At 52.8% G+C, this 101271-nt stretch overlaps 5 protein-coding genes and 1 long non-coding RNA gene across 8 annotated transcripts in view; 2 read left to right on the top strand and 4 right to left on the bottom strand.

Moving 5' to 3' along the window:
- Positions 1–3905, top strand: part of LRRC74B (leucine rich repeat containing 74B) — a 6367-nt gene extending 2462 nt beyond the window's left edge. The window contains exons 4-8 of the mRNA XM_042887017.1: positions 737–846; positions 1574–1689; positions 2140–2218; positions 2415–2510; positions 2908–3905. Of these exons, the coding sequence (XP_042742951.1) occupies positions 737–846; positions 1574–1689; positions 2140–2218; positions 2415–2510; positions 2908–3081 (575 nt within the window). The 3' untranslated portion in view covers positions 3082–3905. The remainder of the gene's footprint in view (positions 1–736; positions 847–1573; positions 1690–2139; positions 2219–2414; positions 2511–2907) is intronic.
- A 1301-nt stretch (positions 3906–5206) lies between these two features.
- On the bottom strand, positions 5207–10103 carry SLC7A4 (solute carrier family 7 member 4). Of its 2 annotated transcripts, none has more exons than XM_042887037.1 (5): positions 10053–10103; positions 8046–9051; positions 7266–7942; positions 6806–6914; positions 5207–6652 (listed from the first exon to the last, which is right to left on the bottom strand). In XM_042887037.1, exons 2-5 carry the CDS (start codon positions 9025–9027, stop codon positions 6459–6461), a joined length of 1962 nt encoding a protein of 653 aa, XP_042742971.1. In that variant the 5' UTR covers positions 9028–9051; positions 10053–10103; the 3' UTR covers positions 5207–6458. The 2 variants fall into 2 exon arrangements, with proteins under 2 accessions (XP_042742971.1, XP_042742973.1); XM_042887039.1 differs by lacking the exon at positions 10053–10103 and adding an exon at positions 9806–9904.
- Positions 10104–12419: 2316 nt separating this feature from the next.
- LOC122188608 (protein DGCR6) lies at positions 12420–19072 on the bottom strand. Its single transcript, XM_042887040.1, has 5 exons — positions 18913–19072; positions 17426–17586; positions 17135–17235; positions 14258–14398; positions 12420–13083 (listed from the first exon to the last, which is right to left on the bottom strand). Exons 1-5 carry the CDS (start codon positions 19026–19028, stop codon positions 13000–13002), a joined length of 603 nt encoding a protein of 200 aa, XP_042742974.1. The 5' UTR covers positions 19029–19072; the 3' UTR covers positions 12420–12999.
- A 5561-nt stretch (positions 19073–24633) lies between these two features.
- Positions 24634–37828, bottom strand: LOC122188585 (scavenger receptor class F member 2-like). Its single transcript, XM_042887010.1, is given in 13 exon segments — positions 24634–26495; positions 26898–27050; positions 28081–28202; positions 29479–29596; positions 29662–29765; positions 31351–31479; positions 31898–32116; positions 32191–32710; positions 32870–32971; positions 33975–34033; positions 37147–37382; positions 37384–37702; positions 37704–37828. Coding segments are annotated over 13 exon segments (3390 nt in total). The 3' UTR covers positions 24634–25311.
- Positions 37829–39304: 1476 nt separating this feature from the next.
- On the bottom strand, positions 39305–47826 carry LOC122188617 (proline dehydrogenase 1, mitochondrial-like). 2 transcript variants are annotated; one of them, XM_042887053.1, is made up of 14 exons: positions 47581–47826; positions 47280–47413; positions 43449–43483; positions 43054–43203; positions 42907–42971; positions 42538–42654; positions 42304–42383; positions 41964–42045; positions 41588–41680; positions 41352–41498; positions 41059–41234; positions 40881–40979; positions 40702–40790; positions 39305–39937 (listed from the first exon to the last, which is right to left on the bottom strand). In XM_042887053.1, exons 1-14 carry the CDS (start codon positions 47809–47811, stop codon positions 39750–39752), a joined length of 1686 nt encoding a protein of 561 aa, XP_042742987.1. In that variant the 5' UTR covers positions 47812–47826; the 3' UTR covers positions 39305–39749. The 2 variants fall into 2 exon arrangements, with proteins under 2 accessions (XP_042742987.1, XP_042742986.1); XM_042887052.1 differs by having other exon boundaries at positions 47280–47488; positions 47581–47809.
- Positions 47827–75133: 27307 nt separating this feature from the next.
- On the top strand, positions 75134–86041 carry LOC122188577. Its single transcript, XR_006181614.1, has 3 exons — positions 75134–75179; positions 75263–75573; positions 83518–86041. It is a non-coding gene; the product is annotated as an uncharacterized LOC122188577 (long non-coding RNA).
- Positions 86042–101271: the final 15230 nt, after the last annotated feature.

Genomic DNA, 101271 nt, shown 5'->3' with positions numbered 1-101271 from the left:
CTTCTCCTCTCCTTCTCCTCTCCTTCTCCTCTCCTTCTCCTCTCCTTTCCCATTATTACTTATGCAGGCTTCAATGCCTTTTCTCTCCACCCCTGTGCTTCTGACCTCCTGCTGCCTTCACAGTCAAGTATCTCTCCTGTCTTCTGGTCTTGGCCATGGCTTTTTCTTTGTTTGTTTTTGTCTTTTCCCCATGCTCATCATGGATCTCATTTCTTTCCTGCCCCATCAGACATTCACAGAGCATTTGCTGGGAAAGTCTCTTTGGATTTCAGAGCTGTAGGGGTGGCTCGAGAGCAGGGCCGGCTTCTCTGCTACCAGCATGCTGCAGTTGGCTGGAGGCCAGAGCTGTGGAAGAATGAGAGAGCCTGTGGGATGCTACCTGCTGCTTGGTGTCAGCTTTCCGGGTCGCATGGGACTGGAGAAGGAGGCTGTGCCATCAGCTCTTGAGGCTTGAGCCACAGACCGTGGCTCTGTTATGTGCTGATTGGATTTTCTCTTCCACAGGCTGAGTTTGCAGCCTGCAGTCAGAGAACAAATGCACTTCTATTGTCTGGCAGCTTCTGCTTTGTGTCTGTGCTAAATAAGGTATAAAAGAATAATATTTTCTGGTTCTAATTGCTTGCCCAGATGGAACACAGACAATTGCAGAGAAATGCCTACACTAACCCGAGCTCCCTGCTCTGCTAAGCAACTGTTTTAACTCTTAAGCTGTTTGGCACCATGTCTTTTTCTTAAGGTGAAGCTCTTGGAGCGGCAATAGCAGAAAACATCGGATTAAAGGAACTGAAAATCAGCTGGAACCATTTCCACAGTGAGGGAGCAGTTGCTTTGGCCAAAGGCGTGGGGGTAGGAAATGTTTTTCACTCCTGTCTTAAACGCTGAAATCTCACATGAAGCTTTGTCTGTTTGTATGAGCATCAACGTCATCATGTGATGTTTGTCCACCAGCCGTCGATGATCTGGGATCACACAGACCTTGGAACCAAGACAGTCAAATCATTCACTGTGTACTGACATAGTACATATGTTTTCATTTCTCCACTTCTAGCTCTTTCCCTTTTTAGAGTCAAACTTGGCCTAATGAATGCTTTGAATTGTTTCCTTGCACTTCTGATTCACAGATCAATACAGAAGTTGCTTTGTATTCTACATACAGTTTTTACTCTGCTCAAAGAAAGAAGCTTCTTTCAGCTTTTCAATGCCTAAAGGGAGCCTACAGAGGGGAGGGGAATCAACTCTTTGGAAGGGTTGATATGTGTAGGACGAGGGGAAATGGTTTTAAGTTGAGGGAGGGGAGATTGAGGTCGGACATCAGGGGGAAATTCTTTACCCAGAGAGTGGTGAGGTGCTGGAACAGCTGCCCAGAGAGGTTGTGGATGCCCCGTCCTTGGAGGTGTTCAAGGCCAGGTTGGATGGGGCCCTGGGCAGCCTGGTTTAGCATTAAACGTGGAGGTTGGTGGCCCTGCATGTGGCAGGGGGTTGGAGATTCATGATCCTTGAGGTCGCTTCCAACCCTGGCCATTCTGTGATTTAGCAATAAGGTTTTAAATTCAATGTCTGTGTCACGCCACAGGCAAATGTGTTCCTCAAGGTGCTGGATGTTTCCTACAATGGCTTTGGCAACAGTGGAGCAGCTGCCTTGGGAGATGCTCTGCGAGCCAACAACGTGCTGGAAGAGCTCAATGTAAGGTGAGTCAGGCTTCCAGCCTGCTGCATGTTTTCTCCTGTTCTCCAGAACCTACAGAAGTGAGGTATGAGAGGAAGATGTTACGTTTGGAGCCGTGGGCTTTGTTCAGTTCATGGCCTATAGGGAGGCATGCTTAGGGTGGTGAAACAGCAAGGGAAGCAAGGCGGCCAAGAAGGTGAGAGCTCAAGTTTGTGGACATTAATATATGATTAATATATGATGGAAGTGGTTCCAGAAAAACAACCAGAAAAAAAAAAAAAAGGAAAAGCAGACAAAGATGGTAGCAGGGAGCTGCCATGAATTCCCTCTGGACTGGTTGTCAGCACTGGGTGCAACAGGAGGTTGCGTATCCTTTGCCAGAGCAATGCAGTAATGTCTTGTATCAGCCTGGCTGTGTGGGCATGGGGAACCTGCAGCTCAGGCTGTGCCTCATGCCATCCATCTGCTTGCAGCAATAATCGCATCTCGGTGGAAGGAGCTCTGCAATTTGCAGTTGGCCTGAGAGAAAACAAGACTCTGAAGATCCTTAAGGTGAGTAGCTTTGCCACGAGGAGCCTGCAGTGTGTGGCTGATGGTTTGCTGTTACTGTAGATGGTTTTGTGCCAAGTGGTGTCCAGCTTGGAGAGGCAAACTGGAACTCTCACAGAGAGAGCTCTCACAAAGAAAAATAAGTTGGGGATGGGAAGAGCTGTTGTGTATCCTCCTGGTGTTTTCTTCTTGCCTCCAGATGATCAGAAATCCCATGCAGAACGAAGGATGCTGTGGGATCCTCAAAGCTCTACAGGCAAATTCTGGCACTGGCATGGAGATCCTGGACCTGCCAGTAAGTGTGACAGCAGACAGAAGAGGGAAGGGAGGGAAGAAGCTGAATGTGTGAATAACGAAGTGCTGGCAGAGGGATTCAGGCACAAGACATCCCATGTAGACATCCCAAAGAGCATCGTTTCAGAAATAGAGGCTTTCTTTCAGACTGGTGCCCTTAGGCACCTTCAGAATGGCTTAGTGCCCTTAGGACCAAATGATTACCAAGTGCTTTGATCTCTTAAAAAGAGAAAACCCATATCTCCCATTGTGCTGCTTCATCACCTCAGCTCTTCTCCTTGCCCAGGGAGCAGCGTGCTGCTGCTCCGATGAACCTCACACTACCCATAATGTGGGCAGCCCCAAGGAGGGGACATCCTGCCATGCACTTGTTTACCTGCAGTGATTCCTCCTTCCAGGACATTCCTGTGAGCAAGGAGTTGGCGGAGCTGTGCGAAGCTGTGCAAACGCTTCTCCCAAATCTTCTTCTCCGACGTGGTGGAAGCGCAAAACTGCAGGGGAAAAGTCTGTTGGCGGTCGAGGTTTGGCCTCAGCCCAAGGTGTTGGGTAATTCCCATAACTCTGTGCCTTAATGTCAGTCTCCTTGGGGCTGCTGCTTCTGCCTGATGTCCCCGTACTGCTGAGCAAGCCAGGGACACGCAGGGCAGCACTGAAGGCAGGAGCTGTGGGAATGTTGGCTGTCATTCTGCTGCTGCCACTCAGTTTTCCTGTCTGCTCACTTTAAGTTTTCTGCTGTGTCCGCTTCTGAGTCTCTTCCAGCACATGCAAGATCTTCCCCATGGATGATGGCTCCTTTTTAATCATTATCTTTGGGCACAGGGCTGGTGGAACACCGTGTGCCATAATCTGCTGCAGGGGAGTCTGCACAGCTCAGGAGTGCAGTGTGTTTACACAGCAAGCAAAGTCTGTCCAGAGCTGTGCTGTGCACAGATGCTTGCTTTCTTCAGCTGTCCTGCCAACAGCCAGGCTTGCCTTTGCTGGACTGGCTGTCAGATGCAGCGGTGACTCATTTTCAGCTGCTTCCTTCCCCAGCTCCTTGGCCTTGTGAGGAGCTCATTCTCCCCAGGGTGAAGACCCCGTTTTAGGTGTTATAACTGGTGACATTTCCTGGATGCACAACTCTTTCTTTTCTGAGTTTCACATTGGATGGATGCTACAAGATGCCAGGAAACAGGACGAGAACTCAGCAGTGATTCAGCACTGACAGCAGCACATGGCTTTAACCCTTTCCTCCTCCCTGCAATGTATCTGCCATCGCCCAGCAGCATCCAGGGCATCCTCTCCGTGCTGCTGGGGAGCAAATAGCTCTGTGCAATTACATTTTGCAGAAAAACTATTGTATAGATGTACGAATTATTTTACATGTTTTGTATCTAATAAATAACATCTGTGCCTACACTGTCCAAACCATTCATGTTTTAAGCTCTGGAAATACTGGTTGTTGGCATTAGTGATAATTTCTCCTTCGTTATTGGGTAGCTTTTGTTTTGCTTTTGCTTGCAGCCTTACTCCTCTACACCTCCTTGCAGACCAGCAGCATGGTTCCTTGCAGCACTCCTGATCTTCTCTGGTTGTTTCTGGCAGGTGAGCCTTCATGCTCCAGGCAGATCCAGATCCACGTGAAACAGCTCTGGTGCAAGTCATGCTGGTGATCACAAAATGTTTAGCTACTGCTAAGCATCATTTGGGGCGGGGATGGAGCAGCCTGCAGCACGACTCCGAGCTGCTCCACCAGCACACAGGAGTGTTTTTGTGAGTGCTTTCACCTCTATTCGATATTCAGCCCGATTTTCCTTGTGCTGGGGATGAGGGAATGCATACACCCGGGCGTGTGCCAGTTTTCAACATCCTGCCTTTCTCAGGCCCAGGGAAGGAGGGTATTCACTGCACAGCGCTTTCCTCATCCATCCTCAGGCTGTGTGTGCAGGAGGATGGGAGGCTCACGTGGGATAAGGAGCGGATTACTTGCAGCCAGCCCTGCAGCTCCTCTGTGCAGGGGGGTGGCAGATGGCTGAGAACCACAGAGTTGGAAAAGGCCCCAAAACTCAGTGCTCTACCGCTCCCCAGTGCAGTGGGGATGCTCACCCATGCAGCAGCCCCAAGCAGAGCCTGGACCACGGCACGTGGGAGCTGCCCCATGACCTCCACAGCCGTGTCAGTTTTCCAGAACTGTTATACCACTCTGACCTACATACCTCACCCTGGAGCACTGCAATTAGACTGATCTCCACGCAATCCAGCCGGGCTGATTAGACCAGTATCACGAGCCCCAGAAAAACGCTGTTTCCTTTAATGAACAAATCATTGTAGGATTGCTCCCTGGCTAGCGGTGGCTACTGAGAAAAAAATGGCTTTGAGCATTATTAGGTGGACAATTTAAAACCAATTAGTATGTGTTCTGTGTAGGGCACATTACCTCAGCAGGACGTGGGATGGAACAGAAGAACCAACCAATCCTGTAGCCCTGGGTAAGGAGTGTAACCAACCCAATGGTGCTGCAGAGGGCACGCTCCTCCCAGGCTGCCACTAATCACATCTCCATCCTTAATTCCCTGCAGCCACGTCACTCCCCCCCCACACACAGCCCACGTGGTCCCCATGGCCACCATCACTCTTACAGGTGAGCATTGTTTCTCTGCATTTTTACAACTCCATTTGGGCTGGTTAAGCTCATGGAACAGTGCAGAACAACGGCCGTGCTGGGGCCACGCATGTATTCTGTGGCTTGTCTTTAATTCACATCATTGACACTGGGTTTGCACATTCTCTCAGCTCAGGTCACAGCTCTGGGACAACACCACAGACCCTATCCCAGTGCCAGGACACCGCTCTGCTCAGCCCTGTCCTTGCAGCTGACACTGGGGCTGAAAGCTTCTATGCATCCATAGGGCTCCAGCTCCCTGCCCTACACCCACAGCTCTGGCCAAAAGCCATTCACTGCTGGGAAGAAGTGGGCTATAGGGGGAACACAGCACATGCACCCAGAGCCATTGCAGAACCAGCGTTTATGGGGGTGAACAGGTCAGCCCGTTGCTCACAACCACTACACAGAGGTGCCAAACAGGGCCGCAGCGGGGCAGGGGCTGGGCAGCAGTGACAGTGCGGGGGGAGCAGGACATGGGCACTGTCCAGGGGTGCAGAGCCCCCAAGGGGACTGGGCAGGGGATAAGAGCAGCTCCCAGCAGGGCACGGCCCCATAGGAGGATGCTGGGATGCTGTGGGGCAGGAGGTCTGCATTGCAAAGCCTGAGGGGTTCGGCAGCCTCTTCCAGCACCCTCCAAAACCTGCACCTGGGGGGATGACACCAAAAAGCACCCACTGAGCCAATCCTGAGCCCCTGGGAAAGGCAGCACCCGAGCCCAGAGGTGTGGCAGCTGCTGGGGCACAGGGGAAGGGCACAAGCTGTGCCACCCTTTCCATAGTCCTGCCTACAAACCAGGTCCCTGCCTTCACGCTGCCATGTCCCTTCCCCAGCTTGCGTGGCCCTGGCTGCTCCTTGTGCCTCTCAGTACTGGCATCGAAGGGAAGAAGCACCAGAGAGGTTCAGGCAGAGGGAACAGCAGCACAGGGCTCAGCAGGGCTGCAGCAGAAGCCAGGATGAGGCTGGGATGGGCACACTGCCTGTCTTCATCCTCCATCCATGCAAGGCAGTGGAGATGAGCTGGAAAAAGGGGATTTGCTGCACAGCATCTGGGTGGGCGCAGGGGAACAGGGTGGGGATGAGGCTCCCTCTGAGCATGGCAGGCACTGGGGCTGAGGGCAGAGCGCTGCCCTCCAATGCTGGGAGGGAGGGGGCCAGCCCCACCATGCTCTGCAAGGAAGAGTGAGCAGCACCCCTGGACAGAGCCCTGCACCCGGGCAGCCCTCGCCGCACAGGGGTCAGGCAGAGCAGAGGGGTCCGGAGGGTGGGCGGGCACTGCCAGAGCCACAGAGCCCCCTCCCACGGGCGTCATCTCTTGACCTCAGTGGTGTCGGTGTCCGGCAGCCCGGCGGCAGGCTGAGGGCTGGGCTGCACTGCCTGCACCGTTTCCTCCAGGCTGCCACTGGGGAACACCACGTAGCGGGCGCTGACACGTTGTGGTCGTGGCTCCCGTAGGTTCTCCTTGCTGTGCCACATGCCGTAGCCAAAGTAGACGAGCAGGCCTGGAGTGAGGGAGAGGGAGGTCAGCACGTCCACCCAACAGCACAGCCCTGGCACAGAGGTCCTGGCTCAGCCTTGCCATCAGGTCCCAGGACCTGCAGCAAGTGCTTTCCTCTTGCCAGAATAAATGGTTTCTGGGTACCGGGAGCACTCACCAAGGATGAGCCAAATGGCAAAGCGGAGCCACGTCATGTAGCTGAGCTTCAGCATGAGATAGATGTTGAGGACAATGCTCAGTGCTGGGGACAGGGGAACCAGGGGGATCTGCAAGAGATGGAGTTAGCGGTGAGGGGCTGCCAGCTGTGCCCCAGGACTGCCTCCTATCAACCACACCTGCACCCCAGGTGATGCTGCTGACACCAATACCCCATGCCAGTCATAGAATCACAGCATAATTGGGTTGGGAGAGACCTTGCAGCTCCCCCAGCTCCAAACCCTGCCCTGGGCTGGTTGTCCCCACCCACTCAGGCTGCCCAGGGCCCCATCCATGGCCTGGAGCACTGCTGGGGATGGGGTACCCACAGCTCTCTGGGCAGCCTGGGCCAGAGCCTCGATACCCTCAGAATAAGGAATTTGCCCCTAACAACTTCCCCTTAATATCAGCATGGGACCCACCTGGAAGGTCTGGGTGCTGCGCTGCTGCTCATGTGCCCAGATGAGGAGGAGGCTGAGCACGAAGCCCAGGCTGAAGAGGACGAGCAGCAGAGAGTAGCTCCAGGTGGGCAGGTGAAGGTGGGTGTTGCCAAACACCAAGATTGAGCAAAGGCAGACAGCAGACACCATCAGGGTTACCACAGCCACCGTGACCACCTCGCCCGGGTAGAAGTCACTGAGAAACTCCAGGTAGGGCTCGAAGGCTGCCTTCAGCTGCCCTGGCTCGCGGTGCTCCTTGCTCTTGTCACTCCCCACCAGCTGCAGCTTGTCAGAGAAGGACTCGTACTCCTTCAGCTCGGGGGCAGCCATGCCCTCACGCTGCTCAGGGTTGGGCTGGCTGCCCGCCGGCTGCGCGGGGCCATCCGCCTTCTGCTGCTGGAAGCGCAGCACGATGATGCTGGCGGCCACGAAGGTGTAGGCCAGCAGCGTGCCGATGGACAGGAACTGCACCAGAGCCTCCAGGTCAAAGACGAGGGCCAACAGGGCCATGAGCAGCCCAAAGACCACGATGCCGATGACGGGCACCTGCGTGCGCGGGTGCACCCGGGAGAACACCTGGAAGAAGAGCCCGTCCTCGGCCATGGCGTAGACGATGCGTGGCAGGGAGAAGAGGTTGCTCAGCAGGACCGTGTTCATTGCTGAGGGGTGGGCAGAGAAAAGGGCCCCACGTGAGAGTGGGCCCCAACCAAACCGGCACCCGACCTCGCGCTCTCCCACCTCCTCCCACAAATCCACACTCACCGCAGATGGAGCCGGCAGCCACCAGGAATCCTGCCCAGGCATAGCCCCTCCTGTAGAAAGCGTCAGCCAGGGCAGAGTCGGGATCCAGCGTGTGCCAGGGCACCATCAGCGTCAGCACCACGGACACGAGGATGTAGGCACCGGTGGCCAACCCCAATGAGAATGCAATGGCCCTAGGGACGGCCTTCTGCGGGTTCCTGGCTTCTTCGCTGGAGGCTGCGATGACATCGAAGCCCACAAAGGCGTAGAAGCAGGTGGCTGTGCCAGCCATGATGCCTGACAGCCCATAGGGGGCAAAGCCCCCCTCCTGGGCACTCCAGTTCTTGGGCTGCGCAAGAACGAAGCCCATGATGAGAATGAAGAGGATGACGCCCATGCTGATGGCTGAGAAGACGTGGTTGAGCCAGGAGGACACTTTGGCCCCAAAGGAGATGAAGGCGGTGGCCACCAGCAAGATGGCAGCCGCCAGGAAGTCAGGGTAGTGGGCCAGGAAGGGAACCTGCCAGGTGCCAACGTGGGTCTCGGTGAAGTTCTTAATTTTGTGGTTGAAGATGGAGTCCAGGTAACCGCTCCAGGCCCTGGCCACCGCTGCGCCCCCGATCATGTACTCCAACAGCACGTTCCAGCCGATGAGAAAAGCCCAAATCTCACCCACGGACACGTAGGTGAACATGTAGGCAGAGCCCGTCTTGGGCACCCGGGCCCCAAACTCAGCGTAGCAGAGAGCAGCCAGGAGGGAGGCGAAGCCAGCAATGATGAAGGAGACGATGACGGCGGGGCCGGCGATCTCCTTGGCCACGGTGCCTGTGAGGACATAAAGCCCAGAGCCCACCATGCCCCCGATGCCCAGCAGCGTCAAGTCGATGGTGGAAAGGCACCTGTTGAAGGACGTCTCCATCATGTCGGCCTCCAAGGTCTTCACTCTGTTGAGTTTCTGGCAGAAGCGGGTCAGGTCCGTGGAGCGAGGCAGCCATCTCGCCATCCTGTAGGTGCCCTGCTGGGAGACCTGGTGGGAAGCAGGAAGTCACGAGGAGCCCAGCAGCAGATTGGGAATGCTCTGGTTCCACTCTGCTACGTGACCCACTGGGACCAGAGAAATGGTGGTGGAGTCACCGTCCCTGGATGTGTTCAAGAACCGTGGGGATGTGGCACAGAGGGACGTGGGCAATAAGCATGATGGGAATGGGTTGGGGATCTGAGAGGTCTTTTCCAACCTTAACAATTCCATGACTGAGCAGCCCTGTTCTTCTCCTCCACTGCCTAAATCCTGTCTCTTTGCAGAGCCTAGGAAAGCGGGGCACAGGGAGGGGAAGTCACACGTTTCCTTGGGTTCAGACCTGCTGAGCACAAACATCCCTGCTCTGTAGCGTGCACTGGGGTCAGCCCTGCAGTGTGCTGCTTTAGGCACTGTGCAGGAAGCCGTGCCTGGAAACCAGGTGGAGGGGAACCGCAGCACCCCCAGTACAGCATTTCCTCACCCTTCCCTTTTGAAAGATCGCTGTTAGAACACAAACCAACCCACTCCGGGCACAGCAGACCGCGCTGCTGCCCGACACCTTATCCATCACCTCCCTGCCCAGAAGAAGCCTCGGTGTACTGAAAGCCCATCAAGGGGCCACGCAGGGTCTGCGCCGGCCGCTTCCCTGGGGTCAAACCAACGCACGGAACCACCAGGACGCAACGCGCTCCATCTGCGGCTCGGGGGCTGCTCCCAATCCCCCAAACCCTGCTCAGATGGCTCAGGAGCCGCTCCCCCAAACCTCCGATCCACAGCCGGGTTCCTCCCGGCCCCGTCCACGGGAACGGAGCCGCGGTGACACGCACGCAGCTCCGCATCCGTCACCGGGATCAGAAGAAGCGGAGCCACCGCCCTTTGTCCGTGCGGGTGTTGATCCAGGACGCGGGGGGGGTGGGTGGGGGGGGGGAGAACCTCCTGGCTCCGGAAGAAAGCGAAATCTCACGCAGACATCGAACCCCAAAGCTCCCCCCACCTCCGGCCTCGCTCACCTTTGCGCCCCGGCGGCTCCGAGGGCGCGGCCGGGGGGGGGTCCGCGTGGCTCCGGCCCCGCACCTGCACCGCACCGCCGCCGCCGCCTCGCCCCGCCCCGGCCCCGCCTCCAACACGGCGGTGGGCGGCTGCCACCTGGTGGGTCCGCTCGGGTAGATCTGTGCGAAGCCTGCGGACGGACTGCGAGATGCTCGTAGGTCCCTTCCAGTTATGGGTGCCGCGATGCTCGCAGCTCAGACTGAGGAGCGAGGTCCCCCATCGGGCCTCGCACGGAACCGTTCCCGGCATGAAGGAGCCGTGGATGGACGTGGGTGCACCGGTGGTTTCATAGCAGCAAAACGTTTCTTGTTTCCTTCTCTGCTCCTATCTAAAGCCTTCCTAATGCATCATTTGATTCCACGATAGCTACTGAGCACTAATGCTGACATTCTGTGGACCTGATTCTGTGGACATTTCTTGGGACCAGCCATCACCCCAAATACTTTCAGTGGTGATGAACAACTCGGCACCTGTCCTTCACCATTCGGTGCTTCCATGTACATAAACTCACCTTCATCCCCCCCCCCAAATCCACATCCTCCCTTGGACGGGCCCACACTGCCCTGATCAGCCCAGCAAAGCACAGGAGAAGGCAGCAGGAAATTCACCTTGTTTCTTCCTACTATTGCTCTCTGCTCCTCCTCCAGCTTGCGTGCCTTTGCTCACCTTCTACCAGCCCATGGTAACCGGATCCTATCGTGCTTTGCTTCTCCATGCTGCTGATGGCAGCACTGAGGCTTTGGCAGCGGCTGAAGCCACCTGAGATGCCATCAGGAGCACAGCAGGTCCCCAGCCAAGTGTTCCTATGGCACCCAAGAGCTGCAGGGCTGCACGGGAGCAGAGCTGCTGCATTTCCAGCTGGGGCAGCTTCTGGGTCACTCTCCTAAGATCCAACACCAGTGCAGGAGAAGGGCTGCAGCCAGTCCCCTGGGGATGGTCACTGATCACAAGCTACACCAGGAGCTTTATTCTCTTAAAATAACCTTTCCAACCACTGAACCACATCTGAGAACTCCATGCCCCTCTCAGAAAGCCTCTCTCTCTCTCAAAAAGAAAAAAAAAAGAAGAAAAAAAGAAGAGAAACCTCCTGACCTGTGGCCAGGCTGCAGGCATGGAAAATTTCAGCGGGGATTGTTTGCCTGGCAGAGCCGTGTGCAACTGAAACCAGATGGTGGGAGCAGGAAGCTCTGTTGTCATGGTGCTGCCGGAGCAGCCTGCTGCGGATGCCACAGCCTTGGAGGAAGCTGGGGTGGGTGGCAGAGCCCTGCACGCGCCGTGTGCTGGGGGCTCTGGGCTGTGGTGGGCTCTGCTCTGCTCAACACTGGGCTGTGAAGCTGTGCAGCGATGCTGAGGGGCTGCATTTGCTGCCTGCAGGTGCTCCAAGCTCCTCCAGCTGCACTGCAGGCTCTGCTGCTGCCTGGGAGCAACAGCTCCGGCCTCTTTGCTTTTCACAGTGCTGCAGGAATTCAGCTCCAGTGTGTTCATCTGTAGCACAGCCAGCTCTTCCTACCAAAAGGCTGCCCACAAACTCTGCCAGCACCTTTGCAGTTTCCCTATTTGAGTTGGTGACGGCCCCAGTTTGCTGAAAACCTCTCTGGCTTCAGCCATCTGCTTCTGTAAGGACATAAAGGCTTATAGCACCTTGATTAAGGGGCAGTACCCCATGTCCTAGCTTCAGTAATTAACTGTGTGCTGAATCTTCTAATATTGTCTTGTGCTGTGAACAGAGGCTGTTGTAGTAATAACAGAGGATGCAGGCAAGAGCAAACGGCAGCACTAAAGGAGAAACCTCCCAAACACAATCCTTGGCTGTAGAACTGCTGGAGAACCTTTAAGCAGTGATCTGTGTGTCATCAAAGCCCTTCAGCACAGGATGGCAGAACTCCTTGATCCACTTCCAGCAGCTGCTCTGACTTGAAGAGCCACTCATCCCTGAAGAGAGCTGCTTCCTGACGCTGCCTCGCACCACCCTATCTCCTGTGAGCAGCCAACACTGCACATCAGCTGGCACATTTCTTGCACACACAAAGCTGATTGCACACAAGTGCCCCCATTCCTCCTGTGCACCAAGTCCTGAGGCCCGCAGGGTTCATCAGCTCATCTCTGAGAGCTCTCAGCACCACTCCAGCTCCCCAGCTTCAGTGCAGCGCAGACCCAGAGCAGGGATAGAAAACCCATATGTGTGACCATTGACCTTCAGAAAACTGCAGCCCCAGAGGCCTGTGCAGAATATTTCTATCCATTTGGAGCTGTTTTAGAGTAACAAAACAAAAGCTCCCATGTCTTTTTGGCTGCTTGAGTCAGGTGAAAGCACGACTGACACCATGTCATGGTTCAGTACAGAATTTTAATAGAACTCAGAGGAGAATTGCATGTTATTCACCTCAGTGTCTCTCTGTGAAGTGCCTGCCTGTTCTTTCTGCCTCAGCACACACAAACACACCTTGCTGTAGATACAACTCCAACTTTTTTTTCCCCACCTGCCAACTACCTGCACACTGAGCCTGCAAAGGAAAGCAAGCACACCTTGCTTCCTGTCTGACAGGACAGTTACTCACCTCTCCCATCCCTTATCAAACACTCCTCCTCGATTCGGAAGAGCAGATCATAATTTAGAGGTGACACTGGTCTCTGCAGGCTGGATGTGGCAGATTAATACTCTGTCAGCCCTTGTCTTAGCAACTCAGTGCAACACAGCAGGAAGGGCTACCATGCTTCTTGCTTTGCTGAGTGGAAGGGCAGCCTGGAGCTCTTCAGGCTCTGTGCTCTGGAGGCCTATCTCTAAAGGTAACCTAAGGGTTTCAGCTATTCTGCAGTTGCAGGCCAGTAGCCTCTTCCTAATATAACATAAAGCAAATGCATTAAGTCTATTCTTTAGAGGGAAGTCAGAAGAAAACTCCTTCTTGTTCAGGGAAAAGCCTTCTCCGACTCAGATTCCTTCTGCTGCAACTTCCGAATCAATTCCAGTAAGTTCATCTGTAAAGTCAGCTCCTGGAAAACAAAGACATTAATGCAAGGGTAAGAAGATCCCATCCCTTCTGCAGGAAGGACTCATTGGTACCACGGTACCATTCAGTGCCTGATCCTTTCCAGGAGAAGACAAGGACTCTCCAAAGATACATGCAACACGCTGCTGTGATGGTGCATACAATTCCCTCCTGCATCCTCCAAAGCACCCAATTTTCCACGGCTGTCACTGAGCTGACATCACCACTACCTATAACACCACCAGCAGCTCATGGCTCCCTTGCATCCCTCTTGCCACCTGCTTGTTCTTCACTCACGTTCAGCTCACAAGCCATGCAGCACAGCCTGCACGTCCCCTGCACACGGTGCAACATCCATTCTCTAAGCTCTGCCCTGTGACTCAGGCTTGTAGACATTACATCATGGGAATGAAAATCTACTTTTGTATTAAAAAAATAAATAAATAAGCATATCAACTGCATGAACAGGCAGTTTACATAACAGACTGAGGAAAACACATCTACTGACAGGAAATGTGTGAAGAACGACAGACACCAGCAGTGATTTCTTGCACTGGAAGTCAAGGGTTACCAGCTATCATAAAGGCAAACAAGTGAGAAATAGCAAATGAGAACCCTGTTAAGAATTATTACTGTCAGAAATAACATAACAGGCAGGAGCAAGGGAGGGGGAGGACAAAGAAATGATTTCAGTATATAGATGAGTAATAACAGGAAAAAAAAGGATTTTCTTAAAGATACACAAGCAGAAATTGTGTGGCTTTAGAAGACGGCTGTTTAACTGAGCTTAAGCCAGATTTTCTCTTTAATGCATCCTTGTCAAAATTAAATTTAATCAACTGGAAACGCAGTGAAAAAATCACCTGTTTCTGTATTCACTGCAAGCTTCCATGGCATCCCAAGAAAGTTTTGGAAGCTGCAGTTTTCCATTCCTGTGGTGGACAGCAGAAAGGAAACCTCGGTGGCTGCTCTCAGGTTTTAAGAGCCCTGTCTGATGCACTTCTGCTGCTCTGCTACAACCCTGACCTGCTGAGAGCACAGTGCCCTCCAGCTGATGGGGCAAAGGAGCAATCATTCTTTCCGAGCCAGAATTCAGAGTTCATTAATAGACTGAAACCAAAACAAGTTGTTGGCACAGGAGCACGGCCAGCTCTCACCCTCACTGCTCACACACTGACCTGGGGGTTGGTGGTGATGTAGAAGCCAGACACCCCAGCCTTTTCCAGGGTGCTCTGCTGGTCGATCACTTTTTGGTCCAGTTCCAAGACGATTTTCTCATCCATCATTCGCTGCTCCTCTCGAATTCGCTGCTCCACAGCCTGAGAAGGTAATATTCAACAGATGGGTGGGGGAATGTTTTCCTTCATCCCGTGTTTTTTTTCTCCTCTCAACATCTTTTACTGAAACCAAAGAGCTCCTACACCCTTAAAGCACAGCAATTCGGATGACTTTGCCTCCTCCAAGGACAGCAGAGGGCAGCAAGCACAGCCTCAGATCTTACCTTGGGTGCTTGCCATGCCTTACAGTGAGCTACCTCTCACTACAAAGCACAGGGAAACAGCTGGGACTAGCCTGCTTAAGTGCATTTTGAAGCCAGGAAAGAGACCGTGAGCAGCAGACTGCGATCTGAATGACTTTTCCTGAGCAGCAGCAGGCTGCAGCCAAGTACTTCAGCAGTACATGCACTACGAAGTCAGTAGCCCAGAAGTCACACATCCCTCACAGCACTGCTGAAACTGCAGGAGGACTTGGAGGAGTGACACAGATGAGCAAAAAGCACCAGAGCCAGCTCAGATGCTTGCATGTTCTCCGAGCACAGCTCTGCAGCAGTACATCAGGCCCAGCTCCTGCTGATTCACTAAAGAGCCAAACTCTCCACTCCCAACTTTGCAACAGGAAGCACAGCTTATTTTTTTTGTTGACAACGGCAAGCTGAAGCATTGCTTGGAACTGCAGCCTGCTGGGGCTCTGCTTCTGGCAAACTGAGAATGTTATCAAGTGAGGACTTGCCAAAACAGCCCTATCAGAAGCACACAGGCCCTCCTGCTCTGCCTTAACAGAACAAAGGGAACAATAGAAGCAAGGACCCACTGCCTAAGCACAGGATGGCAGAGCTGGAACTCACTTTGCCACAGACACAAGGTGTAGCAGTGGCGTGTAAATCACCCTCTCCACCTGGAACATGGAGATCAGTGACTAATTCAAAGGCACACAAGAAATCAGGTGCTGTGGGCAGCTCTAAGAACACTACCATGTTCTGCTAGCTGCAGAAAGGGGCATGGGTAGGCAGCAGGATCTTGCTGGGTGATAGTGAACAGCAGTCTTCCTTCTCAAGCCACAGGGAAAGCCAGGAGACACCAAACCTGACCTAAACACAAAGCTCCTTCTCTGCTAACAGCTAAGTGACACAAGTTTAAACACTTTACCCACGCCGTGCTGCCTCTCTGTAACATTATAAACCAAGGCAAGCATTCAGCCAGAAATATTCAAAGTAATAATAATCCTTACTGCACAGAAAGAGAGAAGTCACCGGGTCTGGTGATACTTCTTGTATTGATGGCTGTGGTTTAAAAGACCTGGACAAATCCATGTGAAAAGGGAATGGAAAGCATGTGCTCAGCTGGAAGCTCTGTGGAAAAGCCAGACTGTGAACGATGGAGGATTTGGGCCTGAGCAGCCTGCACAAAAACTGAGCTCTGTCTGCAGAGTGAATGCATCAACAACTGTCTGCAAAAGGCCTGGCCTAAATGAGGAGCAATTCTTACTCCCAAGAAGAAGGAGCTGCCTCATGTAACCGTTTTTGGATATACTGCAGACATTGTGCTGAAGGAGTGACTTTCCCACCCTTGGGTTTGAAATGAGAGGCTTAGTTATCTGTGTGCCATTTAGAGCCAGGCACCCAATTCTGAGACACAGAAAGGCACCAAAGACTCTGAGAAAACTAAGGCTTAAACACAAGCCTTGCTTCAGCTCAGGTGGTTGGGGAGTTGCCATGCTAGGCCAATTGTTTTTTTGTTTTTAAGGCTACAGATACCACTAGGAAGCTGGACATCCCCAAACCATATCCTGTATTATTTCTCCTGTGGGACTGATCCCATAGGAACCCATAGGAGCTGGTCCTTGAACCAGAGAGCAGCTCTGATTAGACAATCCCATCACTAAGATGACGGATCCATTCCCAAAGTGCACTACAACAGAAACAGCAGAACACAGAAAAGGGAAGAAGTAACTTCAGCAACTTCCTCCTGAGGAATAAAGAACACAGGAAGGAATTGGGAAGCTAAAAGGAAGTGGGGAGAAATTGTACAGGATGCAACACAAGGAGAAAAACCACACGTGTGGGTATGTTTGTCATCTAGTGTGAACAAAGCCTAGTGGATGAATGCAGTACTGGAAATGCTTTGGAACAGACAGCATGGACTATTACTTACTATTACGATGCATTTACACATCACACACAGCAGTGAAAGGGATGCAGGCCCAGCCTGACTTCAGCCATCTCAATAGGAAATGAGGGAAGAGGAAACAAAAGGGCTCTCAGGCTGTGGTTATTATGGGTAAAGGTCAGGAGAAAGCCAACATTTAAACAGTTACATGTTTGCCTGATGTGAAGTAAAGTAGCTTCACACATACATTTAAATTACACAGATTAAGATAACCAGCTACTTGTAATTTCCCTTACTTTAAAAACTGTCTTTATCTTATCACTAACAGGTAGATAAGAGGATCTTCAGACCTTTGGGACTCAATGTCCCACTCATGCTGAAGCTCTTTTCCAGAAATGCTTTGGGAAACCAAGAATCAATCTGTGCCTTTAGGTACCTCAGGTTATTTCTCCTTTACCACTGTAACCGAGTAAATCACAACTTTCAGGCATTCCCTGCTTTCACCCTTTGGTGTTCACAGGGGTCGTGACATCCCTCAAACCGTGCCAGCTCCGGTGCTGGGACAACCAGCATTTCCTGGTAGCAAAATGCCTGCGAACCCCTGCGACAACTTCTGTGCCCACGTGGAGGGCAGTGAGGGGTGGCTGCGCCCTCCTGCTCCCCCCTTACCTCCATCTCTCGCTGCTGGGCGGCGCGGAGCAGCGGCAAATTGTGCGGCCTGCAGCACTGCTGGGCCTCCTTGTGCCGGTGGAAGAGCTCCTGCTTCAGCCCTGCGCCCAGGGATGGGGACAGCATCAGGACAACACCCCCACCCCCATCCCCACACCTCCCCATTGCCTCCTTGCAGCGACCCAGGCTCCTGGTTGCAACTCCCCACACCCGCGACCCCAACGCCCCACCACCACCACCTCACCCCAATGCCCCCCGCGTCCCCCACCCCAAATCCCTTTCCCTGCTGACCGCGGTGCTCGCTATGCAGCTTGAGGCGCTGGCTGTAGAGGTTCTTCTCAGTGAGGTGCTGGATCTCCAGCAGCCCCTGCACGATCTCAAACACCGTCCCATCCAGCAGTGCCAGCGCCAGGTCGCTCAGCGTCGTGTAGGACAAGCGCTGCTGGCAGGAGCTGCAGGGACACAGCGGGGTCGGGGTTAGGGCTGGGATCAGGGTTACAGCTTGGAATTGGGGGTTGGAGTTGAGGTTAAGGCTTGGGTTTGGAACCAGGGTTCAGAATTGAAGTCAGAGTTGGGCTTTTTGAAGTCAGAGCTGGCGTTCAGAGTTGGGATTGGAGGCTGGGGTTGGAGGGATAAGAGTTGGGAGTTGGAGGGATAAGGCTGGGGCTTGGAATTGGGCTCAGTGTTGGGAGCTGGGGTTGGATCAGTACTGGAGTTTGGAACTGGAGTCAGCATTCTCAGAGTTGGGGTTCAGAGTTGGGGTTTGGGCCAAGGTTCAGAGTTGGGGTTGGGATTAGGATTGGGAATTGGGGTTCAGAGTTGGGGTTGGTGTTCAGAATCGGGGTTTGGAACTGAGGCCAGGACTGAGGTTCAGGGTCAGGGTTTGGAGTTAGGGTTGGGGTTCAGAATTGGGATTCGAGTCAAGGTTTGGAGCTGGGTTCAGTGTTCAGAGTTGGGGCTGAGATTAAGTTTGGGATTCAGAGTTGGGGTTTGGAGCTGAGGTCAGGAACTGGGGGTACAGGGTCAGGGTTTGGAGCTAGGGTTGCGAGTTCAGAATTGGGATTTGAGCCAAGGTTTGGAGTTGGGGTTCACAGTTGGGGTTTGGAACTGAGGTCAGGATTGAGGTTCAGGGTCAGGGTACGGAGTTAGGGCTGGAGCTCAGAATTGGGGTTTGGGTCAAGGCTTGGAGTGGGGTCGGGGTTCAGAGTTGTGGCTGGGATTAAGACTGAGGTTCGGAGTTGGGGTTTGGAGCTGAGGTCAGGAACTGGGGTACAGGATCAGGGTTTGGAGTTAGGGTCGGAGTTCAGAATTGGGGTTTGGGTCAAAGTTTGGAGTTGGGATTTCGAGTTGGGGCTGAGATTAGGATTGGGAATTGGGGTTCAGAGTTGGGGTTTGGAACTGAGGTCAGGATTGAGGTTCAGGGTCAGGGTACGGAGTTAGGGATGGAGCTCAGAATTGGGGTTTGGATCAAGGTTTGGAGTTGGGATCGGGGTTCAGAGTTGTGGCTGAGATTAAGATTGGGATTCGGAGTTGTGGTTTGAAACCGAGGTCAGGCTTAGGGTTCAGAATCAGGGTTCGGAGTTGGGATTGGAGTTCAGAGCTGGAGTCAAGGTTAGCAATTGAGGCTGGGGTCAGGGTTTGGAGTCAGGGCTTGTAAATGGAGCCGGGTTCGAAGCCGGGTTCAGGATTGGGGCCCAGGCTTTGAGCTGCAGTCCGGACTCCGAGCCAACGGACCCCGAGCCAACGGACACCTCCCCGCTCCCCTCCACCCCTCGTACCTGGGCAGCGCTTTCACCAGCTCCTGCAGCTCTGACAGCAGCCGGTAATGCCGCTCCTGCTGCCGGGACAGCTCCGCCGTCGCCGCTTCGTATCCAGAACCACCGAACCGTTCCATCCCACCGGGCCCAACACAACGCCCGGGCCCGGCGCAGGCGCAGGCGGCGGTGCGGGCGGAGCCTCCCCGGGCTGCGGGGCCGGACGGGGGGCGGTGCGGGCTGTAGGGGGCGGTGCGGGATGTAAGGGGCGGTGCGGGATGTAAGGGGCGATGCGGGATGTAAGGGGCGGTGCGGCTCCAGGCAGTTCCTGAGCCTTGGCGCAGGGTGAGCCGGGTCTGTTGGGTCACCGCATCCCTGTGTGGGAGATCAGTCCGAAGTGTAGGGAAACGCTGCTGTCAGATCCCTCTGTTATAATTCTTTCAAACGTGTGGAGTTTATTAAGTTCATTTCGACGTCATGTGCTGGGTTGGAATGAAAATATTTCCTCCCTCCCTCCCTCCCTTCCTTCCTTTCCATTTTTGTGAGCAGGTAATGAGATCAATATTTAAGACGTTCCTCACAAGGCTGAGTTTCAAATGAATTCCAGCCGTCCACGTGGAGAGGTTCCTGCCCTGAGTTAGCAAAATGAACGATGCACCGAAATGCATTTGAAAGCTTAAGGAGTGATTCTTATTATGACTTCAGAGCTCGCAAGAACTGCACTGTGTACCCAATGGGAGCTGAGGTGTCCATGTTAGAGGACCACAGAACGGCCTGGGTTGCAAAGGACCACAATGATCATCTCATTTCCAACCCCCTGCTGTGTGCAGGTCGCCAACCAGCAGCCCAGGCTGCCCAGAGCCACATCCAGCCTGGCCTTGAATGCCTGCAGGGATGGGGCATCCACAGCCTCCTTGGGCAAAGAAGAACACGGAACATGCCCAGGGAAAACGGGGTATCCCTGCAGTGTCCCTGAATATCAATCATCCCTTTGGGTTTTGCTTGGCTGCCTCCTTTTTCCACTCAAAGAGGGTGATCCCCAAATCCCAGGCTTTGGGTGGGATGATGATGAATCCCTCTCACTCTCACCATGTATTTTTAACAGGCAAATCCACCTACATTTTCCTAACTCTGTTCTCAGGAGCTGCCAAAGAGTTTTTGCTGAGCTGCAGCTGCCAAAGGCAGAGCCGTGGAGCAGAGCCTGGCTGCTTACAGCTGAGGTTGTAGGGGATGGAAAACATAGGCTTTTAATTTAAAGGGATTAGTTGTGGTGCTCAGCTTGGCTGGGGCAGTGCAGAGTACCAGAGTGCTGCTGGTACACTGGCTTCACCACCCCAGGACCTCTGTCCCCATCCTCTGCCACAAAGATGTGCTGAGAGCTGTGGCTAGATGTGTGAGTTTGGGTGCTGTTTGCAGTCCTTACCTGTGGGCTGGCTCCTGTGCTCCCTGCTGGGTGACTGCTGCTACATGCTGGGGATGTCGCTGAAGTGCCTTGCACAGCTCCAGCTCAGCTCTCTTGGAAAGGGCTACAGCCACAATGGCAAGCCCTGGTGTCCCCATGCCATCAGGGGTGTCACAAACAGCCAGGCAGAGCAGGGCTCCCGCTGTGCAGTGGCTGACAGGACTTGCACCTCCTTGCAGTTTTTAAATCAGCTTCCTCGTGGGATGAGACACTCAGCTTTGGATGTTTCGGTTTTCACCCTGCCTCACCTGCATCCCAACCAGGCAGCATTTTGCTGCCCCAAGGCCCTGTTTTTGTGTAGCTGTGGCCATATAACCTGCAAATCCTCCAGCAGCTTTGGATGAGCAGGGATGGGAGCCAGGACCCCACCCAGTACCAGCACAGGACCAAGTGCCCTGACGTGGTGCTGTGGTACCATGTGGCCTCCGTTCTGCTGAGCACAACCCTGCCTTGTCCCTGTCCCAGTCACGTTCCTGTTGTTGCAGCACAGAGCAGCCCTTGCCTTGATCTCTCCAGCCCGTAACCCTTCTCAGGCAGTTTGCTGGCTCTGTGTTTTCTGCTCCCAATCTGTTTCTAGTGGGAGCATAACCCCATTGCTGGCACGAGGGTCTGCAGATCTGATGCTGCTCGTGCCTTTGTGCCCCTACCCCAAGTGAAGGAGCAGCCTGCGGGAAGGACCTGCGCCCCAGGGCCCCAACTCTGTTCTGCTCTGCTGTGAACATTCCTCTCCCTTCCTTTGTGCTGCAGGAAATATGTGCTTCCTTCGTTCCCAACGCTGCTCCCCCCTCAATCGCTACCAGATGTGGGTCCCATGCGCTTCTCATTAGTTTGGCAGGCTCAGGGTGCTGCCTCCTCCCAGCTCGAGGGCTGAGCTTTGGAAAGGCTGAGCTGCTTGTGGGAACCAGCAGGGATATTTGAGCCGGTGTGCACGCCATGAGGCAGCGGGCTTGGAGTGTGTAGGGCCAGCACTGCCTTTGTGCAAGAGCTGGGAGGTGACAGGGAATTGGGGCAGCGCTGGGGAAAGGCAGCTGGGGGCATTGATTCAGAGCTGGGGGTTGGAGCTGCCCGAGTGCCATAAGGGATGGGGACAGGGGCACACTGATGACCTGAGGCAGTGTGGGCTTTTGATAGGGTGGCAGCAGGGAGATGGCATCAGCAGCAGTGCCACAAGCAGCACGTGGATTGTCATTTCCAGGGCAGGATTTGGGGGCTCAGGTGTTCACATCTCATGCCGCATCATCATCTCTTCACAGAGCCTGGAGGGCATCGTGGTGGCTGGACTCAGAGGCTTCAGATCCCAGGGTGATGCGGTCACAGGTGCCCACTGCTCCCTGCACACCTGAGGAAGGGAGCCTGGTTTTTACCTTCCCTTGGAGGTCCTGTTTGGCCAGTCAGAAATGCTGAGCTCCTGATTCAAACAGAGAGCAGAGTGTGCACATGCGTGCATTGCGATAGCTCCTTTTTGCAACCAGAGCACATTGCAATTAGGAACAAATCCTCCAGAGAAACCCGAGCACAAATCCATCCACAGGAGATGGCTGCCAGAACCCGGTGTCCCTCATGGGGCAGTGGCTGTGTCACCACAGCTCTGAGTCACCATATTGGAGCCAGGAGCTGCTGTGGGTTTCCACTGGGCAGACAGTTGTGCCAAAAGAGATCAATGCACCATGGCATAAACAAGCCCAAAGCCTTCTTGGTAGAGGATGATGGGAAGTGATGGGGAGCCTGGGGGCATAACAGGGCCAGAGCTCTCAGATCAAGAGCCAAATTGCATCCTGCCCACAGCCCAGATCTCAGCTTTGGGTTGGGCTGGGGATTTGGGAGATATGGGGGATTTGTCCATCTATTCCTCTATCCCCGTCCTGCACTCTGCCAGCCGGTGTGCTGGGTGTGTGGTCACCACCCTTGGTACTTCTGTAGCCTTGCATCCAACCTCAGTCCCCTGCACACTCATCCCCTGGGTGAGGGGGGACCACGGGAGCCTCACAGCCACCTCCTTGGGTACACTGGGTTTATCCAAACTTAACGAGCGCTGTGCAGTAAATGTGTTCCCCTGCTATGGCCTCAGGAGCTGAGCATCTGAACGGGAATTTCAGCCTGAGCTGTAGCTAAACTAAGGTCTGGATTTAGGGGCTCCCATGGAGAACACAGGGTCTCTATGGAGGAGCTGGTTGTGACTTGGTGGCTGGAGGGGGTGTTCTGGGCCCCTCGTGTCTGCACTGCTCACAGAGCAGATTTGTCAGCAGGGCTGGGTGATGCTGGGGGATATGTTCATACCACCCTATGGTACAGCCTGCGTGTGAGCAAGGAGTGAGAGAGAGAAGCACATGCACAGAGGCACCAGCTGCAAGGCATGCAAAAGATACAAGGGCTACAGCAGGATTCAAGAGATGTGAAGGATTCAAGGGCTGCGATGGGCACAAAGGATGCAGATGATGCAGTGGGGTGCAAAGAATGCAAGAGAGTGGTGCAAGGGATGCAAAAGATGCAATGGGTTGGAAATGTTTCAAGGGCTCTAAGAGGCAGAAAGGATGCAAAGTGGGCTGCAGAGCTTCAAAAGGATGCAGTGAGCTGCAAGGGTTGTAAAAGCTGCAAGGAACAAAAAGGATACAGAGGATACAAGGGGTGCAAAGGATGCAAGGGCCGCAATGGGCACAGGGGATGCAATGAATGAAAAGGCTCTGTTGGGGTCACCTGTGGGCAGGATGCTGAGCACTGCGCCTCGGCCATCACCCCCATGTCTTGTGCAGCACAGAGGGAGCTCAGCCAGCCGCGGCAGCCCGCACTGATCATGTGGCTCCTAATGAAATCCAGACCCTGGCAGAGTCATGACACAGCGCCATGATTTGTGCTCCCATACAGACTAAACAAGCACGAGCACTCCCCCATATCCAGGCCAGCGCAGGCGCGGGGATAAATCAGGTAGTGGTGGTGGGATGCCTCTGTCCATCTTCTGTCAAAGCGGTCTTGTTGGAGTGCTTGGATGCATATGCACTCATGCCTTCCTAAATTATACTGAACAGAGCTACAACAAAAGCTCAGGCTCTCAGATCTGCTCGCAGAAGGCTCCTGCTCCCCATCATTTATGCCCACGAACACTTGAGGCGCTGCACACGGTCCATGCGTTGTTTGCAGTGCCTGAGCCCCCTGCAATCCCCCCCAGCATCAAACACTGCCAGCACTGCTGCTCCCCAAGCGACGAGTGCTTCCTTATACAACCCTAGCAGCTCGCTGTCTCATGCATATTTCATTCTCATTTGAATTTCCCTTTTTTTGAGTTTATTTTTGGTAGGGCCTGAAATAGGAAATGAATAGCTGGCAATCGGGTTCGCTTTTATCGCCGCTCTCTGGGACAAGCCAAAACAAATGTGCTGTTTTCCAACCCGACGGCTCCTCTTTTGCTATTTGGAAATGGGGACAAAATGGGAAAAACACGAACAGCACAGGGTTGGTGGGGGATTGGGGCCACCATGTGCTTGGTGCCCATTGCAGGGTTGGTGATCACTGTGCCATGATGCCACCTGGGCATCATCCCTGGGGAGGAGTGGGGGAGAAAGACCTGCTTGCTTTTGTATTCCCTCATTCTATGTTATTATTCCGTGTTACAACTTCCTCTCGTGATGGGATTCAGCTGGTTATGCCTTGAGGTCAAAGGCCTCAAGAGGAGAAGGAAAGCGAGTTTATTTATGCTAAGTGTGAACTTTCCAGTGGGGCTCACAGCTGCAGGGGAAATTGTTTAGGGATCCGCAAATCAACAGAGGCTGGAAACCATAAAACAAAGTGCTCACAGTGCTGTGCATCACATGATGCTCTCTGTTAGAGGTAACCAACGTGCAGTGGTGGGGGGAAAGCCTGCAGGCCACAGCGGGGTGCTTGGAAAAGGGATTCAGAGTCCTGTCGTGCAGAAAAAATCAGCATAAAACAATATGTGGTGGTCTAACTTGGACTAGAATCACAGAATCACTGAGGTTGGAAAAGATCTCTAAGATCTCCAAGTCCAACCTCACCCCACCATGCCCACTGACCACGTACCTCAGCACCACATCTCCATGGCTCTGAGCACCTCCAGGGTCAGTGACTCCACCACTCCCTGGGCATCCTGTGCCTCTGCATCACCGCTGAATAGTGTTATTTTTAGGGGTCACCCCCTGGCCTCACACTGGGACACATCCTCCATTCCTGTATCACTGCATCCCACTCAGGACCCCGCATCCCAAGTGCTCGAGTGAAGCCAGGCGATGCTCCATGGGCAGCTTGGGGCACGGAGAGACAGCACCCGGGTATGGAAGAAATACACTTTTATTAGAAAAGCGCTCTGCAGAGATGCCAGGCTCTGTCGTACCAAACCCATCTACCTGACTCCACTGGCCAGATCCCTCCTGAAGCCACAACAGCTTCCCCAAGTGCTGTGCAGCCCGGGCCTTAAATAGTGCTTTCCTGCTGCCGCTCCTAGCACAAGCAGCCCTGGGGCCAGGGGCATCGGTCGAAACCAGCTCGACCCCACGCTGGGAGCGGTGCGGCGGCACCGGGGGCTGCACCTCCGAGAGGGGAGAAGCTGACGTGGCAGTGCAGGGAGGTCTGGGTGAGGACACGGGGATGTCCCCGGCGATGGCCCCGTGTGTCATCCATCCCCTTTGCCCCCGCGCTGCGGTGGGGACCTGGCAGAGTGGAGTGGGGCGTGGGAAGCGAGCGGCTCCGTTACTGCAGAATATAACATGGGTACGTCTAGTACAACAAGCACTGCTTATGCGATCGATAATACTGCTACAAAAAAAGGGGGGGCCCCCGGCTCCTGCATCCTTGCGTGGAGAGCACAGCGCCGGGGGGGTACCAGGTCCAGGGACAGCGGAGGAGATGGGCTGACAGGAGAAAAGGAGATGAGGGGAGAGATGTGGAATGAGGAGGTTGGGGGCTCTTCCAGTCCAGGCACCACAAGTCCTTCCCAGGTGCCCAGCTCCCCATTACGGCACCGTCTGCGTGGGCACCACGGCTGCTTTGGGCGGCTCCAGGGTGGCTTCTCGGCTCTTCTTCCTGGGGGGCTTTTTAATGGGTGTCTTCTTGACCGTCTGCTCGCCCGGAGGAGCCGGGTCCTGGCTGCTGACCGCGGTTTGTTTCTCCACCCGCCTGGGCTCGCCCCCAGCCGCCGGCTCGGCCGTGACGGGGATCAGTTTCTGCAGGTTGGGAGAGGTGGGCAGCAGGGGCTTGCTGGCCTTCTGGCTGCCGGCGGCTGCCGAACGCTTGGCTTTTTGGGGTGGAGTGGGCTTCTCCCGCTGGGCCCCCACCCCGTTGGGCCGGGCGCTGCCCTCCGCCTTGTTGAGGCTCTGAGTCTTTTCCTTCAGCTGGGCTGCCAGCAGCGTGGCCGCCTCGGAGGCCAGGTGGGGATGGAGAGTGTCGGAGCGCGGCTTGCCGGCACTGGGGCTGCGTGGCGCCTCCCCGGCCCGCCGCTCTGCATGGAAACCGCCCATCTTTTTGAAGGCGTTCTGCACCGCCCCGTTGATATTCTCCATCTGCTCTGAGCTGGCCTTGCTCCTCTGCTTGGGTTTTGAAGGCGACTGGGGCTCTGTGGCAAGGTTGGCTTTGCCCTCGGGGACACCGGGCTCCTTGGCGTGCTTCTGCGGTCTCTCCTTGCCACGTGTGCCACCGCTGCCCTTCTCCTCTGCTTTGCCATGCACACCAGCTGACGTCTCGCTGGGGCTCCTCTTCCTCTTGGCCAAACCTTGGCCATGCTCAGGGCTGCTGGGCCGGGCGGCTGCTGGCTCCGGGGAGCGGCTGGGCAGCGAGTTGGACTGGCTGGAGTTGTAACGGCTGTGGATCCAGGATACCTTGGGCTTGGTGGACGGGTCGGGAGGACGGGGCTTGGTTCTCTCTGGGGACAGCGCTGTCTCCTCCTCCTCCTTGGAATGCTTGGAGAGGCGGGCGACCTTGGCATAGAGCGCGGCGCTGGCCGAGCCTGACCCGCAGGATGAGCGCTCGCTGTCCGAGGACTTGAGCAGGGGTGTTTCGCTGCTGTCGGCATGGAAGGCCTTGACAGAGCCCGTCTCCTTCAGGAAGCTGTACTCAGCTGCCTCCTCCCCGCTGGCTGGGGCCACAAGCTTCTCACCGGGGCTGGAGGACGGTGCTCTGTCCCTGCTGTCACCCACGCTCTCTGTGGGAAGAAAGCATGGATGTGTCATGAAGGCACGGAATGGTTTGGGTTGGAAGGAAGCCTTAAAATGCCATCCAGCCCAACTTGATCCCGTTGTTAGACAACTGCCTCCAGCTGCCCAAAGCCCCATTCAGCCTGGCCTTGAGCACCTCCACTTATAGGGTTTCTCTGGGCCCTATGGCACTGCCTTGTTGCCCTCATGGCAAAAAAAAGCCCATGCACGGTGGTGGGATAGAGGCAAAACTGGGCTCCACATTGCCCTGTCTCACCTGGTCCCTCCCTACCTCTTCTGCATGCCTCCAGGTCCCCCTATGCCACAGGACCCCCACCTCCCCCATCGCAGGGCCACCTCCAGCCCTCATCTTTACATGCAGCACCCAGGGAAGCACCCGTGAGTCTCACCTTCATGGGGCACGCAGTACACTGGCCCCTCATCCGTGGTGTCAAAGGAGGAGAAGGAACCACGGGATGACCAGGACGGGGAAGGCTGCTCCACCACTGAAGGTGGCTCGATGAAGCTGCAGTTCAGTGTGTTCTCCAGGTCGTGATGAGCTACTGCCAGGGCAGGAAAGTGGCCATCAGCCAGTGCCTGCCCTGCTAGGACCCAGCCCTGCTTCACCCACCCTAGGATGACCCATGGTTGCAAGCAGCCATGCTCCCCACACACAGCACTGTGCAGGGGATAAAAGATCATGGAGATGTCTATGTGAGAGGGAATAAACCTGAGACAGGAACGGACCAGCAAGATGAGGGGACCCTGTTGTATAAGGGATGGGGGAGGACGCAGAGGCTGAGAGAAACTCCAGAGCCAGAGCAAAAGCAGTGGAGATATTTAAAGAGCAAATGGCCCAGAGTGGGGGAGGCAGCCACTCCGGCATGACTTTCCTTGTTGTAAAACCCAAAAAGAGAAAATCAGAAGCAGACCGTTGGAAGCAGATGAAGCGCACTGCTTCCTGCGAGAAGGCATGACGGGGTGCTGGGACTTGTGGCCACGCGGCATCTCCAGGACTTGAATGGGACCAAGGGGATGGCTGGAGGAAGAGGAGCACCAACAGCAGCTCCGAGATGTGCTGGGGCTCCTGCCTGCCCCTAGCAAAGCAGGGCTGCAGGTCCCTGTGCTGCCAGATGATGATGGACGGATGTTATTTCTCCAAGGCCAGCCCCAAGCGGTCAGAGCCGTTGCGTGCCTGGGTCCCTTGTTGCCTGCTGGCACAGATCCCTTTGTTCCGGGGTCCTGGGTGGCCTCGCTGCATAGCCCCAACCCCACAGCAGGTTGTAATGCACAGAGCCCTGGAGCTGGGGCCATCCCCTCCCTCTCCTCTGTGTTTACACAGCGCTGCTGGGTGGGAGCCAGCTGCTGTGGGGCGGCTGCAGGAAACGCGCACACAGCCCCATTGAGCCCCACGCACACAGCCCCCTCTGTCCTCCTCCCCGAGCCCTGCTCAGCCCCTTCCACAAATACGGCCCCTGTTTGGGTTGCAGTGGGGATGTTTCCCTGGCCCTGGTGCGCTCTGCATGGGTTTGGGGCCGGGAGAAGCACAGCAGGTCACACACGTTGGCCCTGCTCTGCCCCTCGGTGCCTCACCTACGACCTTGGGCATCTTCTGGCGGCGCAGGGGGATGCGTGGCAGCTTCATGCTGATGCGGCTGAAGCGCCCACACAAGCGCCTCGGAGGCTTCTTGGCTGCCACTGGGTCCTGATTTGCTCTGCAGGGAAACACAACGACCCCATCAGGGCAATGGTCACACCGGGGCCATCGATCATGGAACCATGCATTGAGCTGGAGGCTCAGGGATGCTGAACATGAAGAAGGGTTTGGGGAAGAGGCAGGACAGAGAGATACCACAGGAGTGTATTCCCCATTGGTTTTGCCCCAGCGGAAGCCCAGGATGGCTCAGGGCAGGGGTCAGGGCTGTTGCCAGCCGTGTGCTTCAGCTCGCCTTGTGGCACAGCCAGACCGTGCCCCAAACACCCACAGCTCCCATCCAGGCCCTTGAATCATATGATTAACTTCAGAAAAAATAAAAAAAATAAAAAAAAAAATCCCAACCCCAAACAAACACGTGGCTTCTCTTTATTTGCTCTCTGGTTTTAAAGTCTCTCGGGGATGAGCTTTCAGGCAATTATCCGCAGCCACAGCAGCAGGAGGCTCTGTGCAGCAATGCCACTCAACCTGTGTGCACCCACGGCCACTGCAGTACCCCTGCCACAGCCCTTCCTGGCACTGGGAATGCTTTGGGACAGGACATTGAGATGGCAGTTGGGAATCTGGGCACCCTGCAGCGCCCGAGGAGAGGAAACTCTTTGGAGCTATTTCCCATGCAAGACTTCTCCGAGCAGCACTGAGTTTGGGAAGTGGCTCCTTTTATCTGCGGCATAATGACATGCAGCCCACAGGCTCTCCAAACCAGATGTGCTGGGCTGGAGTGGAGCTGGCACGGCTGCAAGCAGAGGCTTCCGGAAAATTCCTGCACAGCGGCTGGCGGCACGAGGGACGGCTTTTGTGCAGCTGGTGGAGCTCCTCCGGCCCCTTTCTTCCCAATAAGCAGCCATCTCCATCCCCATCCCCACCCCCACCCCCATCCCTGTCCCCATCCTCATCCCTATCCCTACTCCTATCCCCATCCCTATCCCTTGTCCTCATCCCTGCAGCAGGGACTGGAGGGGCTCACTTTGTCCTGCAGACCCTGCAGCCCAGCCCCGATGTGGGAGCTGCTGTGCACACTCCTGCCTTCATCCCCGCGCCATTTTGGGGATTGCAGCCATAACTCAGCATGCTCTAGGTTTCCCTTTGCAGGCTCCAGCCCTGGGGACCCACTGGGTCCCAGTGAGGTGATAGCCAACAACAGGGACACAAAGCCAGGAGGCATCCCCTGAAGTGCAGGGTCCTCCTGCTCCCACCCTGTGCTCTCTTTTCCCCATCTTCATGAGGATGGAAAACTGCCCCACTGTCCTCCCCTTTCCCTGCCAGCATCCACTCACCCGTGCCCTTCATCCTTCTTGCGGCAGACGCAGCAGCAGCAGAGCAGCGACAGCAGGAGGATGAGCAGCAGCGCCAGCAGAGCTCCGGCCCCAATCACCCCCATCCGTTGGTTGGCCTCTGCAAGACACAGCGTGCTCAGACACCAGCCACAGGCATCCCAGCACCCCAACCCTACAACTCACCCATGTGGCAGGCGCCTGTCAGCGGGTCGCAGGCACCGTCGTGGCAGCTGCAGGCTTGAGCACAGTTGGCTCCATAGTGGCCGGGCGGGCAGGTGAGGTTACAGCTGGGGAGAGGGTGAGGGGTGAGGGTGGGGTGATGCATCCCGGGGATGTTCCCTGCTCTCCTTTCCCAAACTCATTCTACTCTGGCAAAAACAGGTGACACAGTGCTGGATTGCACTGACAGCATCCCCATGGGGGACTGTGCCACCTTCCTGCTTGTCCCCATGTTTGCTGTCTCTGAGAGCCCTCCTCCACCCCCACGTGCTGCACAAGGCTTTGCAACGAGGCTTGTAGCACTGCAGTGACAACGGGTCACTAACCCATCAGCAGTGCCAACCCAGCAGAGCATCTGCACCAGGTCTCAGCTCAGCACTGCTAATGTGATGTGGCCATGTGCCCCATGCATAGCCAGCACACACATGGAGCCCTTCCACTGCAGCCCATGAGCTTGGAAACCTCTCAGCTCACTGTATGTAAGAAGGGAGAACAACTATGGCCGAAGTGCCCTCCTTGCCAGGGCACAGCCTCTCAGCTCAGCACTATGGAGAGGAGCACAAACCAGGGCTGGAAGGTGGGCAATGCGTTGGGCACCACCCAAAACAGCCCAGGCTCTGGGTGCCCTCCCACCGAGCATCCTGTCCTCAGAGTTCTGGGGGCAGCAACAGTTTGGGATGATGCTATGTCGGACCCCACTGCCAACAGCATGGGCACTGGGATGGATGCAGCGGGGCTGATGGCCCTGAGCCCAACGCCAGCTGCTCCCAGCTGGCAACGCCGTGGCCCCGATCCCAGCCTCTCTCTCCTGGGGCTGCAGCTGCTCCCTTGGCTCAGCCACATTTCACGCTCTCTGGTTTTCAAAGCACCGCCGTGGCTGAGCCACGTGCCCTGAACCCCCACAAGTAGCTGCAGGGGGATGCAGGGATGGGAGCAGGGATATCTCCCAGACAGTCCAAGCTACTCCCATCAGCTGGACCCATATTTCTACCCCAGCTGGACTGATTTCAGGAGATACCATGGGAATTATGTGGAGCAATAGAGGGCTTTATGCCCACTGCAGACATTTCAGCAGCCTTCCCTCCAGTGCTTCCAGCCACTTTCCTTTCAGACAGCACTTCTATTTCACGTTGGGAGAAAGCAAAGGGGACGAGCATGCATTAGGACAGGGCCTGCTGCTGGTTGCAGATGGGCACAGCCAAAGGGCTGGGGGGCTTTGTGCTCCTCCTGGGTGAGCAGCCCCCAGTGAGAGCTGCTGCTGGGAGAGGGAGCACCACACAGATGCCATACCCGTGAGGCTATGTGCTATTCTGGGATGTGGTTTTCTCTCTGTTTTCAGCTAGAAATTCCACCCTGAACTTGGGGGAAAAAAAAAAAAAAACATACAAAAAAACCGAGTTTTGTCAAAGGCATTTGTTTTTGCCAAATGGCCATTTCCTAAAGCAAAATCCTTTCGTCAAGAAACCCCATCTGGCAGCTCAGCGAGAGGCACACGGTGGCCCTGCAGAGTGCCCTGCTGAGCTCAGGGGGATCGGGTGCTGCCACCTCAGGTTTGTTCGGAACCCCCACCCCAACCAGGGGCAGGAGCAGACAGGGGATGGAGGTGATGCCAAGCAGTGCTGAGTGCCCGGGGTCCCGCAGCGGTTTGCTTACTATGTGCCGTGGGAGCCGGCGCGGCACAGGCAGCGGCCCGTCTCGAAGTGGCATTCGCCGCTGACGCAGTCGCTGCAGACGAAGGCACAGTTCTCCCCATACGTCCCGTTGCGGCACTTGGTTTCACACCTGGGGAGAGGTGAAGGCAGCTGAAGCACCGGAGAGGGGATTCCTCATGGTGCCCCCCACTGTGCCCATCCTGGTCATCCTATTCTGTTTCCCATTTGTTCTGTGTGAGGGGATGGGGCTGGGTGTTGTCGGCCCCATAAAGGTGCTGCAGAGCCTCAGACCCAACCCCAGGTGGCTCCAAGAAAGTTTCAGAGTTGAGCCCCGCTGTTTGTTAAGGTCACTGAGCGGATAGAAGCACCGTGGCATTGTGTATCCCATGGCCCCATGGCTTTGGGGTCCCTGAGGCTCCCTATGGCCCCATGGCCATGCCAGCAGGCTCAGCCCATTCCTGCTGCCCCAGCTGTGAACCCACTCCCAGACCCCATGCAGGGACGCAGCACTGCACCAGCATGCACCAGCTGGGCCGTGCAGCACTCACCTGTCTCCAATCCAGCCGGGGTTGCAGTGTGAACACTTGCCATTGATATGGTTGCAGGTGTGGCCATCCTTGCAGGGGGGGCAGAGCTTCTCGCAGCCCTCCCCATAGAAACCAGGTGAGCAGGGCTGGTCACACTTGGTGCCATTCCAACCCGCCTCGCACGTCAGGCAGCGCCCATCCGCCACGGTGCAGGGCTGCAGGCTCTTGCACTGCCCACACCTGCAACAACCAAGGGACACGTGGCACATGGCACCCCACAGCTCCCACCTCCCTCCTCGTGCCCCAGCGCTCACCTCCTCCTGCAGCCTTGCCCATAGAAGCCAGCTGGGCACGGCTCACGGCAGTACTTGCCGCGGTAGCCCGGCTCACAGGTGCAGGTGCCATCCACCTGGTTGCACTTCCCCTTGTAGCACTGGCAGTAGCGGTCACAGCGGGGCCCAAAGGTGCGCTCACGGCACTGGCAGCGTCCGGTGAACTGTTCACAGGGTGAGTTGTTGCAAGAGCATTGGTTGTTACAGCCACGGCCCCACCAGCCCGGCTGGCACAGGCAGTTTCCTGTCTGCTGGTCGCACTGGGAATTGTGGCTGCAATAGCAGGAGCTGGAGCATTGGGGACCCCACCAGTTGGGCTCACAGGTGCACTTGCCCGTCTTCTGGTCGCATTTGCCGTGCTTGCAGAGGCAGATGTTCTCACATTTGGGGCCCCAGCGGTTGGGGTTGCAGGTGCACTGACCCGTCACATCTTCACACTGCCCATTGGGGTGGCAGCTGCACATCTCCTTGCAGTCGGGGCCCCAGAACTGACGGGGACACTCTGCAGGTGGAACAGCGCTGCAGTCAGCCATGGGTGACCCCATGCAAGCGGCACCTCTTGCTTCTCTCCATCCCCACTGCTCCTAGCATGCTTAGGTGACAGGCTCCCTGTTTGAGGTGGCCCACCCTGGGGTGCCCCAGTGGTGCCACTGGTACTCACTGGTGTCGCAGTTGGCACCGAAGTAGCCGTGGCGGCAGCGGCACTCGCCGGGTCTCACGCACACCTCGTTCTCCTTGCAGGTGAAATTCCCTTCGCAGACGGCTGGGCAGATGGACCAACAACAGAGCGTGAGGACACAGCTGAATGGTCCCCACTGTGTGCCACCAGGCTCATCCCATCCCTGTCCCCAACCCCACAGCAGGGGACGGGGTGCATGGTAGCACCACAGGGGTCACCGATCACAGCGGTGATGCCACCATCTTCCTGCCACCATCCCCGGCTCCATCCCTGCCCCAGCCCCCTACCACCCTGCTCACCCATCCCTGTGCTGCAGGTGAGATGTGGGACGTGGGACAGGGGAACACAAGCAGCCACCAGCACAGCTCCCTTCCTTCTAACCTCCCTATGGAGGTGCTGCCCCAGCACCCCCAGCCCACGAGTTCCCCTGTGCTAAAGGGGAGCGAGCTCTGGGGCATGGCACGGTGCTGGCCCCATAGCCCCACAAAGTGCCCTTGGCCAGCAGGAGAGGGGGAACAGAGCATCCACACCGAGCGCCTTACCTGGCCGTTGTTAGACCTACGGTGATGGGGACTATAGAAAACCCTAAAATAGACAGATGGAACAGGTTAGAGGCAGTGAGTCTAATGGTTAGAGCAGCCTGGGGGAAAGTGGGGAGAGGAGATGGGGACAGTTTGCTGCGGGACCATCCTCCCCCACTGCGCATCCTTCTCCCTTCCTGCACCAGCTGCATGCAGCGAGTGGTTATGAGGGCGCATGCAGGGTGAGTTAGTTGGTTATGGGGTCTGCAGCCCACCGGCTGCCTGGGCACCACTGCCACCCCAAACTGAGGGGACACACAGGATCCCCAAATCCTGCATGGTGGCACAGCAGGGGCTGCCCTGGCTTCCTGTGGGCTCGGTGGCACCGGTGCCTTTCTGCAATGGCACGTGGCTGTGCCTTCATCCTCTGCCACAGCCCTCCAGCACTGTGGCAGCACGCAGGGGTCACCACACTGCATCTCGTGTCCAAGGGCTGCACCCCAAGGCGAGCTGGGATGCACTACACAGCTCCAAGGCTGTCTCACAACCTCAGCATTGCTGCTTACCTATCAGACACTCGCTTCCTTGTTGCCTCCATCCTGGGCAGCACACGAGCACCGAGGAGCTGCAGGAAAAATAAGTCCACAAATGGGATATCTGGAAAGCTGCTGTCCTTCCTGGAAACCTGCCAGTGATGCTGTGATGATATCAAGAACCAATTCTGCCATGCAGATGCTTGGCGCGGGGTACCCAGCTCAGCGCAGGGCTCAGCAGAGAACAAGGAGGAAAACAGCAGCAGTGCTGGGCATGGGATGACCGTACCCAACATCTGTGTGCCCCACATGCAGAAAATGGCTTGGATTATTTTACCACCAGATGTGATTTAAAGGATAGACTAAAATGAGCATATTCTTAACCAAGGCATTGGAAAATAATAGATAGGAAGGAGGAAAGCCAGGGCAAAGCCAAGGAGTGCTTAAGGTAACCTACAGATGGGTTTGGTGCCTGGCATCGTGGCAGCACAGGGATGGCATCCCAAGGTAGGATGGTGGCATCTCACCCCATCACCTCTCAACCACTACAGCCCTCAGAAGAGGGGCACAGGGACACCCCATGAGGAGGGGACGTCCTCTTCTCAGCACAAACCCATCACATCCTTCAGTTTGTGCAGCTTTGCCCGCACAACTGGAGCTATACCCCATGGATGGGAGCAATCCCGGAGGCTCTGGAGCAATCCAAAGGCATGCTGCAGTCGAGGAAAACTTGACATGGGCTGGACCAGTGGCAGAGCCTGGAATGCAAAGCTTTTCTTTTTTTTTTTCCTTTATATGTAACAAATGCAGAAGAGGAGGAGGAGACAGTGAGGAAGTATTCGTGAAACGCAGCGCAGTCACAGGACCACGTCTGGCTGCCAGAAGGAGCTGCTATGGGCTGGGGGGTAGCAGGGAGCAGCCCCCGGTGGGACACGGGCTGGGCCGAATGGGGCAGCACCAACATGGGAGCACCGTGGCTGCCTCTCGTGGAAGATGTTGAAAAATTGGACGGGAGGCAGAAAGGAACCACAAAAATGATTCAGGGCCTGGAAAAAATGCCTTGCAGCTGGAGACCAAAATAGCTCCATCCATTCCGTCCGTCAGTGAGATTACACAGCGCTGTGATTGAGCCCAGGGCTGGAGCAGGGTCTGTGCCCTGGAAGGGAGATGAAACACACAAGGAAAGGCAATGGGGCACCAATCAAAGCTTCTCCATGAGGGGACAGGAGGACCCAAAGTGAAATCCACCGGGCTCCATGGGTTGAAATGTGCCATGATGGAGTCCAACGAGCTGTGCCCGTGCTGTCTCATTCCCCAAAAGCCCCATGAGCTCTGCTGGGGATGGGTGGGAAGGGGGTCATCCTGCCCAAGGAAGGACCACGGCGCCCATAGCGCTGCACTGTGACTGAAGCACCATGAGTGGGTCCTAAGGGCAGCCCACACGCAGCACTGGGATTAAAGCTATCTCCTGGCAGATAGCTAATCGCCTCCGCCGGGCCATGTCCGACACCTCCCCGCTCAGCCTCCCCTCCCTTATCAGCTGCTCTGACAGCAAACCAACGCGCTCAGATTTCAAAGCTTGACCCACCTCCCTGCACCCCACAGCACAGCTGGGACCGGGGCTCAGCCTCAGAGCATCCTTCAGGTTGCCCACGGACCCGTTGCTACCCTCGGCACATCCCTTCTCTTTCTGTTTTACTGCCTTTTCCCCTCGAGAAAGGGGAAAAAGAATCACTTTGCCAAACTGATGGGGATTTCACTGGTGCAGATGAAAAGGAGCACATAATGGGGCAAAGCCCGAGCTGTCCCTGCTCCTGGGAATTGTCTGCATCCCACTGAGCATCCCACGTCCTGCATCCTACTGAGAGTTTGGGAGCTGCACAAACGGATGGAGGTGAAAACCCCACAGCCCAGAGCACCGCTGCCACCTGCTCCAGCTGCACGCCCATCCCAGTGCTCACACACCACTGCCCAAACTGGGGAGCAGCATCACCCTGGCACCGAGCCCCTTCTTTCTCCACACCACCCGTCACTCGGTGCCTTGTGTGGCAAAAAGGAAATTCTTCATACAGGAAAAGAATGGCCAAAGGAGAGTTAGGGAGACAGCAATTCCCACACACACAGCGCTTGCACTCATCACCCTGCACCCCTGCTTCTCCAACAGAAGGGGGACATGGTAACTCAACAAGAGCTTTGAGCTCAAGAGGAGCAGTCACATTTAGCACACAGCAAACCAAACAGTTCCAAAGCACATCCCTTTCTCCTACCCTATGCAATCCACAGAACTGCATGGACGCAGCTCCTTGGGCTGGCCCCAAGGGTCACCACTTGCAGCCCCACTGCCACCCCAAGCGACAGCTTTGCTGGGCACCGGTTTTACAGGGGGATGTGGAGACCCGGTGCAACCTCCCTCCCCCCCCCCGCCGAGTACTGAGGCTGTGCTGCTCTGGCAAAACCTCCTTCGGAAACTGTAATTTGAGGAGGGGGCACCAGCGCCCCGCGGCCGGGCTGAATGGAGCCATTATGCGGCCTCTCCAGCGCGCAGCACATGTTTTCCTTGTGGACTTTCCTGACCTCACGGGCGAGATGTAAAAAGGTGCATTTATGGCTTGCCCTTCCCCCCATCGCCCCCCCATATAGGGGTCTCTTCGGCGGGATGAGGCAGCTTTGGGACCACTGAGCCCGAGAGGGGAAAGGGAGGGGGGGGAACAGACAGAGGGCGACCCTGGGGATGGCACCTTTGCTCTGAAGCCAAAGCCGAGTATTGTCCCTGTGCTGCCAACGCGGCCGCCCCGAGCGCTCCGGGAGCCGCTCCAGCGGGGGACACCCGCAGCATCCCGCATCCCACTGCGGGACCACACCCGGGGCGCTCAGAACCGGCTTCTCCCTGCAGGACCGGCGCAGGGACACCGAGATCTGGACCCGGGATACCAAAATCCGGACCCGGGACACCAAGATTCAGAACCGGGACACACAGCTTCAGACCCGGGACATCAAAAATCCAGACCCGAGACAGCAAAACCCGGACCCGGGACACTAAAATCCGAACCCGGGACACCCGGTTCCATCTCCCCCGCCACGATGGGACCCATCGCCCCCTCCCCACCGCCCCGCACCGCTCTTTCCCAGGCCCGCGCCCTCCCCCCCCCTTCCCTTCCCGGCCGCCCGCCCGGCCCCACCTGCCCTCTCCTCCCCTCTCTCCTACCCTGCAGCCCTGCACACGTTCCTGCCCCGTGGGCTCAGCTCCTGCGCGGCTCCGCAGCTCAGCACCGCCAACAGCAGCAGCGGCACCGCGGCTCCTTTTGGGCGCGGCGGCCGCAGCCCCAGGGCCGCCATGGCCGTCGGCGCGGCGGGGCCCGGCCCGACCCGGCCCATCCCATACGGGGCTCGGCTCGGCTGCGCGGTGCCCGGTGCCGCCCTGCCCTGCCCTGCCTTGCCCTGCCCCGACGGCCGCTCTCGGCGGACGGAAACTGCAGTGCGAGCTCCGCGCCGCCGCCGCCGCCGCCGCCGCCGCCTCCCCCGCGCCCCTCTCGGCGGCGGCGGGAGGGGCCCCGCCGGCAGCCAGGAAATTCCGCATTGGTTCCCCTGACGGCGGGCCAGGCTCCGGGGGCCGCCGCCGCCGCCTCCTCCCCGCGTCCGACCCCGGCCCCGAGCCCCGACGGCAGCGGTGTGCGGGCTGCGGAGCGGCGGTGCGGGTGTAGAACGGCAGGACCCGGAGTCCCGATAGCCCCGATGGAGGCTGTGCCCGGCTCCGGCAGCCCGAGCGGTGCCCGCAGCGGCAGCCACTCGTAACTCCCTCAGAGGGACACAGTCAGGAAGTGTGGGGGCTCATCGAGCGCTTCTAGCAATCCCAAATCCCTAGCGTGGACGGGGGACACGCCAAGCATCTGCCACGTGGTTGCACAAACAGTGTCCCTTGAATACTACAGAGCATCGCCGCTCCGTGCAGGACCGGCTATCCCAGGCGCTCGGATCGATGGTTTTAATAGGAATGGCTGTGTTCTCTCCTGCCGAGGGGCTGCGGGCATCTCTTGCATTGCCGCCTCTGAGCACCGCACGCCTCCAGGAGAGGATGCTCCGACTGCATCTGACGGGAGAGAGCCGGGGCGTGTCCCGAACACCGCGAGTGAAGAGAGTGGATGAGCAGCTGCTCACCGCCGACTCCTGGATTTATCACATTCTGGTCCATGGAGCAGCGATGCCACAGCACGGAGCAACCAGGACCCCCTAGGGCTACTTTCCCACGGAGCTGCGTTGTCCCCAGGTCACTGATGGGGACTCGTGAGGCAGAGCCATGCCTGGAAGCTGCTTTCACCCTGTCCCTGTGCACGGGCAGATCGTGATGCGAGCAGCCACGGGTGCAGAGGGAGGGGCTGGGGGGTGGCAGCCATTGGGGACCGATGTCGCTGCCCTGAAATGACACGGATGGGGACACCGTTCCTGAGCTGCACTCAGCTTCCTCCTACCCTGTCTGCCTGTGCAGAAACCATCTCCCAACTCCCTGGGTGTTACAACTGTCACCCACCTACTTGCCTTCCCTGACCTCAGATTTCAAATCATTGAGCACCTCTCTCCACTCCTGCCATGTCCCCTGTCCCTGTATCCACAGTGCTGGCAGCAGATCCCTGGCCCTGTCCTACAGGCAGGATGGATCCATCCATCCATGTGTTGTGAACCTTTCATTCCCCAAGAGGCACAAGGACCCTCAGGCTGCCTCCAAAGCAGGGCTGCTCCGGTGCCCACCCTCAGAGCTGGAGGTGATGCACACCCCATGGACATCAGCCACAACTGCTCCTATTCTCCCTCTGGTCCCAATGAGGTTTTTGCCTTTAAGAGGAGCAGCACTGGTGCTCCAGGAGCCCACCTCAGAGCTCTCTATTCCAACTCTGCAGCTCCTTTTTCAGGCTCTGGGCTGGAGCTGCACTGCCAGGTGCTTTCCTCCCACTGAACCATGCTTTGGAAGACACCAGCAAAAGAGAAAGAGAGGAACCCCAGCCTTATAGCATTTCCAAAGACAAAGCAAAGGAAAAATACGCTGTTTTGTCAGTGGTTCAAGAATTCCCTGCAGCTGTTTCCCGGGGAAGGACCGTGCCGTAGCCCCTGGGGCACTCAGCACCATCCGGTGGGGACACAGCCAGGCTCTGCCCCTTGGAAGGAGCCCTGCTCACGTGTGCTCGGACCTCTCCCAGCATTGGAGTACAGCTGCTGCGATGGCTGCTGCACAGTATGGGCTCTCTGCCTCGCAACTCCCCCTGCTGCTGCATCCAGCACCCTTGCGAGAAAGCACACTGCAGCTTTGGCTGGAGCACCCCCCAGCCTTTGCTATCAGGGAAGCAATGCAGAACCCAACGCTACGCACAGACTTGAGGAACAAGAGCAACAGTGCTTTAATTGTTGTAATTTGCTGCAAATGCAGTGATTGGCAGAGCTGAGCTGCAGCCCAACTCCCTGGACTCCTGGTTCCCTGACCCCCAGAACTGCCCTGGCCTCACAGGGCAGCACAGGGACATGGCTGAACAGATCCCATCCCCATGATAGGTGTCCCAGGGCTGGCATGGTCACAAGGCACTGAGAGCTTTGGCTCTGCCAAAGAACAGCAGAGGGACATCACTTGGGGCAGCTAGGCAGCCCTACAGTAGTGGCCTCCAGCAGGAGGATGTAGTTCTACAGCAATGAGAGAACATCTCCCCCTCAGGCAAAGGCCTCAGGAGGAAAAACAGCAACACAACAAGGCAGAGGAGCTGGGTTAGTGGTTAACACGAAGGCACAAGAGCCCCGCTGCTGGGCACAGGTTGGGTCCTGCAGGGGTCAGGGGTTGGTGCTGAAGATGGTGCCTGCCAAAAGTCGCCGCTTGAACTCCCTCCAGAGCAGGTCCCGCTCCTTGTTGGCTCTCTGCATGAAGCCCCTGTTCTCCTGGGCACGGCGGGACAGGTAGGGCAGCACCTCATCCACTGGGCCATAGGGGACGTACTTGTAGACAGGGAAGCCAGCCTGACCTGGAAGGAGAGAGGGAGAGCATGGAAGTGCCCCAAAGACCCTCCAAGGCACCATTGGCACTGCTGTGACCAAGGGCAAAGATCCAGGCATAGCAACCCAGAGCACTCCAGTTAGCACTGATGGTTTCTAGACAACCAGGGCTGGGGACACAGGGATGTCCCATTTGCCAGCCCAGCTCCCTGCCTCTGTGTGTGGGGGAAAGTAAGGCGAGCCCAGCATGTGAGGGCTGGAGGATGGGATTGAGCAACCCACAGGAAGCCTGGGAGCATCTCTGGCCAGATGGAGGGAGCCTGTCTGGGACAGCTGGGGGGGAAAACACAGCAGCCTGTCCCCTCCCTGCTTTGCACAGGGATTTGGGAAGGTGCCAGAGAGAGAGTGCCGAGGTCACCGGCAGCCCTGGGAATGCCAGCAGGGAGGGCCGGGCCAATTTAAGAAGCATTCAAATAGAAACATCAAGTTAACACATTTTTCCAGCATGACCAGAGGAGGCTGCAGACCCAGAGCCAAGCCCTGCTTACTGGGGGAACTCCAGGACAGAGCAGTATCCATGCTGGACAGCTGCCCAGTCTGCCTTGCACTACTCCCCTGGCCTTGGGTTCTGGAGACCAGAAGTCCTCAGCCAGTCTGCCAGCAACCCACAGCCTGGCTCCATCTTGCCTTCAAACCCCACAGCAGCTGCTCAGGGAAACCTTGGTGTGACAGTGGGACAGGAGCCCTCTGCCACATCCTGCTTGCTCCCAGGTGCTGATGCTGCAGCACTCACCTAGGGGGAAAGTGATCTGGTCACACATGCCCAGCAGCTGCCCAAAGCAGACCTTCTTCTCTGAAGGATGGATCCCAAGCTCCATCATCCTGCAAGCCAAACCTCGATGTTAAGAAAAGAGCAGAGACCCTTTATGTCCTGTGTGTAGAGCAGGGACTGGGCACCCCACCAGCACCCACCTGCGCAGGGTAAACTTGACGGTGTCCTCATTGTGAGTTGCCACCATGACGTTGGCTTTCCGGCTGTGCTTGATCTCCTCCAGCACATAGTCCAGGCACCTGCAGCAGGGGGCTGCGTGGTGAGGCTGCCCCATCACACCGGGGAGGAAGACAGGAGCGTGGTGGGGGCAACCCCTACCTGTGATACATCTCATTGGTCTTCTCATAGGTGGGGTTGATGGGATCCTCGTAGCCAATCTTCGCTGCTCTCTCCCTCTCCTGATCCATGTAGGCTCCACGGACCAGCTTGGTGCCAAAGTGCCAGCCTTCCCGGCGCGACAGCTCCACGTCCACACTCACATTATCGTAAGCTTCCTGGGCAGAGATGGCCCAGGGTCACCAAACCGGTGCCACCAGCCATCCCAAAGCCACACTGAACTGCTTACAGCATCACCAATCCATCCCCATCCATCACTCCATCCCCTGCCTCACCTTCAGGTAGCACTGGTGGGTGTTGAAGATGACGGCCCGCTCCCTGTTGAAGCGGCGCTGCATCTCCAGGGTGAGACGGCTGATGGCTGGCTGGAAGTAGCTCTGCTCTGCATCCACCATCAGCCTCACCCCCGTCTCCGTGGCTCTCTGTGGGGTGAAGGAGGCACAGAGGGCTGCTGAGGCTGCCTGCCATGTGTCCCCATCGGCAGCAGTGCCTGTCCCCACCTTCCCTGCACCTTGGCAAGGACGTCCATCCGCTGCAGCATCCGTTTCATCTGCAGTTCCTCCTCCTCGGTGAAGTGTGAGAGCAGAGGCTCCAGCTGCCTGGTCTGAAATGAGAAGAGCCCATTCAACACTGCCTGGCACAGCAGCACTATAGGGGAGCAAACATCCAGTGGAGCCCAACCCCAAGACCCCCTCAACCTGTGCTGCACATGGGGCGCTCACCCCACCAGCTGCATGCAGCAGGTCAGTGTGGGACTCCAGAAGCCATGCAGAGCCTGAGGATGGCAGCCTCACACCCCAGGACAAGGACAAGATGCCTCACACTGGCAGTGCCCACACTGCTGAGCTGCTTGGTGGGCAGAGCCTGGCTGAAGCACACACACGCACCTTGATGTTGGGGATGAGCAGCAGCTTGGAGAGCTTGGTGCGGCTGTCAATCAGGCTGTTCCAGTCCAGAAGATCCACAGTGCTGTGGGTGGGAAGTCAGCTGTGTGCTGATGGCAGGGTCTCTACCAGCTCCCACCCCATCAGCAAACCAGCTGCAAGTGGCACCCTGACCCAGCTTGTCACTCCTCTCTGCTTTGAGAGCCCTTGGTTGCCACAACAAATCAGCGATGACTTTTGGGGACCCCCCCTTGCTGCTGCCTGTCAGCCCAAGGTTGTGGCAGGGCCCAGATCCCCCAGCACCAACCACCCCACAGCACCCTACAGGCTGTGGACAACTTACCCACTCTCACCCACGTTCTCGCCTGTGAACCAGTGCTGGCTCTCCGCCTTGGTTGCGATGCCGAGCTTGGCCAGGGCTTCCTGCCACCAAAAGGAGCATCAAGGCACAGCCAGACCCCACCAGAGGTGTCACAGTGCTCCAGAACCCTTCCTGCAGCACATCCCTGACGGTCAGACTCTCCCTTCTTCCCCTCCCAGCAGCACAACCTCACCCCTCGGATATCCCCCTGCTCACCTGCAACTTCTCCACCTCCAGCCTCATCTCCAGCGCTGCCCGCCCGCCCTGGCCCTGCTCTGCAGCCATTTGGTGGAAGAACCGTCGCCACTTCACCAGCACCTCTGAGAACTGCAGCTGTGGGGACAGAGCTTGGGGTGAGCTGTCTGGATTCAGAGCCCCAAGGGATCCCTCCAGAGCCCCACAGACAGACCCTGACCCTATAGTGTGAGAACATAGCCTGGTACAAAGCATCCATATTCTCACATTGGGACCCTTTTGTGTGCTCCCAAAGCTTGTGGCCATCTCCTAGGTGGCTTCAGGCACCCCAAAGCACCCACTGTCCTCCCTCCAACTCAGCCCATCCCACTCACCCCCATGGACACTCACCAGGAACTGAGGTCTACCCAGTGCTGTCAGCTTGATGGCCGAGAAGCCGTCCTCTGAACTACCACCTGGAAAGAGTCACAGGGGCAGGGCTGGCTGGGGCAGGGTCCCTGGTGTCTCCAGGCACACAGGGACACACTGAAGACTTACTTGATGCATCGATGCAGCGCAGGAAGGTCTCCATGTGCTGATCACACTTGGCCTCATCGGCATAGAAATAGGTGCGTGCACTGATGACTCCATCACGACGATCCCCAAAGCCACGATGGGCACGGAACTGCTTCTCCCTCTGCTCTGCTCCTGGGTTGGAAGAGGACAGAGATGTGCCCCACAGCCCCTGCTGAGCCCTACCAGCTCCTGCTTCCTTCCTCACACCTCACAAGAGCCCCCTGAGACCCCATCTGAGGAGGAGTGGGGTCAGCTGAGAACCTCAACGTTCCTCCTCCAACTCATGAAGGAGGAACGAGTCTTTCCCCCAGGTGCCTGGAGCAGCTGGGCCTTCAGCCAGGCGCTATCTGCTGAGAGCAGGAGAGGCCATCACTCACCTCCTGGCTCCTTCTCGGCTGCAGAGGTGCAGGAGCTAAGAAGAGAAACAGGGAAGGTGAGGACAAGGCCAGCAGCACCCTGCAGCCACGCACCGGTGGCCAGGGCAGCCCCAAGGCCTGGCACTATGCCCTGTTCTTCCCTCACCATCCCATTGCTAACGGGGCCAACACCACTTTGTTGGCAGCTCAGGTGCCCCAAATCCTCTCACGGAAAGCAAAGAGACTTCAATACCCAAGACAACATTTCCTAAGGAGCAGACAGGGACGATGCTCTGGACCTTGGCATATCCCAGCCCACCGTGGTTGGGGATGCACACCACGTGGCAAGGACAGGGCCATCTATGGTGGAGCTGAGTGTTCCATTAGGTTGGATATCAGGAAGCATTTCATCTCCAAAAGAGAAGTGATGCACTGGCACAGCTGCCCATGGAGTGGTGTGGTCACCATCCCTGGAGGTGCTCCAGAACCGTGTAGATGTGGCACTGAGGGACATGGGCAGTGGGCATGATGGGAGGGAGTTGGTGTTGGACTTGGGGATCTTAGTGATCTTTCCCAACCTTAACCATTCCATGATCTCTATGGCCCTCAAACTGTGGGAGCACCAAACCTCATCCCAACACCACACTATAAAGCAAAGAGCTTGAGTAGAGTGGATTGCACCAAGCCATGGGTTCCACAGCCCCACTGCCACTCAGCTGCCCCACTCCACTGCATGTCAGCACCAGCCAACTGCTTACAAACAAAGCTCAGCCCCAGCCCCAGCCAACTTGGATGTAATTTCAAGCCTGAGCCTTTTGTCACAGAGAGCAGGGAACTGACAGCTTGGGCTGGTGCCCAAGTCATGAGTTCCTGCTGAAGCTCGAGCAGCTAAGCCTCCTCGCTGCCCCACAGCCAGCCCACATACAGGGGTCTGATGCAGGAGCCCCAGGGGTCTGATTCAGGAGAGCCATCTCCTCCCAGGAGATCTCTGCTTGGCAGTACCCCAGCATCACTGCCCCAAATTAGCCATGCCACCAGTGCAGGAGCCTCACCAGAGTAGGTAGCGCCCACGTGAGAACCCCACGACAGGGATTAGGAGTTGCTGGAAGCACAAACAAAGCCCTTTCCTCCTGCTGGAGGCTCCCTGGGGCAGCTCAGAGCACAGCAAAGCCTCATGTGAACCGCAGCTCAGCAGGAGCCATGCCACAACCTGCTGTGTCCTTGGCTTCTGCTCTGTGACTGCGGTGCTCCCGGGACAGGTCAGGAACCTTGCTGCTCCAGAACAGGAAAGAAAGATGCAATAGCAAAGCCCTGATGGCTGCAAGATGCTCTCGGTGCAGGCAGGACAGTTCTGCAGCCCTGAGCACACCTTGATCCAGCACCTGTATGCTGGGGACAAGCAGCACAGGCACAGCCCTTCTGGCTTACGCAGCTCAGTTATCAGCAAACACCCCTTGAATTTGAAGTGTTTTGTGTTCCTGAAGACAAACACACCCTTTCCAGCAGCATTCCTGCTGCATGACTGCACTGAACCCCTCCATCCCTGGGGGGGGGGGGGGGGCGTTTAAAGCAGTGCCATGGTGCTCACTTTATTGTTCTACATCAAAACAAAATAGAGGAAGCTCTTTCCAGCTGAAGAAATAGCCCCTTCCTGGATATCAGCTGCTCTCTTTGCAGTGCTAGTTTTGGCAAGCAGAGCCATTCCCACAACACCCAAATGCCACTTAGCCCAGCTGAAGTAGCTTATTCCAGACCATAGGGGGCAGGAAGCATCTCTGAGCACTGCCCAAGTGCTCCTAAAGGCAAGGCAAGTCTTTGCAAGGCATGCTCAGCCCTGTGTAAGCTCAGAACACACAGGTATCACCAGCCCTGCACAAACCAGGCCCTACAGAATGCTCCAGTTGGGTGCAAAGAATCCAAAGATGCTTCACCTGCAGGATGCCCTGGGATCAAATGCAAACAGAAGTGTGAAAATGAGCAGGCACCATTCTGCTTTATCAAGGAAGAGCCAATGCAGCGATGCAGGGAGCACCAGCTTGCTGGATGGCTGTGCATAGTGATGTGGCCAACACTAGAACTGGGCTTTCAGGGAGTTTTGGATCAGGTTCGGATGCATTATCTCAGGAGAAGCATAAGGGTGCCCTTGTCAGAAATAAGCTGCAGGTGGCAATGCATTTTAGGCTAGAGGCTGCCATGAGCCTGCTTGCTTTGCCCCATCAGCAGGAGGTGGGTCTGGCAGAGAGGACAAGTGAAACACAAAGGAGAAGCTGTTTCTCAGTGACCACATTCAAGGCAAGCCTTGTGGTCACAGGAAGCCCACACTCAAGCTGTGGGCAATATCTAAAACTGCTTAGGGAGGAATGAAACAAAGCACTTGGCAGAAAATCCTGCAAGCCTGCGCTCCAGCACACAGCTCCAGGACTGCAGCAGCACTTCCCTGCAAAGGCCAAACAGAAAGCACCCTAATGTGCAGCATGCCCTGACAGCTGGCTCCACTGGGAATGAGGAACCCTGCTGCAGGGGAAGGAGCCTCCCTGCCCACATCAGTGCAACCCCACCTGGTTCCTGACGCACTCTTCCACTCTCCCCTCCCAGGGAGCAAAGCCCCACCTGCCTGCATCCCACACCCACCAGCACTGCCTGCAGGAACCTTCCTCTGGCTGTGCCAACATGACCTGGCTGCAGTGCTCATAGTGGCACCTGGAGGACACCCGTGACAAGCTGGCAGGGTGCAGAACAGCAGCCCGGGCAGGGCAGGACTGAGCTGGCTGGAGGCATGCCAGGACATGGGTTCAACCTGTACCATGCTGCTGCAATCACGAGGAGCATTTTTTGGGGGAAGCACAAGGGCATTTCCACGCAAGCATGCTGCTAGAGGCTTTGCACAGCACTCCAACAGCAGATGGCATCAGGAGGCTGCAGACACGCTGCCTGCAGCTGCTTTGTGCCTCTACGGCTGGCTCAGGCAGGGTGACAGTGGGGGGGGAGGGGGGGAGGGAGGGGGGCACGGAGCTTTCTGGGTGGGAGCCCCATGGCGGCAGCAGCCCTATAACCTGCACCAAAGGGGGGAGGGCGGAGAGAAGTGGGCAGCAGTGCTGGGAAAGGAGGGAAAGAATGCGTGCAGACAGCTTTCAGTGCTAAAGGCAGGAGCACTCAGTACAGGCACAGCCGGCACAAGGACAGCAGAAACGGCAGCGCTGTCACCTCTCTCCTCCCCCCCCCTCCTCACCCCCCCGCCCGCGTCACGAGCTGCTTACACTCCATTAGGATGCCGAGCACGGCTCGGATAGCAACTCGAGCCACGGCTGCGTGCCCGGGGAAGCACATAGGGATCAGCTGCTGCCGCATCACCGCCAGGGCCAGCAGCGTGGTTATAGCTGTCCGATAGGCAGCGCTGGGTGCGGGGCAGAGATAAGGCTGCTGGACGGGGGAGGGAGGGAAGAGGGGGGGAAAGGAACACCTGCTCGGAAAGGAACACGGAGTTTCGGGACGTTTTTTTAGCACAGCAGGACATCGCAGCTGCGTGCCATTGGGAGAGATAAGGGGGGGGGCACAGTGACAGTGACAGCACTGCGTGTCGCCTGCAGGAAAAAGGGCTGAAATACGGGAGGAGGCTGGGAATGGAAACAGAGGGAAGCGGGGTGGGAATTTGGGGAAGCGGACGGGAAACGTCGGGGGGCGGCATTGGGGGGCGATGCCGGGGGTCGGGGCGATGCCGCGGGAGGCGGGGCGGTGACGCACGGCGTCCTTCAGCCAATAGGAGCGGGGGGGATGGGCGCTCGGAGCCAATCGCGTCGCAGCCAACTCCCGCGCCCGCCACCCCCCGCAGCCCTCCCACCGCCCCGCGCTCACGCCAGCTCCTGGCGCTCGGCCCGAGCGGGGCTCAGGTCCTCCTCCACGCTGTAGTCCAACACGGCGCCCACTCCGAAGGCCCGGTTCCGCCGGATGAGCGGTTTGATGGCCTCCTGATCCTCCCCGGCCACGAACTGCCCGTAGAAAGTCATCTTCATCAGCCGTTCGAACAGCGCCTGGCCCAACATCCGCTTCCCGAACTGCATCAGCTGCGGGATGTCGGAACCTCAGCGCCGGCACCCGCAGCCCCGCATCGCTTCTTTCACCCCCCCCTTCCCCTCCCCCGGTTCCGGGCACTCACCTCTCGGTTGTGCTCCACCAACGGTCCCACAGCGCAAAGCCCGAGCACCAGCAACCCCCGCAACAGCTCGGCGCTGCTTTTGCTGCGGAACGCCTCTTGCGGGTCCCCAAAATCCACGACCGGGGCCGCACCCCGCGGCGGTACCGGCGGCGGTACCGGTCTGGCTCCCCCCTTCCCGTCAGCCGGTAACGGCGGGGCGGCACCGCGGGGAACGGAACGCGGGGCGCCCATGCGGGAAGCGGTGGCGTGGAGCGCCCGCACCGCACTCGGTAGAGCCATGGGCACTGCAGAGCCGCCCGCCTGCAACGCCGCCGCCTTAAGTACGTCCCGCCCGGCACCGCCCCGCCGGGTTCCCGCAGACACGGGCCCGGGCTAGGGGGCCGGCTTTCCGCCTCGTGTCCTGCCCGCTGCTTCCCTTCGGAACTGGGAAAGGTTGGGGTGGGGAGGGATTGGAAGGGAGCCCAGTGGTCCTAGGGGGGTCGGTGCGGTCCCAGCCCCTCGGATCGGGCTAAAGGGCTCTCTTTAAGGGATCTCCGAGCCCACGCGGCCGTCCACAGGAGGATTGTCGCCTCCGGTGCGGGATGTCCCGACATCGGGATGGGTGTCAGTGCGAGCCCCGCCGGTTGTTCCTTTGGGGGTATCGCCGAACCTGGGTCGGGCTGCTCTCTGGGCTCCGTGCAGCCCCATTCTTGCGGGTTGAGCCTCCCCCTCCACCCCCCTCCACCTCCCTCCACCCCCGCCGTCCCCCGCCGTTCCCTCCCCGCACTCCCCACGCCGGGTTCCTGGCAGCGCAGCAGGGCATGGGCACCTCTCCCCTCCCGTGTAGGATCGCGCAGGAAGCCAGCCAACCTCCTGCCGGCCCCAAAGTGCCATCTGGCGCCCGGCGATGCTCAGCGCAACCTGCGGGCTCGGCCGATACTCCAGAATAAGGGCCCGGAGGCAGAGGAGGCAAAATGTTGGCGATGAAAAAACACCCGTTTCCTTTCCTATAATCGTTGCGTTGTGTTACCGCCCCAGAGTGGAATAATCCGCTCAAAGCTGCGATGTGAAGCCTCAGCTCTGAGTTTTCCATGTTGCTTTACTCTCAGATTTGGCCACAAAGACCAAGGTCTAAAAATGAAAGCCAAAGCATTCCAATGGAAATGCAGATCCAGGTGCGTGTGGTGGGATGCTGAGGTGTGATGCTCACAAGCACCCGTCCCCATCGCTCAGCAGTCAGCTCTGGGCTGGGAAGTGTCTCTTATTGATGGTCTGGGAAGCCATAAGATGTGAAGGAACCAATCTGAAGACAAGACAAATAGGCGAGAAGGGGATTTAGTGCAGGAGGAGAAAGGTGGTTTGGAAATGGGAGGACACAGCATGCATATTTCATGGGCTGGTGCTCAGCAGAGAAGCTTTCTGACACAGTGAAAATAACAGATGGCAACAAGTTACAGCAGCTGCTGGTGGCACCAGGAGGGGAGACTAGGGAGCTGGAATTCACTGCTCCTTGGTTTCGGTGGTGGTTGGCATCCAAAAAGTTGAGGTTATCCAGCAAGCTGAGGTTATCTTGTCCTGATCTGCTTTGAGGAGGCCACAGCTGGGATGCTGGGCACGGTGCTGGGCTCCCCATTGCAAGGAAGCCCTGGAAACGTGAGAGAGTTCAGCAAAAGGCTGTGATGATGATGAAGGACCTGGAGCACCTTTCTTACAGGAGACCGAGAGAGCTGGGCATGTTCAACCTGCAGATGAGGGGGCTCTGAGCATCCCCTCCGTGTCCCTCAGTACCAGCAGGGAGGTACAGATGGTGCCTGGTGCTGGGACAAGAGGCCATGGGCACCAGCTGGGACTCAGGAGGTTCCCTTTCAACATCAGCAGCACCTCAGTGTGGTGCGGGTGGCTGAGCAGGTTGCACAGAGAGCTGGTGGGGTCTCCTTGGAGATCTTCCTAAGGCACCTGGATGTGATCCTGGGCACTGTGCTCTGTGGCTGTGTGGACAAGACGATGTCTAGAGGTGGCCAAAGGTTTTGTCCCCATGCTGGTGGCTGTAGTGTCGATGGTCCATGATATAGGGCCGTGTCCAGGCAGTGGGAGCTTCCAGGTGCTCATCCAGCAGCCCTGGGGGCTCCTGCACCTCCATGGGGTTGCAGATACTGATGAGATTGGGGAATGAGGTTATACAGGGGCTGATTGCTAAAATAAAGCAACATGTAGAAAAGCTGGAGCACCCATTGTGTCACTGACTGCGGCCTTGTCGTCCTCCCCCATCTCCATCCTTCTTCACCTTCATCCCACTCTCTTTTCCCCCCAAACCTCCCATCATCCCTGCCCACAGCCCCGAGGCCCCACATGGTGCCACATAAGGGGCTGCTGGGGCTGAGTCAAAGTGTCCCTCTCGTTTTCCACCATTCTGGATTGGAGGGTGAAGCTGAGATGGCCATCTGGTGAAGGTGAGGGGTGGAGGGTGGGGTTAGAAAAGGGAGCGAATGCCTGAAGCCATTTCTCTGCACTTACAGCCTAGAAATGAATGCGCTGGAAGATTTCTGTAGAATCAGGGTCTGGGGAATAAACTTAAAAGGCCTTTTTCTGGGCTGCCACCTGTGGCAAGGGGTTGTTTACTGAGCTGGGATGCCAGAAAGCCTGGAAGGGAGCCAGCTGTGTTTTAGCCCATCCATCCTAAATGATTCAAGCACCTCATGCTGGGGAAGATTCCTGAGAAAACAGCCAGGGAAGGGAGAGTGCCGGGGGTTTGGGGCAGCTGGATGGGAGCTGGGCATCTTCCCGTGGGTTTGCATTGCACCGTGCAGCCCCTCGCAGGGCGCGGAGCCCCATTGTGGGGTGTGTGCAGCATCCAGGAGCAGCCAGGTGTTGCTGGGCTGGGGGACAACAGCCATTTCCAGGCTGAGGCAGGTTAACTGGAGCCACCTTTGCCCTTGAGAATGGGGCTGTTCCTTGTCGATGAACACGGCGTCTCGTTTTACTAAAAATACACCCTTAATTACGGTGCCTCGGAAGCAGAGACGTGGCTCAGCAGAGCCTTATTGATCTGAGGGCTGCTGCAGACACAGCAAAACCTTTGGGCTCGCAGAGCCTCGGTGCCCATCTGCTGCAGGGCATGAATCGATGCCTGGCATGCAGCTGGAACTGATGAACCCCCCCTAAACGAGTGCTACTTGGTTTGGCTTCTTAACTTGCCATATATTTAACTGAGAGCAGGTAGTGCTGAGTGGCTCTTGGGCTGCTCTTTCAGTGGGAAAAAAGAAGAAAGAAAATGTTCCCTTTTTCCTTTCACTATGGGGATGCCTGCAGTGACAGGGGACAAGCCATTCTGTTCTCTTTTTGCTGTTTTCCTGCTCTCCTTCTCACAGGCAAATGCTTTGCAGGAAACTTTGCACTTTTCTCATGTTCCCACTGTCACAGGGGAGTGACATTCCTACAGGAGCCCGGGGCAAAGAGGAGCCTGGGATGGAGCCCGGGATGGAGACCACGTGCAGCAGCACGGCTGACAGCTGCCCCCGATCTCGCATTGGAGTGGCTGAGAACTCAAATCACCTCTCCATGTCACCAGCCTGTATTCTTCAGGTTTTCCTGGAGACAGGGGAAAGCAGCACTCCAAGCCCCTGCTCCACAAGCTGGCAACGTGACGACTTTCCACCGGAGTGACTGATTTTGTATTTTCTAACACAGGCCAAACAAAGCCATTTTCTCTCATTAGAGGTGCTGATACAGCTGGAAAACAGCGAGCTCTTTCACTGTGAGCTCCCATCCATTTGCATCTCCCACAGCTCCCACAGAACACCATCCTCCGGCAGACCTCAGGGTGTTTGCTTGTCCTGGGCTTCAGCGCTTCTTGTGCCCTGGCTGCTTACACTGAGACTTGGAAAGAAAAAGACTCGAGGATGGAAAATATCAACCCTAAAGGGTGAAGCGGGACAAGATCCAGGCAGGACTTGGCAGGCAGAGCTGACAGCGGTGCCGCCGCTGGCCGACACTTTGGCTTCTGCTCTTTCGGGAACCGCTCTGCGGCTTTGCTCCATCCGGGCTGTGTTCCACGCGAGGAGCGGGGACGGAAGCACGGAAGGGGTCGCGTTTCCCTTCCCGACCCGGGGGACGAGAGGGGTTGGCGGGCGGTAGGAGCGCGGTGTGGCCGCTCGGTGGCGCTGCGGCTCCGCCCGCCGGGACCGACTTGGAGAGTGGGCGCCGGGCGGAGCCGTGGCGGAACCGGCATACAGGAGCCCACGGTACCCTCCGTTGGGCACGGGGATGTTTTACCGACAGGACCCTACGAACAGCAAAGCTGTGGGGTTCCCATATTGCTGAAATGGCGAATGTTGCAACCTCAAAGCGGCTTCTCTGCTCGGAACCGCCCGTCTCCCACCGCAGCCCTCCCAGCGGAGCGCTGTGGTTCCTTCAGTTTTCTTTAAAAACCCAAACTGTCCGTTCACAGGTGCAGAGCCAAGGTTCTGCCAGCAAGCCATCCTCTGAATCGCTCTGTCTACTTGCTCCAATGGCGTCTTTGTGTGCACGGGATGGGAGCGCGAGGCAGTGGATGTGAGTGCATACAGGGGCGTGTGTGCATCCGTGTGTGCTGGGACTGAGAGGTGAGGGTGTTCACCTATCAGAGGATGTGCAGCTGTGCCCAGCAGACCTAAGCATGTCACTCAGCTCTGGCCCAGGGATGTGCTGTGCTGGTTGATGCGGGGCCGCCCCCTTGCCTGGCCCTGCTCTGTGCGTCCCGTCCCCAACCAAATAGTGGTGGTGCTTCATTGCTGCTCCCTGGGACAGCTGCAGAAGCTGCAGCAGTGAGCATCCCAGCCCAGCCCATCCATCACACACCAGCTTGGCATTTATGAGAGACCCAAAGCAGTAAATTCTCCCTGGATGTGCTTGGGAGCTGGTGTCAAGGACGGGCTCTGCAAATCCTCTGCTGCCTGCGCTTATTGCCTGCTCCTCCCAATGCCCTGGAGTGAATGCGAGTGCTTTTTTGGAGAACCACAATTTTAAAGATGAACAAAATGGCATTTGGGGTGTTGCACCCAGTCGTGGGCTCCCCAGTACGAGAGTGACGTGGACACACTGGAGTGAATCTGTTAAGGCACTGTGAAGTGGTGCGGCCTCCATCCCTGGAGGCACTCACAGCCTGCACTGGGTGGCCTGGGCAGGGATTGGAGATGGGTCACCTCCACCCTCAGCAGTCTGTAATGTGAGATATGGGAAGATGAAGCAAATGTCCAAGACCAAAAAAATCCCTCCAAACCCAAAAGGAAAGAAAGCAATCTAGGCTGTTTCCTGACAGTTGTGAAGGGCAAAGTTGGACGGTGGTGGGTGGTGGAAAAGATCCACTCTCCCAGACCTCCTTCTGTCTGCCCAGCCTCACCAGAGGGCACCAGGGGGGAACTTGGAGCGTTCCCAAAGGCAGCAACAGTTTGGGCCCAGAGCCACGTTTCCCTGCCTCTTACTGGAACACAGGAACAACTGAGATGCTAAACAATACATACCTTGTCCCAAACTTGGCATTTTTTTCCATGAAGGGTGCTGAGATTGTGATTAAACCTGGTTACATTGTGACATTTTGCTCTATGAGAAAGCTCTTCTTGGCTGTGCCCAACACTGTGGTGCTGCTCAGCAGAGCACAGACGGCCTGACAAGATTTGGCTGCTAACATCGCTAAAAATAAAAGCCGCCTTTCTTTCTTTCTTTCTTTCTTTCTTCCTTCCTTCCTTCCTTCCTTCCTTCCTTCCTTCCTTCCTTCCTTCCTTCCTTCCTTCCTTCCTTCCTTCCTTCCTTCCTTCCTTCCTTCCTTCCTTCCTTCCTTCCTTCCTTCCTTCCCTCCTTCCTTCCCTCCTTCCTTCCCTCCTTCCTTCCCTCCTTCCCTCCTTCCCTCCTTCCCTCCTTCTTTTTCTTTTGTCCTCCTCCCTCCAAAGAACCCCTGCAGCATCACATCTTCCTCCTGATCCAAAGCATTGGGCAGAGGGGCTGCAGCCATGCTGCTGGGCTCCGAGATGGTGGCATTTTGGTTTTCTGTAGCAATTACTTTGGAAAATGGGGATTTTTTCCTTTTTAAGTTTTTTTAATCTTTTATTTTCATTTTTTTTTCAGCTGTTAGCAGTGGCTGGAGATATGAGGAAGCAAATGGGGTGCATCCAAACACTTGCCATTGGCTGGGCTGCCTGCAGAGGAGCTGTTTGAGGTGCCCTATGGAGAAGGTCTTCCTGGATAAGGAGGCTGGGGCTCTGCCCAGAACGTTCCAAAATGTTTCAAAGAACTGAAGGCAGTCGTTCTGATCCATAACTCCCCATCCTTTCCCTCCCCTTGTTTTCTCTTCGCTACACAGAGATGCTGTGCTTTACTCTCACGCCTCTGAAGGATCCCTCAACATTTGTCACAAACCAGTGCCAGCAGCTCAGAGGTTGCTTGTATTTTCCAGGGTAATTTTGCTCGATCCCTCAGACAGATTGAGCTTACCTCAGCATCCTGTAAGCGCTTCCTTCCTGGCCCAGGTTCCCATCCCTCACTGATGCCCTAGAAACTGCTCACACGGTGAGGAAGGCACTGCAGCCCTCTCTGTGAATTCTCTTTGCATTCCCTCTCCACTACAAGACACGAGTGTCAAATCTCTTTTCTCTCCATTATCCTTCCTGGAGCTTCTGCTGTTGCCTCCTTGCTGCCTGCCGCTCACTCAGCCTTTCTCATGCTACCCCCACATGCACTCACAGTCCCTTTACGCTCACCCTTCTGCTCTCATTCCCATTTTTATAGGATTCCTTTTTGATTTTCAGGACACTAAAGTGCTCCTGATGCAGCAGTGCTGGTCTTTTACTGTTGCCCCGTGGTTCCCCTGCGTCAGGATGTCTAGCTGCCATGCACCTCTAATAGACTCTTTTAGTAACTTCACACACTCCTATATCCTTTCCTGAGGACGGCTCCCCAAGGGTCTCTTGCCGGTGGTGAAGCATCCCCATGAGTTTGTTCAGTTTACGTTTCTGCATCCATCTGTCCTTTTCCTGGGGAATGCTTTCTTAGTTTAAACACCCAAACCAACGAACCACGCAGCCTGTGATTGCTGTCCTCCACGTGACACCACCTCCAAATGCACCCAACTGCTCCTTCCATGTTGGTCAGGATTAAGGCTGCAATAGCTGCCTCCACCCTACATTCCCAATCTCACCGTTTTCTGGCAGAAAAGAAAAAGGGCCATGGAACTCTGGGTTGTTGTCTGGGTAGGTTACGTCCATAGAATCATAGAATCATAGAATCACTAAGGTTGGAAAAGACCTAAAAGATCACCCAGTCCAACCGTTCACCTATTCCCAATAGCTCCTACTAAACCATGTCCCTCAACACAACATCCAGCCTTTCCTTGAACACCCCCAGGGTCGGTGATTCCACCACCTCCCTGGGCAGTCCATTCCAGTGCCTGACCACCCTTTCTGAAAAGTAATACTTCCTCATGTCCAGCCTGAATCTCCTCTGCCGTAGCTTGAAACCATTCCCCCTGGTCCTATCACTAATGACACGAGAGAAGAGGCCGACCCCCAGCTCACTACAACCTCCCTTCAGGAAGTTATAGAGAGCAATAAGGTCTCCCCTGAGCCTCCTCTTCTCCAGGCTGAACATTCCCAGCTCCTTCAGCCTCTCCTCATATGGCCTGTGTTCCAGACCCCTCACCAGCTTTGTTGCCCTTCTTTGAACACGTTCCAGGGCCTCAATATCTTTCTTGCAGTGAGGGGCCCAAAACTGGACACAGTACTCGAGGTGCGGCCTCACGAGTGCTGAATATAGGGGAACAATCACCTCTCTGCTCCTGCTCGCAACACTGTTTCTGATGCAAGCCAGGATGCCATTGGCCTTCTTGGCCACCTGGGCACACTGTCGGCTCATGTTCAGCCGAGCATCAATCAATACCCCCAGGTCCATTTCCTCTACGCAGTCCTCCAGCCACACCGCCCCAAGCCTGTAGCGTCGCCTGGGGTTGTTGTGGCCGAAGTGCAGGACCCGGCATTTGGCCTTGTTGAAACTCATCCCATTGGCTCCAGCCCAGCTCTCCAGCCTGTCCAGATCCCTCTGTAGGGCCTCGCTACCCCCAGGCAGATCCACACTTCCAGCCAATTTGGTGTCATCTGCGAATTTACTGAGGGTGCACTCGATGCCCTCATCGAGGTCATCAATAAAGATATTGAAGAGGACAGGCCCCAGCACCGACCCCTGCGGAACACCACTCACGACCGGTCGCCAGCTGGATTTAACTCCATTCACCACCACTCTCTGTGCCCGGCCCTCCAGCCAGCTCCTTACCCAGCCAAGAGTGTACCCATCCAAGCCTCTGGCTGCCAGCTTCTGCAGGAGAATGCTGTGGGAGACAGTGTCAAAGGCTTTGCTGAAGTCTAGGTAGACCACATCAACAGCCTTTCCTTCATCCACCAGATGGGTCACTAGATCATAGAAGGAGATCAGGTTGGTCAAACAGGACCTGCCCTTCATGAACCCATGCTGGCTAGGCCTGATCCCCCGGTCACCCTGCACATGCCGCATGATCTCCCTCAAGACGATCTGCTCCATAACCTTCCCTGGCACCGAGGTCAGGCTGACAGGCCTGTAGTTCCCCGGATCCTCCTTACGACCTTTCTTATAAATGGGAGTCACATTGGCAAGCCCCAGTCTTCTGGGACCTCACCAGTCAACAAGGAGCGCTGACAGATGATGGAAAGCGGCTCGGCTATCACCTCCGCCAGTTCCCTCAGCACTCTCGGGTGGATCTCATCTGGCCCCATCGACTTGTGACAGTCCAGCTGGAGCAGTAGGTCTCTGACTGTTTCTTTCAGAATCACAGGGGGGTTAGTGTGCTCCCCGGCCGAGATTACCAGGTCAGAGAGAGGGGTATCCTGAGGATAACTGGTCTGACTTTTAAAGACAGACGTAAAGAAGGCATTCAGAACCTCCGCCTTTTCCTTATCCTCAGTGGTCACATTCCCAGCCTCATCCAGCAAAGAGTGGATATTCTCCTTTGTCCTCCTCTTACTGTTAATGTATTTATAAAAGAGTTTCTTATTCCTTTTCACACCAGCAGCTAGGTTAAATTCAAGCTGGGCTTTTGCCTTTCTGATTTCACCTCTACACATCCTAACAACTTTCCTGTATTCATTTTGAGTGGCCTGTCCCTCTTTCCACAGGCGGTAGATTCTCTTTTTCTCCCGGAGCCTCAGGAATAGCTCCCTATTCATCCACGCCGGTCTTCTTCCCCGCCGGCTCATTTTGCAGCTCAGGGGGACTGCCTGCTCCTGCGCCCTTAAGACTTCCTTCTTGAAGAGCAACCAGCTCTCTTGGACCCCTTTGCTTGCTAAGACTGAATGCCAGGGGACTCCCCCTATTAGTCCCCTGAACAATTCAAAGTCTGCCCTCCTGAAGTCCAAGGTAGCAGTATTACTATTCCCCCTCCAGGCTCCACTGTGAATCACGAAGTCTATCATTTCATGATCACTCTGTCCAAGACAGCCTCCAACCTCCACATCTCCCACCAAACCTTCCCTGTTTGTGAACAGCAGGTCTAGTGGGGCAGTTCCTCTCGTGGGCTCTCTGACCAGCTGTATCAGGAAGTTGTCCTCTACGCATTCCAGAAACCTCCTAGACTGCTTCCTCTGTGCTGTGCTGTACTCCCAGCATATGTCAGGGAAGTTAAAGTCCCCCATGAGGACAAGGGCAGGCAACTGTGCAGCTTGTGCCAGCTGCTTATAGAATACCTCGTCTGTTTCTTCATCTTGATTTGGGGGTCTATAACAGACGCCCACCAGGGTGCCTTTCTTGTCAGCCCTTCCTCTGATCTTTACCCATAGGGATTCAACGTTATCGTCCCCAGTCATAATCTCAGTAGCGTAAAAGCATTCCCTAACATAGAGAGCTACACCTCCACCCCGCCTTCCTTGCCTATCTTTCCTGAAGAGTTTATAGCCATCCATTGCCGCACTCCAATCGTGGGAGCAATCCCACCACGTTTCCGTTATGGCAACTAGGTCATAGTTTGCCTGCTGCACAATGGCTTCCAACTCTTCTTGTTTGTTGCCCATGCTGCGTGCATTAGTGTAGACGCATCTCAGCTGAGCCCCTCGCCTCTCACCTAATCCCACTACCACTTCCCCAGGCTGCTCTCTAGCAGGCCTGGCTTTATCCCCCTCCCCCTTCCTATCTAGTTTAAAGCCCTCTCTACAAGTCCCGCCAGCTCCTGGGCAAGTATCCGTCTCCCTTTTGGAGACAAGCAATTCCCATCTGCAGACCTCAGGCCAGATGCCGAGTAGACCACCCCATGATCAAAGAATCCAAAATTTTTACGCTTGCACCAGCCTCTCATCCATGCATTTATAAGATGGCTTTTCCTGGTCATCTCAGCGTTCATCCCTGCCACCAAGGGAATGCTGGCAAACACTACTTGTATGCCCGCTCCATCAACTAACTTCCCCAGTCTCCTAAAATCATTTTTTATAATCCTCAGGCTTCTAACAGGGATCTCATCACTGCCGGCCTGAACTATCAATAGAGGGTAATAATCAGAGGGGTGGATAAGGCTGGGGAGTTTTCTAGAAATATCCCTGACCCGGGCTGCAGGAAGGCAGCACACCTCCCTACGGGTAGGGTCAGGTCCTCCTGTATTTATTTCTTTTTTCCAACAGGATGTCAAAATGGGGTGGTTTAGGTATAGAAAGTTGCTGTTTATTCAGCCAACTGCTCGCCGGATGAGGCTTTAACTTGAGAATAATTGCAGATAAAACGAAGCCGTATTTTTGATGAATAAATTGTTCTTCTTTCAAATGTGCTCAATCCGAGGTTTAGTGCTGTGATAAATCTTTGCTAACTTCTGCTCCTGAGAGAAGCAGCAGGCAGGGAGGGAATGTGCCATGTCCTGCAGGAACGGCTCCCAGGTGATGGGAATGGGTAGAGACCAGCCAGCACCTGCAGGCAGAGGAGCCCAGATGCCACTTTCCTCTCCAACTGGTAAAGAGCTGATGGAATTGGGTTGTCCACCCATCCTTCCATCATTCCATCCACCAATCCATCAAATCCTTGCTTCCTTCTCCCATCCAACACTCACCTGCTGCCTGTAATGCTGCGGGATGGGATGAGATGGGTGTATCTCCTGCAAAAGCTCTGTGGAGGGGAGGCAGAGGGGCACTGACTTAGCCAGGAGTGAGGGTGCCTATCCCAGGTGCAGCTCTGTGTGAGCAGCCAGGACAAGGTTGGTGCTGGTGAATGGAAGCTGGGATGAGGGCTCATCCAAAGGCTGGGAGATGGAAGGGAGCCAGAGATGGTGAGAGGCACCAGAAGGTGATTTCCTCCACCAAGCGTGATGCTTCTTCCCCTAAATGTGAAATCTCCCCCAGATGAAGACAAAGCTGTGGTCAACACTCAAAGAAGAAACATGATGACGGTAGCCTGCTCAGCGAACAGACACATCCAGAACCACAGCCCTGGGGACAAAAAGGATACAAGGACTGCCCTTCCAGAAGCTTCCTCCCAGCTTTGCCCCATTCATTGCAGAGGACTTGGACCACATAGCCTTTAAAAGTCCCTTCCAACTCAATTCTATGATTCTATTGACTCCACATCCCTGCTGCTGCTGCCCAACCCTTGGGAGCACCAAGCTTGGGAGCAAGGAGCAGCACCTGGTCTGCATGGTGGTCACGCTGTCCCGGACTGATGCCATTGAGGGTCTTTATGCTGGGAGAGGCAGCAGTGCCCACCACCACTCACCATCCTCACCCACATCTCTCCTGCATCCAAGGGGACAGAAAGGGGCAGGGTTGGTCCCTAACCCCAAACCCACCCAAACTGCCATTGCAACGGCTGCAGCTCCGAGGGCCACACGTCACAGATGCGACCTCAAAACCAAGACGCTAAGCCGTTCCGCTTTCGGAGAAGCTTAGCACTCAAAGCTGATTTCAACAGCTTTTGCCTAAAGTTTTAAGACCCGTCACTAATCAGCAGCTGCTTTATGGCCGTTGTAAAAGATCAGGAAAAATAAAGAAATCTCCCGAAGTTGAGGGGAGCGCGTCCCGGCGCCCGCATCCATCACCGCTGAGCCGACATTTACGAGCACAAGGAGCCATAAATCCGTATGGGGCTGACACTGGCCCAGGACTCGATGCTGGAGGGGAAGTGTTGTGTCTGAATCCGTGTCCTGCCCCAGGAGGAACTTTATTAATGCTCCACCAGACGCATCCCAGCTCCAAGTACATCCATCCCCGGGTTTTATAGGCTCTGCTGTGCCGCAGCCTGGGCTCCCGACGGGCGGTTTTGAGCCCCCAGTGTACAGAAAAGATGGGTGTTCTGGGTTGGAGCATTGTCTGATGGGATTTTGTTCACCCTCTACAAGCACTTGTGCAGCATCCAGGCGCTGCTGCCATAGAAACCCACCAGAGAAGGTTCCTGGCTCAGTGTGTGCTGAAATCCAAGGGTGGGATGCTGGGGGCAGCGGGGCGAGCTGGGCGATAACCACAGAATCACCAAATATTCTCATTTTGAAGAGCCCCACATTGCATCCAGTTCCCAAACCCAAACCCTTGGCTCTCAGCAGCCCTGAGTCGAGTGCAAGACCTTGCTCTGCTGCCTTGTAAAATGTTGTCTTTGCAAACCCAAGTGTGTGCATGGGGTTCCTGAGATGTCCCCAACCGAAGCGCTCGCTCTACTCGCACATAAATTGACATCTTGTAAGCAAGTAGCGCAGAATACTGAGTAATTATAGCTGCCACTGAGTCACAGGGGAGTGTGGGCACCACATCTCTCTTACAAATCACAGCAAAAGACCCTGCAGATTAAATCTTTCCTTCCCCCCCTTCTCGCTCCCATAAAAGGCTGCATTTGTGCTGCAAACAGTAAAAATAGCAAGGGCTGTTATTAACAGAGATGTACAACTGCTGACTCCGATGCAAAACGTGTCTCCATATGGTCATTACAGTTGAAGGACAAAAACAATATTTTATGTTTTCTCTCAGTTATTGTTCATCAAATGTTTATGAAAATGCATGATGAGTGTGTATGATGAGCTCGTTGTTCAATAAAAGGAACGAGACGAGAACCGGTGCGTGTTTTCCAGCCTAAATAATAAAGACCATTAAATTAATAGCTTAATTATGTCATAAATTTCAAAACATTATCTAGAATTCATTTTATTTTTATTTAACCCAATAACACGTTTATCTGCAACTCTTCCTGGGATCTGTACATAAACCTGCAGCCATGGTTATGTTTCCCTGGCCTCGGTTTCTCTTTCACAGCCCTTCTGGAAATGCGTTGTCACTGACAGCCTTGCACAGAGGTGCTGGAAGTCATTGGGTTGTAATGCTCAGGGTTGAGTGTGGGGTGTGTGGGGCTGTGGCTGCCCCTTTGTGTCCCCTGCGCTGTGTCCTTGTGCCCTCAGTGCCACGCACCCATGTCCACCTCTGCCTGCCATGCATTGTGCTGGTCCCCAAAATGCCATCGCATGGGACATGGGGTGGGACAGTTTATGGGTTGGGACATGTAGAGGCTCTGGGGGGGCAGTATCTGGAGTGGGACATGCAGTAGGGTGGGTGTATAACCAAGATGTTATAATTGCAATATAATCAAAAGAGTAAGGCAAAGCTGTATAACCAAGATGTTATAATTGCAATATAATCAAAAGAGTAAGGTAAACAAGGATCACAAAAGAGAATAAGTAGAAGAGCTTACCCTTGGGTTGAGCTCACTAGAAGATATCAAAGAGGAGGATCTCCAGAAGAGATCCTTCCCCTCTGGTAGCCAGCTCTTAAATAGGTCCAGGCTCCACCCCTTCCGGTAGCACAGGTGAATTGCCTTCACCTGTGCTCCTCTGGCTGACTCATGGCTCACCTCAGGTGATCAATCAGAGGTTCAGGCCGTGACTCAGCAGTTCCCATACACTCCACCCCTTCACGGCGTGAACCAATGATCAGGTTAACAAAAGGGTAAGCTTTCCCTAATACAGAGATCCGGTATATCGCGACGCTTATACAATTTTATCGCGACGTATGTTGGTACAGTTCAAGACAAGTGATGATTAGTGGATGTCCATACTCTTCTATGGGCCAGTGCTCGATGATGTGCCTGGAGGCATGAGGTCCTGAGGTGCAAGTCCATTCTATGTTCCATCAGTCCCATGCAGACCATCACCGGGTGTTGTACGTGATCTGACAGCAACACTGGAACGCTTGATGGCATTTTGTTCCTTCCAGTGGTCCTGAAGGCTCACAGACTCACGGGGAGTAATACAGATGTTTTACAGGTACCAGGAGGGGAAGGTCTGCTCTCCAGGGCAAGATACAGGCCGTATTTCTGTCTTGGGTCAACACTTCCGCTTGTACTGGGGCACGTCCTGGCCGCCTGTACCACACCTTTTTGCCGGATATCTGCGGCTGCATAACGATATCAGGCACCAAAGGAGGTGTCCTGATCTGCCATAGGGACATGATGGGGGTCCCTTTAGCAATAAAGATCGGAGTGTTGACCATAATATCAGTAGGCCATGTACCTATTACTGGAGGGACTACTGAGCCTCCCACCTCCAATAGTCTCCCCCAGGGTGCAAGTAGGCCACACCACTTGGGTCCTACCTGCACCTTCCAGGGCCATTTTATTTTATGGGTACCTGGCTCTAAGTTTTCAGGGGCAGGGAGCAGAAGATTATTTTCATTACCAATTTGGGGTCTTATCTGATGATCAGTGCCCGTAATTTGGATCCTAAGCGGGGTGGCCCATGTCGTCTGCAACATTCTCAGGGCACTGGGTCTGCCATCTCGAGGTCTTTCATTCAGGTCCCGCAGGGTTTCATACAGTCTTTTTGTCCACCCCTGCAAGGACTGGGAGTCTGTCTTCAGGGCAGCCTTAAGAATACCATTATAACGTTCGATGAGGCCTGCCCCTGTTGGATTATATGGCAGGTGGAATCGCCATTCGATGTTATTTTCTTCTGCCCAGCGCTGTATCGTTGCACCAGTAAAATGAGTCCCTTGGTCGCTCTCGATGACTTGAGGTGTCCCGTAGGCAGACATCAGTTTAGTGAGTGCCTTGATGGTATATGCCTGGTTTGCTTTCGGTACTGGATAGGCCTGCAGTAGCCCACTTGCAGTGTCGACACAGGTCAGGGCATATCTTGCCCCTTCGGAACGAGGAAGGGGCCCGATGTAATCAACCTGCCATCGCTGGAGAGGATTGTGTCCCCTAGCAAGATGGGCTGTTGTTTCGGGCAACGATCTCGGTCTCATCTTGGAGCAAGCGTCGCAATCCTGGCATGCCTGGACGATATCAGATAGTTGTATGGGCAGTCCCCATGCTTTAGCAGCTGCCCACATTGTCTTTTGTCCAGCATGCCGTAGCTTCTGATGTAGCCAGCGGGCGATGTTCTCAGATGGTGAATTCTCAATCCATCGAACTCGGGCCAATGTGTCGGCTTCATCGTTTCCCGGTGACTGTAGGGGCTGATGACCAGAAACATGGTAGACACGTACAGTCCTGTGTTTGACCGTATTCCATATATCTAACCACATGTCTTTGCCCCAGATCGGTCGGGCGTGGATAGTCCATTCCTGGGTGGCCCACTGTGCAATCCAGAGAGTGAGCCCCCGGTACACAGCCCAACTATCTGTGCAGATGTTCAGGATACCATCACCGGGTTCCTTGGTTATAACCATCCACACGGCTCGCAGTTCTGCCCATTGGCTGCTCTGACCATCCCCCTCATCGAACCAGATTGTCTCGGTGGAAGGATGGTATGCTATTGCTCTCCACTTGCTCGGGTTGCCCTTGCTGGACCCATCTGTGTACCAGGCATCTTCAGGGATAGGATATTTTCCCTCGTGAACGGGACTCTTCTCTGGTGGAGCGACCAGTATTTCTTTTGGTGCATCACTGTGATATGTAACTGGGCCTAGGATCTTCTGAAGTTCTTCTTTCAAGGGGGATGAAGACAGACTGCTCCTTTGGCTGAGATAGGCGACCCATCGTGCCACTGTTTGTGCTTGGGCCACCCCTGTCTTAGGAAGGTGGGTCAGATCCTTCACCCACCCCTGAATTGGCAGAGTGGTCTTGACTATAACTGCAGCTGTCTGAGTTATTGGCTCTACTGCCTGTAATGCCGAATAGGCAGCCAATAACTGTTTTTCAATCATACTGTATCTTTCTTCTGCTCCGTGCCAAACCTGAGACCAGAAACCAATGGGGGTCCGAACAGAACTCTGGCGCTGCCACAGGCCCCAACCGAAGCCGTCTTGAGTAACATGAACGTCCAACTCGGCTGGGAGGGTAGGATCGAATATACCCAATGCCTGAGCTTGTTTAACTGCCAGTTTTGCTTGTTGGAAAGCATCCTGTTCGGTTTTCCCCCAGTCCCATAGCTGCCCCTTTTTTGTGAGTCTGTATAATGGCCTTAGCAGCTGCGCTAGGTGAGGTATAAAGGAACGCCAATAACCCAATATACCTAGAAACTCTTGCAGCTGCTTTGATGTTGTAGGGACTGGAAATGCCTGAACCTTATCTATAACAGCACTGGGTAGCACTTTGGTCTTTCCTGACCAAACCACCCCCAGGAATTTTACGGACAGGCCTGGACCTTGCACCTTTTGGGGATTTATAGCCCATCCCCTTTGTTGCAAATAGGCAGTTAATGAATCAGCTGCCTGTCCTACTACCTCCAGTGAGTCGGATGTCAACAGGAGATCATCAATATAATGATATACGTTAACATCATCAGGTTTTCTCCAGTCAGCCAGGTCACGCGCCACTAGATTATGACAATACGTTGGTGAATGCACGTACCCCTGTGGCAGGACCTGAAAGGTCCACTGCCTGCCTCCCCACGTAAACGCAAACTGATCTTGCGATTCCTCAGCAATTGGGATACTGAAGAATGCATTTGCTAGATCTAGGACACAATGATAGGTTTTTATCTCCCTACTCAATGTGTCCATTAGGGAAGCAATATTGGGTACGGCCGCATGAATAGGCGGCGTGACCTTATTTAATTCTCTGTAATCTACTGTCATCCTCCATGTGCCATCCGACTTTCGCACTGGCCATATGGGGGAGTTATACGGGCTGTGTGCAGGTCTTATAATGCCCACTTTTTCTAATTCCTGCACCGTTCTCGATATTTCATCTTGCCCACCCGGGAGTCTATACTGTCTAACATTAGTAATCCGGCGCGGTTTCGGCAGGCAAACAGGCTCATGTTTCGCATGGCCTCTTAATATTGCCTGCACCGCCCGGATACTGATACATCTTTGTCGAAGTCTGAACTCTCCCACAGTTGTTTGGAGAGCCAGACCCCATAGAATGTCTATGCCCAGGATGTATTCTTGGACTGGGGCAATAGACACCTTGTACTCCCGGGGTGGGAGACGCCCAACCCCCAATTTTAACCATGTTTGGGTGACAGGAATAGTCTGTCCCCCAAAACCACCAATCATCACTCTGTCGCCATGAAATTTTCCTGGATCTCCATAGATAATTGATGTTTCTGCTCCAGTATCCACTAATGCCATAACTCTCTGAATATTTTTTCGGGACCAATAAATTGTTAATTCTACATAGGGCCTCCGGTCCCGTCTGGAGGCCCTACGGGGACTAACATCCCTTGTCACGCCATGAATTGTGCTAGGGCCAGTTCTTTTGCTTCTGATGGCTCAGGCATTGTGGCCCGAGACACCTGAGGTGGCTTCTTTTTCCTGTTAGGAATAATAAAATCTTCTAGGTTCCATGTTGTTGTTGGAACCCTCTCTATAGCTCTTACCCTTGATTTCTTAGGGTAGCTCTGGAATTTTTGATTGTCCTTTAGTTGTCTCCAGAGCTGGAGAAGGACGTGGTTGGGCTGGCGGTCGATCTTAGCAAATTGGACCCCAGCCCGAATTAAATCATTAAACATTTGTTTTCGGGATACCCTTATGGGTCCCGATCGAGGAGCTCGAGTAGCCGGCATTCTGGTTTTATTTACCGGCAGGACCTCTGCTTTCTCCAAAAACCGAATATTGCGCCTAGTCCGCAGGCGTTCTGTTTCTCCCAAATCGGCAACTAACTGGGCAACCTGCTGGACTACGGCTTCTGATGCTACAAGGGGATTTAATATCGAAACTAGGGTGCCATACAGATGGGAGGGAGCTTGTTGTAGAATTAAATCTCTCATCCCTGCCGAAAATTTAACCATATCAGGGCCATCAAATGTATCTTCATAAATGGCCTCTCTTACACCCAGTTCACGGATATAGTTCTGAAGGTCCTCCATAGAGGACCACATACCTGTATGTAACGGTATGTCTGATTTATTCGGCCATACCATACGGCAGGCCGCCATTAACCATTCTAGTATGGAATGGTTTTCATCACGATATTGATTGCCCACGTATAACCTTTGCCTAAGAGCAGGATGGACAGTCATGGTGGCCAACTTAGATATTTCTGGGCCATTCACCACGACACTTTCTGCCCCAGAATCCCACAGTCTCAATAACCAAGCCGGCACACTTTCTCTGGGCTTCTGCCGAAATCGTTGTACTAAGTCCATTAATTCTGTTGCTGTGTATGGCCGAGCTGTCACATGTAAATGAGTCTGGGCAGGGGGCCATTGATCAGGCGGCACCCCTGCCGGTCTGTCCTGTACTTTTTTTGTTTTTTGGGTTATCACAGGACGGACCTCCAATGGATCAGTTTGAATTGGACATTCAAGGTCTGATTTGGATTTCTTGTTGTCCTGATCAACGAAGTCTGTTGATTCAGGAGCCTGGTCATCATTTATTGAAATATTACGAATTTGGCTTACAGGAAGATGTAGAATTGGCTTCTTCCCCGTTAAAACGCCAAGTTCGTGCTCTAACTTTTCAATGCGATCTTTCAAAAGCTGATTTTCGGTTTCTAAAGTATTATTTCTTGAGTCCGCATGATTTAAAGCGGTTAATAGTGGCCATGCCACCATGGAGGCAGCCAATTGTCTTTCTTTGGTAATAAGAATGTCCTTGCCAAGTCCTTGAAAATAGTCTGCCATGCGATATGGGGAGAGATTGCCCATAACACGTAAGGGACCCCATTTTTCAATGATGGCAGCTAACTCGTAATAGGGCGATCCCTCAAACCCTGGGATCTGCCCTGGAATCATTTTCTCTAGGGGAGTATTGTTCTCCCCCTTGACCCATTTATAGAAATTCCACAGGAAAGACATGTTAATTTTAGTATATTCAGCCTGCCTGGCTCGCCAAGTGTATAACCAAGATGTTATAATTGCAATATAATCAAAAGAGTAAGGCAAAGCTGTATAACCAAGATGTTATAATTGCAATATAATCAAAAGAGTAAGGTAAACAAGGATCACAAAAGAGAATAAGTAGAAGAGCTTACCCTTGGGTTGAGCTCACTAGAAGATATCAAAGAGGAGGATCTCCAGAAGAGATCCTTCCCCTCTGGTAGCCAGCTCTTAAATAGGTCCAGGAGGGGTGGAGCCTGGCTCCACCCCTTCCGGTAGCACAGGTGAATTGCCTTCACCTGTGCTCCTCTGGCTGACTCATGGCTCACCTCAGGTGATCAATCAGAGGTTCAGGCCGTGACTCAGCAGTTCCCATACAGTGGGACAGGCTGTGCATTGGACATGAAGTGTGTCTGAGATGGGACAGGCTTTGGTAGGACATGTGGTGGCTCTGGGGTTGGACAATAGTGGCTCCAGGATGGGACAAGCAGTAGCTCTGGGATGCAACAGACTGAGGTGGGACATGTGGTGGCTCTGAGGTGGGACATACTCCAGTATGGGACACAAGGTGGCTCTGGGGTGGGATGTATGGAGGCTCTAGGTTTCCCCTGCTGTGCTGCCCCGCTCCAGGCTCAGCCTCCATGCATCATGTTGGGAGACTCACAGCAGCTGTGCTGCAAACCCACAACACAATGCAACACTTGGGGCCTTTTGCACACCAAACCCACAACACAAAGCAACACTTGGGGCCTTTTGCACACCAAACCCACAACACAAAGCAACACTTGGGGCCTTTTGCACGCCAAACCCACAACACAATGCAATACTTGGGGCCTTTTGCACACCACTTCCTGGCTCATCCCTGCATTGCCCCTGCATGCATCTAACATGGTGGGCAAGGAAATGGGATCCGCTCAATGTTCTCTGAAGCAGAGCTATGGGTACTTCAGTAATAACCAACGGCCCATTAACAGCGGCGAGGCCTTGCAGCAGGCACTGTGTAATTAGCTGCAACTTCTGTAAACGATAAATTTATAATTAGAGTCTCTCTAACAGCTCATAGCAGTGGAAGGGGGTTGTGTGTCTGCTTCCTGGGTGCCAGCGCCTCTGTGGGTGAGCACGGCGTGTCCCTGCTGCTTGTTCTGCTTGTGGAGAGGTGTTTCATTAAAGGCCGATTGGAAATTTAATTATATTCATTCTCTCTGATTGCACATTTCGCTCTAGGTGGACTCACCTGCATCTCCCTTCCCTACCTGCGTGCTGAATCAATCTCAGCAGTCGGGTTTCTTGCGAATATGGATGTTTAAGACTCACACGTCTTGCTGCTCACACTCACATCCTTGTTCCCACTCCCGGAGGAGTCATAGACTCATGGAATCATGAAGGAAGGAAAAGACCTCTCAGATCCCCGAGTCCAACCCCAACCTGCCCCACTCTGCCCCACTGACCACATCCCTCAGTGCCAGACCTCCACACTGAGCACTCCAGGAGCAGTCACCCCGCACTCCCTGTGCCAATGCATCGCTGCTCTTTCAGAGAAGAAACGTTTCCTAATACCCAACCCGACAGCTTGAAGCCTGGAGCACCTTTGTTTCCAGCAGTGGGGTTGGGTTGGTGGGATTCTCTTCAATGGGGCACGATGGACGGCCTGTTGCTGCAGCAGTGCTGGGTCTGTGTGCTGTCCTTGCCCCCAGCACCACCATCCCTGTCCCCGCTGCTGAACAGAGACCTCACTTTTATGGGCACTACAGCAGCCACCGCTTTATTCGAATGGAGGCTTCTTATGGTTTAATATCATTAAATACAGATGCAACTTGTGTTCTCTAAAGCTGTAATGCCCCTTCCTGTTACTGCCTTACAATTAACTAGGCTATAAAGCTTTCAAACATATTGCAGACACTAATTCAACTGGATGGGGAAGAAACATGGTTTTATTGGGCAATTACAGGGCTTGGAACACGCTCTGATTCACGTGATGGCTTCCCAACAGACCAAGGGTCTCCCAGGCCATGCTGCTAAGCAAGGTTCAAAGGTGGCATCCAAATAATCCTGTCTCCAGGCTGTGGGGGTGATTTAATTCACAGCTTAATAAAAAGCTGTTCAGGAGCGTTGTCAGACCTGGGGAAAGCAGGGAGCTGCTGTTGCCAGGCTGTCCACACTGCAGCACCCGCTTCTGCTCTATTGGATGCCTGGAGAGCTGTGGGTGCCCCATTCCCAGCACTGCTCCAGGCCATGGATGGGCTCTGGGCAGCCTGGTCTGGTGGGGGCAACCAGCACAGGGCAGGGGTTGGGGCTGGGGGAATGCAAGGGCTCTTCCAACCCAACCATGCTGTGATTCCCTGCAATGGATGTGGGGCAGATTAAAACCCCCACAACACCCAGTGACCTTGTTCAAGGCACTGCTGCCTTGGCATCTTTTCCAGAGGTGGATGCTGGGGGCGTCCAGCTCCTATGGCTGAGTTACAACACCCAGATGGGGAGTGAGAGTAGATGGTCTCCATATTTCTTTTCATATTTTTCTCTTTTCTTTTTTTTTTTTTGGAAATGGAGAGAATTTGTTAAGTGCGGAAGGGAAATGGTTTTATTTCAGCTATAACAGCAGAGATCTGTATCCCTGTTTATCCCCAGTATGACTGCTGCTTTCATGGTATTACCTTCAAGGAGCAGTTTCTCATTTGTATGTTTCTCTCCGGAGAGGAAGGTCGTATCCTCCACAAACGAGAAAACTAATTAGAGAAGTAATTCAGCAGTTGTCTGATAGGTCAGATATCAGGAATAAATACACAGGTTAGTGCATGACTACGATGATGCTTGCAGGCAGGAGCAGGAGCAGCATCCTATGGGTGAGAAGCGATCACGTCTCTCATCTGCAGCCTCAGAGCTGGAGAGATGTGGTCGGCCAGTGGAGCAGCAGTCATCCTCGTAGCTATTTGCTGCTTGCAAACGAGATACAGCCTAAGAATTGTTCACAGGAATGGCTCCAAGTAGCAAATTCATTTGAGAAAGCTGCAATCTGCTTGTGGCTAATTCGAGAACAGAAAGAGAGGAGGACTGGTGCATGTGATGAATTATTCACGTGGTGCACCGTGAGGCTGGTGGTGCAGAGGTGTGGGTAGGCATGGCTTGGACCTCATCGTCTCAGGCAGAGAGAAAACTGAACTGGCCCCAGGTCTGGGAGTAAATTCCTTTCCTTGATGTTGAAATTGGGACAAGCAAGCAAAATGCAAAAGCTGGATCGTGGGCAATGAGGTATGTATGTATGTGTGTGCCACCAGCACAGAAATTAGTTTGCAGCAGACAATGAGGTTACACCTGGGAGGAAAACTAGACAAGAATTAGATGCTGCTGAACTGGGGGACGACACCAACCAGCAGTCCAAGAGCATCTGAACAGCCACATCAGGCAGCAGGCTGCAAAGCCTATGGGGGTGCCTTGGTCCCAATGGCTTTTGGTGTTGCCATGTTGAGCTGGTGCTGCACCTGTCAGGACAGGGTGATTAGCACTGAAGTGCAGCTCCAGAACTATGTGAGAGACAAGGAGCAGAAGGGAATGAGAAAGGAGGAAAGTGTGAGAGGATGAGAGTGGGGCTGACATTGAAGGGAAGGTGAAGATCCTGGTAGAAGTGAGCCAGAGGTGAGGGAGGCATGGAAGGAATGCAGATGGGAAGTGGAGGGGCCAGAGATCCCACAGTGCTTGATAGATTTGACCCTGGGAGACCTGCTGCCAATGGCAGCAGCCTGGAGAAAGGGGCATTTTGTTCGGTAGGATGATCTGGACTCAGTGATGGTCCTGCTAAAGGGTCACACCAGGGCTCCATCGTCAGGCTCTGTCCTGGCTAGGAATCCTGCCTCGGGGCCAGGGCTGTGAAGACACAGCTCAGCTTCTTCCCAGGAGTCCTGCTGGGCTCAGGAACTCCTCCAACTGGATGGCAGCAGGCATAGATATAAACCTTGGGCACAGATCAACTCCGACATCACCAGCAGCCATCTGGCCACTGCTGCTGGGGGGCTTAATAAGAGCAGGGAAAATGAGATCAGTCACAACAAAGAACAAACATTCCTGGCCAGGAGTGACCAGAAAAACAAATCCTTAAGCCAAAGACAGTCCAGGTGGAGCAATAAAATGACGTTTTCTCATAAAGGAAGTTTTTCACCCACCAGTCTCTGTGGGTGAGGTGGGAGTGGAGCAGGCTGCCACAGGAGGGAGGTGGCAACAGAGTTATTTTGCCGAATGCTTCGTTGTTTGCTGTGGGAGATAAGATAGAAAGTGCTCTGATGGCAATACTTTCTGCAAATATTTGTTGACTGCATTTGATTCTATCCAAGCAGAGACCACCAGCATACCCTGTCTGTGAGGAAGAGATTGTTTCCAGGTTGTCAGAGAAATTCTGTTTGTCATCTCCATCTGGAGCTGTTTTCAACAGCAAGCTTGCATTCTCAGCCCATGTGCATTTTAGTCCTGCTCCAGCCTGGGTGTCACTGTTTGGGACTGGGACTGACCCAGCAGATAGGAATGATGCTCACAAGAGGTGCAGAGCTTGTGGGATCCTTTGGGCTGCACTGGCAGGAGTGGCTGAGGGAGCTGGGATGGTTCAGTCTGGAGAAGAGGAGGTCAGGGGAGATCTCCTCACTCTCTCCAATACCCTGAAATGAGGTTGTGGCCAAGCTGGGGTCGGTCTGCTCCCAGGTAGCAGTGATAGGATGAGAGCTGATGGCCTCACGTTGTGCCAGAAGAGGTTCGGGTTGGATATTAGGAAACATTTCTTCTCAGGAAGAGTGGTGATGCAATGGCACAGGATGCCCAGGGAGTGGTGGGGTCACTGTCCCTGGAGGTGTTCAAGGAACTCGTAGATTTAGTCCTTAGGGATGTGGTTAGTGGGCAACATTGGTGGTAGGTGGATGGTTGGACTTGATGATCTTAGACCTCAACAGTTCTATGACTCTATGATCCAGGGAAGAAAAAACATGAGACTGAGAATTTCAAGCAAAGCTCCTTGGGGCAGTCTGGTTTCCAGGCTCCTGTATGTGTTACCCACCCACTCCTTGTGTAGGGACGTGTTGCTCCCCTTCAGTTAAAGCACCCTCCAGCAGAGTATCCTGTCCCAGGAGGTGGGCACCCCCCTCACTGGGGTACTTCTCTGCTAGAAAAAGCTCCTTCCAACACTAAAGCAATTCCTCCACAGCAAAGTGCTCATGTGGGACGATTAAGCCAGCCTGCAGACTTCTTGTTAGTCAAGATAAACAGGTTGAGCTCCTTCGACTTGCTCGTTTCTCCATCCATCTAGTGGCTGGCAGGCTCTGCACAGGCAGCTGTTGGCAGCACACGCATTACTCTCAGCTGTGCTGTGCTGCTGTGCTCTGCTCTCCCCTCTTTATCCCTTGACTCGCTCCTCACGTGCTCTCAGTGACCCCTGGCAGACCTGCAGAGCCCCGTTGGACCCCTCGATGAAGCACTTGGCTGTATCTCAGTGTGAGGGAGGAGGGACCCCCGGGTGATTCCATCTCTCCAGTCCTGCTGTGGATCTATCCATCCTTCCGTTCTTCGCCTCGGCCACAAAGTTCTTATGAATGAGTTTTTAACATGCATGTTCGAATCATTGATGAAAATACTGACTGCCTTAAACCTCCTGCTGGAAAACGACATGAAAACCACAGGTTTAATGACAGCTCCCCATCGACGACGGCTGTCTGAGCTTCTGCCCAAGTCTCAATCTCTCACGTGCTTCTCCCTGACACTGCTGAGCGCCCATTTTTAATCAGCCATGCAGCGCAGTCCCTGTGCTGAGGTGTATCACATCTATTCAGCTACTTTTATTAACCGAACCTGTGATCTCTTCTCTGAATGGAATGAGGGCTGACAAGATCCATTTCCCATAAAGCCATGCTGATTGGCACTAATTCTCCTTCCAGCTGACTCCTATATCACTTTCCCTTGGCTTTGTCCATGTCTGATGCTCAGGGCATCCCCCAGCCTGCTTTCTCTGGTGGGGGTGTGTTGTATCTTCCAGTAGTACTGCACTTACTGGGGATGCTCCTGTGTGATGTAACACCTTCCCACTATATAAGATAACCCCATTCAGTGCCATTTAATCTTTGATCTTAACATTGCTGGTGAGTTCTTCAAATTCCTCTTGTGAGACAGACATGAAGACAGCCCACAAACATTTATTGCATTTCTGCCTTATTAAGAGCTTGGTCATCTCTAGAAGAAAAACCCCTGCACCATTTTACTTTGCTCACTGAACATTTCAATTGCCTTCTCGCTGTCATACGTTCACTAACTTATGCATTTTTAACTGATGAGTGCAGTTCCTTGTATCAATTTTCCATACTTCATAACACCTAGTTGAAAATCAATGGTTGTCTATTTCCCCACTCCATGTTGTTACGTATCGCTTTTTCTGCTCCTAATAGCAGCCTCCACTGCTGGAAGGATGGGCACCTGGCCAAAGGCATCCTCTTAGTTGATTATGAAGTTATGGCTCTCTGAGAAAAACTCCCATTTTTCACTCCCATTACGGTGCTGTTTGTTGTCCCTCCTCTGATTGCAGTTTACTTCTCTCATGGGACGTTTCCCTTCTGCAACACCACAGAAGCCCTGACCCGATGCTGAGAACGACTGCTGCCCTTCCCTGGTGGGATGGCGTGCCTCTGGGCTGTGCCTCCATGGAGACCCCCTGCTCCTCCAGAGTTTGCAACCCTGAGAAGAAAACGGGGCAAATCCAAATCAATAATTTATGAGTGACAATTTTCACCTTTCGGGGAAGAGAAGAAAATCGTTCCATAAACATTTTTCTTTTCCATTTCCTACCGGTTACTTGAAATTTGATTTCCATCTAGTTGGTTTCGTTGAACCTCCCCAGCATGATTTGAAAAGTGTCACCAACGATTACCCAGCTGTGGAAAGAAGGAAATGGCAACAGAGAAACTGCCTCACCAGCCCCAGAGGGCCCAGCAGAAGGATGGGGTCAATGGCAGATCAACAGCTTGTGGGACCAGAAATGGCAAGTCAGAAGCTGATCTAGCACTGCTCCAGCTGCATGGCATTGCCTTTGGGGTGGCTGGGACAGGGAAAAAGGGTATGACCTCATGCCATGCCAGTGGAGCTTCAGGTTGGATGCTAGGAAAAGATTCTTTTCCAAAACAGTGGTAATTCATTGGAACAAGCTGTCCAGGGAGATGGAGGAGCCACTGTGCCTGGAGACATTCTAGAAATGTAAGATGTGGCACTGACGTGGTCAGTGGGCAGTGATGGTGGTAGATGGATGGCTGGACCAGATGACCTTGGTGGTCTTTTCCAACCCTAATAATTCCATGATTCTCCGATCCACATCATGGGGCAAGTGAAAAAGGGGCTGTGGGTAGCAACAGCTGGGCGTCTGATTGCATGCATGCACATCATCTTTTGGTGGAGAATCTGGAGGGTCTGATGCAGGGAGCCTGGGGAACCCCAAACACCACGCTGAAAATCTGTGATCTTCCTGATACTTGCAGAAGACAAGTGCTGAACAGGCAGCAGCCCTTGGTGGACGTCATCCAAGCCTGGAGGTGTTTACAGTGTCAGCTCTTTGAGCATAATAGGGAATTACATGAATAGGCTGGCTGAGTTTGAAAAGTAATAGCTGCGTTTAAAGCAGTTAGGATCAAGTGATGCTTGCCAGTGCCATGGCTGCCTCATGGTCATGGCAGACATGGCTGTGCTGTCCTGTGAGCCTCTAGGCAAGGAGAGCACTTATGTCCCTTCTAAGAGAAACTGCAATAAGTAAATATAGAAATTCAAAACAACTCCCAGCACCTGTTCCGTAGGAATGATTGCCCAATGCCTTTACTTAGCGCAGAGGAGCATTAAGCTTTCCATGCTGGAAATGAGCTGTTCTCTTGACCTTTTGCTTTTAAATAAATACCCAGGATGGCAATAACAGCTCCAAGTTGAACGCATCAGCTAGAGGACTGCTGGGTCTGGGAGGGGGGAGGAAACCTGGGGCAGCACTGTGTGCTCTCCTCCAGCCCCGAGGGAAAGCTCAGCACGTGTCAGAGGTGGGTGCCACCATGCATGAAGGCTGGATATTAAGAAATTTGGATAAAAAAATCTCAGAAAGAGTGGTTACACATCGACACAGGCTGCCCAGGAATGTCACAGAGCTCCTGTCCATGAAGGTATCGAAGAACCGCGGAGATGTGGCACTGAGGAACGTGGACTGAGTGCATGGTGGGGGTAGGTCAGCGACTGGACGTGATGATCTGAGATGCATTTTCCAACCTTAATGACCCTAGGGTTCTATTCCATGATTCTAAGGGCAGATGTTCCCTTCTGCAGGCACGGTGGGACATGGAGGGTACACACAAGTGGGACCTGGCTGTGCATGGATATGAGACCTCTGGTTGAGCAAAGCCAGACCCAGTTCTGGGCTCAGGTAACATCCTGCTCCCCATATCCCATGTTTAGGTTAATATCTGACATCACCTTTGCTGTGATTTCCACCATTCTGCCCCACAGGCCCTATGCAGCAGAACATACTGCTACACTGGTGTCACATCCCACCCCCAGGAGAGCTGGAAGAGGTTTCTGCACAGGACCTGTTTTTGGTTTTTCGCCCAGCTGCATTGCTCTGAAGACTGATGAGTGCACTCTGGAAGCTAATTAGAAGTTTCTTGCACAGTTTGACTAAAATTGGTCAAACTGTTATGGAGATCCAGGTCAGAGACATTACTCAGATTTGGATTTGCTCCTTAAATTGTAGGTTTTGGAGTATGCTCATCCATCTGAACTAGAAAAATCTTTCCACTGGGCAGTCTGGGCCAAGGCAGGTGAGTGACAGTAATTAAGCACTGCTGCTAACGAGGCTTTTACTTTAGAGTTATACACCCTCCTCCTGGTGGCAATTTTCAGCCTAGAGATTGGTGTGAAAAGCTCCTGACTTGCTTTTAGTATGTTTTTATTAAGTAAAGTGAAGGTGAAGATATAGAACTCTGTTTTTCTCCTTCACTGGGCAGGGCCATATAGCAGCCCCAAGATGCTTCACAGCACAGTGCTGACCACTTACCCCTATCCCTCTTCTTGACTCCCTTCTCTTGCTGTGGGGACACTGAGCTGGATGGGGTAGGAGAGGAAGTTGTCCAGAAGGTTTCAATGGGATCCCACCTGTTCTGAGAAGGCAAAGCTTTGCTGCAAAGGAATCATGAGGGATGAGCCAAAGTACAGACATCTCTTGGCTATGGTTGGGTAAGTGAAGATTGTGCTCTTCAAAATAAGAGGGTGAAGGATGTGGTTGTCCCCCTCTACTCAGCCCTCATGATACAGGACCCATCTGGAGTACCATATCCATGTCTGGAGCCCATAATGCAGGAGAGAAGTGGAACTGTTGGAGAGGGTCCAGAGGAGGGACACACAGATGATCAGGGGGCTGGAGCACCTCCCTGTGAAGATAAACAGAGCTGGGCTTGTTTGGTCTGGAGAAGAGAAGGCTGTGGGGAGACCTCATTGCAGCCTTCCAGTATTTGAAGAGAGATTATAAACAGGAGGGGAATCAACCACGAGGCCCCCTCCAATCCAAGCCATTCAATGATTCTATGATTCCAGGACTGCAGCAACACCTGGGGCTGCAGAGGCATTGGCTCAAACCGTGAAGAGGTGCTGACAATTTGCTTTGCATTTCCAGCATTTGATGTTAGATAACAGCTGTCCCAAGCAGATGATTAATGCACATTCACTACCCACGAATGGGATTTTCCTTTGTTCACCAGAGCAACATGAACTGGAGTTCCAAGCTTTCACTGCTGTGCCACGGCTGTGCCATTTCAGAGAAGACAGAGCCCTGAAAAATTCATGTGCAGTTCTTGCAGGAAAAAAAAAACACCCTACAAACTTAATATGGGTTCTCCTGACACGCGAGCCCTCTATTAGGCCCTGTAAACTTTTCCTGACATTACCAGTTCATGAAAACTTTGATTTTGGCTGTTGACTAAATCTTTAATCTTCCTCTACCTGCTAGCCCTGTCTCCTTTTCTTACTTAAAAAAACATTTTGGATTTGTCTTCGATGGCATCTTTCAAATGTCAGCAGTTACCAGACTAACATGGAATGCAAAGGCCTTGGCAAACAGTCTTTTAAAGAGCTGGGGCATATAAATTTAAAAGCATGATATAATCTAGGAGGAATCCATCAGGCAGGGGAGCCTCTTGCATGAAGTGTATTGAGAAATGAACACAATATGAGCAGAAGGAAAATTGCTTTTTCCCTTTTGAATTTTTATTCACTTACCAGCAATATTTACTAGTAGCAGGCAGAATCTATTTTTCATTTTCTGGGGAGATGGGAGAATTCTGGTGCCACTCATCTTGTCACCAAATTAAATCTGTCGACTCGCTGCCAGGTTGCCGCGATATTAATGATACACTTGTAATCCCTTTCATTTGGGAGGGCTGCGGATGGAGAAGTGAGACACTTGACCATTGTTCACACATTGTAATAGAAGGAAAAAACAGCGCTTCTGAACGGCTGGGAAACCGTGGCTCCCTCTGCCATTTATTCCCCCTGTGTTAACAGAGCCTGGCTGCAATCAGCTCTCACGGCTCGGTGTGTGGACACCCGGCCATTGCTGGCTTTTATGTAGTAATCAGTCTCGTGTACCTTGGAAAAGACCTCTGAGATCACCAGGCCCAACTCCAACCCTTCCCACCATGCCCACCCACCGTGTCCCTCAGTGCTGTACCTCCGCATTGCTGGAACACCTCCGGGGATGGTGATTCTACCACCGCCTCCCTGGGCAGCCTTTTTGGGATGCCAGGATTTGGACTTGCAGGCTGTGGCACTGCAGGGGCTGATGCTCATGGCAGGATGGAGAGCTTTGCCCTTGGGAGTCACACTGTGGCTGTACCACTCTGTGCCCTTCCGGCTCACCAGACTCCTAATTAGCATTCCTTTTGCGTGCTTAATTAGCACATTCCTGCCTTTAAGTTATGGGCTGCTTTCCTCTATTTACACCCTCCTAAAACATCAAGGGAGAGGTCCATAAATTACATCTCATGAAAAACATTAATTGTTTGAACTCCTTCTAGGATTCATAATGTTCTTCTTGCTACCCACTTTGCAGGAGCAGGAACACAACATGAGAGGAGGCATCAGATCTATTTGAGCCCCTCCAGCCCCAGGCGTTATGCTATGATGCTTGGAGAAAGTCTGAAAACTGAAGAAGTATCTGCTTTCAGGCATATGGTCGGATTTTTGGGTACAGAGCCAGAAGTTGGATTTGATGATCCCTGTGGGTCCCTTTCAACTCAGGACATTCCGTGGCCCCCACTTTTCCTGCATTCCTGGAAGAGACCAACACACAGCAGAAATCCAGGCTGGTACTGGTGGAGAAGTGAAGCTGAAGGATAAGGAATGGACTCTGCTGTGTTTGTTGTCCTTGTGTGGCTTCTTCTGCAGCTCTAGGACATGGCCTAAGTGGGACTGGTCTGACTGGCTGATGGAACTTGATGCACTGTGCTGAACCTGGCTGCTGCAATTCATATCCTACGGTTCCAATCTTCACAAACATGGGAATCTGATGTCTAGGATTGAAGAAGTCTTTTGGCATAGAGCTCACAGGTCTGAAGGTTGCTCTGCACTTTCCCCCACAGCAGTTATCATCACTGACCATTTCGTACCAGCCTACCAAGGCTCAGATCACCCCAGATCTGGACCACACCAGCTGGAGCAGATTTATGCCACTTTTCCTCTCTCCCCAGAGAGATGCTGAGGCCACTTTTCTGGAGTCCCCAGTGCTACTTTTCCCCAGGACAAGGAATCTCGTGCAGCCTCCTGGGGACAGGCACTGTGCTTATAGGCTCAACTCTGCATGGCATAACTTCTCCTCCAAGCAGCAGCTCCTAGTCTTTTACTACCTTGCAGTGAAGGAGTCTGAAGAGTTACTGTGCCCTATGCTTCCTATAGGGTTGGTTAGACACGAGCTGGAGGCTGTGAGGCATTTGGCAGGCATCCCCTCCATTTACATGTAACAAGCTTTAGCTATTGAACTCTCATTAACAATTAAAGTGCAGCCAAGACCTTGGCTAATGAGAAAAAAATGTCACCCTGAAATGTGAGCTGGCCTGGTGCCTCCTGCTAAGTGCTGAGCAGATGAGATCAAGAGTTCTTCCTGCCAGTGCTGCTGCTTGGGCCTGTGTGCTGACAGAGATCACAGAATCATAGAATATCCCAAGTCAGAAGGGACCCACAAGGATCATCAAGTCCAACACCTGGCTCCACATGGATCCTTGGATGGATTCATCCACCATGCAAGGACACTGAACCTGGAGGAGACACACAGGGAGCTCTGCCATTCTGAGATACCTCTGGGGTATAATTTCATGCCTGTTATCACACGTAGGAACCTCGTGATCTTCAGGTGCAATTGGGTGCTGTCACAGTCCAGGTACATTTCAGTGGATGAACACTGGGCAGACCACCCATGATTGCGTAGGGGACTCGTGTAACGGTGTGAATGTTGGGCTGATGTATCAGTCCAGGCTGTGTGAGGAAATGTTGAGGGAATTAAGAGCCCTCTCTCCATACTGAGTGACGTTCTGCACACACTGTGCCCTTGCCCAGTGTCCCAGGCAGCCTGCTGCACTCAGCAGAAGGGAGCACTGCGTGGGACGTGCGTGTCATCTTCAGATGCTTTCTACATCATCCTAGGAAAGAATGCAACAAGGCAGGCAGTAATTCTACATGCATGCTTTGCATCTATCTGGAATTTACACATTACTGCTATTGACACTCATGAGTGTTTTTAGTCATACAAAAATATTACTTGTGTTCAAGGATGCTCCATGGATACCAGCAAACCTTCCCAGTGAGAAAAGCTTCGCAGGAAGTTTGCTGCTGAATTCAGCCTCCCTGATCTCCAGTACTGGCGTTTCTGCAGTGTGCATTCACTCTGTATGTGCTTTCTATAAGTTGAATGGTTATTTTCTTCTTTTCTTTTAAGATATATTTGAAAATGTAAGTCCAAATCACATCCACGGGGGTTCTTTTGGTCTGTTACAGATCATGGAAGAAAATTGGAATCCTGTCAGCCATCTTTAAGAAATAAACCTTGTGTTTCTATAGGATTTCAGCTTTCTGAATGGCCAAGAGTGTGGCACCACCACCTTGAGTGCTTGGAGATGGTATCTCATGGTCCTCAGCTTGCACAGTAAAAGCCTATCACCAACCAGCTTCTGAGCATAAAGACATATTGGGTTCATCACCGTTAGACACTGGCTGGCCTTTGGTTACTGTCAGCTCCATTTCATTTGGCGTGGGCTGGGAAGAGATGGCTGAGGCAGAAGGACTCAAAACACAGGGCTTTGAATCAGAAAAATGCCATGGAGAAGATGAAACAAAACTGAGGAGAAGGGAAAAAACAGATGTAGAAATGAGAATGGGAATTGTGACTTCCATAAGAGCAGTTTTGGTGGCTAGGGGGTTATCCCCAGAGAAAGGAAATGTAGGAAAAACAATTGTATTTTAGGAAGAAGAGCATTTAGAAGTTAGAAAATCAATACATAGAAAAAGGAAAAGTGTTTGGGGACTGATATAAAATCAGAAGTCAAGAAACCTCGAAAATATGTGTAGAAAGTGACGTATATGAGTATAACCCATGTTTGGCAGGGCTAAATTAATCAGAAGGATGTAGAAGATATTAGACAACAACGAAAAAAAGAAACAAAAAGACTCAAATCCCAGCGACGTGTCAGAGCCAGAGCAAGACAAAGTCCTTAGGGAGACATGAAGTTTGGTGGTCAAACAGAGGCAGCAGGTGGAATTTTCAGCCCAGTGAAACCCAGCAGTCTAATGATGTTGCTAATGCAAAAGCTGAACAAGCTGAGACTTTGCCTGTGAGGAGGGCTGGGAATGGTGCAATCCACAGAGCTTCATCAGTGATTAGTGCAGTTAAACATTTTTATCAATTATCTGTGAGTAAATGGAAAAAATGACTGCTAATTACAGCTGTAGCTTGCAGTGCCAGCTTTACGTTCAGGAATAAGGAACAGAAATCATTCTTACGCTGCGGAGCAATATCTTCTGCCAGAAAAGAAGAAGAAAAGAAAAAACGAAGATTTCCTCTGGGCAAAGCAGCTCCTGGGGCATGCAATGGCAGAGCAGGCACAGGAATGTGAAAGTGGGGCACAGTGGGTCAGGGTTATGTGCATGTACTTGTGGGCATCTGCCTGTGCAGGGCATGAAAACTGGCTGCAGAACTGAAGGGAGGAGGCTCCTTGTTTGGCGGTGAAGTTCTGGAGCTGAATGCTTGCTGCCAAAGACAAGAGTGAACCTGTCTCCCCAGCAGGAGTAGCAGTCGATCCCATCCAAAGGAAAAGGTGTGAATTTGGAGCTAACTTCTGACAAGCCCAGTGCTGGGCATTTATCCAAACACCATCAGATTTCGCCTTTTTCTATCCAACACCAAGCTGACTCAGGAGTAGGGCATGGTTTGAGCCTGGGTACAGCTGGATCTGCTGAGGAAGCACAGGAGAGCTGTGTGTAGAACCACAAACTGCCAACAAGATGTGCAGCTGGACCCCTGCATTCCACAAGATGGGCTCTGATTCCTAGAGCAGTGACTTGCTCTCACCAATGGTCTCACCAATGGTCTTCCCTGCGTCTTACCAAAGAAATCTCACTGTTGGGCTGTTGTGTTTTGTCTTCAGCTGTGCCGCTCCTGTACCCCACACGGACAGAAATATTTGAGCATCCATTTCTTTCTCTCTTCTGCAAAGCCTCATCCAGCAGAAGATTCCAGCATACCTGAAGGGAACGGTTTGCTCAAAGTGGATGAGACAGAAGGTATTTGGATCATGGGGTGTGCAGCTTCAGGTGTACCCCTGTGCAACACAGGTTGTGTTTGATCTTCGTAGGTGGGTTTCATCTCTATTTGAATTTCTCCAGCTTGCCTCTTGTTTCTCGACAGATCCTGTCTCTTTTCTGTAATGGAATAGTGACAGATCACTGCAAAGTGCACGTGTCATGTAGCTACTTACAGAAATGCATGCACAAGTGATCTCAACAGGCTTTTCCCACTGAGATCCTTGTAGTAGAAATTGCGCCATTGATTTTCCAGCATCCTATGAGCAATATTTATTTCCACATTTGCCAAATGCACATACTCCTTGCACAACAGAAATGTGCATTATTTTACCATTCATCAGGTGGCTAAGCATTTCCAGGCAAGACACAGAGCCATTTTCTGCACCTGCTCATCTGGAAGAGAAAATGAAGAACACTACATCCCAATGAAAAGGTGGAGGTAATTGAGACAGACAACATTTAATAATAGGCTCAGAATATGCCCAATAACCAGAAACAGCAGTTTTGCTCTTGCAAAAAACCTCATCCTGATTATTTTAATGGCTATGAGTCTCTATCTTAATAAGTAGGTGTTTGAGAGTAAGTAAAACAGCTTGTGCTGAAGGCAAATGAATACACCCAGTAGCTGCAGAGGTCTGAGACATCTGCATCCTGCCCCTCTGTCCTTCCCCCATCCAGGGCTCCCCTTTCCCTCTGCTTGAGGCCACTGCTGAGGGGGTGACACCTCAGGTCACGTTCATGGTCACAGCACTCCGTGGTTCTTGGGATGTCTCTTCCCATAGCAAAAGCAGGCTCTGCACCAGAATTTGCATCACTCAGAGATCTGGGCAAAGAAAAGGAGCTTTCTGGTGGCACTGAGTTACACGGTTAGTGTGCATGGTGAGGATGGGCTGATGGTTGGACTAGATGATCTTAGTGGTCTTTTCCAACCTTCATGGTTCTATTCTATGTTTCATTCCTTGATTTTTGGAAGGCGGAAGCTGCCCTTGTTGTCCTACACAGCCTGGAGCTGGCAATGACCTCTCCTGGATGAGAGTCTGAGCTCGGGCATGGAACAGGGCTGCTGCAGTCCTGCTTGGTCTATGGGATACCCCATCTTTCTCCTTCCCAGAGCAGTGCTTTGGCCTGTGCTCGCTTGCAGCCAGCAAGGTGGTTCCAGGGGCTGAAAGCAATCTTGCCAAGAGCAGCACTTTTCTGTCCCCTGGATAACATTTCTTTATTTGGCAACCTTGCAAAACCCAGTTAATATAACCACAAATAAAAATGCCTGTAACCGGCCATATATTAAGAGAGAACTGGCTAAATCCTTGGTGGGTGTAAGTCAGTGTGGCATCACTGGCTTCCAGGGGGCTACCTTGATTTACACCCGCTGACTTCAGGCCAAACATTTACATTTACAGCGTAGAGACATGATAAAATGAAATAAAAACAAAATACTAAACACGATTCCGTCTTCAAGCTTTATGTGAGCCATAAATGGGTTTGAAATCAATCACGTGCCTCTCGCGGGCCATGTAACTCAGACCAGAGGAGCGCGGTGCGGAGCCAATTGCTCACCCCACCTGCTGAATCGTGCAGAGATTTGTTGGTCTGCGGAGGTGCACTCCACACAAAGCACCATTTTTTTTGAGGCTGGGAATTATGCTGAGAAGTCAAACTCTCGGAAGGCTGGGGATGCTGGAATTAGGACTGTGTGGGGAGTGAGAACTTTTCCTGGTGCTTATGAATTGAGAAGTACCTTCTGTTCTCAGCCACATCTGATTTTCCCCACCTCACTCATTTTTTTCTGTGTGATTTCATCTTTTTTTTTTTGTTTCAAATCACGCTCTTTATCACTGGTGGGAAATTTCTTTAGGGATGAGACACTAAATGGCATTTCCTTCACTGTTGATCTACCTCTGTTACCTGTTCCATTTCAGGTTTGTACCTGGGGCATTTGACATCACCACTGTTCAAAAAGTTGGAAAGACAGCAACGAAATTATTCCTAATCTTGTCTCTAGGCTGCTTCAGAATGTCTGTGTTGCTTAAAAAGGCAGATTTGCTACTGGACAGAGACTGAGAGCTACAACGTGAGGCTGAAGGGACGGGTGCAGTTAAAATCAACTAAAAGTGGTTGTACAGAAGTTTTGACTTTTGCTCTCAATGAAAACTGGGAGTTTTGGGGCTTGCAGAGCAGAAAATCTGCTTTCTGTGTTGCTTTAAAGCCTTCTCCTCAAGTCCATCCGTGGTTGTGATGTAAATGGTGCAGGTCATCCTTGGAGCCTTCGCTCCTTTTCTGCAGCAGCAGTGTGTAGAATGGCAGCTCATTGGCTCAGGGCTGCTGCATACTGCGAGAGTTTGTGTTGCCTTCTCCTTAGAGATGTTTGAGTGACCTTGAAACACGAAACCCATCTTGATAACTGCATCACAGCTTTTGGTGATCCAAGGTCACACTCTGGACAGGACACGATGGACATCCTGCAACCCACAGCCTGGCAATGCTGTTTGTCCCAAGCTGTCGGTATCTCTGCTGAAAAAAAAGAGAAATGTTGCAGACTTACATGACAAGCCAAATCCTGGGATTTATCACTGCCTCCTGAGGGATTAGAGCAGCAGGAAGGAGCTGAGCCTGTGTTTTCTTTCTGATGGGTGATTGCTGTGGATGTTGCTTCTTCTTAGCCTTCCTGACAAGAGCTTCGGATTTGCTTCTTGCATCTAAGCTGTGTGATGAATGGTTGGGGTGATTCCATGGACCTTTGCAGCAGCTTAAGATGCTGTGTGGTTTTGTTGCTTCCTGAAGTTGCTGTGGCAGCAGGCAGCCCCGTGGCTGCGCCAGGAGCCTCCGGCCCCATCTCTGTGCTATGTGAGCACTTCTCAAGCAGGTGGGCTCTGTGCCTGGCCCCTTTGGCTTCCCCACTGCATCCAGGGTAACTAATGATGCTGGGAGAGACATTGAGGCCCTTTTCCAGAAGATCTCCCATTGGTCTTGCCATTCACAAGCAATGCATTTCAATAGCAGTCCTTGGAGAGAGGAACTAGAGAGGTTGGACCACAGCGTTTCCAAATATCTTCCTGGACCAGTACAAATACTGGTGGTCCCTGGAACAGCCCCAGCGTGGCACGTTCCCAGGGCTGTGAGTTCCACAAGCTGCAGTGCCAGGCAGGGATGCTCACTTCATCCATGCAGGCTTTGGGTGCTGTACACTTGGGTTGCCTGAATGCACTTCCTGGTGTTTCCTTGACAAGGCACTTCTTAAAGCTTTTATTTTCTATTTGGGAACTAGGGTAGGAATTTAGGAAAGGCCAAACATCTCTAGGAGCTCAAAGATGTGGTTTTAGGCTCAATCTGGGCTGGCAGGATTGAAAGAAGTCAGCGAAGACTGGTGAGAAGTCTTTAGAGGTGTGGTATGAAAAGAATTCCAATGACTGATCTTAACAGGGCCAGGGATTTGTGAGAGCACATTGACACTGGGCATCAAGCACGCAGTAATGAGCCTTAGTCATTAGAAAGAAAAGACCAGGCCTTTACATTTCAAGGTGAAGCAGAAGGGTTGGTCGTGGCCCCCCCCAAAAAATTCAGTAAACAAACGCAGTCTGGAGAGGAAAGGAGCCAAGCTCAGATGCTGCAACGTGATCCAGAGGGAACCAGATTGATTTTGTAAAACTTCTGTCAATGCGTTTTAGCAAATCAGTGCATCCCATTTGGCCTGGCTTCCTTCAGGGAGGTCACTGGTTAATCTAATGCAGGCAATGAACCACTTCCTTTCTGTTTATTCTTTGATTCTGCTTTTCTAGCAGGTATGGCTTTGCAACCAGCATGAGAAAACTGTGTTTACTGCCAGCACCTGAAAGCATTCCGCTCCAACAGATGCCTGTATTTCATTTCAAACACATCAGGATGTCTCTAATTCTCTGGCAATGGGAAGTTGTGTGTAGTGAATTCTGGAATACTTTTTTAATAAGTTCTCTAGTAAGGATGCAGTTAAGCTGAATTTTAAAAGCAAAGATAAAATGTCTGGTTGCCTTCTTATAATAATCTCTCTTAGCAGTGAACAATGAAAGCACCTGTATGATGCGTACAAATGAAGTGACTGCAATTAAAAGTTATGCAAGCAGGAAAATTGTCAGAAGTCTCTGTAAGAGCAGGGAAAATATCACTAATAGACTCTGGGAATAAGGGCTGTGGAAGGCAGAGACATGGGAAATATTTATTGCAATATGTCATTGCAATGCATATAAAAGAAGCAGGAAGGCAACACACCAAAAGGAGACTTGGCCTTTTTTTTGTACTTGGGAGGATACATTGGAGAATTTTCTTTTGGCAACAGAAGATGACAAGGAAGTGTCTGACGTTTCTGTGATCCACATTTGCAGCTTCAGGTTCTGAGATAAGAACACTCTGAATGTTTTTCAAGGATAAATCAGCAAGAAGATGATTAAAGTTGTTTGCTTTCAAAATGTATGCCCTGTCTGATTAATAGACAGTTCATAGCTTTTTTGGAGCTATTACTCCAGGCTGTCTTCAGCTGCATGTCATGGAATCATAAAATCATGGAACCATGATGGTCGGGAAAGACCTCTAAGATCCCCAAACCCAACCCCAGAAGATTCTACCGTGCCCATAACCATGTTCTTCAGTGCCACATCTCCATGGCTCTGGAATATCTCTAGGGACGGGGACCCCACCACTCCCTGGGCAGCCTGTGCCAATATTTCACCTCCCACAGACATCAGTATGATAAACTGATGGATAGCGTGAGGATGAAACGAGCCTATCTGTCCACCCAACCCCAAAGCAGATCAGCTCAATGCATGCTCACCCAACAGATTATTAACAAATCCCTGATGACGATCACGTATTCCAGCGCTCTACGCTTCAGAAGGCTTCTCAGACATCAGGAGGAATTTCACCTTCGCTGGGCTTCAGGCTCAGTCCTTGCACTCATCATCTCCAAAATCCAGTTGTGCCAGGAGAAAATCCAAACATTATACACGGCCAAGAGCTTCACACGAGCTGAAGCAAATGGTATCCTGGGGTCCATCAAAAGAGGGGTGGCCAGCAGAGACAGGGAGGTGATCGTCCCCCTCTACTCTGCTCTTGTGAGGCCCCATCTGGAGTACTGCGTCCAAGTGTGGAGCCTGCAGTACAAAAAGGACAGGGAGCTGTTGGAGAGGGTCCAGAGGAGGGCTGCTAGGATGATCAGGGGACTGGAGCACCTCCCCTATGAGGACAGGCTGAGGGAGTTGGGCTTGTTCAGCCTGGAGAAAAGAAGGCTGTGGGGTGACCTCACTGCAGCCTATCAATACCTGAAGGGAACCTACAGAGGGGAGGGGAATCAACTCTTTGGAAGGGTTGATATGTGTAGGACGAGGGGAAATGGTTTTAAGTTGAGGGAGGGGAGATTGAGGTCGGACATCAGGGGGAAATTCTTTACCCAGAGAGTGGTGAGGTGCTGGAACAGCTGCCCAGAGAGGCTGTGGATGCCCCGTCCTTGGAGGTGTTCAAGGCCAGGTTGGATGGGGCCCTGGGCAGCCTGGTTTAGCATTAAACGTGGAGGTTGGTGGACCTGCATGTGGCAGGGGGTTGGAGATTCATGATCCTTGAGGTCGCTTCCAACCCTGGCCATTCTGTGATTCTGTGAAGCTGTATGACCAGCTTCAAATCAAATAGGGAATGCTTGGGCAGTGTTTCACTGCTCATTTTACTTCAAGAAACAGCTACCATAAACAAAAAATGAAGTTGGGAGGTAGCATTTCATGACAATTGCTTGCTCTGAAGCTCCTGAAGAGTTTCGCATTTTTCAGGCAAGTCAAGCAGAAGAGGCTAAGTGCACCCAGCTGTAGTACAGAAAATTGGGGAGTGCTGCAGTCCATGTAGGAAATAAAACCCATGAGCAGTATGCTTTTCAATGGATGGTACACAAGACAAAATCATAGGATTACCTGTGATTGATCTAGACAGTGGTGCCAATTATGTAATGTAATGTAATTTTGGGGGATTGCTGGGCCTCTGATAAAAGGCAAGGCTGTGAGTGAGGTCTGAGAAGGAGAAAAAGGAGCAAGAGATGATGTGCAAGAAGCCCCAGCCACAGCTCTCAGCAAAACCGTCAAAATTTGCCAAGTGAAAATATCTCCATCATCTGAAAATTTGCCTGCTGGGAGGAGAAAAAAGAGAAGTCTGGGCACTGCCAGGTTGTATTCATGCCATGGAAGGGAATCTTGCAGACTGTGAGTACTTTGCATCATTTTTGTGGCCCTCCTCTGGATGTGCTCCACGTCCCACAGAGAGAGTGGTGAGGTTCTGGAACAGGCTGCCCACAGAGGCTGTGGATGCCCCATCCCTGAAAGTGTTCAAGACCAGGTTGGATGGACCCCTGGGCAGCCTGGTTCAGTTCCAGATCCAGAGTTTAGTGGCCCTACCTTTGGCAGGGGGTTTGAACGTGGTGATTCTTGGGGTCCCTTCCAACACAAGCCGTTCTATTTCGTGACTCTCTCCTGTACTGAGGACTGCACAGTGCTCCAGGTGGGCAATGGGAGATGGCAGCAGAGGTGATCTGATGCTGAGGGCGAGCTGGGGCAACCCTCGTGTTGTTCTGCATGGGGTGGGATGCATGCAGCTCAGCTAGACGTCCTTGCAGAGTGTGGTTGTGACTGTGGCATCAAAGCAGTTGGTGCCCTGAACTTTTAGTCAAGCACAGGCTGTGTCTTTGATGACAGGTTTCCACTTATGAACTCACAGGTAATGGATGATGAAGATAAGCTGCCATGTTATGTAACTTAAAGTGAATTTTGTCTGCGTGGTATAGCTAAAATAAATGTGTTCATTCCCACAAAATGGCTGGTCTGTCACATTACCCTGTGTCCTCATTGTCTCCAATTGAGCCAAATGGTGGCTATTGGAGATCTGATTGCTTTAAAAAGCAAATTTGTCACATCCTTCATTTCCATTTGTACGGAGAGGAGAGCCTTTCCTCCACGCACTGTGATGGCTGTGGCCACTCACCACACCAGCCCCAAAGCAGTGCTGGTTCTGATGCTGCTCATGGATTGTATCTTTAAACAAAGGTGCAGCTCCGATCCTTTTCCATGCAGCCTGTCACAAACGAGCTACCTGCATGCAATTACAGTGATGTTAATCCCACCTTTAATTCTTTATCAGCTGAACCCTGTGTTGGTTTTCCCACTAGCTTAGGTAACTGATTTCAGGTTAGGGACCTTCATGGGGCACAGAGAAGCAAAACCTCAGCATTCTCACCATTTCCTGAAGCTCCCCGTTGTCCCTGATGTAGTAAAAATTAATAAAAGCTGGATTTCTCCTTGTTGGCTGGTGGGACACTGAGGGTCTGCTGTGATTAGTGTGGATGGGCTTTTCACTCTCCATGGAAGGCAATGCTCCACGGCTCCCCTGCTACACCAGCACATCCTCAATCTCCTTCCCACACAGCACATCAGTATTTCCACTCCAGTCTTCCCTGCCTCATTATTAGTAATTTCACCATCTCCACTAATAGCAGATCTGCTGACTGGTGCTCTTTGGTGAACCCTCTGCTTCCTTTCCCAGTGGGAAAGGCCTTGCTTGGCCCCCTGTTCCTTCCTCCCTGCCCTCTATGCGTGCCCTGCACTGGGGAATGGGGAGCAGGCAACACTCTTCATTCTCTGTGTGTCTTCCCATAACAGGAGCACTATTTCATTGCAACTTATTCCTTTCTTTGAAACCTTTGAATAATTTCCCTCCATAATCAAACTTTTCTATCCCTAAATCAGTTTTATAACCACCTTGTTATACCTCGAAGCTCAAAATGAAAAATTTTTGTTATAAATAACCGGGCTGTGCTTTGAATACTGAGTAGGGCAGCAGATTTCAGAGCAGGTGTTAAAGGGGATGTCCACCCATTGACAGAAAGGAAGAATCAATGAGGTGGGATCAAGAGCATGCAGTTATCCTCCTGACTTTCCAAGGAGGGGTGTGTTTGACTTCAGGGAGCTCCATCCTCCTCCTCATTTTTAGCTGCGTGTCAGGAAGAAGGAATTTGTTGCTGGCTTGCAGTTTATGTGATGGTTTTATTTAACAGATTCATAAGGCTGGAGAGATGCATTGGATCATTGCACCTGGTTTCCCGCACACTGCGAGCCATTACATTTCACCAGGCTCATCATGCAGTGCACCCAGTGACTTGGATTTGACTGAAACATACCTTTCAGAAAGATTTCTTCAGGCTACTTTCACTGGTGGTTAAACGCAATCCTTCCAAAAAAGTATCTAATTTATACTTTGAATGTTGCTGGCTTTGGCTTCCAGCTCTTGTTCTGCTTTTCGCAGAGAAGTCACAGAGTCTTTATTGTGTGATATTTTCTCCCTCTGAAGGTATTTAGATGCAATGATGAAGTCACCTCTCAGTCTTCTGTTCTCAAAAAGCTAACCAGCTTGAACCCTGTAAATCTCTGCATGGAAGGTGTTCCTCCTGCCCCTTAAATCAACTTTGTGGTGCTTTCCTGTACCACACTGGTTCCAACTTTTTTATTATTATTATTATTATTTAAGGAAAGACCTACACAAATACCATAATTTAGCAGAACATGGTGTTAAACTGAAGAGAGAATAATAGACCAATCCCAGGCTCTAGTGAATGGCCCATATGCCTGCCACCCAAACAAATAATTACAGAGCTGTAAATGAGGCACGGGCAGCTCGTTTATCTCCGAGCTGCCTCAGCAGCTCCTGCTTGCCAAGAGGCTCAGTAAGGTGGGAGCTCTTGCATACCCATACTCTGCACATCCAGTTCTGCTCAAAGTACCAGATGATCCAACGATGTGTTACCCAGACATGGAGGGCCCAGCTCTCGTGCCCTTCATAAGGAATGTCCCACCCAGGGGAAAAACACCGAACACTTCATGCAAACTCTATGGTAACTCTCCCTCCATCCCAACTAGTGAAGCTTTTAAGGCCATTGCCCCTTAGATCAGCTCTCACAGGGATCACACTGTTAACTAACTTCCTCTGAGAAGACTGACGTTTAGCCAAGGAAAACACAAATGGCCAAAGCCTAGCTGTTCCTGTGAATCCCTGCTAATAGCAAGACAGGGAGCTAGACACTGTTAACCATCAAGGCTGAAGGCAGCTATAATAATCACGGTCATTAAGCATGACTATTTGGCTATTAAAGAAAGAAGAGAAGATGAGAGGCAGAACACGAATGGCAAACAGCGGTTGGACCCAGGCAGAGGCTCTGCAGAGAGCTGATAATTGAGATGTGTGGGCAGGGAGCACGTGTCCCCAGAGGGCTCCTCTCCTCTTGTGAGCCAAAGACAAAGCACCTCCTTCCCCAGAGCTGCTGCTGAGTCCTACCTGACACTTTTTAGATAACTGAAGAAGCTTAGAGATGGGTACAATAGCTGTATTTGAGGGCTGGAGAATCCTCTTTGCAGATCTAAAGTAATTTAAATGGTATCTGCATATGCAAATGTGAAGAATCTCAGCTAAAGCCAATGAAACCAAAGAAAGCATTTGAATTAGTTACTTGAAAGAAGTCACTCGAAGGAGTAGTCTCGAAAATCACAAAATACCTGGATACGAAGAGCCCTAAATCCAAATTAAATCCCACTATTTCCCTCTGTTTATCAAGATTAGCTCATGTCTTTTCTCAAGGAACAAATAGTATAAGCAAGTTGGTATTTAACAGGAGAAGCTGTTAATACCTTCAATTACAACAGCATTTCATTATCCCATTAAATTCATTACGGGAATACATTAACACTGACTCCTTGCCAGAACACTGACAACTTCCTATTGCTCCCAGTGCTGAAGAAATAATGTGCTGTGTCGCATCAGAAACCTGGTGTGTCACAGCTCCTCATTGTTCACTATTCTTTGCTTTAGTTACCCAGCCATTGCTTACCTGAAAAAATTAGCTGCCTCTGCTAGAAGGACAATGCAGGGCCTGACATCCTGTGCTTTGCCCTGCGTTGTTGTCTGCTCGTGAATAAGGAGCACGTTTGTGTATAGGCAGTGTGACCCCCATTGCTTCTGGTGCTGTGGTGGAGGGTCTCAGAGCATCCTCAGAGTTAATTTTCCTCTGATTTAGCCCACGGTCCCATTTGCATGGGGATAAATCGCTGCTCTGTCAATGATTTTTCAGCCTACCTAACCAGTCTTCTTAGGAAAATCACTTCTTAGAGTGTTTTGAAACAGGACAATCATCAGCCATTACAGACTGTCTTTTCTATTCAAGCCTTTGGAGGTGATTTATATTCCGAGGCAGCAGCATGCTCCCCTTTGAGGGGTCTGGGAAAAGAAGGTCCCCAAAAAGGCCCTTTTCTTTCCTGAATGCAGAAAGCCGTGTACCCCAAATCCACGTGCCAGGCAAGGCAGCTGCAGCACCACTCAGATCAGGGATGGGCTCATGTCTCTTCTGTGCTCAAGCAGATGCTGCCTCGAGATCCAGTTATAACACCGAATGGCCTTGTTACACTCGTACACATCCATCTCCTGCACTGAGAACAATAGCAATGGAAGTTATTATATGAGGCGCATATCTGGAAACGGATCATTTGTAAATAAATGCTTCTGAAGGAGCTTATCAAGGCAAAAACAGCCAGAAAGGTTTTGACCTTTAAGCAGAAACATGAATTTAGATGTAAGAAAGGTCTCCTACAATGCATTCTCCAGTTCTAAATGTTCTTCTTAACATCTGAGGAACAGAGATGTTAGCATGCTTATGAAATTGATTCATCTTAGTAAGAGGAGTTTCTAAATCATACAATACATTCTCGAAAGGAAGACTTTTTCTTGCCCAGCCTAGGTAGAAGTTGCCCCGCTTTCATTATGTACTTTACAACTTCTGGTAAGGGTTGCTGGGGTCATCTGTATTGATCCTAAGTAAAGCACTTCTCTCTTCCTGAAGACAGCTCTTCTTAACTGTAAATGTTTGGGAAGTCTTTTCTCTAGGAGTGTTATTTCTGCGTCTGAGTTGTCTTGTTTTTAAGAGGGCAGTCATGCAATTGTTTCCTTCTGACCCAAAGTTTCTTGTGCTATCATTAGTCCCATGCAGTGCATTTACAGTGTGCAATTAAAGGCCTCAGGAAAGAATTCTGCATAGGGTGCAACTGCTGATGACAATGCTACGCAGTTTGCTTTCACACTAGAACACAAAAGGCAGTAGGGTATTTAGCTCCAACAAGGTGAGGGTACATAAAACAGAGCTGCGGATGCTGTGTGAAAGCAACAGGGACATGGCTTATTGTAGAAACCACTGGTGTGCTCCCTCTTCTGTGACAGACTCTTGCACAGATCCCATCCCTTGAAGAGATTCGTCCATGCCCAAGCGATGGTAATTTGGCACTGGATCGCTCAGTGCTCACGTCATGTTGCTCTTCAGTTGTCTCCCTTAGGGATGGTTTTGGTTTTCTGAGAGCTTTGCTGGGAGCTGGACAAGCCTTGGCCCTGGGTTCACTGGAGAGAGATGGATGGGACATGGTTCAGTTCCTGAGGAAGAAAAGGGTGTTTCTCCTCTGAGGCTTTTTCTAGGGTTTCCTGGGGTTCATCTGCACCACTTGCATGGCAAACTGGAGGATGATGCAGAACACAACAGTTACTGACAGTAGTGGATGGAGAGGGCCTCACTTCTGCTCCTGAGGACTCTCCAAAGCTGTGTTTCTCATGCCCCAGATACCTTCAGTACCTTCCCTTCCCATCTGCATGAGGACAGGCTGTTCACACCACCTGCCCCAGCAGTGAGATGCAGAGCTGGGGTTCCCAGACCATTTCTATACCACTTCTGCCTCTGAGAATCTCCTTATTCCTTTCCATGCCCCTGACAGACTGTTTCTACTGCCAGACATCAACTCTCTGTATTTACAGCAGCACGAAGCCACCAGCTGAGCTGAAACCAGCGTATTGCCTTGGCCATTTATTCCCTTCCTCAGTTTATTCCCTGTATCATCTGTCTCACCCCTTCCCCTGTGTCATCTCCTTTCTGCCTAGATATCCTCAGAGTGGGCAGAGCAAGGCACGCTCTGTCAGCTGCTAGCAGGGATACACTGCTCCCAGAGGCTGATGCTTGTGTTGGTTTTGAATGGCATTAAGAAAAGCCATGATGGCAAGAAACATCACAATGAACCCAGCTGTGTGAAAGATGTTTTCCAGAGACACGGTCATGTTTTCCTTATTCAGCTGGTGTTTCCCCACTGCGTTCTCACCTTCTGGGTATTTGTTAGAGGGGTGCTGCTGGGGCATTGGTCATAACTTCACAGCTCATTGCTGCAGTGCCTTTCACTGGTAATTGCTCCTTCAAGGCGTGACAACACTTGGATCTATTTCTCTACCGAGTATCTCTCCTTCCTGCACTGTGCTATGGCTGTGTGGCTGGGGTGGATTTGGGATGGCTGCTCCAGGTCTGGGCTCTGGTGCAGAATGCAGGTAACCGGGCAAGCAGCCTGGGGTGAGCTACCAGCTAAAATGGAGGTTCCTAACATGCTAGAAGAAAGGAGACCTGCCCAGAGCAGCAGAGCAGCTGTGACCATTTCCAGTGGAACCGTGGAGTCCCAAGAAGTGGGTGAGTGAGTACTGGGGGACACGTGCAGCTGGGAAGGGGCTGGTGCCTGATCATGCGTGATGGTTGCTGGGGGGAAGGTTCCAAGTGGGGAAGGCTCTGAGTGTGTGCACCCCATGCGTTGGAGGGGATGTAGGTGCGATGACAGCCACATTCCATGGTGCATAAGGTAGCTGGAAATAGGCAAAAGGTAAGATTTATGCTGCATGGTCTGCGGTATAAATGTAAGCCATTGCCTTGTCCTAATTGGGGTGCTGGGAACATCTCGGCAGTTCTGAGACAGTTCTGCAGTTCTGTGTAAATGCCTCATCAAAGTGGTAATGCATTCTAATTATTAGCAGAGCACTGGCTGCCTCATGAACCTGTAATATTTTGTGGCATTGACGTTACAATGAAAATGTATGAATAATAATTTTTCATTTAAATTACTAGCTGTGTGATCATTTTTTTGTAGTATTATGAGGTTTGGGGTAACTACTCCATAAATATGTAAATAACTTGTGATATTGATGTATTAGGTAATTGCAGGAGGATGCAACTTGTGATCCAAATTAGCTGAGAGCAAAAGTATCCCCAGGATTCTGTTTTGTTTGGCAGGTGGTGGTGAACGCTGGTTCTTGCATTTGCTCCTCAGTGTCTCAGGTGTGCCCACTGGATGACACCCGGGATGCTTTCTGCCTTGCTGCAGTTTCTGTGTCTAGTATCCCACCTGAGCTGGCACAGGTATCAGCCAGTGGGCAGCTGCCTGTGCAGGACTCCATAGAGGGCAAGGGATGGGGATGCTCCCAGGCACTCTGTGTTTGCAGTGAGACATGGTCCATAGCACAGCCCAGGCAAAACATTTATTTATTTATTTCTCTTAAGTTATTTTTGAATCTGTATCTGCTTCAGAAGAAGGTGTTCAGTATGAAAAGTTTATATTTCCATCAGACTTTTTCCAACTGGGTTTGAGGTTGTAATCCTCACTAAGTAAGCTAGGTCCTGACTCTGCTGGGGCCAGACTGGTCCTGTATGCACACCTGGGTGTGAAGGACTGGGCGCTGGTCCAGTGAGACTAGGCACAGGCCATGCTCTCTGTGCCTCCTGCTGTCACCTCCGTGGGGATAACGCAACAACCAGAGCAGCCAAGTTACTGGGGAATCTACAAGGACACGATCAGATGTCAACGCTCGTCTTGGTCCTTCTCCATTGATTGCAGTAGGCTCCTGACTCCTTCCTCACCTCTGTGGTCCACCACTGCCACCACTTAGACCAAGCAGAGTGTCTCCAAGATATGCTTGCAGGGTCCCCTAGGGCAGAATGTTGCAGCATTGTCTGTGTTGCCATAAGATGTATATTACTGCATTTTGAGTTGCTCTGCACCCCTCAGGTTTGCATCAGTATGACTTTGGGCTTCTTGATGGCATGGGAAAGCTGGAATGCCCCAAAGCTAGGGAAGGACACTGGGAGCATGAAGTGTCCTTTTTCACCACTTGGAGTGGGAAATGTCCCTGTCTGGTCTTGTGGGAAGAGAGAAAATGTGATGTTGTAAGTAAATTTTTCCATTGGAAATACCAGAGCAACTTGTGAACTAACTAAAACATGAAGGAGAGAAGTTTGTCCACACCAAGAAGAGGTGAAAACAGAAGCACTTCTATTAGAAGAATGATATTTCTGGAAGAAAGCAGCATGAGTGCAATCTCCTGGAGAGACTGGGGTCACTGTGGGAGTGGGGAGAGAAATGTTTGCGAGGTGCTGATGGCCCAATGCAGGGCAGGAGGGAATGATTATGAGATGCCCTTCGTTACCAGCACTGTGCTGTGGTCGCTGAGCTGCCTTTGGGAGCCTGGAGTTTACTGTGATGCCTACGTAAGAGCATCCTGGTGGGGCTCAAGTTGCACAGGGCCCACTTAAACCTCACCTTCAGCTGACTGTGCTCAGTGTTGCACCTCTGTGCACACACAAGGATGCATTCATACAGATCATGTCATTTGCACAGGTGCCAGAGCAGCCCTGGGTGACTGCTGGGTGACCTTCTGCAATGCTTTCAGGAAGCCTTATTTTGCTCAGCTGGGATTGATAGCCCTGCTCCTTAGCTGCCTGCAAGAAGGGCAGAGATCAGTAGGTTTTCCTTATCTCAGTGTCTGCTGCAACATGCATGTGCACTACATCATCTACTCAGTGATCCTCATGGGTCTGTCTGAAATCAGGATATTCTATGATTCTATGACTGCTTCCAAGCCCTGCCTTGTGCCCTGTGAACACATCTGCATGTGGATCCAATGGGATACAGTGGGGATCAGGACAGCCATCTCACACAGATACACGCAAGACGAGACTGCCATTCTCCACCTCAGAATGGAGAGCGGGGGCTCGGGCTTGAATACAGCACTGTCTGGTTGTAACAACACGGTGGAAACCCTAATGGCAGGGAGAAGACTGAGTTTCTGCTTTCTTTTTCCACAGAGGATTGTGGCCTGTCCCTTAGATGGTCGCTGTGGGGCAGACCATCCCCTCCTGCCACAGCCGTCCCCAGGCTCCTGGCTGGGCTCTGCATGGCGCTGGGCCGGCAGCGGGCCTGGCAGGGCTGCAGGCGAGGAGTAGCACCAGCAGATGAATCCCTAGGGATTAATTATTTATCCCTGACCGATCCAAAGGGATTTCAAACGTCCCTGCGAAGTGCCGAGTGCTACCTGCTGTCACCTCCCTGCTCTGGGAGGTCTATGGCTGTGGGCTGTCCACACACGGCCTGCCTGCACTGCCCCAGCCCCTCCTTCCCACCCTTCCAGAAAGGGACTCATTTTCTTTCCCCTCCTCCCGAGCTCTGTAAGCATTTCTGAGTGTGACTGGAAACGCAATGGGGCTGGGAGAGGGAATCCCAGCACCACAGCCTCCAGAGAGGGAATATTTGATGAGGCCGAGTTCAGAGAAGAAAGAGCGGAGCCTGTTGCCATCACAGATACTGCAGCACAGATGCCACAGAAGAAAGAAGTCGGGCTTTGTAAAGAGCCTTTGTATTATTTCCTGCCTCTCCAGTTTCACTGAAGTGAAAATGAAGCTTTTTTTTTTTCTTTTTTCTTTTTTTTTTTAAGAATGGGGGGAAGAAAAGAAGTAAGAAATGAAGATGAGCAACTTTTCTTTCTGCTGAAAGCATGGTGCTAGGCTTCAGCTCTTCCCTGAGCTCATCTGCCAAAAGCAGGCTCCTCGTGGGCTGCCTAGGCTTCCATGCAGAATATATTTCCTTTAGCAGACCCCAGCGAGCCACTTTTTCCACCAGATATATCTTCTGGGTTGGCGGAGGGACGGGCTGCTCAGCCTGGGGGATCCAGCACGAGTGGCTGCGGATGAAGGACGAGCTGAGTGCCATCCATCACAGGCTCTGCAGGGCCAGGGAAGACTCGCTGGCTGTTTGTCAGCCTGCCCCACCACATTTTAGCAGGTGGCACCCTCCTTGCCTTAATTATTGTCATTATTATTACTAGCTTTCTCCAGACGTAACTGGGTCCAAAATCTCCGTGGTGCCAAGAGCTCAGCTACTCTCTGCAATGACAGCGTTCCAACTCTGAGCTTTTCTTCCCTTTGCAAACATTACTGATGAATAAAGTGCTCTCTTCTTTCATTTGTTTTACTTCTTCCAGCGCAGGATGGCTCCAGCTTCCTGTAGAGGAGGGAAGAGCAGCAGGAGGGGGGGGAGGGAGCACAACACATCAGGGGGGCTGGACATGCCTCCAGACTTCTGCTCCCAGGGGAGTGCCTGAATGAATGGCTCATGATCTGCTCCATTATCCTCGGGTAATCTGCCAATTGTTTCTTTAAACCCTTGCACCTGCACGTTGATGTCTGTAAAACATTCTCATTGCTTTTTTTTACTGGTGTTTGCCAGCGGGAGCTACAGGAGGGACCTCACTTGGTTGATGTGCTCTGTAATGAAGAAAAGACTGTGGACTCATGCTGGGTGCATTTGTGTCTCTCACTGGGTAAGTCCTCGTCCTCCGGGTCCAACATGCTCCCACTCTTACCTCAAATGTTTAGGTTGAAGTGTTTCCTGTGGCAGGAGATTTCTTCGAGCATAGCCAGTGTGGCGCAGAGGTGGGGTGCAACTGCCTGAGTGGTGGTGCTCTGACTTGCAAGCAACACAGGGCTTGAAAATAACTCGAGTCTGAGTCAGACTCAATGCAACTCACAGGGTCGTGAGATCAAAGGTTGTTTGTGAAGGGCGTTGGAGAAAGAGCTGTAAAATCCTGTAGACATCGTGCACTTGTACAAGCTGTCCTCGCACCCCAGGTGAAGTTGAGGTGTGCAGGGAGCAGAAATGAAGTAGCTCGCCCCCTATATGGACAGTATGCAGTCGAATTCAGACTTCAGGATTTCTCTGAGAAAGCTGTGCTGGGTGAGCAAGTCCTGCCCATTTCCTTCCTAGCCCTGCTTCTTTCTTTGCTGTTTGCCATGCCTGTGGCTTTTGAAAGGTCTTCAGAGAAATGAGGCTGTGAGTATCGGAGCTCTCGTCCCTACGCAGACAGTCTGACTCTGAGACACTTCCCTACGAATCTTCTATGTCGTAAAAATAATGGGCATGTAAATTAAATGGTCCTGAAGGTATTTGGCAGAATACTAATAGGGAACTGGCTGGCAGGGAACCGTCCTCCTTGTCAGCTAATCAGAGGCAGAGGTGAGCTGAAATTAACTGCTCTCCAACACCTTGTGGGCAGGCAGTGGGGCAAGGTCACCAGCACCTTTAGGGAGCTGGAGGTGCGTGGTGCTTTTTCCCCATTGCCACAGCAGAATCTGCTCCCTTTCAGTACTCCCAGTTGCCCTTAGCCTTCAAGCAGGACAAGAGCTGCTGCCAGACTTGAAGTCACGTTATAAATAACATTGGGTCATAGGCACGGGGCACTTAGCATGCTTTGTGGACCACTTTTCCCTGGCATGCTTCTTTTCCATTCTTATTGCAGCTCTTTCCATTTGGTTAGCAGCTTAACAATAAGGCCGGAAGAATAGAGGGTTTACCAGACAGCTCTTTAACCAGAAACAATCACAGTCCTTCCAGAGGAAGTTTTTTTTCAGCAGAATGGTTGTAAGGTTTGCCTGGTGATTCCCTAACACCGAGTTCCGTTCCCATCATGTTGATGGATGAAGAATAACTCAAGGTTCTGGTCAGGGCTGTGAATGCTGCTCCTTTTATAGGTGAACTCACTGAGGTCCCAAGTGTTGGCTCAGAAGCAACAAAATTGACTTTATTCTGTGCAGTATGGCTGTGCAGCAAATGCATGCTTGTGCTGCCTGGGCACAGCATGCACAGAGTGTCCTGGGAACTGCAAAGTGAGGCACTTAGTTTTGGGAAAAGCCTGAACTGGAGAGAAAAAGCATGTATATAAAATAACTCCTAATATGCTGCTGTCCAGATCAGAGCATCTCCTACCCAATTGTGCATGGATGAGAAAGGAATTTTAGCAGTGTTGGGTGAAGGCATGGTGCCAGGGCTCATCTGAGTATGTGGGATCTGCACTCTGGTCCATTGCTCTATAGAGATACACACAAGCTCTGAGTTTGCTGCCCAGGATGATTTATTTTACGGCAATTTCACAACATACAGGCAAACTCACCTGTAGAATGAGCATCTCCAGCACCACATTACTGTTCGTCTGTGGAAAGCTAGGTAGGTTAATACAGAAGCTGACATTGAGTGATAAGCTGGGAGGAGAATATTGAATTAGGGAAAAAAAAAAATCCACTTTCCTTGTGGTTGTGCACAAAATAGAGGAGCAGCTGCAATTGTGTGCAGCCATAGCAGTAGGTCTGCCTCTCCTTGGGCCAAACAAGCCATTCCCTGACTCTGCTGCTAGCCTTGGAATTCAGCATCAATGAGATCTCAGCACTTCTCTAAGGTTAAGCACAGGGGCATACAAGAGGGAATCAGAAATCCTGCAGCATTATATCACAGGCACATTGCAATTTATTGGACATGCAGAGGCTCTTGTTTCTTGCCTCTCTGTTGCAAGCCAAGGGTGAGAAAAGCATCCCCACAACAAGGATGCTCTCTGCCAGCCTCCAGGAACCCTGAGGAAGTGTGGGAAGCCTTATCTGAAGAAACAGATAAAGGTTTAAAATTGAACTGAACATAAAATTCTGGGGAGAGCCGTCATGTCAGCGGTATTTTATTGTGGCATCTTTCTTTCCATTGAATGCATTGCTATTGTTTAATATCAATCACATTGATGAGTACACATTTTATATATATTTGTGCAAAATTTCAGTTTCTGCTTTTGTTTGCTTGCATATTAGAAACAGCATCATGCTCATTTCCAGTAGCAGCCTTGCTTTATCTTGTGGGAGAGATGTCACTTGTTTGACACATTTTTATGGGAATCACTTTCTCAGTAAAAATATTGGTAAAACTTTATTCTCATATCCTATCCATTTCAGTATGGTGCAGTCATAAAGCAATGTAGAGAGGAGAGCATCACCATGGTACTGCATTGGCGAGCACATCCCATAGCACAAACTTCCTGAGATCAGGAAGAGAACTACCAGCGCAGAAGAAAAAGGGAAGAGGGGTGAGGGAAGCAAGAAGAGCATGCTAAAAGGGAATAAGGATAAATAGTAAGTCTTGCTCTGCCAAAGGAAGGACCTCATCCTGCATCTCCTGCCACTGTGCTGAACGTGAGCGCATGCTACATTGGCACTCGGCTGTCTAACCAAGTGTGTTCTATCCATTCCGTCAGCACACCAGTTTGAGACATTCTGTGGCTGTTGATCTGTCGCAGAGAGTGCTACCAATACTATTTGTCATTGTCTTCCTGTGCAAGGCCAGGCTGAAGGAAGAAGTTAGGAGAAAGAAAGAAGGGGTGGAGGGAGCACATCATCATGGGTACCGTCCCTGTGGTGGTAGTAGGGGGTCTGGAGGTGCTCAGGAAAGGTGTAGATGTGTCATGTAGGGACATGGTTGAGTGGACAAGGGCTGACTGTTGGACTGGATGATCTCAGAGGTCTTCTCCATCGTTGTGTAGGGTACCTGCTTTGGCAGGGGGGTTGGACTCGATGGTCTCTGGAGGTCCCTTCCAACCCCTACAGTTCTGTGATTCTGTGATTCTGTGATTCTGTGATTCTGTGATTCTGTGATTCTGTGATTCTGTGATTCTGTGATTCTGTGATTCTGTGATTCTGT

The sequence above is a fragment of the Lagopus leucura genome, unplaced genomic scaffold, assembly GCF_019238085.1.
Source record: "Lagopus leucura isolate 7727_CA_CO unplaced genomic scaffold, USGS_WTPT01 Super-Scaffold_100071, whole genome shotgun sequence".
Classification (NCBI taxonomy): Eukaryota; Metazoa; Chordata; class Aves; order Galliformes; family Phasianidae; genus Lagopus; species Lagopus leucura.
This window is presented reverse-complemented; position numbering and strand designations above follow the sequence as displayed.

Excerpts from the sequence above, each read along its gene's own strand:
- SLC7A4 (XM_042887037.1), bottom strand. The coding sequence starts at position 9,027 with ATGGCGAGATGGCTGCCTCGCTCCACGGACCTGACCCGCTTCTGCCAG. Across the intron at positions 7,943-8,045 it reads GGCTGCCGGCTCCATCTGCG|CAATGAACACGGTCCTGCTG; the intron begins GTGAGTGTGGAT and ends CCCACCCCTCAG. Across the intron at positions 6,915-7,265 it reads GCAGCACCCAGACCTTCCAG|ATCCCCCTGGTTCCCCTGTC; the intron begins GTGGGTCCCATG and ends CATCTCTTGCAG.
- LOC122188608 (XM_042887040.1), bottom strand. The coding sequence starts at position 19,028 with ATGGAACGGTTCGGTGGTTCTGGATACGAAGCGGCGACGGCGGAGCTG. Across the intron at positions 14,399-17,134 it reads CCCAGCAGCGAGAGATGGAG|GCTGTGGAGCAGCGAATTCG; the intron begins GTAAGGGGGGAG and ends TTACCTTCTCAG. Across the intron at positions 13,084-14,257 it reads ACATCACCACCAACCCCCAG|GAGCTGACTTTACAGATGAA; the intron begins GTCAGTGTGTGA and ends TTTGTTTTCCAG.
- LOC122188617 (XM_042887053.1), bottom strand. The coding sequence starts at position 47,811 with ATGGGCGCCCCGCGTTCCGTTCCCCGCGGTGCCGCCCCGCCGTTACCG. Across the intron at positions 41,499-41,587 it reads GGATGGACGTCCTTGCCAAG|AGAGCCACGGAGACGGGGGT; the intron begins GTGCAGGGAAGG and ends TTCACCCCACAG. Across the intron at positions 39,938-40,701 it reads CCAGATCACTTTCCCCCTAG|GTCAGGCTGGCTTCCCTGTC; the intron begins GTGAGTGCTGCA and ends CTCTCCTTCCAG.